The following is a 115,793-nucleotide window of genomic DNA, read 5'->3' as shown; positions in this document are numbered from 1 at the left end:
GTATTTATTGAGCACCTACCCTGTGACACAGGCTCCAGGCTGCGTCCTGCAGGGGGCCTGATGGTGAACAAAGCCCCATTTTTCTTTCGATTCCAGATGACAGGGAGCAAATCAGGAAGGGACAGGGGAGTCATCCACTCTGGCCGCCCCCTGCCTCTTCCTCAGCCCATGCCGGCGCCTCAGCCTGGAAGCGTGTAAGTTGATGCACAGTGAGTCGATGGAAGCGGTTGCCATATAGCCCGTGGCTGCTGAGAGGCAAACTGGATATATTCAGCAATATTAAAAATGTAGCTCTTTCTGATAATTTATTATACACATTTCATAAACACATTATACTCGTCACAGTACATTTACTAGCACTGGGCCTACCAGTGGGGAAAAGTTAACACTTACCTAATGATGTTATTTCACAGATGTCAAATGTTCTTGGAGCTGTCGTGATGGGCTAAATGGCTCAGAGAGATGCTCGTCTCCTTTTCCTCCTGGGACACCTGTTTAGTGGTTTGCAGACCACAGGTCTGTCAGCACCCACAACTCCCACTTTCTGAGGCCTGGAGATGGAGGACCTGGCCCAAGGTCACGGGAGGCTGACCCAGGACTTACACCGAGGGGCTGAGTGGAGGGACTACTGCTCTCTCTCCCTCTCCACACAGGCCATGGTCTGGGCTGCCGGATTGGAAAGAGGCCGAGGTGAGAAGCTCACCTGGCAGGAGGGGCTTAGCCCGGGATCAGGCTGCCTCTGGCTGGAGATCAGATGCCAGGGAGGGATAATGCTGAATGCTTAGGGGAAGCTCCAGAAGTAACCTGCTGAAGGACAGGGTGTGCGGCCTGAGGCTTAGATGACAGCAAGGGTGAGGCAGCACCCTCTGCCCCCACCCTAAGAGGCCTGGGGACTGCTGGAGCCCAGGGGCTGGTTCGAGCGTCTTCTAGAGTGGTGTGAACGTTTCAGCATTATGAATGGGCTAGAATGGGCAGGAGCTCTAACTGGCCGTTTTGAAACTGAGAGCCAATAGCCACGTATGTTCCCTCAAAGAGCTTTGAATTATGATGCAGTTCAGAAGATATTAACAATGCAAGTGGTGGCTTCCAATTTTAACTCATTCTACTTTATTTATTTAGTTATTTAATTTTTGGCTGCGTTGGGTCTTCGTTGCTGTGTGCGGGCTTTTCTCTAGTTGCGGCGAGCGGGGGCTACTCTTTGTTGCGGTGCGTGGGCTTCTCATAGCAGTGGCTTCTCTTGTTGTGGAGCACGGGCTCTAGGCGCGCGGGCTTCAGTAGTTGTGGCACGTGGGCTCAGTAGTTGTGGCTCGCGGGCTCTAGAGCGCAGGCTCAGTAGTTGTGGCGCACAGGCTTAGTTGATCCGCGGCATGTGGGATCTTCCCAGACCAGGGCTCGAACCCTTGTCCCCTGCACTGGCAGGCGATTCTTAACCACTGCGCCACCAGGGAAGCCCAACTCATTCTACTTTTGAAATTTATAAAATATTTCAGTCATAGAGAAAAGGCCTACAGTATAACATAAAGACCCACAAGCCAGCCTAAAACCAAAACATTTCAGGTTTCTCAAAAAGCTAAACATAGAATTACCATATGACCCAGCAATTCCACTCCTAGGTACACACCCACAAGAACTGAAAGCAGGGACTCAAACAGATACTTGTACACTAATGTTCACTGCAGCATCATTCACAACAGCCAAAAGGGAAACAACTCACATGTCTACCAAGAGATGAATGGAGAAACAAAATGTGGCATATCCATACGATGGGCTATTATTCAGCCCTGAAAAGTAATGAGTTCTGCTCTATGCTACAACCTGGATGAAAGTTGAAAACATGTTACGTGAAAGAAGACAGACACAAAAGCACAACAATTATGTGATCTTCCTTAAAGGAAATGTCTAGAATAGGCCAATTTATAAAGACAGAAAGTAGATTAGAGGTTACCAGGGTCTGGGGTGAGGGGAATGGGGAGCTTAATGGGCACAGACTTTCTGCTTGGGGCAACGAAGGAAGTTTTAGAAATAGAGCGCAGTGATAGTTGACAATATTGGGAATGTAATTAATGCCACTGAATGCTACACCTAAAAATGATTAAAATGGCAAATTTTGTGTTTTATATATATTCCACCACAATTTAAAAAATTACGGATGCATTTGAAATCCCCTAATATTCCTCCCCCATCCCACTGCTCTCCCCAGGGGCCGTCACTGTCTTGAATTCCATAATTAGCATTTCACGCATTCATTTTTACGTTACTAAATACGTGTGCATCCATGAACAATATATGACATTGTCTTGCACATCTTAAAACTTCACATAAATGGCATCATACTGTACACATCCTCATTCAACTGGTTTTTTCACTTCCCATGGTGTGTGAGATTTATCCCTGCTGATGTGTACTCGATAGTTTGTTTTCATTGCTGTATAACATTCCACTCTGTGACTACACCACAGTTTATTTCTCCTTAGTCCCATCATTGGACATGTAGGTTGACTCCCACACTTGGCTATTGCAGACCTGTTGCCACGGATAGTCCTATCTCCTGGCCCACACGGGAGGGTTTCTCTGCAACTTCCTGGAGAGGGAATTGCTGGGCTGAAGGATATATGTATCTTTAGCTTGACCAGATAATGCCAACTGCTGTCCACCGTGGTTATGACCCTTTCATTCCTATCAGCTGTGTCTGAGGGTTCCACTTCCTCCACAGCCCCATCAACACTTGATGTCGCCCGACTTTTGAATTTTTGCTGGTCTAATTGGTGTGAAAGGGCATCTCATCATGCTTAATTTGTTCTTCTTGCTAACTAGGTGCCGTTGCATTTTTTTCCCCACTAAGAGTGGGTGTGAGCTGACAATAGATAAATGTAGCAAATTGAAAATTCATTTCTATTGATAAGGGGTAGGTTAAATACAGTGTGACTCACCTTTACAATGGACTATTATTATGTAACCATTAAAAAGGACAAGGCAGCTCTGCACTAACACGTGCACTAATATGGAGGAGATATTGATATTCTGACGCACTAAAAATCTTTTCATCACAGATATATTGTGTAATAAAAAAGGAAGACGCATAAAACAGTGTGTTCTCTTTGTATATAAAGATATATATACACATGCATTTGTATATGCATAAGACACCTCTGAAAGAACAAACAGGAAATTGATAAAAACAGTTCATCTGTGAAGGGAACTGTAGGGTCAGGGAAATGTTTTGCTCTGTGCGTTTACATTACACATATGTATTACCCGTTAAACAAGAAATTCATAGAGACAGAGGGTAGAACAGAGGTTACCAGAGGCTTGGGGATGGAGAGTGGGGGGTTATTATTTAATAAGTACAGTTTCTCTGTGGGATGATGAGAAAGGTCTGGGAATGGATAGTGGTGATGGTTGTACAACATTGTGAATGTACGTAACCCACCGAATCATACACTTAAACGTGGTTAAAGTGGCATATTTACGTTATCTATATTTTGCCACTATAAAAAAGTAGGAAAAGATGTTAAAAGGAAAGTAGGAAAAGAATAAGCCCATGGTGAAAAAAGATTTTAATTGTACCCTTTAAAAATAGTAATTATTTAAAACTTTGTTCCTTTCTGAATCTCCAGACCCTGAAGATAAGTCCTAATCCTGGCTCCACAGAGGAAATGGTGGGAGCTGGGAGCCAGGACCTGGATCTAGCGGGCAGGGGTCTCCACCGGACGGGAGTTGAGACTTCCAGAGTCCCCCAGAAGACAGAGATGCCAGCTCCTGAGGCCTCACCTTGGCTGAGCACTGCCTAACTCCCCATCAAGACTCTGGTCCCATGAACTTGGCGGCCTGGGTGTCCCATGCAGCTCTGAGGTTCCCCAGCCCCACGCTTCCTTCCACTGCTGCTTGCCTCTCAGCCCTGTCCCCGTGGCTCTCAGATCCCTGCTTCTCTGTAAACAAGACCTCTGATGACCTGGGCCTCTCCCACCATTTCGCCCAGCTTGGCCCTCCTCCATGCCTTGGCACTGGAGTCTCCCCAGATCCTTCTAATGCTCTGCCAACGTGTTGCGCCCTAGCGCCCACCCCCTCCTTGCCATTCTCATGGCTTCTGATGCTTCCGCCCCTCAACACGACAGCCCGGCTCGGTACCCCTCCACCAGCAACCTCCCTCCCAAGGGCTTCACGTCAGCCACCACTTCCCATGGCCACACCCTGGGCCCTGCCGTGCCCTGTCTCCGCGCTACTTCCTAAATCACATCTGCAGCCCAGGCAGGGTTGGGGGATCAGACACCAGAGAAGGAAGACCTGGTTCACAGGGTGGAGCAGCTTCCTTTAGTCTCCCGGCTGCTGCAGACACCCTCGCCTGCTGGTCCCTGCATTTCCACCTGAAAACCTCTGAGGGTCCCAAGCCTCCAGCAAAAGCCCAAAGCACAGCCAAACAGAGGACACCCCGTAGCCTGGCGTTCCCCAACCTCTGTCACTTATGCACCAGCTTCTCAACTGGGACCTGCGTTATTATTTACTTTAAATCAACGTGCATTAAAAAACGCTTTAAATACCCTGGTTGGCTCTGTCCTAACCATAATATCTGGGATGGGAATTGACGCACTGTTTATACTTCTCTACTACACATTGAAATAAACATATAATTATTACAATAAAATTGTTTTCATTAAGTAAATAAGGTTAAGTCAATTGCCCAGGGTCTCACAACCAGAAAGAGGCAGAGCTAACACGTGGCTGACATCACGGTCCTCCCAGCCCCCATCAACCAGCCAAGTCTGCTACACGTTGAAGCTGAAGATGACAGAATACAGCTCTGTGCAGGTGCGTTGCAGGGCGGGGCGAGCCTGTCTGAGGTTTGCTTGGCATCCTCGTGGCACCTGCCAGCTCTGGGCTGGCTCATCCCCCCCGCACACACACACACACACACACACACACACACAGGGCAGCGGCCCAGGGGCCTACGCTCCCACGGGGCCAGGCCTTGGTGTTCACCTTCTACCTCACTGGAGAGCCCAGGGTCTGAGTCAGGTGCCCTGCCCCCAGCTCTAGATCCCCAGCGACCGGCCGGCCCGCACAGGAGGCGAGGCCTTGGCCTCAGTCCTGAAACGTGAAGGCTGAGAGTTAGGTCAGCAAAGAGGGCGGATGGAGGAGGAAGGGGTCCCGGCAGAACGGCTGGGAGTTGTGCAGGCTGCAGCTTGGGCTGTGAAGCGGGGCCCTACGGGGGCCGGGGGTGGAGGCTTGATGGCCCTGCTGAGCCTTACACCGCCCCCCTCCCGGGGGGGCTGCTTTCCCGAGGGCTCCCCTGCCTCCTGGGTGAGTGTGTGAGCACTTTGCTGCGTCCTCATTTAGAGTCAAAGACTCCAGGACGGTGCAGGGTCCTCACAGCTCCTCCAGCCCCCCCTCGCACTGCCAGCCCGGTGCCCAAACACTCCCATCGCCCAGCCGGGCTGCTCCACCTCTGCTTGCTGCCCTCCCCGCCCCCCCCCCCCCCCCCCCCCCCACCGCACATACCTGCGCTGCCCCGATGCTCAGGTGGTGTTCCTCCGAGGCCAGGAATTCTTTTCACGATGCCCCCTCGTGGCTGGGTCTGTGTCTCATTACAGCGCTCATCTCGCTTTCCTTGACTTGTTCCAGCGTCTCCCCCCCCCCCCCCCGAGTTTCTTGAGGGCCTCGAGGGACGGCTCCGTCTTTGTGACCCTCAAGCTGTGCGCTCAGAGTTGACATGCCTTCGGAGCCCCGGGGGCTTTCCCAGGACTCACCCCCAGGAGCCCAGGCTGCAGGCCCAGGGCGGGCGGGGAATCGCCCAGGGTCCCAGAGTTCAGAAGCTGGGGGGCAGGTAGCCTTCCACAACACAGCCAATGTTTGTTAACATGGAAACCTAGGCCCAGAGAGGTGACCTGACCTGTCCAAGGTTGCTCAGTAACTCTGAGGCAAGCCAGGGCTCGTGGCTCTGTGCCAGCCACTGTCCTGGGGACAAAGAGGGTGGTTTTACCCTCTCCTGCCACGCGGGATCCTTTGGGCGCAGCCTCCAGCTCAGGACTTGAAGCACATCCCAGATATGCCGGTGGGGTTTTCCCGCTCCCTGGGTCCTGCCTGGGTTCTGGTGGCCCTGGTGGTGACTGGAACTTGACCCCTTCCCACAAGGCTTTGGCAGAGGGTACTTAGTCCTCAAGAGAAACCCATTTCCTTTCCTTCATACTATCCTCTGCCCAGGCCCATTGATGCAAGCCTAGGTCTGCCTCAGGGCCTTTGCACTAGCCAGCAACTCCTCCAAAATATCCTTGTACCACATCATCTCATGGGGGGCTCATTCCCACCTCTTAGATTTCAGCTCAAGGCCATCTCCTCGAGAGGCCTGACAACCCGAACAAGCCAGCTGAGTTCAGGTCCTGTTTACTGTTCATTGTGGGTGAGCTCATTGGAGGTAGGGACCCAGCACAGTGCCTGGCCCATAGCTGGCAGGCGCTCAATTCACAGTGGCTGAAGGAAAGAATCAAGCACATTGGCAGCCGGGCCAACCAGAACCAGCCAAGGCTGCTGGGGAGAACCTTGGGGTTACAGGCAGGGCAGCTGTGGAAGGAGGGAGGCCAGGCCAGCAGAGACCTCGCCAGCCTGCCCGGCTTCTCCCTGCCGGCACAAGCTCCCACCCTGGGCGGGCGGTGGCCTTGGAGATAGCAGCGTCCGGAGGGAGGAGGGAGGGAGAGCAGAGGGTCATCCATCAGCCAGAGACGTGGAGAGCCTGATAAATCAGGGAGGCTGTCTGAGGCTCCTCCATCAAGTGTCTGCCTGGTGCTCTGACGTCTGGGAGCCTGGTGGGCAGGCGGACGGGCTGCTTCAGCCCAGCTCCTATGGGGACTGCGGACAGCCAAGGCAACCCCAGGGACACCCTGACTGAGGAAGGAGGACAATGCCCTCCCTCTCCCTGTACCCCCAGGCACCTCAGAGTATGGCCAATGACCTTATACAACCTTCACCCCAACCTGCAAGGCAGGTCATTATTTTGTCTGACTTATTTTGAATTTCAATATGCAAGAGTATAGAGGTTGCCATATCAAATCCCAAAACATACCCACCAAAAATCAACATGTTCCTCTTTTTTGGGAGACCTTTTTTAGCTTAAAAAATGTGAACTACAACAGAAAATTGCATAAAACGCAGATACATAGTGTAATGAACAGTTCTAAAGCAAACACCAGTGTAATCACCACCATTTCATCACAGAAGTCGTGAAGTAGGGAGTTACGATCCACCCCCACCCGAGCTGTCCATGATGTCTCTCTCTCACTCCACGCTTCCCTTGCCCCCTACAAATTCTGGTTTTTATGACACCATTGCCTAGGTTTCCTGGTCTTTTAAATATACAAATACAATAAAACACTACAGACAAAAATTTCCCCTCTTGAGTCCCATCCACTCCGCGGGCGAGCATAATTATGACACATCATTCCAGGCTCTGATGTTCTTACTATGCATACTCGTATTAGAGAAACACTGTTTTATACAGTTTAAAACTTTTCACAAGTGGCATCGATACTGGGTGTATTATTCTGCAACTTGCTTCTTCACTCATCTCTAAATGCTTTACCAAAAAACAGCTTTATTGAGGTATAATTTATATACCATAAAATTCAACTGTTTCAAGTGTACGATTTAATGGTTTTGAGTATTACAGAGTTGTGCAACCATCTGCACAGTCCAATTTCAGAACGTTTCCACCCCTCCAAAAAAGTCTAAATGATTTCTTGTTTTCTCTCTTTTCCTCTAAATGCTTTTTTTAAAAAAAAATTTGTTTGTTTTTATTTTTGGCTGTGTTGGGGTCTTCGTTGCTGCACGCGGGCTTTCTCTAGTTGCGGCGAGCGGGGTCTACTCTTCGTTTTGGCGCTCAGGTGGCTTCTCTTGTTGTGGAGCATGGGCTCCAGGCATGCGGGCTTCAGTAGTTGCGGCACGCGGGCTCAATAGATGTGGCTCATGGGCTTAGTTGCTCCGCGGCATGTGGGATCTTCCCGGACCAGGGCTTGAATCCGTGTCCCCTGCATTGGCAGGCCGATTCTTAACCACTGTGCCACCAGGGAAGCCCTCTAAATGCTTTTTGATACACATTTTAATATCTGCCCTCTATAAAGCTCCTACTATGTGCCATGTGTTCTAAGAGCGTTACCTATGTCACTCATTTAACCCTTGCAGAACCTCTGTAAGATGAGTTCAGAGAGGGTGAGGAACCGCCCAAGCTCCCTCTGCGAGAAGCCGATGGAACAGGCCAGGAACCCAGCCATCTGAGCCCAGAGGCTGCAGAGCAGTTCCGTTCCCCGGTGCTCTGAATTCCGCGTTTTTCCTACTATAAGCTATGTCGGGCGAACACTTTCATCACACAGATGAGACACTGCAGCTCAGAGGGGCCAGGTGGCTTGTTCGATATTCCCAGGGTGGGAACCGGCAGAGCTGGGATTCGGATCCAGGTCTGTGTGACTCCCAGGCTCCCCCTTTTCTGGTCCCCTCTGCTGCTTTTCTCTTTTCATTACAGAAAAGGGAAAAGGGAGGGAAAGGAGGGGGAGGCTGGGTGGAAAAGGAGAGAGAGATGTCAGAACCGACTTCTAATTCGTGCATGTGTCCACAAACACACTGACACAGCCGCACATGCGCACAGAGTGCTACACACACCTGTACGGGTGCACATCCACCCAGGCGTATACGCACAGCTGCACACACACTCACTGACCAGAGTCAGTGTTCAGAGGCCCCTTGTGCTCAGAGTGAAGAGAATGTCAGAGTGTGTGAGTGTGTGTGTGTGTGTGTGTGTGTGTGTGTGTGTGTGTGTGTGTGGAGTGGGGGGATTCAGCCTTGCCGGGTCCCTCGGTGGCCCCTGTGTCAGGGTCCAGACCTGGGAAACGCTCCATCAGGGGCAGGGACGCTCCCTGTGGTGGGGCTGGGCCTCCGTTTCCCACAGCCCCCTCTCCTGTCCCCGGTGTCTGCTGAGGGTCTTTGCTAAATAAAGTCTCAGCTCCAGGGAAACGGAGCTGGGCGTGATCTCCGGGGACTTCACGGAGCTGTTGGAGCCACAGGGTCCGCCCGGCTCGTGTGCTGCCAGGAGCCGAATCCACCGTGTCTCTGCTCACTGGCCTCGATGCTTCCTGTCCCCAAAGATCGTTCCTGTCCCTGGACTCATTTGAACCTACACAGACATGTGAGGGGCATGGGAGCCCCGCTGAAAAAGCGAGAGCAAACACTGAGTGAGCACGTGCTGTGTGCCAGACATATGGCCTCGCCGCAGGTCTGTGAGGCGCGCACGGCGACCACTGCCATTTCAAACATGGGGAAACCCAGGCACTGGGGGCCTTCTGCAGGACCCCACAGCTAACAAGAGGTGGGCTCTGGATGCAAACCCGGGCTGCTGTGTGTCTGCTCCACCTGGCACGGGGAATACCCAGCCCCCCAACCCATGCAACAGCACAGTGAGTTCTGGCATCCAGCCCCCAAGCCTCGGTCCTGCCTGGTGACTTGCAAAAGCTGGTAAGCTGACAGGTTTTTACCCAGCTGTGGCAAAACGGGAAAAACAGAGGATAATGTAGTTACTTTTTCACAACGTTAAATTCCCTTAATTCAAAAAAGATGGTCTTTTCTTGATTCTTTTTCTTTTCTGAAATGAGAGTTTTCTCATATGATGGTTATGATTTTATATTCTTATTTGGCTAGATAAAAATGTGAGCAGCTGCCTGCCAGCCCCCAAATCTGGGGGAGGTTTGGTTTCTGGTTGATGGACCCCCGAAAGTTTGGGCCTCTTCAGGGTACCCACCACTCGCCCACCTCAGCCTGGAACTGGGACTTCTCCTTCTGTAACAGTCCTCTCCAGTTTCATATTTGCATTTGCCAAAACACTCTAGTTGAGGAAGTCCTGTCCAGGATGTTCAAAATCTTGATGCTACCAGCTCAAACTCTGGATTGAGGCAACAACAAAATAGAGGAAAACTAGTGGTTGAGAGTCCACCTGCGGAAGCAGGGGACACAGGTTCGTGCCCCGGTCCGGGAGGATCCCACATGCCGCAGAGCGGCTGGGCCCGTGAGCCATGGCCGCTGAGCCTGCGCGTCCGGAGCCCGTGCTCCGCAACGGGAGAAGCCACAACAGTGAGAGGCCCGCGTACCGCAAAAAAAAAAAAAAAAAAAAAAAATAGAGGAAAACTTTTTTCTTCTTTAGTAGTCAAACAAGGCAACTTCAACCTGGGAACTCAGCCAGTTCCTGAGAAGTGAAGAATCAAAGACCTCTGAGCAGTAAAAAAAAAAAAAAAAATGTCTTTAGAACAGAGCTCAGCTTGAAGTCCAAGCTTTGGCCTTAATGGAAATTAAGAACAATGGTTTGGTAAAGCTTGTTTATCTCCTTTCCACCAGCTACCGTGGCGCCCCCGGGGTGGCGGGCAGGAGGTTGGAGAGGAGGCCGGCAGGGCTGTCTGGGGCAGGTCTGTTTAGGGCAAGGCAGCGGCTCAGTATACTGGGGCCATTTAGTACCGGGGGCCAAGGGATCTCCTCACGTCCACAGCACCCTGAGTAGTCAAGAAAAGTTTACAAGACACTTATATGTTGACCTGGGAAAAGAAGGGGTGCTCCTAATACAGCTCAGAAAGATTTCCATGGAAGTGGTTAAAAGGCAAGCACAAAACCGAAACCAAACAGACAAGGGAAAGGATAAACTTCAGCTTCTGGAAGCTTCGGAGAGAGTGGAGAACGCTACAGGGTGAGTGCCTGGGCTGGGTGGGAGGTGGGGTCAGACAGCCCTCCCCCTCCCCCTGCCAAATTAGCAGTGCTGAGCAGGGGCCGGAGCTTACCTGGGGGAGCTGCCTCCTGGCACTGGTTGGTACCTCAGATGGTCCCAGGGTCACGTGTCCAACTGCATTTCCCAGCTTCCCCTGCTGGGGCTTGCACCCGGAGACTGGGAGCTCTTCTGTCCCCGCACTGACCATGTGGAGTGAGCGCAGCCAGAGAGAGCAGGCGAGGCATGGCATTTACCGCTGTTATCATGACTGAGGCACCAGTCCGAGCAGGTGTCATGCATTACTTTGTGTAATCCCCTCTATTGTTATCTTCAGGAGACTGAGTCTCAGAGAGGTTAAGTTACTTGCCTAAGGTCACACAGCCAGCAGATGCCAGAGCTGGAAAAAGGACACAGCTTTGTCTGACTCCAGGGCCTGGGCTTTCTGCCCTTGACTCTTCAGCCAGCTGGTGGCAAGTCCTGCCACCTGGGGCTTCTAGGGAGGACACACCTGCTTGGGCCCAGCTGTGCGCCAGGTTTGGGATTAACCTCATATTCTCTCTCACCCCTGGGGCTGCGCGGACAGCGGCAAGCAGAATGCTTTCACTTCTCTTTCCCCAGATACCAGCTCTGACACCTCCAATTTCTACTGCAATCACAGTGTTTTCTGAGTCAAGCAGGGTATAAGGAAAATCGCTCTTTCCCTGGAATAATTTTTCATCTTGTTATTTCCATTAGCTGACTCTATTTGAGCCTGTTCCACGCTGCACTGTTTGAATTCCCAGCTTGGAAATCCCTGGGCTGGGCGGGAAATACTGCTTCCCTCCTAGGAGCGGATGAGGGAGGTACTGCCAGCAGATGGGGGGCAGGGCATGGAACACAGTGGGGAGGGGGGCTGATAAAAACCAGGGCAGGAAGGAGGGGGCATTTTTGTTTCTTCTGACCCCAGAGGAGGGTGTGTGGTGGAGTTCCACAGGGCTCTGCGGGGCTGATGGGTGTGGGTGGCAGAGGCCTGCTGGGACCCACAGCCAGGGGGCCCAAGGAAGGCAAAGCCATTGGCAGGAAGGGGGGTGGTTCCAGAAAACTAGAGGACTCTAGACCCATGCCCAGGACCAGGGCACAGAGTAAGGCTGCTTGAGGATGCTGATTTCAGTTTTCGACAAAGTTGAGAATCCTCAGGGGACCACATAGATGAGCACAAGCTTCAGAGTAGAGGGCTGGGCTTCAAATCCTCGCTCTGCCACTTGCTAGCTGTGTTATCTCGTGCAAGTGGCTTAACCTTTCCCAGCCTCAGTTTCCTCATCTGAGAAGTGGGAGGAATATGTCTGCCTCCTACTGTCGTCAGGACTAATGGGGGTGAAGTGTGTGAGGGGCTTAGTCTAGCATCCAGTGTGGCCCGTGGGACCCAGATGTCAGCTGTTTACGGTGAGCAACCCTTCCCAGTGTGCCTGGGACCTTTCCAGGCTTTGACACCAAAAGTCCTGCATCCTGGGAAATCCCTTAGGTGTGGGGACACTGGGACGGGTGGTCATGCCGGCTGAGGTCTCCATGCTCCTCAGATCCAGCAGTGGAGCCTTCAAAGTCCACTTAGGTGCTCTGGGAAAGGCTGAAGACTTTGCTAAGGTTTCTGCAAAACCTGGGGTGTTTGCATCACCTCTGGCTCAGGGGTTTTCCTTTGGCCGGGTTGACTCCATATTGCGGACTGGATATCATTTCCATACTAAGATTCTGAACCACAGAGATTCAGATGTGAAATTCAGTCCCTTCTTCCCCCAAATCCATTTCCACAAGGTACGTGGGTGTGCAGGTGACACTGTGGATGTTTCAGGTGGGGTGGGAGTGGCTTACATCACTGCAGAGCAAACAGCATCACAGGGAACGAGACAGGCCAGTCCTTCGGCCCCCTTGGGGCGTGTGGCCATGTGGGGGGGGCAGGGTGGCTTCACTCAGGGATCCCAGCCTCACCCTGTCTCTCTGGCATCACTCTCTGACCTCTCTTCCTTCCTCTAAATTCCTGTTCATTTCTCTCCCTTCTGGGGCCTTGGGCCCTGGTTAGATTATGTTCTCAGGATCATCCACAATCAGCCTTAAAAAGTATTTTCCGGGCTTCCCTGGTGGCGCAGTGGTTGAGAGTCCGCCTGCCGATGCAGGGGACGCGGGTTCGTGCCCCGGTCCGGGAGGATCCCACATGCCGCGGAGGGCTGCGCCCGTGAGCCATGGCCGCTGAGCCTGCGCGTCCGGAGCCTGTGCTCCGCAACGAGAGAGGCCACAGCAGTGAGAGGTCCGTGTACCGCAAAAAAAAAAAAAAAAAAAGAGTATTTTCCTAAACAAAGACAGTTCCTTCCCCAAGAATAGTGGGGCCAACCGTTCAGATAACAGTAGGTTGTCGTACATGAACTGTGCTGGATGGTCTGTTTAGACTGGGGAGGGCCTCAGAGTGGGGAAAGGCCACACTGCGGGTCTGCTCCTGGCTGTGCAGGGCTCTTTCAGAGACAATGGCTCTTTCAGAGACAATGCTCCTGGGCTCCCACTGATTTCCCTCCTGGCGCTCCAGCCCCTGTAGCGGAGCTGCTGCCGTTGAGGGAGCCCTCCTCCCCAGGTGACACCTGCCCCAGGCTGGCTCTCACCCTGGAGCTACAAAGTCACCACCTTCAGGGCTAGAAGACCCTGGAGCACAGCTGGTTCAACCTTTTATTTAATGGGGAAACCGAGGCTCATGCTGGCAAAGGCAACCTGTCTGTACCCACACGCTCTGGAGGCAGCAGAGTCAGGACAGTGAGGAGAGGGGTGCAGCCAGATGGGCAGCCGGACTTGCTTCTGCCACACCCCAGGCAGCAGCTGCTTTGGGGCCTGGAGGCCTGGCGCCCGGGCAGGGTACTAATGGAGGCTCCAAAGGCCGGGTCCTCAGCAGCCCGGGTTTGTCTCAACATCGGCTCTTCCCTGGGAGCCTAGCAGCTGCTTGGAACTGAGTGAGCCCCAGGCAGGGGACCCCACAGCTTGTGGAAAGTGTAGGCTCCTGATCTGCTGGCCTTTCCCTAGGGATGGAGAACAGACGGGCCCTGGACTTGGGAGTGTTTCTATCCATCCATCCGTCCGTCCTCCCTCAGGACAGCAGTCCATCCTTCTGTCCATCCTCTCTTGTCTTTCAGTACACTGGTCCACACACAGTAATCATTCACTTATCTTTCCATCCATCTGCCCAACACTCCACCCATCCACCCCTCCCTCCCTCCCTCCACCCCTCCCTCCCTCCACCCCTCCCTCCATCCTGCCCTCCCTCCCTCCATCCTTCCCTCCCTCCCTCCATCCTTCCCTTCCTCTCTCCCTGCCTCCCTCCCTCCCTCTATCCTTCCCTTCCTCCCTCCCTCCCCCCTCCCCCTTCCTCCCTCCATCCTTCCCTTCCTCTCTCCCTGCCTCCCTCCTTCCCTTCCTCCCTCCCTCCCACACTCTCTCCCCCTTCCTCCCTCCATCCTTCCCTTCCTCTCTCCCTGCCTCCCTCCCTCCACCCTGTCCGCCCACTTATCCACCTCCCTCCCCGTTTACCCATCTCTCCACCCAGCAATATTTCTTGACAGCTAACCAGGGACTCAAAGATGCATAAGACATGACCCTGCCTTTAAGGAGATGGGGGTGGGGGTAGGGGTGGGGGGACAGACTCTAGGGAACCCAGCTCAGCTGCAACTCATCTAGAGGCAGCGCCCAGGCGGCAGGCATGCAGGGTGCTGATCTGAGCAGGCCCTGCCTCGGGCAGGGGGCAGGGATGACAAACCCAGCTTTAGGTTCCCTTTTCCCCATTAAAGAGCCTCGGCAGAGAGGTGGAGAAGCCAGCAGTTGGGAGGGAGAGGCTTCACTTGTCAGCTGCTCAGCAGGTACAGTCAGATTTAAAATGTCCCCAAAGAGTGTCTGCTGAGAGGCAGGGGGTGAACACGCTGAATTATTTCTCCAGTAATTGGCACCGAAGCAGCTGCAGACATCCTGCGGTCTGCATCGAAGAGCTCAGAGCTTGGCCTGTCTCGGTGAGGCCTTGGGGGCAGCTTGTCCAGGTCTCCCAGGGTTCTTCCAGCTCCCACCGCCTCTCCCCTCCCCATCTCCTGGTACTGACGAGCTGCCAGGCTCTCCCTGGCTTTCTGTACAAGGCAACCTGGGGGGCGGGGCTGGGCGCATGCAGGTCGGACCCCTGGTCAGCTGCTGGTGAAGGGACAGGGACGAGGACACTAGAGCACCGAGGCCCTTCACTGCAGGGGACAGCCTTGCGGGGGACTCTGCCAGTGTGTGTCTGGCAGGGTCCCTTTCCCCAGATGGTCTGGGCAAGGCCAGTGCCAGGTTTTCCTTTAGTCTCATCCCTCCCGTGTGCAGAAGAGCCTTTGCTGGCCCTTCAGATGAGCAATTTGAACCGACTTGTCACACGTTTTGTAAACGGTTGGATCTTTCTGTGTGTGTGTGTGCGCGTGTGTGTGTGTGCGTGCTGTCCATCTCCCCTGGCAAGGGCCCCTCCCAGTGCATTTCTGGCTGGTGCCTGGGGCACCTCTCCCACTGCGGGGCTCTCCACCTGGTCTCCTTATGCCGGAGGCTTCTCTCCCTCCCTGGGGGCAGAGCGCAGGGCTGGGGCGGCCTGGGGTGGAGGATCCAGACAGCTTGGTCAGTTTCCAGAGGATTCCTTCCTGCTGCAGAACCACATAGAGAGATCAGGTCAAAGGGAGCCCCTCTGTTGGCAGTAGGGGTGGGGACGGGTCCCACCCCTGCCCCTGGGACTTCCCATCTCTCCACCCCCTCCCAAGGGACCTCTGGAGAACAAAACTAGAAAACTATTCAGTCCAGTTGTCTCATCTCATAGACGGGCTGGCAGCAGGGCCAGACAACCGGTGTCCCCAGGCTGTCCCTCAGCAGACCGTGTGAGGATCCTCCCCGTCAGGCCTTGACTGTGGATCTGGGTCTGCACACAGGAAGAACAGCCAGGCCGGCCAGGACCAGCTACATAATTTGTGGGGCCCAGTGCAAAATGAAAACGTGGGGCCCCCTGTTCAACACTATTGAGAATTTCGAGACAGTGACAGCAGAGCCTGAAACTGAGTGTGAGGCCCTGTGTGACTGTACAGGTTGTACACGTACCCGTGAGGCCAGCAGTGAGGCCAGTCAGGCTCCAGCCATCGAGGGAGCTGCTGAGGTCCCTGGGTGACTGCTGTTCCCCATGCCATGAGCCACAGGGGGGCAGAGAGATGCAGGACAGCATCCTGCATTAGAAGGAAAGGCAGAGCCTCGTGCGCTGCTGGTGGGAATAGAAAATGGTGCAGCTGCCGTGGAAAACAGTGGTGATTCCTTAAAAAGTTAAGTGTAGATCTACCACCTAATCTAGCAATGCCACGTAATCCAGCCATACACCCCAAAGAATTAAAAGCAGGGTCTCGAACAGATACTTGTGTATCCATGTTCATAACAGTCTTACTCACAATAGCCAAAAGGTGGAAAAAAAACACAAATGACCATCAGCAGATGGATGGAGAAACCACGTGATCTACCCAGTGGAATTTTATTCAGCCATAAAATGGAATGAAATTCTGACGCAGGCTACAACGTGGATGGACCTTGGGAACACTGAGTTAAGTGAAAAAAGTCAGACACAAAAGAACAAATACTGTATGAGTCCACTTACATGAGGTACCTGGAGTAGTTAAGTTATAGAGACAGAAAGTAGAACGGGCGTGCCCGGGGGTGCGGGGGGAGGAATGGGGAGTTAGTGTTTAATGGGCACAGGGTTCACTCTGGGATGATGAGGGCGCTCTGGGGATGATGGTGGCGATGGCTGCCAACAAAGTGAGTGGATTTAATGTCACTGAGCCGTACACTTAAAAATGGTTAAAACGTATGTTATGTGTATTTTACCACAATAAAAAAAATAAAGAGAATAAAGGAAAGAGGGGCAGGTGGCGTGGGAAGACAAGACAGTTGTGGAGGTTTGACAGCTGAGATGGGTTGGGGGCTGTGGGATTGCAGCTCCCAGTCCTGGAGTTCAGGGGTCATGTTCAGGTGCGGCTCCCGCAGCCCTGGGAGGAGCTGCAGGTCAGTCCAGAGACAGGCTCTGGCTCCAAAGGTGCTGAGAGGCTATTTGATTGATGGAAGCTCCTGGAAACCCTCTAAGCCAAATCCTCCTGCTTATACAGGCCTGAAAAGACAACTGCTTCCCTGAGCCTACCCTGGGTCTCCCGATAAGGGAGGACTCAGGAGAGCATGGCGTGTGCTCAGCCTTGCTGGGCATGAGACAGCGTCCAACATGGGGGCAACATCTCTGTGTAGTGACTGAACTTTATTCTCATTTGTTAATTAGCAGAAAGAAAATACCCCCGTGGGACAAGGGGCTGACTTTATCCTACTCATCTAGACGTTATGATCTGTGTCTTTCTCTGCCTGCACATACCTCCCTCCCCGCACTGAAACCTGATTTGTTCTCACCAGACCGCCCCCCCTGCTCAACCCAGCATGATCTTTGGCATCTGACTGCTCTGCATTCAAATACAGGCACTCTTGACCTCCCTGGGCCTCAGTTTCCTCTTCTGTAAAATGGGAACATTAGAAGTATCTGCTGCATAGGTGGGTGAGGATCCCTAAAGCATGCAGCAGGTGCCTGACTCAACAGATGGTGGCCATGATGATTATTACACAGCAAAATGCTTCATCTCTCCCAGGCCCTGGCTCAGTGGAATTGAGGGCTCTGTTTGTTGTCGGCAAACAAAGTGGTGTGAGGCGGGAGCTGTGAGGGAAGCGAGGGAGGGCACCACCTGGGGTCCTTGATGGGCCTCCAGCCGCTCAGCTCTCCTCTCCACTGCCTGCTGCTCCCCGGCACGGCACTCGGGGAGAACGCGTCAGAGACAGTTCACTGGAGAGGCAGGAACAGGAAGAGATAGAGATTTCAGGCTTCTGGGAACCTAGGGATGTGATGCCAGAAAGTGGGCGTTTTCTCCTTTGGGAAAGGTGCCAGCCCCCTTCTTTGTGGGTAGAAGTGACTCTCACCTGCTGGGCCTGTGGATGCTCTTTGCTCCAGAGCTAAGGAACAGCTGGGGGCGGGGCCTCCGTCCAGGGGTGGCACGTGGCAGCAGGACTCGGTCCCAGGCTTGTCTCCTCATCCAGTGGGGCGCTGTGTTTTCTCCGCCAGCCCGGTCCTCATCACCCGCCCGCCGCTCCCCTGCCTGGGTCAGTCTAGGGGTGTCAGTCCAGGGAGACACAGGTAAACTGGTTCCACTAGATCCATGGGTCTTCAGAGTTGGTCCCCTGCACTTCCCTGGTGGTGCAGTAGTCAAGAATCCGCCTGCCAGTGCAGGGGATACGGGTTCGAGCCCTGGTCCGGGAAGATCCCACATGCCGCGAAGCAACTAAGCCCGTGCGCCACAACTACTGAGCCTGTGCTCTAGAGCCCGTGAGCCGCAACTACTGAGCTCGTGTGCTGCAACTACTGAGGCCCGCGCACCTAGAGCCTGTGATCCGCAATAAGAGAAGCCACCGCTCGACGCAACTAGAGGAAGCCCGCATGCGGCAAAGAAGACCCAACGCAACCAAATAAATTAAAATAATAATAATAATCATCTGCCTGCCAATGCAGGGGACACGGGTTCAATCCCTGGTCTGGGAAGATCCCACGTGTTGCGAAGCAACTAAGCCCGTGAGCTGCAACTACTGAGCCTGCACTCTAGAGCCCACGAGCCACAACTACTGAGCCTGCGTGCCGCAACTACTGAAGCCCGTGCGCCTAGAGCCCGTGCCCTGCAACAAGAGAAGCCACCGCAATGAGAAGCCCGCGTACTGCAACGAAGAGTAGCTCCCGCTCGCTGCAACTAGAGAAAGCCCGCGCACAGCAACGAAGACCCAATGCAGCCAAAAAAAAAAAAAAAAGTTGGTCTCCCGATGCAGAGCATCGGCATCACCTGGGAACTTAAAATGCATGTTTTCAGCCCCACCCTGGACCTCTGAGCCAGAAGCTCTGGGGTGAGGCCCAGTGACCTGTGTTTTAACAAGCCCACCGGGTGACTTCGACGCTGTAGAAGGGTGGGGGCCCCTACTGAACCTCAGCCTCTAACACTGCTCTTGACACTTCAGCAGCTGCCCAGTCAATACTGGATAGATGAACCATTATTCCCCGAGGGGAAGCGCATGACCATCTGCTGTGTCCTAGGCTCCATGCGGCCACTGCACGTACCTTCTTACGTCATCTAAACAACTCTTGAGGCAAGGGCCACATCTGGATCCTATGGGAGTCATGACTAATAGCAGTGGTAGGAGTTTTACAGGTGCTTTCGAGTTTTCAATTTCCACAACGATCCTGTGAAGGAAGTATTATCCCCATTTTACAGATGAGGAAGCTGAGACAGAGAAGTACCCATAATTTCAGGTACTAAGTAGTAGAGCTGGGGATTCAAAATCAGGTATCCAAAGTTCATGTGGTCTCTTTTAGGGACTACTTGGGTTATCCAACATTTGGGACAAATCAAGTCGTTTCTGCACTCCATGATTTTTACAGATGACACAGAACATCCTCCATCCCTAACTGTGAGAGTCTCAGGTTCAAAAGTTAATTGGTAAGTTGGATGCTTGAGACTCAGAAAGCAAGGATTTCTTGGTTCCCAGAACCACCATCAAGAACCCTTGACTCCTGGCAGCTCCCAGACCCTGGTGGGGGTATCTGCATCCCATCTCTGCCCTAAAGCTGAAGGCTTCCGGAGTTAACACATGATGAAACTGCTTCAGAGCCCCATCAACCCTGGGACACATCTCTAGGAAACACATTTGGAATTCCCCCTGGAGGCTGTAAGGATTGGATCCTTCTCCTAAACTCGGTCTGGTCCAGGCACGGGTTCTAGTGGGAGCCGAGTGTGGTGGCTTGTGCTCGTCAGGTCTGAGGAGTCTAAAGGGGGTGTCGATCCCAGCACAGAGGTTCCTGAGAGCCGGGAGGCAGAGGCAACAGCCCCTTACAGGCTGGGCATTTGGATACAGGGACCTCTGGAGCTGCATTTTCTCTGCTAGGCAGGTCCTCATCGCCTCTTTATCTTACTTTCCTGCTATGGCTCCAGGGCTCTCACCCACATCCCACGAGTTTATCCTGTTTGATACATATTTTTCCATTAAAAATTCCATTGTTAGAAATATAATTTGGTACAAAGTTAAAGTTTATAACATAGGGCAGCAACCTCCTGCCCCCCCCCATCCCCAACCCAAGTCCCTCTCTAGGCAACACTTAGAACTCAGCCATTTCTGCTGGTGTCTACCTTTGTACTGAAATCTCATGCTGATTCTACTTCTTGATTTTTCAGTTTTATATGTCATGATATAGAATATCATGATAGCATATTCAATCTCTCCAACACTGGTATGCTTCTTATCCTGTCTGTACATCTTTGGGTATCTCTCCCCTGTCCTCATGCTCCAATCTGGGCTGGCTGGCCTTGGCCTCTAGCCCACACACACAGCCACTGCCAACATCCTGGGGACTCTCTTTGCCCCTCTCCTCTGTTGGATCCTCCGTTTCCTGTGTTCCTGTGTCCTGGTTTTCTCCCTTGTTTGGCTGGAGCACATCCTGTAGTAGCTGCCTGAGAAAGAATGTATGGGAGGTAAATTAAAACAAAACAAAACTTCACAAGTCTGAAAATATCTTCATTCTACTGTCATTAAGATCTGGGTGGATATAAACCCAGCTTAGAAATTATTTCCTGCCAGAATTCGGAAGATACTTCTTCACTATGTTCTGGCTTCAAAATTTGCTTTGAGAATTTCAAAGCCATGTTAACCCCTGACCCTTGGTATATGACGTGTTTCAAAAAATTTTTTTCTCTTTGGAAGGTCTTAGGATTTTTTTTCTTTAGGATTTTTATCCTGGTGTCCTGAAATTTCATGATAAGGCTTGCTATAGCTCCCTAAATTTTTATTCGGAAAGATTTCAGACATATAATTCAAATATGACATATAATGAAATATTATAAATATTACAAACCCATCTATCCATCGCTGAGATTAATGAAACATTATCAGTAAAGTTGAAACCGTTCCTTGTGCCTCTTCTTCTCAAGATGTATCTTGAAAGCTGTTGTTTATCCTTCCTATGCATTTCTTTATTCTTCCACTGCATAAAATATATGTTAATATATAACATTTTTGCATGTTTTAAAATCTCTATATAGATGGTGTCATATTTATTTTTTCTGCCATCTGTTTCTTCGCTCAGCATTGTTTGTGAGAGTCATCTATACTAAGCGTGGCCTGACTATATCACAATTTATGGATCTCATCTTCTGTCGATGGTATTTAGGTTGTTCCCAGTTTTTAGCTAATAAAAAGGTAGTGCTCTAAACAACCCGTGCACGTCTTCTGGAGCACACACAGAAGAGTTCCTATAGGGAAATGGTTCTTGGTTCTGCCAGCACGTGGAGTCATCTGGGGAGCTTTACAAAATCCTAGAGTCAAGGCTGGGCCCCAAATTGATTAAACCAGAATCTCTAGGGGTGCATCCAGCATGAGTGTGTGTAAAGCTGGCCAAGTGATTCCAATGAGCTGTCAGTGGTGACCACCACTGCTCTGGACCAGTGTTCCTCAGGGTATGTGGTCCTCCAGCCAGCAGCCTCATCTGGGAACTTGAGAGACGTACATGCTCAGCCCCTGGCCCAGACTCGGTGGGTGAGAATCTGTTTTAGCAAGACTTCAGGTGATTGCACTGCACCTACAGGCCAGGTGCATCTTCATCTACAGGTATCGCCACATGGCAGCTCACGATGGTGGTGGCCCACCGCACGGCTGTGGTTTTATGTCACTGTGCTCGGCACTTGGTGGGTTCTTGCTCTGTGAAAGCTCCTTTCCTTCAGTCCTAGGAGATATTCTTGTATCATTTCTTCTACAATTTTCTCTCCTATCTTTTCTGTTTCTTGGCTTGAAAGTCCTCTTAGTTGGGGGTTAGACCTTCTGCATGGATCTGATGTTTTGGTTGTCCAATGGTCCTGACTTTTCTTTGTTTCGGTGTTTTACCTTCTGGGAGATTTTCTCACATCTTCCATCCCTTCTAATGCCTTTAAAAATTTCTGCTATCATATATTTTAAAAAAATTTTCAAGAGCTTTAACACTTCCTTTTAAAAAATGACACTCTCTTCCTGTTTCATGGGCAAATATCTTCAGAGGACTGTTCTCTGACCCCTTTCTTCTGTGTACTGGAGCTGTTGGTTTTGGTCAACTGCTGGTGCCCCTGGCTATGGACACTATGACTGTAACACAACAAAGCTAACAGGAAGCTCTGCACATGTGGGTGGGGCTTGGGAATGGGGGCCTCATAGTGGTGACTGGGTAGAGACTGGGGAATCGTCAATTTCAGGATCTGTCAGTCTTTTCTCTTTGCTCAGTTTCCCAGAGAGAAATTCAATAATGTCCTGCCTTGGGGTGGCTGGATGGGAACAGGCCCAGCTGTCAGCAGAGGAAGGGGGCTGAGGGTCTCCCCATTAACCATCGCTTCACCCCAGCCTTTGGCTGGTCTTGGGGTTCCCAATCCAGAATCCTTCTAGTTCAAACTTGGCCAGCTGTACACCTGTCTTCTACCAGGATCAGAGAAGGGCAGTCACGTGCCATCTGGGCTCGGGTCTAACCACTTCTTCCAACCAATACCATTTTCACACCATCTTGAACTCCTGCCTTAGGGATACCCGGTCCCTCCACGTTCTGAGCATTTGGGGGATTCTGCAGAGAAAATGGGCTCGTTAAGGGTTGCCAGCTCCCTTAGACACTTTGGGGAGTGGGGGAAGCCGGCACTAAACAAGTTATACTCTTCCAGCTTCCAAAGTTTTCAGACTTCTCTTACCTGCTGCCATCTTTGCAGTTCATGCCATTTTCATTCCTTTATGTCATTTTGGTGGGGTTTGGGGAGACAGAGGAAATACAGATGTGTTCAGTCCACAGTGTTTAACCACAAATCCTTGCCCATTTTACACGCATTTTGACACGTTTACATATAAGTTCATATGACTCATTTTGATTATCTGTACTTTTTATTTTTACTCAGATGGCCTTGTTTTTCCCATTCGATGTTAGGTTTCTGAGCCCTTCTAACCCACGCAGATCTAGCTCATTCCTTTTACTGCGGCTTAGCAAGTGTTCCAGCAACGAATGTACCACATTTTTTCCATCCATTTCTCTACTGATGCATCTCAGAAACACAAGTGATTGTGGCCTTTTGATCAACACGCTGGCTCAATGCAAATTCTAATCTTTATTGTTTCTATTCTGAAGCATAACTTGTCACAGGGAAACAGTGTTTTTATTACTTTTTTTTTTTTTTTTTTTTACTGTCTGCCAGCGACTAGGGTAAAAGAGCTAATGGTGGGGGCCTGAGAGCCTGGAGAAGAAGGCCCTTCGAGGACCAGGCACGGGGTGGTCAGGGGCGAGGGTGTGGACGCCATACACACAGAATCACACATTCTCTCTCCTCCAGGAAAGGTCTTCCAGAAGCATCTGCCCACACTTTGAATTAAGTGTTTTTCTGCCAAACTGAGCCTACTGAAGAGGAGTGAATTAATGGCTTAGGGAGCTTCACGCCCAGCAGGGGGCTCAGCTGAAGGCTGCTTGCTCTTCAGTGAGTGAATTCACAGTGTTCACCAGAACCCTTTCCAGCTCCAGCAGTCCTCGGGGAGGCCAAGGAGGGCTTCCAAGAAACCTAACCGAGAGCCAGGTTCACCAGCAGCTCCTGGGCCGGGAGGGAGGAGGCTGCATCCACGTTCAGAGCCGCAGGGGAAGGGGGAGGATGGGTGGATCTCTCATCCCACCTGCTCTGGGTTCCTCTCCGGGGGGCCACGCTCAGGTGTGAAGGGTCACGCTCAGGCTCTGATTTCTTTTTCCATGAATACAAATATGGAGAAAGCCCTACCTGGCATCCTCTGAAATTGCAGTGCATAGGGGAAGGCCCCAGAAGGTGGGTCGGAAGGCCCTTCCAGTCCAACTAAGACGAGAGCAAACTTAAAATGAACATAGGGGTAGACTGGGGGTGGGGCTGGGGGCAATAAATAAAGGTCACGGCTGAGGGGAGTGACTGGGGTGGCGGTGGAGAGGGGGGCTCCCAGGAGAGAAGGGGTGCAGAAAGGCACTGGGTTGGGGGAAGCAGACTCAGCCTTGCAAACGCTGGTTTGTTGAGTCAGAGGTCACGTCCGACAGGGCTGGCGGTGGAGGGCCCTGGGACTGGTCAGGAAGGAGCCGGGTAGGGTCTGGCTCCAGCGCTTTCTCTCTCTCTCAAGCTCTTCCACTGGAAAGTCTGCCCCACGCACCAAGCACGCCTCTGCTCAGGGCAGGCAGAGGGGACCGTCGGAGCCCACGTCAGCAGCAGGGGCTCGCCCAGGTGTGCCTTCTACCTTTGGGGGAGAGAAAAAAAGGCCACTATAGGGGGAGCAGAGGCAGAGTCCCACCCCAGTGACAGTGTGAGCTTTGGGAATGAGATGCAGGGAAGGCTGACTCCTTGCTGGAGCGGCCTGCACCTGAAGCAGCTGCCCCGTCTGAAACTAAGCAGGGGGCTGCCCGGGAGGGCCGGCGGCTGAGTGCTGGGCAGGGGGCACCTGCATGCTGGGCCCAGCCCTGCTCCGCTGTGCCGTGTCATTGCAGGCAGGTCGCCCAGTCCCTGGGCTTCATTGTGGCCATCGACACCTGGGCTAGTCAACACAGGTGATCTTGGGACGCCAGCAGGAGCAAATGGACATGGGAACATACAACCTTCCTCTAGGCCACTCCTTTCCAAGTAACAACTTAAGCCCTGGAACCCTGTCTATGTGCTGGGCCACACAGCCTGCCCCGTGATTACTGGACAGTTCCTGAAGACCCACTCAGGTAGGTACCTGACATGGACCCTGGATCTTACCCTCCCCGCAACCTGCAAGGGACACGATGTGGTCCCCATTTCAGTGATAATGGAACTGGGCACTGAGAGATCAAATATTAGGTTGAATCTTATGGATTTGCCAATATTTAACTGTTTTTGATCTACAAAAATGCAATTTCATGTGGTTCGACCTGATGGTTTGCCCAAGTTCCCATGGGTATGGGTGGCAGGGCTGGGACTGGAGCTTCGGCCTGCTTGATTCCAAACCGCCCTCCCTGGGGGGATTGCAGGAGGCAAGGGTAGGGGGGAGAGGGTGCACGCCCACGGCGCCTCCCTCCCTGAGACCTTCCCACCCAGCGTCACAGTCTGTCTCTGTCCCTCATGACCATCAAGAGGGGAAATGAGGGAGGAGGAGGGAGGGGAGGAGAAAGGGGAGGGGAGGGGCGCTCCCACAGGGTTTCCTGGGGGGAACTCCCCAGCCCAGCAGGCCTGCAGCTGTCCCCGTGCGCGGCAGGGGCACCAGCTGCTGCGCTGACCCACGCAGCGTGCACCATGGATCCTCCGGTTGTAGATGCACTAAGTCCAGCTGGGGCTTCTTTCTGGGAGGAGGCTGGGCGCCGATCGGGTACCTGCACAATTTTCTCCCGCTTGAGTGTGAGGACTCCCCTGTCCCCCAGGTGCATGGTGACCTCAGGTTGGCCGGGGCCGGTGGGAGCTTGGACTCTTGCCCTTGGCTTCCACACCCATCACACGGGGATAATGAGCCTCCTGTCTGTTTGGCCAAGAGAACGAAAGTTGACCTTGGAAGTGCAAGGGCAGGCCGGCCTCCATGCCGTCAGCTCTAGGGGTCCTGAATCCTCCCTCTTAGGGTTTGGGCCTGCCCTGGCCTGGGCTCTGTTTTGGGTGAGCTGATTTGCCTTCCTCAGCTATGCAGTAGGTTTCTGGAGGTCAGGGACTGTCCCCCACCGCACCCAGCCCAGGCTGGGCACGCACTGCCTGGTGACTAGCAGGTGCTCTGAGAACAGAGTTACTGTGACTGTTAGGCAGGAAGGGAAATGCTCTGAAAGATTATACATTTCATAAAGCAGAGGATGGAAACAGCCATTGTTACAGTTACTGAGAACGGATAGGGACAGTCACCACTGTCCTTTTGGGTCCCTCTTTCTGTTCATTGTGGCCACGGATGGGCCTGGCTTGCCTCGGTTCGACAGGCACCTGGTACAGGACTCAAAAATGCAGAGAACTGAAAACACCCCCCGGGGGGGATGCAGATAGAGAGGAGGTGGGTACGATGGAAGGAGGAGCTTGGTACTCACTGTGGCCTTTTGGGTCCGGCCTGGGTGGGGCCCCCACTGTGGGTCCGCAGAGCCGGTCCCGTCTCGATGGCCAGGCTGCTCTGGCTCCCTGAGAGGTGGCTGGGTGGGCGGGGAGGCCCCATCTTTGATGACTCCACACTGCCACCTGCAAGAAATCACATGAATGGTTCAGGGCTGCGTCTTTTGGGCCTTGAACCGAGACAGGGACCATCTCAGCCTGACAAGGAGCTGATCTAAAGTCTCCTCATTTGGAATTGTGACCTGTATCTACGGGACCGTCTGCCAGAGCCCCTTTCCCTGGGAACCGCCACCCCCTTTCCCCATCCACACGGCTGCCGTGTTCTAGCGGGACCCCACCCTCTGGCCACTACCGACTGGCCCACCACCTACAAAGGCAATCGAATGGGCCCTGAGGTCATTTCACTAAGGAACAAGTAGTTACCCACATGGAAACTGGCAGTGAGGATGAGTCTGTCCTGCCCTCGGAGAAGGAGGGTGTCGTGGGGAAGCGTGTACATTTCTGTTAACCCAACAAGAGGGACATTCACTGCTGCCTCTGCAGACTAAAGAATCCTCACTCAGACACGGATGTTAGCCCCTGCCTGGCTCAGAGAGCAGAGGTGGGGCCTGCAGACTGCACTCCATCTTTCCATCTCCTGACCCGCTTGGCCGCAGCTGAGAGCCGGTGTGAAGAGAGGGGACACGAGCTGCGGCAGTGGGAAGTGAGGAGCGTAAAACCTGCCCTAGCAACCAAGGCTGGCAGGTAAGTGTCCTCCACACTTTCCTAAGAGAGAATCTGCAGCCTGAAGGGGCCTTAGAGATCATCTAGTCCAGGGACAGTTTTCACCTCATGCATCATCCCCACCTACTGATACTGATCCCTGGGAAAACTGCATGCGGGAGGATTCCGAAGCCATGTCAGGCTCTGTGGCAGAGAGTACCGTGATCAACTGGTAATGTCTGCCATGGGCACAGGAGTGCCAGGCATTGGCATCTCTGACCTAGTCCAGACTGCCACCCCCTGCAGGAATTCCTTCCGTATCAGTTCTGGCAGAAGATCACCCAGCCTTCCATTTCCTTCCAGTTTGAGGCAGTTACTGAAAAGCTTTCTTCTTAGGTATTAAATTCAGCCTGAAATGTCACGCAAGTATCCCAGTTCTAACCTTTGGAGGGACTCTGAATGAAGCTGGTCCTTTTCCTGGGAAGGTCCTTCATGTGTCTAAAGGAAAGGAATGGAAAATGTGCCCCCAGGTCTTCTCTGCATATGTATCTGAGCTTCCCTTCCATATGTTTTTTTTTTGGCTACTCTACACAGCTTGTGGGATCAATTCCCTGACCAGGGATCGAACCCGGCCCATGGCAGTGAAAGCCGGAATCCTAACCATAGGCCGGCAGGGAACTCCCCTTTCCATCTGTTCTTGAGTGATGCCAACACTTTAGCTCCTAGCCCTCCCAGCTGATGGCCCATTTTGCCTCCCGGATCTAGAACAAGTCCACAGACCCAGCCACTGGGGAGCCACTAGGGAGCGGTAGCCTGTGGAAGCAGCAAAGCCACTGCCCCGGGGGCTTGGGAAACAAACAGGGCTGCTTCCCACACTTACCTGATTCCCCCCAGGGTTTGTCGCCTTTCCGGTCCCTGACCCCAGTGGGTGGGAGTCTGTCCTCCAGGCTGGAGGAGCTGAGATCTGAGTCACTGTCACTGTCGCTGGAAACCACTGGAAAAGAGACACCAGCACAGGAGGTCACCCCCACTGGCCACCACCGGCAGGCGTGTCAGACAGGGGGGACCAGGGCAGGCCTCTTCCTTCCAGGACAAAGTGGCATAGGACCTCCGCCGGCCCTGGTGTTTGGGGCACGGGGACAGTGGTCCGGGGATAGGGATGGCAGGGTACTCCTTTCTGTCAGTCAAAGAGGTGAGTCCCGGTGCGAGGAGGCGGGGACTCGGGGGTGCGGTGCCCAGTATGACCAGCACCGGCAAGGAAGGGCTCAGTCCTCAGGCAGCCATCTCCACCCATCACCTCCTCCCTGTGGCTGAATCAGAAGCCTCTTGCTGGGAGGAGCTGATTACCCCCTTTGGTGCAGGCCCAACTGCACCTGGCAACATTTAAAGGTGCCCGGCCATGCTCTGCAGGGATAATTCCAGTCCTCACTGACCCTGATGGAGGGCTCCAGGCCCCTGACATACACTAACTCAAGGAAGCTTCAGAACAACGCTGCAAGATAGGAAATAGCATTGTCCCCAATTCACAGGCAAGGAAACCGAGGCCCTTGCCCACAGTGGGATTCTTACTCTGGCGGGCTGGCTCCACAGCCTGTGTTTGTAACCACTCTGATTCCACCAGAAGAACGGAACTGGGAGCCAGCAGGCCTGGGCTCTCATCCCAGCTCATCCAGCAACTTCCAGTGGGGTCTTGTGAATGCAGAAGGAGCAAGGCTGGTGGGGCTGGAACCCCAGGAGAGGGAAGGGGAGGGAGGGGGAGCTCCCACAGTGAGCACCTGCTGTGGTGGAAACCCTCTTTTCTGGACTAAATGCAACCATATTTGGCTGGTTAGTCAACAGTGGGAGTCATAATATAGGATCTATTCATACATTAAACTCCATTTTAATTTTAAGCATAGAAATGTACATCCATTCGCCAATCTTTTTTTTTTTTTTTTTTTGCGGTACGCGGGCCTCTCACTGCTGTGGCCTCTCCCGTTGCGGAGCACAGGCTCCGGACGCGCAGGCTCAGCGGCCACGGCTCACGGGCCCAGCCGCTCCGCGGCATGTGGGATCTTCCCGGACCGGGGCATGAACCCGTGTCCCCTGCATCGGCAGACGGACCCCCAACCACTGCACCACCAGGGAAGCCCCATTCGTCAATCTTTTGATGGAGGGCTTGGGTGCTTCTTTGAGATCGACCCACACGGTCTTTTGTGTCTAAACTGCATCCATATCGCACTGTGATTCTCAGGTTCAGTTTCTTATTGGAGCAGATCTTGAAGACACGGGCAAGCAGGAATCCTCTATTTTTCCGTTTCTTTCTCCCATTTTTTTTTTTTTTTTTAACAGTTGTGCTGCCTACACCTAATTCAATAGCCTTTTTAAGCAAGTGACTCCTACCAAGTCTTTCCAAAGCCTTGGTTTTAATGAAAGGACTCTGTGTCTTTTCTGACTTTTGTCATCAATTTATATAACATTTAACTAAATGATGTAATTATAATAGCAAGTATAACTGCACAGGAAGGTTTGGGATCACAGGTAACCAGCTCGCATAGGTGACTAACTCAGCGGGTGGGGTAAGCGTCAGTGTGTCTTCCCCAGGAATGCAATACGCTGGTTACGGAGGGAGTTGAGTGCTTTCTGCCAGGCACTGTGCTAGGCACCTTGATCTGTACAACAAACCTGAGCCATAGGGACATGTTTGGTGGGAGATGATACTGGAAACAAAATCAATCTATATCAAGGGCGGCTAATAGGTTTCGTCTGATGCTCTAGGCCCCTCTGGAGCAGCGTGCAGAGAAGAATCCTGAAATTGCATTAAGGCCCAGCAGGAAGACAGTCTGGTCAGTTAGGGAAGCCCACAGTGGTTCCAGGAAGGGAAATGGCAGAACCTAGGCCATGTAGCTTCCACCTGGATCTAGAGCCTTCTGGAAAGTTTTCATGCCTTCAGCCTGTGTCACCTTTCAGCTAAGAAAGTCACAAGTCATAGAACCAAGCAACCAGAGGGGCTGGCGCTGGCTGACCACTTCAGCCTAAGAGATCCTTGACCTTGTGCTTCCACAGCAGGGCAGCCGTGCTTCGAAAGCTTTAATGACTAATTGGCTCTTCTCCCTCCCTCATCCCCACATCTTGCCAGTTTCACTGGCTCTCCTATCTGGGGCTCCTCTGGCCCCACGTGGCCTGGAGCTCCTGCCAAACTGCCGGTCAGCACCTCCTGCAGGGACTGGCTTCCCTCTACCCAGAATGCCCTGCCCACCCCTCTTCTTCTGGCTTAGTTCGGGTACCACCTCCTCCAGGAAGCCTTCCCTATGGCTCCCACCTGTCTGGCTGAACGCCTTGTGTGTTCTGCTACACCTGCAGCAACTACTTCCCGCTTTAAGTGTTCTGTGTGTGTTTCCCCCAGCAGACGGAGAGGCTCCTGGAGGGGAGGGGACAAATTGCACCACAGTTAAGGCTGGCATGCTTCTCCTGCAGAGCCTGATCCGTGGGGGTGGGACAAGAACGATGCCAACAGGATTGCTTCCAGCTTTGCCTTCCTCTGTCTGCTCAAGGATTTTGCCTCTTCTGCTGTTTCTTTCCCTTCTTGCCCTCAAGAAGAGTTCTGCTTTGGCTTTCTGGGCTCTTGTGATGTAGAATCAAAAAGAGATGGGGATGGGAGGGGTTGTGGTCCACATGCCCCCTTTACAATATCTGAGAAACGCAAGGAAAGGCCTGACTTATTTTGCAATCGCGTTTTAGGTCCCAGACTGGGTTTCTTTGATTATGAATCCACCGAGATCCGATCTTATGGGCATGAGTTTTATAAGCATTTACGTATTTTCGGCTCATTCACTGACTGACTAAATGCCAACTCTGTGGGTCCTCAGACAAAGGGAGTGGGAGGTGGCGGGAGGTAGCAAGCAGCTCCCCATGTCTCCCTAGGGGCAGATGCAAAGGAACTGGGGAGGATTCTGCCCCCTCCCGCAGCAGGAGGAGGGGGTGTCCAGCAGCCTGTTAAGCGGTGGGAAATCCCTGAGGGGAACACGGTTACTGTTCTTCACATTGGTTTCCCCATCTCTTCGGCAGAGACGCTTGCGGATAATTTATTCCTTTTTCCTGACTCGGAATGTTCCGTCTCCCCCATGTTTGATATGCAGGACCTTCAAAATTCTGGGGCAGGGTGGAGAATATGAGGCTGAGGCAGTGGGGGGTAGGGGACACGACACGGGGCTCCACGGTATGGAAATAATGCCTGGATTCTTTGGCGCTAATGAGCAGATGCCACAGGGCACAACATGCCAAGAGCCTGAAAGGAGACGATGGGAAGGGACATCCCAGGACTCGGGTTATGGTGGCTACTCACTCACCCTATTTCTTCACTCTGCTCCCTGTTCTGTCATCTGTGGTACATGGTCACAGTATTGAGCTAGGAGTGGGCTTAAGCCGCGAGGAGACTGCTATGCTACATTGCAAGAGCATTTTTTTGTTGGGAGGGGTATGTGTTGTCCAAGCACCAACCCTGGAGGTGGGGTTCGGGGGCCATATTGCCTAGTTCCCACTTGGTGCCTATGCTGTGCAAGGTTTAGAAAAAATAAACCTCCCCAAGTGACAGTCAGTTGTCTTGTTTTTTTGTTTCCTTTTATAGACAAGGGCCACAGCCATGGAAGGGGGGGAACAGCCCCAGATGACAACTGAGCTCACAAAGACATCACAGAGCAGAGAAGCAGCCAGCCAACGACTCATCCCTTTTGGATTCGTCTCCCTCAGCTCAAGCATCCTTGCTCACTGTGTCTGCGATTTCAAGCAGGGGGCCAAGCCTCAGCTTAGAGGTCTCTGTGGTGCAAACTCAATCCCATTTCTAGTCCACTCTAATAAACCCCACTCGAAAGGAATAAACCCAAGGAAGTCGGCAGTGTTGACACCTGGCCTCGGCACTTATGTCAGTGGGAAAGAAACGCACCAAGGAGACACTGTGGAGAACATCCCTGGACACAGCCCAGTGCAAACGCTGTTTATCCAAATACTCCTTCGGCAGCAAGGGAAGAAGTTTTTCTTCTTCCTCCCCCTCCAAATGTTGCTGTTAAAACCTGAACCTTGGCTAATTTGCCATTCGATTGCGCTGCCACCTTTTTCCCTGCACGGCAGCTGCGATCGTAAATCTTCCAGGTCTATTAACAAAGCTTTTAGGCTCATAAATCTTTTGACTCTTGCCCTTCCATCCTCAAGAAAACACTCTGTGTGTCTGGAGGCTGAGTTTTTTCCTCTTATTCCCCAAAGGCTGAGTCTAGGATGGTTCCGTCAGTGACGAGCGCTTGTATTCTGCCCACGCCTGATTTTCAGATTGAAAATGGGAAAACACCAGGGAGAAGACTGTCCCGATAGCTTCCCCAAGAAGGAGGTGTCACTAAATGGATTCACCCGGGCTCTGCCAGGAGGCAGGGAGGAGGGGGGCCTCCCCCTCTGCAGTGGCTTGAGCCCCTGGACCACTTGCTTGGGGACCTGGCGTCCCTGAGATTTTCCCATCATGCCGCAGCAGGGCTGCCCCACTCTGCCCAGCTCTCATCCTCAGAAGCGGACAGCCCCAGCACCAGCCATGCCTGCTTCTCTGGGGAGAGGCCAGCTTTTTTTTTTTTTTTTTCCCCTGGCTCACTCTTGGATGGATTTGCAATTTGACTGTCACCATGGAAACTCAGAGTTTTGGTACATGAAGGTGGGGGGAAGTCTTCCCTTTTGGAAAGTCTTTCCTGACTGCCTCAAAGAACATGTGGCAGCTGCTGGCTTGTGGAGATACCTTGCCTGGGACGGTCCAGGGGACAGGCAGGATGCTGGCCACTGGACCTCACAGCACTGCACTGGGATTTGGGGGACCTGCTTCCTGCCTCTCCTCTGCCACCATCTCTCTTTGTGACCCTGGGGACACCTCTCAGGGCTTCATCACACACAAAAAGAGGCCAACCTAGACAGCCACTCTGGGTCTGAATCCTAGGATTCAACTTCAGGTCAGGTTTGTTCCATCAGTGGAGAGACCCCAGTGCCCCACTCCGGTTGAGAGGTGGGGAGATGTGACTTTTGGGCCACACAACATCTGCCTGCCTGGCACAAGGACAGCCAGCAGCCTGTAAGCTCGGGAGGCCCTTGTGAGCATCTGCGGCTCTGCTTGGAGGCTCCCAAAGCCCCAAGAAATTACGGGAATTAGAGAGGAAGAGAGATATTTTCAGCAAATATTCTGCCAAAGGCAACGCAGATGGTGGAAATTTTTGCATACTAAAAGCAAAAAAAAAAATTTTTTTTTAATGTAAAGGAAAGATAAGGCCCTGGGGAATGCGGAGACGTCCCCAGTTAGCCTTACCCAGCCCACCAGGCGGGCACAGCTGCAGAGAAGAGTCACAGAGCTGTCCGCATGGGGGCAGGTGAGGGCTGCCCCACCTGGGAGTAGGGCCAGGCTTGCAGCCTGAAATCCCACCAAGATGCCTCCCAAGTCTGGGGCTCTGTTTGGTGGCAGCAGGAGCGAGGTGCAGGGGTGGTGAAGAGGCTCTGAGTCACACAGTGTCCTGGCTCTGCCACTTTCCAGCTGTGGGACTTTGGGTCGGTTTCTTCACCTCTCTGTGCTCAGCAGGCCCACCTATGAAATGGGGTAACGATGGATCCTTTCCTGGGTTGTTGTGAGTATTAATAGAGATAACACAGGCAGTGTCTGGCACATGGTAGGTACCTGATAAATGGGAGCTATTTTATTTGATGGGGGGGGGGGATGCATCCTGAACTCATGGCCCACACCATCTGGTACAGAGCTGGCCTCTGCACTCACCATGTTCGGTGCCCGGGCCAACCTCACAGGGGTGGACTCACTTTTTCCGGGGAGCTTAGATTTCCAAGTTGTGTTTCATAAGACATTGGAGGCACTAGGTGCCTTCAGAGGCTGTTTGGAGGCCGAGCTGGGATTTGAACCCAGGCCTAACTATTGTAGGAATCTCTGCTCTTTCCTCCTCGCCCAGGATGCAGGGCACCCCATGGTCTGGCCTCACCCCAAGGGCTCTGGTCCCCTGCAGGTAGGTCAGTTCATCCTCTGTTTCCTCAACATGCCTTTTCCCGCCAGAGGCAGGGGCTGCAATGTGTGTGAGAAAAACGTCTAGTTCACTCCCAACATCTAGGGTTGAATTCTAGCTCTGCTTTGGACACTCCTGGACAAATACCTACATCTCTCTGAACCTCAGTCTTCTCATCTGTAAAATGGACACAATAACAACTACCAATAAAATAAGACCAAGAGATCAAGTAGGACAAAAAGCACTGCAAGTCTAAAAAGCTATATGAGCCTATACATATTTTTGAAAATTAGATTCCAATTCATACTCCGGGAACCCATCCAAACCGTGCCCCTGTTGGAAAATTTCTCCAGCCCAAGGATGGAAGACAGGCCCTCCTTCACTCTCCCCACAACTGCTGGCGCAGCTCTTCTGGCCCCTCTCAGACAACCCCTGGCATTGCATTTCTTTTCCTACAAACACCTGCCTCGACTTCCCCAACTGTACCAGGAGCCCCTTCAGGACACGGTCACGTCTTAATTGGTGTCTGGCTCCTTCCCTCAGCCCCCATCACTGGGCCTTGGGCCAAGCAGGCACGCAGCAGGAAAAAACGCGGCACTGTGCAGAGACAGCAGGACTGATGGTGGTCAGCAAGGTGGTGGCGAGCCAGCTCGGGCTGGGCTTTCCACCAGGCAGGCGCCTCCTTGCAGCCCCTCCCAAAAGGACACTCAAGTGGGATGAGCGAGCCAGGCAATGGTGGCCTCAGCCTGAGCTAGGCACAGACTAATGCGGGGAGGGGCTGTCGGAGGCTGGTTGCCATGGACACGGGATGAGTGGGCTCTGGGGAGAGAAGTGCACTGTTCATGCAAAACCTTCTCTTCTTCCAAACCCCAGGCCCCAGGACGGGCTCTTCCTTTGTTTTGGAAACTCCCTCCAGGGTCCCAGAGAGTCAGGGTCTGGACAATAAGAAAGGTAGTCCCAAGGCCAGGGGGCCTGTCCTCATAGGGATAGGCTGGGTGGAGCGAGAGAGGCTCAGAGCCTTCCTCCCTCCCTCCCTCCTGGACTCAGAGTCAGGAGATCCGGATGACCCTCCCTGTCCAGCTGCCTGATCACCCTGGGCCTCATTTCCTCATCTCTGAGGTGGGGATAGTCACAGGACCACCACAGAAGGAGGGGTGAGGGAGTGGGACCCGGGAGCTCTCCCTCCTTGGTCCCCCTTCCAGGCTGCCACCTGGGACCTCAGCAGGGACAGCACAGACCAGGCCAGGAATTGAGAGTTGGGGAGCGGAGGGTTTCCTGTGCTTGCTTATTCATTTGCCATTGATTCTAATTAACTCCCTCCTTGGGGCTTGCAGACAGACAGGAGGTACCAGATAACGAAGATGAATCCTCAGGTCAATAGTGATGTGGTCGCCAGCACTGAAATCCTGTGGTCCTGCCCTGGCTGAAGGAGCTCCAGACAGAATGGGAGATGGACGGATGGAAGATAAAAACAGCTCCTTCCAGGGAGAACATGGTTCTCTGCAGGGGAGGTGGAAAGTGTTCAGGGAAAGGAGAAGTCAGGAAGGACTTCCTGGAAGAGGTGGAATTTAAAGATGGGCATGATTTTGGCAGATAGAAATGCTGGGACTGGGGTGTGCCAGGCATCCCTGACAGAGAACAGGAAACACAACGGCCAGGTGGTGGGCTTCTCCAGAGCCAGGATAGGCTCAAAAGGAAGGCTCCGGACTCAGGCACCTAGGGGACGAGGGGCTGGTCTGGCTTGGATGTGCTCTGCACTATTTCTCTCTGGCAGGTTACTGCTTCTGATTTGTGGCAGAGATGAAGCAAAGTGGGTGCATACCTCCTGACAGTTCCTTTGCTGGGATGCAAAACGCATCTTCATCCACTCCATGACGTCAGTGCTGTCTGTCTGTCCTTCTTTAGGTCTCTGCGCCTTTGTCTTTGACCTCATCTCTTTGTGCCTCTCTTGTTGATGGTTTGAAAAAAAGCTCTCTCTCTGCCTTTGCTTCTCTTGTCTTTCTTTCCCTCTCTTGTGTGTCTTTATGTCCCTGTGTGTTTTGAGTCTTCTTGGGTTTGTCTCTTTTTTTTTTTTTTGCGGTACTCAGGCCTCTCACTGTTGTGGCCTCTCTGGCCACGGAGCACAGGCTCCGGACGCGCAGGCTCAGTGGCCATGGCTCACGGGCCCAGCCGCTCCGCGGCACGTGGGATCCTCCTGGACCGGGGCACAAACCTGCGTCCCCTGCATCGGCAGGCGGACTCCCAACCACTGCGCCACCAGGGAAGCCCTTGGGTTTGTCTCTTGATCCCTATTTCTGTTTTGGTTGGTTTCTCTCACTCTCCAGTCTCTGCACATGTCTGTCCATCTGTCTCTGGGTCTCCGCCTCTGTCTCTGTCTATCACGTCCCCTCAGGGTCTAGCCTCAGGGTGTATCCCTCAGGTTCCCTCACCGGGGCTGGAATCTCAGTCCCTGCTCAGGCCCATGGCATCTGATCTCAGAGCCTAGGTGGGGGGCTGGGCTGCCAGCTTTGCCCGGACTCCATGTGGACCCCAGGAGCAACTGAGACAGGGGCGGCCCGGCCCCTCCTTCCTGTATGGAGATCACCGGACAGACAGCTTCTCCCAGCCTCTGCCGCCACTCCTGGACCAGCGAGCGGAAATCATCCTGGCCCCATCCGTGGGGCCGGCCTCCACGCTGTGATGGACAAGAGGCCTGGGGAGAGGCCTGGGGAGCCGAGTGGAGTCAGCACTGTTATCTCCGAGGGCTTACTGGAGTCAGACAGGGCAGGCGGGCCCAGATTTATTCACTTCACCAGGTCCCCAAAGGCCGAGAAATCTAGAGTGGGCGGAATTAAGCTGCAGGTCCACACGGCGAGGCAGGTGAGCGGCTGGAGAGGGGTGTGCTGTATTGCATTTGGCGAGAGTTCTGCGGTCATCTGCTCAGCTGCAGCCGGGCTGCCTGGGGGTGGGGCCTGTTTCCCCAGTTCAGCTCAGCTGGGGATTGCAGGGTTGGCGGGGGCAAGGAGTCCCAAGACCTTACCTTGCAGCTGGAGTCATCCAATCAGCTGAGGGTGCCATCGGGTTGGGACAAATGAGCAGCGATAGCCATGCCCCTGGCCTCTGTGGTGTGGCTAACGAGGGCCTCCTGCTCTTGGAAAATCAACCCCCAGGCCAGCGAAGATGCCCAGGACAGGCAACAGGGCTGCAGGGGGCAGGGGTGGGGTGCAGCGGTCGGGACAAGGGTGGCTCCTGGAAGCTCAGGGCTTCTATTCTGGGGGTGGCCCCTCCATTCACACATGCCAGCACCGAGCTAGCGTTAGGCTTCACCAAGGAATCCGAAGGTCAAGACACATTAGTAACGCATGGGCTTCTCTCTCAAAACACAGCCACGCAAGACATGGCCAGGCCTCTGTTTCCCTGAGACTTGGGAAAAGGGCAAAGTTTCCCGAACACCATGGGGATTTCTTGTTCTGCCCACGCCGAGATTACAATGTAAATTATCTGCCTTAGTTTCCTCTTCTATAAAATGGGACAACAGTAGTCCCCCCAGCACAGGTGTCAGGGGATTACACAAATGCACAGAGCCTGGCATGGGCTGTGGTCCACGGCAGCTGAAGGCTGAGACCTGCCTCTTTCACCTGCACAGACCAACAGGCAAGTGGCACTCAGGCCCTCAGCTGAGCCTGGAAGAACGGTGGCCGCACAGAAGACTGACTGTCAGTGTTTGCCCAAGCGGGGCTCACAGTGGGCTCCGGCAACTCAGCACCACCATCCCCTCTCCTGCCCCCGGTGGGATGGACGGCGTTCCCATCCCTAAACGGCTAGTGGGAGCCACAGCCATGACTGTCCAGCTATGACTTCTTTTTGCTTATTTATTTTTTGGACCCCAACAGCAGACCTACACCATGAAGACCGGGGTCAGTGGCTTTCAGGGTGCCGGGCTGGACACACAGCGCCCTCCTCAGGTGGTTCAAAAGCAGCCTCTCCTCCCACCTCTCTGAGCAGTCCTTTCTGCCTCACATCTGTGTGTGTATTTGGTGGTTTCTATTATATTTATACATTAAAAAAGCCCAGGTACTTCCAGCTGCCCAGGACTGTAGAACCCATGCAGGGTGGAAGACGAACTGAGGCGGGGAAGGTGATAGTGAAGCATTAGAGACAATCCCGGGGACAGGACCGTGAAAGGAAGATTCCGGAACTTCATAAGCACTTAGTGATTGTTTACCACAAACACAGGGCATGGGGTGGGGGGAGGGGGATGGGATTTCACTGGCAGCACATACCCGGAGTGTGTGTGTGTGTGTGTGTGTGTGTGTGTGTGTGTATGAGTGAGACGGGGCCACTGCTGAAATGGGGCTGGTCTTTCCGGTAGACACAGCCTCAATATACAGTCTGGGAGCTGCTTTACCACCTGTTAGAAATTCCTCCATAAAGTCTCATCCCCTTGGATTTGGAACCATGAGATATGAAAGCTGAATGAGAACGGACTCTCTGTCTCAGTCCCCGTCACCCCCGTCCTCCTCATGGGGAAACCAAGGCCCAGAGAGGAAGAAGGACTTTACAAAACTAAAGTTTTCCTGCCCGGGGATCCCCTATTAAAACACAGGAGCTCTGCAAGGCCTGACCTCTTAAGCCCTTATTGGCGAGGCCCTGGGGGCGACAGCGGTGGGTCACCTCCACAGAAGGCGCAGAACCACCGTGGGCGGGATTTGTGGGGTCAGGGTAGGAGAAAGGACGCCCAGATGTGCCATGGTCAGTCTCCTGTCTCCCACTGGTCAGGTGAAGGGTCAGTGAGTGAGGTGGGCTGGATATGAGAAGGCTTCACTTCCACAGAAACGTGCGCCCACTGTTTTTGCAACAAGTGTCCCTGTTGGTCTAACTTCTAATCTCTCTCTTTCACTGGGATGTGGAAACAAGAACTATTTCACTTTCTCCTTAATAACCCAGCAAGGGTGATGATCAAAGAGCGTGAGAGACAATAGGGAGGGGTGGGGACTGCAGCAAACCAGAGACTGCAAGGCCTGTGTGAAGGGGGAAGCTGCCACTTAGCCTGTCCAATTTTTCCAGGGAGGGGCAGTATGCCAGACCTTCTGATTTTCAAAAAAGAAGCCAGAACTCCATATTCTTTTTAATGAACATTCTCTACCTTTAAAAAAGTTGTCAATGAATTTAAAGCAGTGAGTCGGATCGAGTCACTGTTCCATCACTTTGCGACCTGTAACGCTAGCAAATGTCCAACCCACCCAGGACCGACGGCATCCCACCTCCAAACGACGAAGACCTGCTCTACTCTGCCTCCTTCTCCAAGCCTCGGCCAGCCTGCCCGCCGTCTGCCCCCTACAACACATACTCCCAGCTGCTCTGAAGGCTGCAGGGAGCCCATGTACCACGTTCAGCCTGGTGTGATAGAAACGGCAAGTTCTGAGTCTGCTGGGGAAACACTGGGGGTGAGGAGGGAGTGGGGGAGAGGGCAGCTGAGCGCCCTGAGGAGCTTCCAAAACACTCATTTCTCAGGAACAGAGAAAGAAGGAAGGCGGCATAGCAACAACTGGCTCTGGGCAGTGAGCAATCCTGTCTGAAAATAAAACATTTTACAATCCACAACCGTGGCTCATTAAGAATGAATGGATCTACTGGTATAAATAGCACGCTGCCTTAAGAAGTCAGGAAACAGCATATGCGTTTGATGGAAAAACGGCTGCCGCAAAACTGCTTATTAGCTCAGTCGGCTGCAGCTCTGTGCTAACGAGACAGAGGTCTTGGGTTCAAAGCCATGTGGCTTTCTCAATCTTGGGCCATAGACTGTGTCCCCATCCCCCTAGCCCTGGTCACAACATGGGGTCATAACTCTGGATACATAGTAACAAGCCCCATAGTAAGCTTCCCCCAGTTTCTGAGCCACAGTATCCCTACTATAATATCCAGCCTCTGCTTGAATGCTCCCAGTGATGGGGAGCTCACTGCCTTGTAGGATACAAAACACCCAATTCTGTGATTCAATGGCTATTGAGCAAGAGATACAAATTTCTCCCTGCTCTGTCCCAGCTCTGCTTTTGGGGGAAGCAGCCTCAATTGGGTGTACTGGGCCACACCATCTACAATGTCTGACAGGTTACAGGCTTGATGCATAAAGGGCACCCTGAGCAGGAGGGAGTTGGGCCAATCGCGTCCTCCCCCAGTGTGGACATGGGTCCTGAGAGTGGGGGCAGAGGCTGAGACTGAAGGGCATGCAGACTTGCAGCTGAGTACCAGCTGCTGGACGGGCAGAGGCTGGGGAACGGAGCTGATCCGAGAGTTCCCTGAGAAGCAGGGATGCTGCCATATCCCCCCATCCCCACAGGCCTCGAAAGCCTACCTCTCCATCCCTGCTTCTGGGAGAACTTCCTCAGCAGCCTGGCAACCAGAAACCCTTGAACCAAGTCCGAAAGGGGAAAGCCAGTATGTGTGGCGACTTGGGTAACAGCTTTACGCCGAGCTACTCTCAGAGCGGAGGAGAGTGGGCTGGGATTCAGAAGCCTGCATCCCAGGCCCTCTTAGCGGCAGCCTATGTGACCTTGGGCAGACACCCCACTCGTCCTCCATCACTTAGAGCCAATTTCACGTCCTTAGCCGCCCCATAGGCTGTTCTGAGCATCAGATGAGATCATGGCTGTGAGTCAAGGAGCTCTGGCTGAGGCCAATGCAGTACCGATGACTCGGCTTCTCCAGGGGGACAGGGGATGGTGGCGTAGGGGCGGGAAGGCTGGCTGAGGGTTCATTCAGGAAGGGCGGCCCCAGGAAAACATTTGCAGCTGAGCTGAACCAGACTGCTTAACCCAAACAACCTCGAAGCTTGCTTTCACTGGACTGCAAACAGAACCACAGTTTGGGATTTTAAAAAAAATTTTGTTTAAAACCTAGTGAACCAATAAAGTGATAATGAAACTCTGATTTTTCTTAAAACTACCCAGCTGGAAAAAATCCAAAACCTCGAAGTACTTTTCCAGAACAGACCTTGAAGTGACCAGTGTGTCATTCTGTTCAGTTACACCCAGGAAGCCTGCGCTCTGCTCAGGGGGATGACGGAGGGTGGGAGGAGGGAGGGTTCCTGCGGAGGGTCCTGGGGAGGGATTGCACCCGGGCCTCAGTGGGGAGGGGAAAGGGAGTTTGCCTCGTGGCTACTGGGCACTCAGGGCACCTGCCTGTGTTCAGCTGGGGCTTTTTGGGGTCTAGCGGGGCGGGCAGAATGGAAAGGCCTCCCCAGTCCGGCCAGTCCACAGGGCAGTGACGAAAGCTTTAGATGGCGATGGGCCCCCGGCCCCCAACCATTGCCTGGCCCCAGGCTCCCTAAGAGAGGTGAATATAGCAAAGCCTCACAGATCCAGGAGTCGGTCTCCCAGGAACCTCGACTCTCTGGCTCCCATCTGAGAAAAGGACACACATCCTAAAATACCCCCGGAGCACTGTATGGACCCGAGACTTGGGGCTTCAGCGCTGCCCCAACCCCATCACAGGTGTACAGCCACAGCTGGGAAAGGCGGGGCAGGCCAGCCACAGAGCAGACCCAGGGCAGTGCTGTCTCCCAGTCACAGCACTGGGGGGCTGAAGAAAATAAGCACCATCACGTTAAGTGTCCTCGGCCTTGGAGGCAGAGAAGCACAAGATCCTATCTGAGAAAAACTGCCACACATAACGACTTCAGTCACATCAATTCAGCTCTCCATCAACAGGGCGTCAGGCTCCTCCGGCCAAGTACCAGCCTGCTTCTATTATAATGCAAGGCTGCAGAAGGGAAAAGCTTAATTTTCCAGCCTCCTCTTTAATCTTTCTTCTTTTCCTTATAGTGATGGCCGGAACTGTAGCAATCATCTTGTGACCATGAGGGAAAGAGCAAGAAATATCAAGACGTCTGTCCTGACCTCACTGAGCTGCTGGACCAAAGCTGCAGTTGCCTCCTCTAAGCTTTCAAGTATATGAGAAGGGCTTCCCTGGTGGCGCAGTGGTTAAGAATCCGCCTGCCAATGCAGGGGACATGGGTTCGAGCCCTGGTCCAGGAAGATCCCACATGCTGCGGAGCAGCTAAGCCCGTGCGCCACAACTACTGAGCCTGCACTCTAGAGCCCACGAGCCACAACTACTGAAGCCCACGCGCCTAGAGCCCGCGCTACACAACAAGGGAAGCCACCGCCATGAGAAGCCTGCGCGCCGCAACGAAGAGTAGCCCCCGCCCGCCGCAACTAGAGAAAGCCCCCACGCGGCAACAAAGACCCAACGCGGCCAAAAAAAAAAAAAGTATATGAGAAAAAACATGTAATCTCTTATTACCCAAATATGCCAGATTAATATCCCTACACCCAGCAAATATCTTTCCACACACTGCCTGAGGGTGGGAATCCAGCTGAGAGGAAAGATGCCTGCAGAAGGGGTGGGTCCAACTCGAAAGAGATTAAGGCCTAAGAGCCCACAGTACTGGTTCCACTATTTACACCTTATATTTTACAAGGGAACAAAGAGGCCTGGGAGTACACAAAAACTGACTATACTTATTGCTGCCATAAACTTGGACCTGCCAAGGGAAAGTAGCGTGGAGCACACAGTCCAGTTGGATTGATTGGCTGGGAGGGTGGAGCCCTTTCCCCAGAGGCAGCCAGGTCAGACCCAGGGTCAGTCACAGGAGGAACTCAGGTCATATTCTTTCCCTACCCCAGAAAGAATGAATGTCCTGCTATGAGTAAGCTTGTAGGGGGCTCACCAAGGGGTCTGCATGCAAATCCTGGACCAAAATCAACACCCAGTGTCCACAGGAGGGAGAGCATAGTCAACTCAGGTAGTCAGCCTACCTGTCCTGTAGGCGCCAGAGTATCTCTGAGTTTGACACAGAGGAAAGAAACACTTCTAATCTTTCTCTAATACATTCACTGTGTTATTTCTAACATTTAGATCTTTAATCTGTCTGCAATGTGTTTCTGGATACAGATGGAATGGGATGGAAATCTAATTATGCTAGCCCTGGTTGATAAATAAACCAGTTTTTTTCCTGTTGAACTGAAAAGCTACCTATGTTTAGCTTCCATACATCCTTAGGTCTATTATTTTTCTATTCTGTTCCACTTATCTATATAAATATTCTATTTATTCTGGTGACAATACTACACTGTTTCTCTTGACTATAGTAACTTAAAAAAAAATTGAAGTACAGTCGATTTACAATGTTTTAGGTGTACAGCAAAGTGATTCAGTTATACACACACACACACACACACACACACACACACTCTTTTTCAGTTTCTTTTCCATTATAGGTTATTACAAGATATCGAATATAGTTCCCTATGCTATACAGTAGGTCCTTGTTTATCTAGTTTACATACAGTAGTGTGTATTTGTTAAACCCAAGTCCCCAGTTTATCCCTCCCCTCCTTTTCCCCTTTGGCAACTATAAGTTTGTTTTCTATGTCTGTGAGTCTATTTCTGTTTTGTAAATAAGTTCACTTGTATCATTTTTTAAGATTCCACATATAAGTGACATCATATGATATTTGTCTTTGTCTGACTCACTTCACTCAGTATGATAACCTCTAAGTCCACCCATGTTGCTGCAAATGGCATGATTTCATTCTTTTTTATGGCTGAGTAATATTCCACCGTGTGTCCTTTGATAAGATTCTATAATTTTCTCCATGTTTGACCTATAATTCTTTTTTAAAATTTGTTTCTGGGCATTTTACAATTTTTGATGCAATTATGAATGGATTTTTCCAGTTCTAATTAGTCAGTATAGAGTAAAACTGTTGATTTTTTGGTGTAAACTATTGATTTACTCTGTGTCCTGTCACTTCCCAAATTCTCTTATTAATCCTGGTGGGTTGTTTGAATAGACCCTCTTGGGTTTTCTTGGTATACAATTACATCACCTGCAAATAAGAGAATTTTTTCTTTTCCAATAGTGACAGATTATTTTATTTTCTTGCCTTGCTACATTAGTTAAATACTACAGTATACTGTTGAATGATGGTGATGGAGGTATTCTTGACTTGTCTTTTGATAGAACATGGCTTCAGTGCTTTATCAGTTAATATGATATTTGGTGTTACATTTCTGCTTTTTGGGTAATTTTATCATATTTAAGTATTTCCTTTTATTCTTATACTACTTAAATTTTTTATTTAACAGATTTTTTAACCTTGTAGAAGAAGACATTTCAAAGGAAGATAGGAAACCTATGAGCCACAAAGCAAAAGAAAGACATATCTGACTTCACAAAAATGAAAAGAAATTGTTTTTAACTGGTGAAATACTATAAGTAAACACTAAAGTCAAACAAAATATAAAGTCAAGGAGAAAAAGGTTTGCAACCCATTTAATACCCCTAAGGAGCATCTACAAATCAGTAAGAGAAAATAAACAACATAATAAAAAATGAGCAATGAGTTTAAACAGGCAAGTTTTAAAAGAGGAAGCTTAAATAATCAATAAATAATAAGACATGAAGACACGTTCAAATGTACAAATTAGAAAAATGAAATATCATTTTTCTTCTAGCCTACTGGCCAAAATGATAAACACCAAAAATATTCATGGCAGGCAAGGATGCAGGTATAGGTGAGTATAAAAAACTATAACAGGGCTTCCCTGGTGGCACAGTGGTTGAGAGTCCGCCTGCCGATGCAGGGGACGTGGGTTCGTGCCCAGGTCCGGGAGGATCCCACATGCCGCGGAGTGGCTGGGCCCGTGAGCCATGGCCGCTGAGCCTGCGCGTCTGGAGCCTGTGCTCCGCAAATGGGAGAGGCCACAACAGTGAGGGGCCCGTGTACCGCCAACAAAAACAAAAACAAAAAAAACTGTAACATTTTCAGAATATAGTTTGGTAATGTCTATTGACATTTAAAACACACAACCCGTTTTTGGAAACCTGCCCTACAGAAACAGAAGCATCATATACATATAAGGGTGTTTCGGTACGGCCTGCAGTGGCAAAAAGCCAGAAGTCATTTCAATGTCCATCAATAGGTGAATAATTAAATCACAATATATGATATGATGGGATTTTACTCAGCCATTAAAAAGAATAAAGTAAAATTTTTGTATCTGTTGACCTGGAGGGATGCCCATGATATTCTGTTAAGTGAAAAAAGCAACACGCAGAGTTATGGGTAAGAGGCTATCTTTGTTGTTAAAATAAAAACAAAAGAAAACATAACCCTGTATCAAGTATATGTTGGTAGGAATAGGGAGAAAGGGGTTCGGAGATGATGGCAGGAGAGATTTTAATTCTTCATAGACTTTTGAATTGTTTAACTTGTTAAAAATTTATCAGGTACGCTCATGTAATTAAAAATTAACCAAGACAATTTAAAGGAGGAAGAAAAGGGACCTGCCTCAAAAACATCAATACATTTCACTTGATTGCTCTGTGGCCTGCAAACTTCTTGGCTTCTATCTATTGATTCCCCTTCCTCTTCCAAGTGAAGTGAGCTGGGATGGCGGGGGAGAAGCTGGGAGACACAGGTGTACCTGCCCAAGAGGGAGGGAGGGAGAGAGAGTGAAAGAAAGAGGAGAGAGTGTGGCAGGGGCCGGTGACGGGGCGGTGGTCAGAGAGAGGGAGCTGGTGTCAGGATCAGCTTCCACATATGGGAGCAGGGACTGTGGGGCTAGCCCTGGAGACAGGGATGCGGGAGGAGAGCTGCCTCGGGAGAGCAAGGTGGTTTTCACAGCCTCCTGGGCTGTCCACCAGACCCCTGACCCAGGGGAGCCTGAGGTCCTAATGAAAATCCCTCCATAGGCCTTTCAAACATCCCGGAGCAGGTGGGTAGTTCATTCCTTCATTCTTCCACTCAATCACCTAATAAGCATCTACCTTGTGCCTCTCCCATGCTACGTGCTGAGGAATCGGCCTGTTCAGGACAGACATGGCCCTGCCTGCAGACAGCTTCCAGCGTGGTTGGGGGAGCCCACACCCCAGTGCTGGTCACTCTGTTTCTGTCTGGCCCAAGCTCAGTTGGGGCTGAATGGGGTGCTACGAGGGCCAGGCTTAGCACACAGGCTCTGATCTGGACCACAGACCGCAGCTCTGACCCCAGCCTGCTGCCTGGCACCCCGCACCACTGGTGACGGGGCTGCAGATGGCGAGGGGAAGCCACTTTCCAGCGGCCTCGTGCTCTGGGGGTCTGGGGGGCTTCCAACCCAGTCTGCGGAGGGAGACCGAGTTCACACCGGGGTCGGGGGGACCTCCACATTGCCTGGCCCGGCCTCACTGCAAAGTCAGTTAATAACGGTGCCAACTCCAAGTGTGTGGGCCGCTGGCCTCCTTGCCCACATAATTAAAAGGGCATCTGTGTGTCTGCGTGGCTGAGGAGACGAGAGAAGGTCCTGCCCTTCCCTAGGGATGTGTGTGCATGTGTGTGTGTGTGTGTGTGTGTGTGTGTGTGTGTGCAAGCATGCGTGCTCATGTGTGCTGCACTGGTGCTGGAGCAGACAGGGCACTGAGGCCCCTCGGGGTGAGGCCTCAAGGTCTCTCCTCCTCAATCTACGGGAAACAACATTCTAGACCCGCCAGTGTCCCCCAGCTTCAGCCTCCACAGCCGTATCTCTTGCCTCGGTCTGAGGGACACAGATGCACCCCGACCGGGCTGGGGCAGGAGAAAGCCCCGGCGCTGAAGGTGGAAAAGGGACTCCCCTCCGGCTGCCCGCTGCCCCCTGACTGCCCAGGTTGCCCCTGCACTTGCCGTGGTTCCCACCGAGGCTGCTCTGTGGCAGTGATGGCAGGGAAGGTGAACTCATGGGAATTAGAAGGGCAAACAGAGCCCAGGAGAATTAGGCAGGAAGGCTGGCTGCAAAAACCCGAGTGATGCCGAGAAAAAGTATCTGGGGAACAGACACCAAGCTGTTGATGCCAGTTATGTCTGGAAGGGCTGACCTACAGGGGACTTTTACCTCTAAATTATAGCATTTGACAACTTTCAAAACTGTATTAATAAACATGCCTTACTTTTGTAACAAGAACACCGAAGTCCAAGTGACATGAAGATAAATGCCAGGTCGTAATCCAAACATGGAGATGTTCGAGAGCCCCTCAGAAGCAGCTGCCATGTCTACTCTCTTGGGTCCATCGTCCCCAGTAACAGGATAAGCCCTCATCCCTCTGGCTGCCATGTCTCACGTAGGACCTTCAGACCCTGAGTCTTGGGCTGAAACTCCGACATTTCAGGGCAGAAGGAGTCAAAGCCCCAAGGGCAGGACCCCACCTTTTGGTTCCCGCTCTGCCACAGCAAACTGAGAAAATCCCTCCTCTTTGGGCCTCAGGCTACTCATCTATAAAATGGGGCTACAAACTACCTGTTCTGTCCACCTCCAGAGTCTGTTGTGAGACCAGGAACTTTGAAAATAAAATCACAAGCACTAAAGCATCATGAAAGCAGTGGAGAGCCGTCCACCACCCCAAGCACTGTTATCATGACCCATGGGGCGCGCTCCCCTTCTGATGGTGGCCACTTAGGACACACCCACATCAGTGCAGTCACCACAAACGCCAAGGGGCCCTGGGCACACCGTCTCTTTGCTTGTTAAGACCAGGGAAGCCAGGAGTCCCCCTTCCTGAGACATAGACAAGCACTGAAAAGAGGTGGTACAGACCTGCCTTAGAAAGATGCATTTTCATACTTTGCAAAAAACGTCAACTGACATCACACTTCTGCACAGATCCATAGTGCTGTCCATGGCATTGCTGCCCCCAAATTAGTGCTTACTGGTGAAGCGGCCCCCAGGGGACCCTCCTGATGCGAGCAAGCACCCTGCTGAGGACCAGCCACCCACGTGGTGCAGGCGGGGAGCCAAGGGCACAGAGAGGGCCAAGGACCAGTGTGAGCCACGTGGACGGGTGGCGGGCCCCGGCCTGGTGCATGTGGCGCTGCTTGGTTGGCTGATGGCTAAGATGTGGGTTGCCATCCCGGAGAGGGCGCAGCGGGGACTTACCTCTCTCTCGGGCCCACGTGTAGATGCGGCTGCTCTCAGTACTTCTGGGCTCTTGCTCTGCTGGCTCCGTGGGCAATGGTCGGAAGTGGGGGTGATCGGCCTGGCTGGGGGTCTTCAGGGGCAGGATGTACTTGGGGATCCCTCTGTAGAACCAGGCCCCCGACCTCTTCCAGACCTGGAGGGGGAGACATCTGCTCAGAGCACAGGATGCAGAGCAGTCCTCCCTGTACCCTGCTCCCAGCCGGCCCCGCCTCCCAGAAGGCGCTCAAGAGGCCACTGCATTCCTCCGGGCTGCCCCTTCCCCTCGAGACTCTGGGCAGAGCGACGAGAGGTCAGGGGAAGAGCTGGGCTGGCCACGGCCTGGCACTGACCATGGTCTTCGAGAGCTTCTCGGGATGTGATTATCTCTGTGGGGGGCACAGACGGGACCCCGGAGTTTAGAGAGAGCCACAGATGAGAATTCAGAGCAGCGAGTGCAATAAGGTTCCTGAACCCTTAACGCCTGCTTCAGAAAACGCCAAGTGCTCTGTAATCTCTTTCCTGATGAAGGAAATGTGCTCAGGGTATTTATAAGAAGAGTGGGAGCGTGTGAAGGAAGGAGGTGACCTTTTCTGAGAAGAGGAAGCCTTGGCGGCTCAGAGCAGATGTGTGGGTTTGAATCCTGGATCTGTCATCCCGCAGCCGGGAGATCTGGACGCATCAACCTTCGTGACCCTCAGTTTTATCATCGGTAGGTGGAAGGCAGGAACAGTGCCAGCTCCCAGGACGGCCATGAGGGTCAGGCTTGCAAGTGAATGTAAATTCCCATAGACTGGTGCCAGGCACAGAGCAGCCACTCGGCAGACATGGTGCCCACTAGCGTCACTGTCACCCTCCTCCTGTCATCTGACAAACGTGCACAGCTTTACAACCAGGGGACCAAGTCTCCTACTCAAAAGGGACAATTTAAAATCAAAAGGCCAATCATCAAAAAATCTACAAACAAAAAATGCTGGAGAGGGTGGAGAAAAGGGAACCCTCTTGCACTGCTGGTGGGAATGTGAATTGGTGCAGCCACTGTGGAGAACAGTATGGACTTTCCTTAAAAAACTACAAATAGAACTACCATATGACCCAGCAATCCCACTACTGGGCATATACCCTGAGAAAACCATAATTCAAAAAGAGTCATGTACCACCACGTTCATTGCAGCTCTATTTACAATAGCCAGGACACGGAAGCAACCTAAGTGTCCATCGACAGATGAATGGATAAAGAAGATGTGGCACATACATACAATGGAATATTACTCAGCCATAAAAAGAAACGAAACTGAGTCATTTGTAGTGAGGTGGATGGACCTAGAGTCTGTCATACAGAGTGAAGTAAGTCAGAAAGAGAAAGACAAATACCATATGCTAACACATATGTATGGAGTCAAAAAAAAAAAAAGGGTCTGAAGAACCTAGGGGCAGGACAGGAATAAAGACACAGACGTAGAGAATGGACTCGAGGACACGGGCAGGGGGAAGGGTAAGCTGGGACGAAGTGAGAGAGTGGCATGGACTTATATATACTACCAAATGTAAAATAGATAGCTAGTGGGAAGCAGCTGCATAGCACAGGGAGATCAGCTCGGTGCTTTGTGACCACCCAGAGGGGTGGGATAGGGAGGGTGGGAGGGAGAGGAAAGAGGGAGGAGATATGGGGATATATGTATATGTATAGCTGATTCACTTTGTTATAAAGCAGAAACTGACACACCATTGTAAAGCAATTATACTCCAATAAAGACGTTAAAGAACCCAAATCAAATCAAATCAAAAGGCCAGAGTCTGCCCCGATTCTCTAGAGGACAGTGTTTCCCACTCCCCAACTCCTCTACACCAACTGGATCTGTGGGATGTTAGCAGGGACCAAGCCAAAAAAAAAAAAAAAAGAAAGAAAGAAAAGAAAAAAGAAGAGCTCTCCATCATGTCCATTAAGAAGCACCAAGTTAAACCAAGCTCTGTTACTGCAGGACTTCTCAGAGCCTTTAATATACCAATGTGCACAGGGCTCTCCAACACAGCAAAAGGACAGATGGTTCTTCCCACTTGGAACCTACCCAGCAAGTTTTCCTAGAGGAACTCAACCCTAGTAATGGGTCTGCAGAACCTTAACTGTAGCACTTACTGTTCCCTCGTGGAGTGAGGTGTATCTATTTCTCCAAGTAGACGGCAGTCACCTCCTTATGCTCCAGAGTGCCAGGCACAGGACCACTGAGTCCAAACACTGTCCTGGGCACGAGTCACTCAGCCCTCCCTCCCAGCTTTCCTGTGCAGAAGGGCCTGCTTTTGTGTGTGGCTCTTGAATAATGTAGAGATGAATGCTTCTTGGAGCCGCCTTGGAAAACCCTTTCTGATCCTCTCGCAGCCCTCCTACGATATGTAGATATTTCTTCGAATCAGTAATACATGCACATGATCTAAAATTCACAAAGTGTGAAATTAAACAGTCTCCTTTCCCATTCCCAAAGGCATCTGGTGATAACGGTTCCTTGAGGAAACTCTATTATTATTCCCACTTTCCAGATGGGAAAACTGAGGCTCGGACAAGTTAAGCAACTTGCCCAAGGCCAGCCTACCATTCTATTGGCCTCTACTCCACACTGAAGGTTCCCAGAGTCTCATCCCAACAGTCTACAGATGTGAAGTAGGGGCTTGCTAAATTGTGGTTGAGCAGGGGGTAAATCCTCAGCGGGTCAGACATCACCATCATGGATGCTAAGTGTCTAGATGCCTAGAGGGCAGGGAGGTGCCATATAGGGAGAGGAAATAAACACAAACAGCCGCCACCAAGGCTACCCTGTCCTTGTAGAGCTGCTGTGTGGCTCCTGAGACCAGGTGTCCAAGCCCAGGGCCATGGGGGGCTGGTGAGGGGCTCACTTGGCCTCCCTCTGCTAAGCGAAGGCCTGGGCATCCATCGGTGCTGGCTTTGCCTGCCCTCCCCTGGGCGTGCCAGCCTCCTGCCCCCAACATGTCTGGGCCTCGGGGGGGACCAAGTGAAGCAAGCCCTCGAAAGCCATCTGGGCATGGTGGGGTCTGGGTGGGCTTAGGACCCGCATTGCACTGCCTCTCTGACCCCCACCATGGGTGTTGCTTTGCCTTTTTTCCCCTGAGAAATACATACACATCGTGCAAAATTAGGACAATAACAAAAAAGCAAAATGAGGAAGGTCACACAGATAGAGCCCTGCTTAACACTGTGTTGTGAATTTTCTTACACCCTTCCCTGGGCATATATACAATTCAGTTTTCCTCCCTCCCTCCCTCCCTCCCTCCTTTCCTTCCTTCCTTCTTGGAAGAACAGGGTCATGTAGATGCTATTACATGATACTTAACTATATATCACGGCAGTTGTACTGTGTTAATAAGTCACGGTCTCCACATGAAACTATGGTTCTATAGTTTGGATTTATTAAACTTCATTAAATCAACCCGCCACCGATGGGAGTTTAAATTGTTTCCAATTTTTCACTCTTCTGAACAGTGCTGCAAACATCATTGTGGCACACCCATCATCAGACGGCTGTTGGTTACTGCCTCAGGAAATATTCCCTCCCAGGAGTGAAACTGCTGGGTCAAGGGATACGTATACATAGGTGATGATGTATAGTGTACATAGGTGATGACATATAGTGTACATAGGTGATGACGTATAGTGTACATAGGTGATGACGTATATCGTCAGACTGCCCTCAGGAGGGAAAGTCAGATCCCCAGCGGGGCGCTAAGTGACTTCAGGGCAGGGACCCCACATTACACTCTCAATTGTGTTAAAATACACACACTATAAAGTTTACCATCATAACCATTTCTGTGTACAGTTCAGTATGCTAAGTACATTCACCTTGTTGGGTAGCCCATTTCCAGAACTCTTTTAATCTTGTAAAACTGACACTTTACCCATTAAACAAGTCCCCAGGCCCGTCTCCCCCAAACCCTGGTGACCACTGTTCTACTTTCTATCTACGAATTAAGTGGAATCATAGAGTACTTGCCTTTTTGACGTACATACAGTATTCGTTATTTCACTGAGCATAACGTCCTTAAGGTTTATCAACATGTGTCAGAACTTTCTTCCTTTTTCGAGGCTGAATAATATTCCGTTTTATGTATACACCACATTTTCTTTATCCACTCAGCCGCTGATGGACACTGGGTTGCTTCCACCTTTTGGCTGGTCCTTTATTTTTGTCTGTCTCTCCCACCAGAGTCTGCCAGCCGGGAGGGAGGCCCAGGGCGTCTCTGCTCGACACTGGATCTTTAAGCTCCTAGCACACGCCTGACACATAGTAGGTGCTCCGTAAACACCGGCTGAATGACTGAATTGGCAGCCGTGGGTTGTTTGCTGGAGCGTGACCCAATCTGTATAGTCTGTCGCCTTCCTGGGAAAATGGCCGGAGGGTTTCACCCAAGTTCTTGTAATTAATCAAGTGGATTTACCACTTCAGATTAAAAGGGGGATAAAGAGGGAGTGCCTAGCAGGGCGTGCCAAGGCGCACATCCCTGACCTTGAACTTCAGGGCACAAGGCAGCTACGTGCTCCCAGTCTTTCCTCGAGCACCAGTGAGACCCACAGCCCCGGCTGCCCCTGCCCACCCTGGCATATCACAGCCAGCGGGCCCCGTGCCATCAGCTTCATTTCCTGTTGCAACGATCCATCTCCACCCCTACCACCCACTTAAAAAACACTGATCAGTCAAGTGCTTTTGGAAAACGGGATAAAGAGCACAAGACCCAAAGTATTAGGTTGAATTGCATGAAACTACTGATATTCAACCTTTTGTGTGTGTGTGTGTGTGTGTGTGTGTGTGTTCAACCATTGTTGACCTATAAAAACCCCTGTCAGTTTCATACAATTCACTCCGATATTTATGCGCTGCAGGGGCCATGGCCCCACGGGTCTGCCAGGCGTGCAGCGCCTCCCTGGGGTCTAGAAGGCAGGTGAGTTCATTGTACCGGGGCCTTGGTCTGTCCGTTTCTCTCGTGCTGGCGCTGCAGTCTGGGTGGAAGGCCGGATACTGCTGTGATGGGCAGAGACCAGACCAGACTGGCTGGTGATCCCGGACCAGCTGGAGGAGCAGCATGTTCTGAGTCACCAAGGCAGAGGGACGAGAGCACACAGGTGCATCACTAGGTATGGGGGGCACACCGTGTAGAGGTGCATTCAAGACACTGTCGGGTGTTTTGGAAAACGCCTTCCACGTGGGAGAGTCAAACTGGTGAGGCAAGGGGTGAGGGACTCCCAGTTCTGAGCAGCCATCTCCCCTCCCCCCACACCAGTCCCCGCATGTCCTCAGACCTTCTCCCGCCTTGCTGCCCGCCGCCACCCTGTAAAATGCAGTAGCTTTTAATCATGTGATTTCTGCTGTGGGCATCCAAGCTTATCACCCACAGCCCGGCATCAACGCTTGACTCCGTCCCCAAGAACAGCGGTGGGAAAAGCCCTCCGTGGAAATTAACCCCCAACCATCCTGTCTAGGGCCGCAGATGGGGAAAACCTTTGCTTTTTGGAGAAGCCGTGTGATTCTGCAAAGCCACGCTCTGCTCCCCACGAGTGGTTCACTGTGATAAGGCCAGCAAAGCAGCTAACCTTGAAAATGCCATTTAATAAGAAAAAACCCACACAGCCCCCATGACACTTGCGGGAGGCCAGGGTGTGGGTGGCTTCAGCCTTAAATCCTCCCCTCGCACCGCCTCACTCCGCCTCGCGTGCTCCTCTGCCTCGAGGTTTTCATTCCAATTTCACCTCGCTGCCAACCTGACAGCAGATACGGATGGATATTAGCCAAGCTGTTCCCAGGGAATTTTAATTACCATGATAACAATCGCTAATCATCGGCATTTCCGGAAGGGCTGTGGCTGGAGAAGGTGGTAATTGGCAGAGCCTGTTGGACAGAAGGGCAGGCCTAGGGCACTGGCCTCCAGGGAGGATGTGGGAGGGGCGGCCTAAGACCTCTGCCCCTGCTCCCCGCTCTGCCTTCCGTGTGTTACCACCTCTCCCCACCTCCCACACGACTCAGGAGTACACCTGCGTCAGCTCAGGGGAGGCGACCACGCTCTCCGCTCCTCACCCCAGGGGTGGGAGTGGGGGGACAGTCTGGCCTTCGCACATGCTGTTCCTTGCACCTGGAGTGCCCTTCACCCTTGGCTCCATGAGGCAGGGACACTTCCCCTAGGAAGCCTTCAGTGCCACTTTATGCATAATTAGAGCAGCTCTGCTGCCCCGTGACTCTGCTGCCCCAGACCCTCACCCAGCTAAGAAGCTGTGAGCTCTTCCAGGGCAGGGCTGTGCCGGAGCCATCCCTGTATTCCCAGGACCCAGCTAGGAGGCTGTACGTGGCAGGAATGTTGCTGACTGAGTGACTGAATGAACAAACCAAGTTGGCAAAACAAAGGAACTGTCCCCGGGGACAGAGCGTGGGACTCTGCCTTCAGGGGGACCACGTTCTGTTTGCTTAACAAGCTCCAGTCTTGAAAAGCCGTGGGAAATGGCCTGTTACTGAATGTCTCTTAAAGGGTCCACCCACCCTGGCAGGGAGACAGCATAGGTCTCCCTACCCCATTACCTGAACACACACACACATACACCTACACGCACACACACACAAACACACACACAGTGCTGGCTTCCCAGGAGCTCTGACAGGCAAGCCAGACTCCACAACGTGGCAAATAAGACCCCAGGGCTCCGCCAGCTCCTGCCTCTCTCGCCAGCACTGGGGATCACCCAACATAGCCACTCCCACTCCAGGACCACACTAAGCTGTCCGCGCCCCCAGGCCTTTGTACATGCTGATTCTTCTTCCTTCCCTGGGCTGGGAGAATGAAATCCAGCCTTTAGGAAATTACTTTTATCCAGAAGCTTCCACAGAACCAGGCAGGTCTCCCACTTCAGTGCACACACATTTTTATGAAGGCCTATTTACATGTCTGTTTCTTGCGCTAGGTTGAAAGCACCATGACAGCAGGAGCCCCCCAGGCCCCCCGGCACCTGCTAGTAACGTGCTAGATACCTGACAAATACCCATCATCTGAGATTACTGAACACATATCCAAATTTCAAGGCTTTCAACTCAGCTTACTTAACAGAAACACTGGCTCTTAGAGGGTGCTATGGACTGAACTGTGCCCCATCCCCAAATTCATATATTGAAGCCATGAACCCCAGGGTGATGGTATTTGGAGATGGGGGTCTTTGGGAGGTAATTAAGTTTAGATGAGGTCATAAGGGTGGGGACCTCACGATGGGATTAACGTCCTTACAGGAAGAGATACCGGAGAGCTTGCCTTTCTCTCCTCTGTGGTAAGGACACAGTGAGATGGCAGTCTGCAAGCCAGGAAGAGAGCCCTCACTGGGAACTAAATGTGCTGGCACCCTGATCTGGAACTTCCAGCCTCCAGAACTGTGAGAAATAAACTCCTATTAAGCCCCTTGTGTATGTTATTTTGTTATGGCAGCCCGAGTTAAGACAGAGGGAGACATTGCCTGGGAGGTTGTAGTAGATTAAACACGGTCCCAAATTATTTTCCTCTTTTCCCATCAAGAGGTGGAGTCTATTTTCCCCACCTCTTGAATCTGGTCTAGGCTTGTGATTTGCTTTGACACGTACAATGTGGCAGAAGTAACATGTGAAAACTTCTGACCGGTTTGGAACACTGCTGCCATCGTGAGAGAGCCTAGTCCAGCGTACGAAGGACAAAAGGCCACACGGAGAAGAACCAAGACACCCCAGCCAAAAGCCAGCAGTGGCTGCAGAGGAGTGAGGCTTCTTGGACCCTGACAGTCAAACTGTCAGATGACTACGGTCCATGAATGACACCAGGAGACACCAGCAAAAGAAACCCTGCTGAGCCCAGCCCAAGCTGCACATGAGCAAATAAATGATGGCTTTTCCAAGGCATTTAAGCCTCCACACCTCTGGTACGACATCCAACCTCTACACACTTCTAGAAAAAGGAAACAACTGGATAGGTTGGTAATTAACTGAATAAAGTAGGAAAGTTAAATTCAGGGACTTAAAATATATATAGGCTCATTCATCAAATATGAACAACATGCTACAAAAAAGGAACAAATGGAGAATAAGAAAAGGCCCCTAGAAACTAAAACGATAATGCAGAAATATAAAAATGTAAAATAAAGGCCCTAAGATAAGAATGAGAAAATTTGGAAGGTTGGAGTACAAAGATGAAGAAACAGGAAAAAGTGGAAGAAATGATGAAGTCAAAAATGCTCAACTTGAGGGGTCAAGTTCCTAATAATAGACTACTCAGAAACAGAGCAATAGAAAAACATTTCCAGGAGCTGAAAGAGGACATGAGACTTCAGATTAAAAGGTTTTTAATTGAATTTAAGGCAGAAGAAAAGGAAAGTAAAACACATACTCATAAAATCACTTAGTTATAAATATAAAAAGATCCTAGAAGCTTCCAGAAAGAAAAATAGGTCTCTTACAAGGAAACCAGAATTAGAACAGCATCAGACTTATCATCGGCACACTGGATACTAAAAGACTTTGCGTCTAGAATTCTACCAAACTGTCAATGAAACAAGAGAATAGAGACATTTTTAGACTTGCAAGGACTCCAATTTTCCTATACATGGTCTCTTTTTAAGAAGTTACTTCAGGATGAGCTCCAACAAAACAGAGGTGGAAAAACAAGAAAGACAAGATCCTAGAAACAGTGTCTCCAACTCAGCAGGTGAGTCAAAGGGAAATGCCATGAAGACGGCTTTCAGTAAGTAGTGCAGGATAGAGCCGGAAAAGGGTCTGCAGGGGTTTCTGACAGGAAAAGAGAAGTCTCCACGCAATAGAAGGTAAAATCAAGGAGCTGCATAAAAGGACATAGAGTTTCATTATTTTTTTGTCAATGAGAACAAAGGGCAATAAAAAAACTCCAAGGGAAAACTAAAATCATACCAGAAAGTCATGGTCCAAATATTAGGGAACTTAAACTGTGACGTGGTTTAAGATATAAAGAGTTAAAAAGAAATCCATTTGATCATGATACTAGGAATGTTTTCCTTTGGATGGTCCAGGGGTCGAGGTGTCACAAATTACCAAAATGTGATCTTCACATATCATTTGACCCTGAGGTGGTTTTTTTTTTTTTTTTTTTTTTTCGGTACGTGGGCCTCTCACTGTTGTGGCCTCTCCCGTTGCGGAGCACAGGCTCCGGACGCGCAGGCTCCACGGCATGTGGGATCTTCCCGGACCGGGGCACGAACCCGTGTCGCCTGCATCAGCAGGCGGATTCTCACCCACTGCGCCACCAGGGAAGCCTACCCTGAGATGTTTAATGTTTACAAAATGATAAAAAAATTTAAATCCCTAATAATGATTGAGCACTTTGTATGTGTCAGGCACCATTCCAAGAATTTTATATATAACTTATTTAACTCTCACAAAAATCCGATGAGGTGGGTAGCATTAACAGTTCTATTTTACAGATGAGGAAATCAGGCACAGAGAGAACACATGACACAAACAGGGAAGAACAAAATAAAAATTGGACCCCAGGCAGTATAGCTCCAGAACCTGCCCTTTTCACCCTCTTACAAAATCATATACAGGTTTGTGAAATTAAATGCTATTTATTGATTTTCAGCTCTTAGAATTAATTAACCTAGAGACAAAGTGTTGTTTTCTTAGATTCTGTATTTGTCTATGTGGCATCCATTAATCACAGGGCCAAACCAACGGCCAAAGCTGTTTACATCTCCCCTGTGATGCAGCTTTTGCAGGTATGTGAAAGTCATATTACAAACCCTCCAACCGATCCTGAGTCCACACTCTAACCACCCCCTTTACCTAACTCTCACTCACCAAGCCAATATTCCCCCTACCCTAACTCAACCCAGGGCCAGATACCAGGCAACACATGCCGCGGAGCGGCTGGGCCCGTGAGCTATGACCGCTGAGCCTGCGCATCCGGAGCCTGTGCTCCACAACGGGAGAGGCCACAACAGTGAGAGGCCCACAGACCGCAAAGAAAAAAAAACAAAAAAACAGTATCAAAAATTAGGAGGAGAGAGGGGAAGCAGAATAGTCCAAGCTAGCCAGCTCCTCATCTTTCAGAGCATGGAGTCGAGTCGATAGAGAGTACCTAACGTTGATAAATCAAGAAAGTCAGGGCATTGCTGGGTCATATGATAGCTCTATATGACCTAGCAATCCTGCTACTGGGCATATACCCTGAGAAAACCATAATTCAGAAAGAGACATGTACCACAATGTTCACTGCAGCACTATTTACAATAGCCAGGACACGGAAGCAACCATTGACAGATGAATGGATGAAGAAGATATGGCACATATATACAATGGAATATTACTCATTCATAAAAAGAAACGATATTGAGTTATTTGTAGTGAGGTGGATGGACTTAGAGTCTGTCATACAGAGTGAAGTAAGACAGAGAAAAACAAATACCGTATTCTAACGCATATATATGGAATCTAAAAAAAAAAAAATGGTACCGATGAACCTAGTTGCAGGGCAGGAATAAAGATGTAGACATAGAGAATGGACTTGAGGACACAGGGTGGGAGGGGGAAGCTGGGGCAAAGTGAGAGTAGTACTGACATATATACACTACCGAATGTAAAACAGCTAGTGGGAAGCAGCCGCATAGCACAGGGAGATCAGCTCGGTGCTTTGTGGCCACCTAGAGGGATGGGATAGGGAGGGTGGGAGGGAGACGCAAGAGGGAGGAGATATGGGGATATACGTATGCATACGGCTGATTCACTTTGGTGTACAACAGAAGCTAATGCAGTATTGTGAAGCAATTATACTCCAATAAAGATCTATTAAAAAAAAAAAAAGTCAGGGCAGGAGTCAGCATGTGAACTGAAGCAAGCAGTCCATATGTGTTGGGCTGGGTGAGGGAGGGGCGGGACAGGTGACTGCCATCCTCCAGCATAAGCTCTTCAGAACAATTGGATTTTTTCTTAAAAGCACATGCATGTGTTACTTTGATTTAAATTGAAGTACAACAGATTGGTAACTGGGTGTCAATGTTATTAAATTCCCGGGCTGCTTGGCAGGTTGACACATGGTGTTGGAACGGTCTGTGGCTGGTATGTTGAATCTGGATGTGCTGGTAGGGAAGGAAAAGAAAGCAGTAATTAAATTTTTTGTAGTGGAGCAAGATAGGAAAGGCTTAGTCAAGTGATGGTTAGTTTGAAAACACCAGCACGAGTTCACAACACTGACATTTCTGCCCCTGCAGAGAGAGAAGCTCCCCCTCTGATGTCACTGCCCACCCCTAACCTCCAGGAGTCAGAATTTTGACAATGGGAAAACCCTGGACAACTTTTCAAAGGGAACCAGGGCTTCCCAGCATAAAGGCAGGCAGAACTGGATCCCTTTGAAAAGAGAAAGGGCCCAGGGTATCAAGCTGTTCGTGGGAAGAGACGCTTCTCTCAAGACTGCTGGGCAGTACTCAGTGACCAGGTTTCCGTGGTGACAAGCTGAGTATGAAAAGCCATGGTTACTGCCGAGGGCAACAAGCTGATACTCAGCAAGGCGAGTCAACACAGGATGTGCTAATGTAACGCGCACATTTATTTTCAGCATTACTTTATGGCAGAAATGCTATCTGTCCAGTCAAACCAGATTAGGGCCATACGACTTTACAGTTGGATTATCTGCTACCCTATTCAAGCAGGATGGAGATGCGGCATTTATACGACGTGTGTGACTGTGGCATGGATGTGACTGTGCAGGTTTGTTTAGGGTGAGAAGCGAGCAGGGCAGAAGCAGGTCACAAGCCTGTGTCACACATGTGTAACCAGAGGCAGCCTGTGGAGACGGCATCACCTGCCGTCCTGTGTGCCTAGGATGACACCTCCACTTGCCTCTGTCATCAGAAGAGGGCTGCGATCCTCATCCCCCAGAGGTGCGTGGATCCTCTCAGCAGAAACTGAAAACAGAGCATCCAGTCTTCCTAAACAATTGCTCAGTTGACAAACAGATGAATTAAAATAAAAAGCTCCAGAATGGGGGGACGCAGTGGTACCAGAAAGCTCACCAGGATCGGTGAAATAAATGAAAGGTAGAATTCAGTCTAGATAACTCATGTAAATATGACTGAAAAATAATAAAAATGTGAAAGAAATGATGCTTAAAAATAGGTAACAATAATAATCTGTCCCCAAATTTCAGATTGTCTCAACAAAAAGCATTGGGTTCCTCATTTCCCAGGGCAAGTGGAGTTAAAAGGCACTGTTCCTGCTGTAATGTAAGCGATTAGACAAAGATTGGTCGGAATAATTAAAAAGCTATATATGCATATATACACCTATCTGTCTGCCTGTCCATCTAAGACAACTAGCAGAATTAAAACTAGAGAGTTTTTCCATACTGAAATACTTGATTTTCTGACAGTTTTATTTTTCTTCTTTCTTTCCTTCATCTCTTCCTCTCTCACTTTCTTGTTTTGTTTTAAAATTTTTCCCTTTTTCTTCCTTTGGTAGGAATTAAGTTTAGAGCAGTCGTCTTTCCTCACGGCTTACTTCCCCTCCCTCAGAAAGGCGAAGCTTGCAAACAACTTCTGAAGAGGGAGTCTGCAGACATTCCTTCGAACAGCATTCATTCAGTAGCTCCTATGTGTTAAGATGGGGCAATGGAGAGAAAAGATCCAATGTCCTTGCAGATGGGTGGCCCCAGGACCTAAATCCACGAAGGGCTGGAGTCTGTGACTCTGTTTTTCGCTGCCAAGTGAGAGTGTGTTCATGGCCTGCCCTCAGGCGCTATTCTGTCCCGGGAGGGTTTCCCTGTATCCATCCCCCCAGCACCTGGGGTGGAATCCTCAATCTTGCGGTGAGGAGCACAAGTGAGCAATCCGGGGCAGAGCTCCCCTCCCAGCCCAGGCACCCACCAGCCACCCACCAGGTTCTGGCTCTCCACTAATCCCTTCTAAAGTGCTAACTAAGAATTGAGGTGTTAGACGAAAGCTAAATGAGACCCCTCCCAGGAATATTTGCATATTTGTAATTTAAAGGATAACACTTTAAAACACATCAGGCAGGGCTTCCCTGGTGGTGCAGTGGTTAAGACTCCATGCTTCCACTGCAGGGGGACGCGGGTTCGATCCCTAGTGGGGGAACTAAGATCCTGCATGCCGCAACTAAAGATCCTGCGTGCCGCAACTAGGACCCGACAAAGACAAAAAAAAAAAAATCAGGCGCGCGCACGTGTGTGTGTGTGTGTGTGTGTGTGTGTGTGTGTGTGTCTGGTGCTGGTGAGCCAGTGAGAACGTCTCTACCATCCTCCCACCCACCCTAGGCCCCGGCAAGAGTCAACAGGCTCATCCTGTTCACCCCACCCTTCCCCGTATTGCTGGCTGCTTTCAGGCTCCCTACACAGGGCCAAGGCCCCAGCCTCACCAGGAGATGGGCTAGAAATTAAGCCCCAGCCAAGACAAGAGGGCCCGCCCCTGCCCCCCCACCAGGAGCCAGAGCCCTCCACTGGGCCTAAGCGAATTTCCCCTTCATTTCAAGTGTTTTTTTCGCCTTTATTTACTTTCTTATTAGTTATCTCTTCTATACATCTTAGTGTATATATGTCAATCCCACTCTCCCAATTCATCCACCCCTGCCGCGGCACACATACACAGACACTTTCCCCCCTTGGTGTCCATACGTTTGTTCTCTACATCTGTGTCTCTATTTCAACCAGGTCAACCTGGGCGGCAGGCAATGGCTAACATAGCGGAAACGAAAAAATGCAGTGAGAAGAAATATTCTGAGGGTGCTATCTGTTTTCTGGATAATTTAAGCCCCTTGGTTACATTATTTCAGAACCGGAGGAAATGCTTTGGCTTCCATTAACCCCCGGTGAGGGGTTTCCTCGGGCGAGGTTTCTGCACAATTACTGGTGAGGAGCGTTTGCCAGCTTCAGAGGGAGGTGGCATCCAGTAAGGGCTCGTGATGGCTGCAGGGCCATGTGCCCCGGCGTCACAGAGGATTTCTGGGGCGGGCAGGCCAACCTCCAGCTCTGGCCTCACCCTCTCCCATGGCCTCCAGGGGTGCCCCGCTAGCCCTTGCATCTCCCAGATTATCTTGACATGGAAAGGTCCCTACAAGTCACTGAGAACAGAGACTCCCTATCTTCCTTCTCTCTCTGGTCCCAGAGAGACTGTCTTCTCCTTTGTCTAGAACGGTCTTGCAAGTTTAACAAATCCACAGAGGAGAATGATGCTTTCACTACTGTTCTTTTTTTTTTTTTTTTTTTTTTGCGGTACGCGGGCCTCTCACTGTTGCGGCCTCTCCCGTTGCAGAGCACAGGCTCCAGAAGCACAGGCTCAGCGGCCATGGCTCACGGGCCCAGCCGCTCCGTGGCATGTGGGATCTTCCCGGACCGGGGCACGAACCCGTGTCCCCTGCATCGGCAGGCGGACTCTCAACCACTGCGCCACCAGGGAAGCCCCACTACCGTTCTTAATTACTTGCTTCATCAACACTGTACACCCGCCACCTCTTAGTCTTTATTTGCATGCAGCATGAAATCCCTTTGAATCCCGAATATTTAACTATCTTCCCCGTTCCAGCACAGACCTGAGAGAGGGCAAGTGTGCCGCGGTGGTATTTGGCTGCGAAGCCAGCCTCTGTTCCCAGATGGAGGGGGCCACACATGGCAGATGAATAGGGCTAGAACCAGAAAACTGGACAGGCCGGCTACACCCAGCCAGGTCTTTTCAGAGGAGCTTCGTGATTTTGATTCAATTCCCAGAACAACAAACATGCCTCTGTGTAAACACAGTCTCAGAAACATACTCCAAAGCCAACGTGAAATGGTTTCTGGGCTGACCCCTACTTGGCAGAGCCCGTGGGTCTTCCGGTGTTCCGATGTGTGGACTTGAATCATGGACGCCTTCTTCGGTTATGGATCTGATTATTGCTTCATTTCCTATTGGTCTTGCTCCTTCTTGGGGAAAACCTGTAATTCTGAGGTTCCATTGTCTTCTCTGTCTTCCAGATTCATCATTGTCTCCGTTATTGTTTTTAGCTCTTTGGGGTTTTTTTTTCCCCCTGCATTCTGGGAGATTTTAAAGGTTTTTCTCCATATCACTGATTTAAGCTTTTTGGGGTCTGATTTTTGGTGATCTCCTGTTACCTTTTGGGTGTGTGCCTGTGAAATTTAGCGTACACACAAAACCGTATGGAAACACAGTGTGTTTCAAAGAAGCACACTGAAGTAAACATCTGTGAACTCTTTAAGAAATTAAGGGCTTCCCTGGTGGCACAGTGGTTAAGAATCTGCCTGCCAATGAAGGGGACATGGGTTCGAGCCCTGGTCCGGGAAGATCCCACATGCCGCGGAGCAACTAAGCCCATGTGCCACAACTACTGAACCTGTGCTCTAGGGCCCACGAGCCACAACTACCGAGCCCACACGCCAAAACTACTGAAGCCCGTGCACCTACAGCCCGTGCTCCGCAACAGGAGAAGCCAGTGCATCGCAACAAAGAGTAGCCCCCGCTCACCGCAACTAGAGAAAGCCCACACGCAGCAACGAAGACCCAACACAGCCAAAAAAAATAAAAATAAATAAATTAAAAAAAAAAAGAAATTAAATATGACCAGATCTGAGAAGGCCCCATAGGTCCTCCCTGTCTTCCTTCCAAAAGTAACCACCATCTGGAATGTTGTGTGAAGCAATCCTTTGCTTTTCTTCCTATTTTTAAAAACTGCTTATATGTATATTTCTAAGTAAAACATGTACTATTACCTGTTTTTGAACATCGTATTTTTAAATCACTGCGTATTCTTTAGTGACTTGCTTTTTTCCCCTTTTGCTCATTGGGTTTTTAATTCATCCTTTGATATTTATCTGTCTATTCCACCATGAAAGGTCATTTGGGTGGTTTCCAGTGTTTTGCTATTACAACAAATGCTGCTACGTGCATTCTCGGTCATGTTTCCCGGGAAGCAGGTGTGAGAGTTTCTCCAGGCTGTACAGCTAGGAGCAGCGGGTGAGGCTGAATGTCATACACAGATGCCACTCAGGAGGTGCCAAGTGCAACGTGGAGGCGAACCGGCCGGGGAGCCTACTGAATGGCCCTCTCGTTTAGTTTGCAAACAGGGAGCCTCAGGAGCCGGCCTATGACAATGACCCTGGGGTTGATGCAGGGTAGGGAGCAGCAGGCAGAGTTCAAGGGTCAAGGGGACAGTCAGGTGCTGGGACCCAAAACCAGGTTCAGGGATGTAAGCAGTCAGATGACACTCAGGGCCAGGCTGGGCTTCAGCTGTGGGTGCGTTAACCTGGGTTGGGATGAAATAACTTACAAAATCAGGGCAAGGAGAAGCGGGGCAGGGACTCCGGGGTCCCCCAGACGGTCGGGGATCACTACGTTGGCCACTGAGGGTGAAACCTCCCACGTCCCTCCAGCCCGTGGGCCATCCTGGAATAGGAAGGCTGATTCTTGAAGGCAGTGATCGCCAGCTTGGTAGAAATCAGGAGGAAGCTGGTCTAGTGGCTGTAGCCTTTTAGACAGCCCAGGTTCTGCACGTCCTGCTGTGTCCCCTTGGACCTGTCACTTAAGGTCCCAGAGCTTCCATTTGGTGGGAGGAGTGGGGACACAGGGCCCCACATCTGGCCCAGACAAGGACCCCAACAAAGGCTGGTTCTCTTCTTCCTTTTTTCACAGAAGGATTTTCTGGCACAGCAGGAGGACACGCGTCTTGAGTTATTTCCTTAGGAGAGGGGATGGTTGTGTATTTCCAGGGCTGGGCACCACCTAGGAGCTTAATAAATAGCTCCTAAAGGATGGAGTCTCACTCTACTCCCTAGCCCCCATCTGCCAGACAGCTGGCTAGTGGAAGGGGAACAATCGTGCCAGCCAATGTCATTTGGCATCTGGAAAACGTGCAGGAAAAGCTGATTATTCCAAATTCTTATTCCAAGTAATGCAAGAAAAGGACCACAATCAGATGCTTTCTCCCTAGCTTTTCGCCTGCCTCCCCAGGGCCATGTAGAAGAGGGTATCATAGCAGGGAAAGCCAGGTTGTACAGGCCCAACAGCAGGGAGGGGGGGGGAGTAAGCAGGCTGTGGTGTCAGGATGGTGTCACACCAACTGATCACAGGGTCAGTGAAGCTGGTCCACACCTTGTTATTCTCAAGCCCGGTCATGGGGACCGCACGGTTCCCAACCCCATGGACCGCTGAGCACACCTGGGTGGCTGAGTAAGTGGCGGAGGGGCAGCCGGTGATGCGACAGCCAAGTGCTAGGACCTGTGGGCCCTGCTCCTGCTGGGCCAAGGGCTTACTGTTGGAGCACATCGACTCCCCTCCCTACTCCCTGTGGCCAAAGAGCCTCCGGGGACCAACCCCTCCCCCACCTGCCTCTGGGGAACCCAGGACCCCCTCACGTGGAAGGAGGGGGGCCTCACTGGCTCCATGCTGTCCTGTGAACACAGGGTACTGGGTGTGGCCCCATCCTGGGCTGCTTCTTCCCCAGAGAGCCACTGGCCTCCCCGCTACACCTCCTTCAAGTCTTTGCTCACATCTCACCTCCTCAAAGAGGCCTACCCTGGCCAGTCTCCACCCACACCCTTTTTTTTAAACTGTGGTAAAATACACATCACATAAGATTTACCTTCCTAACCATTTTTAGGTGTACATCCAGGGGCATCAAGTGCACCCACACTGCTGTGCTACTGTCCCCACCATCCGTCTCCAGACCTTTTTCATCTTCCCATACCGAAATGCTGTGCCCATTAAACAATAATTTCTCATTCTCCCACTCCCAGCCCCTGGCAACCACCCTTCTACTTTCTGTCTCTGTGAATCTGGCTATTCTATGGACCTCATATAAATGGAAATCCTGGGGACTTCCCCAGTGGTCCAGTGGGTAAGACTCTGCACTCCCAATGCAGGGGGCCTGGGTTCGATCCCTGGTCAGGAACTAGATCCCACATGCTGCAACTAAAACACACCGCAGTGAAGATCACACATGCCGCAACTAAGACCTGGTGCAGCCAAAACAAATAAATAAACATTAAAAAAAAAAAAAAGGAAATCCTACAATATGTGTCCTTTTGTGTCTACCTTATTTCACCTAGCATAATATCCTTAAGGTTCTTCCATGTTGTAGCATGTGTCAGAATTCCATTTCTTTTTTCTTTCTTTTTTTTTTTTTGCGGTACGCGGGCCTCTCACTGTTGTGGCCTCTCCTGTTGCGGAGCACAGGCTCCGGACGCGCAGGCTCAGTGGCCATGGCTCACGGGCCCAGCCGCTCCGTGGCATGTGGGATCTTCCCAGACCGGGACACGAACCTGTGTCCCCTGCATTGGCAGGTGAACTCTCAACCACTGTGCCACCAGGGAAGCCCTCCACTCCTTTTTAAGGCTGAATAATATGAATAATAACAGGCATAGACCACATTTTGTTTATCCACTCATCCAATGGTAGATGCTTGGGTTGCTTCCGCCTTTAGGCTGTTGTGAATAATGCTGTAAGGAACACTGTATATACCCGGAAGTAGAATTGCTAGATCATTAATTTTTTGAGGAGCTGTCATACTGTGTTCCGTAGTGGCTGCGCTATTGTACTTTCCCACCATCAACGCACAAGGGTTCAAATTTCTCCACATCCTCACCAACACTTGCTATTTTCTGCCTTTTAAATATTAGCCATCCTAATGGGTGTGACATGGTGGCCGGTCTACTTTCAACACGGCTACCTCCCTCCCCACCCTGCACCCCACACTCCTGATCTCTTTGCTCTGTTCTACTCTCCTCTTCCTGTGAACATCTAATACACTGTATAATTTGCTCATTTATTAGTTTGGTTATGTTAGGGGAACCACTGACTGAAACTGCCCACCCTGGTCGGGCAAGATCGTAGCCATTTGTATGAGTTATCTTAACAACAGGAGGTCCTGGTAAGGAACGGGGAACTAACAAGCTACCACCAACCGGAAGAATTCAGGAAAGGTCAAAAGGAGAGAGGAGACGCCCGCCCGTATGTCCTACCAACCTCCCAGAATCCTCCTCGCTGGAATCCATCTTGGCTGAGTGATGCGAGCGCCACCAGGAAAGACCCTGAGTCAGAATAAGTGGCCAGAGACAGCCCGGAAACTAACCCCATTGCCATAAAACCCGAGTCTGCGAGCCACATGGCAGAGCGGTTCTCCTGGGTTCCCTTAACCTGCTGCTCTCTGCCTGGGCGCCCCTTCCCAATAAAGTCTCTTGCATTGTCAGCACGTGTATGTCTCCTCGGACAATTCATTTCCAAGTGTTAGACAAGAGCCCACTCTTGGGCCCTGGAAGGGGACCCCCTTCCTGCAACAGTTACGTTTATTGTCTGTTGCTTCTCTCCTCCCCTGGTCCCTGCTAAAATGTAAACTCAAGGCAGAGATATTTGGCTGATTTGTTCATCACTACTTTCCAAGGGCCTAAGACAGTGCCCAGCCCATAGTAAATACTCAATGACTATTACATGAATGGATGAATAAATGAATGAATGCATGAAGAGACAGTAGAGTTGTCAGAAGGAGTTTTGGAGGCAGACACACCTGGCTTCAACCCCTGCTCCATCAATTACTACCTGGTGTCTTTGGGCAAGTGACAGGAAGGCAAGAGTGAATACCTCACTGGGCTCCAGTGAGGACGACGCGAGATACTGACTGGCCCACAGTGGGTGCTGAGTTAACGCCTGCTACTCAGAGCCAGACTGGACTCCCCAGCCAGGACACCAGGCTCAGCGGACTGGAGTGCAACGGTGATAAAGTCAGTTCCCTCTTGGATGAGGCAGCACCTGAGAGAGGAAAGTTCTTTCTCCAGCGCATGGACACAGGCTCAGGTAGGCACCCCAAATAAGGGGCAGGGAGGGGTGGGAGACCACTCTGCCTCCCCACAGGAGGAAGGGGGGCTGCTGGGCCCCAGGGCCCTCCTCCTCCTGCTGCTTCCGCCTGTGTGGGAGGCCAGGAGCCTGCGCTGAGAGCCGCTCCACTTGGCAAAGCAGGGCACGTGGGCGGTGGCCAACACACTGAGGAAGTGTGACCATCCGGGTCCCCTGGGGCCGCAGTGGCAGCAGCCCGGAGCGAGCCAGACACAGATGGCGGGGTGCTCAGGCAGCCACCCGTGCGCCAGCCACCCACTCCTGAGCTCACTCCCGGGCCTCTGGAGGCGACCCTCTGGCAAAGCTGTTTGTAGCAAAAATCCAAACTGCAAGTAACAGCAGGGCCAGAAGAGAACCAGAGCGGGGAAGCAGATGGCAGCTTGCGGTGAGCACGGGCTGCCCTCCTGGGAGCCAAGTGCCACGAGGATGCTGGGCGCGGCTGGATGGCTGCTTCCCACGGGCTCCAGCTGGGAGAGAGGGGGCCCCTGATTCTCCCAACCTCCTGCAGGCTTGTGCCAAGGTGGACCCTCCCCAGGGGCCCTAACTGGGCTACTGGTTACCCGCCAGCCTGTGGGGGTGGGGGTTTGAGATGATTTAAAAAGCACCATGTGAAGCCACTTCCCTACTCCACAAATTCCCCTTTCAGTCAATCAAGAAGCAACAAGGAGAGAGGGGCCGGAAGCAGGAATACAGACCTAGCATCAATGGGCACCGTGGGACCCCAGCCAGGGCCATCTGTGATAAGACTACAGGGAAGTCAAAAGCCCCCTGCCGGGAAAAGGTTCTAAAGTGATCTAAACAAGCAACCCGCTTTCCTCTTTTGCAGCAAACCTCTCCCGAACACCTTTTATATGAAAAGCACTGCAGGAGACACAGTAAGTGTTGGTGCAGCCTGGTCTCCACCGAGCTATAATCAGGATGCTGAGTGAAACAGGGAAGGCACAGCGGACGCTGGGCGGAGAAGAATGCTCTCATCGTATTAATCAGCTTCCAATTACTTACAAATTGGCCTTCTCCCCTTTCTAGCTCATCCGCCTCAGAGAATGCCTGCATCCTCAAAGAAGCCTTCCTACCCCAAAGGTACATTTTAGAGGCTGCAGGAATGGTTTCTAGAATCCTGGGGAATCTGGATTCCAATTAACTTTCCCCCCGATTACAGTATAACTTTGAGTGAGTCACTTTTTTTTTTTTTTAATGAATCGGATTAAAGGCTAAACAATCAATGACGTGAATTTCTGGCTTGGCAACATCACGTGTTCAGAAGCCCCGACGAGGTCCTTCCCAAGCTCGCGCTAACACGCCCAAGAAAGCTCGTGAATAAAGGGCACGCGAACACCAGCACAGGAGGGATCTGACATTTCACCTACAGTCAGTCTCCCCTCTGAAGACAGGCGAGTGGGATGGATGAGACGGGTGTCACCGGTCCACCCACCCTTGCCTGCCTAGCAGGGATCAGGGTGCAGGGTCAGGGCTGTCCCTGGGCAGCCTTCCTGGCGTGGCACGACTACGGGCTTCTGGTGGTGCTCAGGGGCTGTCCTCCCTCCTCTAATTCTGTCTTTATGGATGGGAGATAGACTCCCAGCAAACAACCAGGTAGGTGTGGGAAGGAGCTGACAACAGTGAACTGCATCTGGGAAGGTGTGCTTTCTTAAGTAAAGCTCAATCGTGGGAGAGTGGGGGGAGGGGGGAGAGCCAAACTAGGGGCTGCAGATTTCCAAGTCCTCCCTAGTTCTGTTTTTTTTTTTTTTTTTTTTTTTTTGCGGTACGCGGGCCTCTCACTGCTGTGGCTTCTCCCACCGCGGAGCAAAGGCTCTGGACGCACAAGCCCAGCAGCCACGGCTCACGGGCCCAGCCGCTCTGCGGCATGTGGGATCCTCCCGGACCAGGGCACGAACCCGTGTCCCCTGCATCGGCAGGCAGACTCTCAACCACTGCGCCACCAGGGAAGCCCCCTCCCTAGTCCTGATGGCCAGAGGGCCAGGTCCCAGGAGAATCAGGGTATCTCCTCCGTGGAGCAGAATCCCAGACAAAGGAAAGGGGCTGTGAGCAGTGCTTGAGCTGCTTCTGGTAAACCCTGGGCCTGCAGCTCTCACAGCATCAGGAGGGGGATAAAGGCACATGTGCAACCACCAAGACCAAACACAGGAAGCCACCAAAGTCAGACAAAAGAGAAAAAAAAGAATCAGTGACGTGGAAGAAAAGTTTTAAGATTTTTCGGAATGGAGGGAAAAATGAAGAGAACTTGAAAATGACTTGGTAGAAGATGATAAATACACAAGGCAGAGAATGGCAATGCACTCTTCAAATTACAAATGCTCCCAAGAAGAGACCAGACTAGTTCAGGAACAAAGCAATAAGCAAAAACATAATTGAAAAGCTTTTCCGAATGGAAGATCCAACTATGTTTGTCCTAGACAAAAAATCAGTGAAAATGACCCAGGCATATCCAGATGACATTACTAACTTCCAAATATAGGCATAAATAATACTACCAGGTTATTTAAAAGGGAATAAAAGCATACGCCTGGCTTCAGACTTCTCCCCCACGTCTCTTTTCTCGCCTTCAAAACTACTTTATGCTGAGCATCAGATCTGGTCAGCCCGCCTTCTCCTGTTCTCAGTTTTGACTTCACGGGCTACACCTGCTTGTTGCCTACACTGCATCCTGGAAACTGTCTTCTGGTTCACAAGGTCCTTCCCTGGGGTTCTGCAGGTGTGCCTGATGTGCTATTTAACCAGTCCACTGAGGGATGTCTCATTCCCTTTTCTTTCTTTCTTTCTTTTTTTTTTAGATTTTTTTTTGATGTGGATCATTTTTAAAGTCTATTGTTGAATTTGTTACAATCTTGCTTCTGTTTTATGTTTTGGTTTTCTGGCCATGAGGCATGTGGGATTGAACCTGCACCCCCTGCGTTGGAAGGCGAAGTCTTAACCACTGGACTGCCAGGGAAGTCCCTTATTCCCTTTCCTGTGTCTTTAAATCTTGAACTTGTATCAGAGTTTATTAATTTGCCGACAAGGAAACCAGGAAAGTGACCAAAGAACGTGCCCATCCACAGAGGGAATAGAAATGAGGTGGGACAGGGAGCTGGGAGGCCGAACACTTATATAAGCAGCTGGTTTAATCAGGTAAAGACTGTAGTTTCGTGTGGTCACAAAAACATCATATTCATGGCAGTCAGTACAGTGGATATCAGGGGCCGGGGACTCCAAGCTGTTGGGAGTGCCAACCAGGGATCAAAAATAAAAAACAATGAATAAGAAGCAAATGATAAGGACACATCTGTGTCTGTTAATGGGAATGACAAGGTTTACTGCTCTAAAAAATTACTGAAGTATCATTTGATCGAGTTTGTGAATTCCTTAATAACATTTTTCATTTTTAGAAATGAAAATGGTTCATTTGGTTCTTTTTTCAAATTTGCTCATTCTTTTTTCAAATGTCCTATTTGTTCAGTTTGGCTTCTATTGCTTCTCTTATCTCTTTTACTTAATTTAAAAACTTATTTGGACTTTCCTGGAAGTCCAGTGGTTAGGACTCCGTGCTTCCACAGCAGGGGGCACGGGCTCGATCCCTGGTCGGGGAGCTAAGATCCCACATGCCGTGCAGTGAGGCCAAAAAAAAAAAAAACTTATTTATATTTCTTTCACAGTTTCACTATTATCTCTAGTTCCCTGGGCACCGATTCTCCTAGTTGTTACATTTGCCTACTCTCCCTCATGGTGGCTCTTTTCATGTGCGGTCGGTTAGACAACAGAAGCCAAACTCACAGAATTTTGAGTGGGAAAGACTATGATCAATTGCATTATTAGTCAAGTCACTGTCTTTTTTGTATAAAGGCAACAGCTACTACCAGATAGCAAAAGACTCAGAAAATACACTGTCCACATGTCATTATTTAAGATCACATAGCCAGCTAATTATAAGTCAAAAGCAATAACTCAAGGGTCTATAGGTAATGAGGTTCTATAAACACAGGTGTTTAGTTTTCCCTTCTAAGTATCCATTCTGAGGACATAATCTCAAATGTAGGCAAAGAGCCATGTACACAGATATATAAAGCAATTAGCAATGAGAAGGAAAAAAGGAAATAACTCAGATGGCTTAAATTAGCAGAATATCCGTATGACAGAATGTTTACAAAGAGTTATTGATTACACTGAGAACTGCTTACGATAAAATGTTAATTTTAAAACAGAGGTTCAACAATATAAAGAAAAAAGACACAGAAAAAAGATAGAAAGTAATTATGCCAAAATGCTAACAGTGATTGTCTCTGGATGGTAAGATCATGGATTTTGGGAGGGTGTATATTTCTTTATGCTTTCTATACATTGTGAATGTCAATGGTCCATATTAATTTTATAATCAGAAAAGAGTTAAATGTATAAAATATTTAAAAAAATGAAAACTTCTGCGGGTAACAACAGTCAAGAACTTAAATATCTGGGGTAATACTAAATAAGAAAGATGAAATATCATGGTACTAGCTCTGACATTATAGTCTATAATTTATACTCAACACAGTAGCTAGAATATCCTTTAAAAATTGGTGTGGGGGGGGGCTTCCCTGGTGGCGCAGTGGTTGAGAATCCGCCTGCCGATGCAGGGGACACGGGTTCGAGCCCTGGTCTGGGAAGATCCCACATACCACGGAGCAACTGGGCCCGTGAGCCACAACTACTGAGCCTGCATGTCTGGAGCCTGTGCTCCGCAACAAGAGAGGACACGATAGTGAGAGGCCCGCGCATCGCGATGAAGAGTGGCCTCCGCTTGCCACAATTAGAGAAAGCCCTCGCACAGAAACGAAGACCCAACACAGCAAAAATAAATAAATTAAGAAAAACAAATAAACCCCCAAAAATACATGCCAGGGAATCCTAAAGACCTTCTAATCGATAATAAAAGAGAACTTTAAAAAAAAAAAATTGGGGGAGGATTCAGGTCACGCTTCTCCTCTACTTCAGACCTTCGAGGGCTCCCCATTTCACCCAGAGTAAAAGCCAAAGTCCTTCCAAGGATCTACAAGGACCAACATGATCCGACCCCCGGCCACGTCTCTGACCTCCTCTCCTGAACCTGACTTTGCTCCAGTCACACTGTTCTACTTGCTGTTCCTCAAACCTACTAAGGACACACCTGCCTCAGGGCCTTTACACTTGCAGTGCCCTTTACTTGGAATGCTTTCTGTCCACGCAGCCACATAGTGTGTTCCACACCTCAGCTCAAATGACATTTTATCAGTGAGCCCTTTCCTGACCCCTGTATAAAACAGCAGCTACCCCTACGTTCCCATCACCCCGTCCCCTTTACCAAGTACGTTTTCACCATCTGTGACATGGCAGAACTTACTTTATTGCGTTTGTGGTCTCCATCTCCCATGAGAAGAGTTCTTTTGCCTGGTGCATAGAAGATGCCCAATAAATAAGCACTGAATGCCCGAACATCTAAATGCGTGAGACTGTAAGCTCCTCAAGAGCAGAGGGGCTGAAGCGGACACCACTGCATCACCGAAGTGCACAAAACAGGCAGCAATGCCAACCTGATGGTCCCAGGGACATGTAACCAACATTCGACTCACTCCAGAAAAAAAATACTTATAATTACAGCCAAAGATGACAGCAGGGAAGAGTCAAATGGAAAAAGAGATAAGCGTGTTTGGGCACAGTAATATGAGAGTTTCCATCAGAAAAGGCAAGATCTTCCATCAGGACCTGGTTTTTGCTGCATGACAGAGCTCCACATTTTTATCACAGACTCAGAACCAGCTCTATGTGGCACTTAAAATGACATTTCAGGGCTTCCCTGGTGGCGCCGTGGTTGAGAGTCCGCCTGCCGATGCAGGGGACACGGGTTCGTGCCCCGGTCTGGGAAGATCCCACATGCCGCGGAGCGGCTGGGCCCGTGAGCCATGGCCGCTGAGCCTGCGCGTCCGGAGCCTGTCCTCCGCGACGGGAGAGGCCACGACAGTGAGAGGCCCGCGTAACGCATAAAAAAAAAAAAAAAAAAAAAAAAAAAAATGACATTTCAAATGCTCTATTTAGCTATCTCTTTGTTGCGATTAGATATTTTTCTACGGAAAAAAAAAAAAAAAAGGCATTAGGAAACCAATTTCCTTGGCACTCTCCCACCCCAAAAGCAGGCAGGAAAATGGAGCGCTTGGGTATGGTATCCACAGGCACCCAGACAGACACACACACTTTCAGGGCCCGTCCACACCTCCTAAGCGTCCACAGTCTGCCTGGTCCTGCAGAGGGAATACAGCATCCTTGATCTTGCCCAGTTTTATCAGCCTCTAGAAATTCAAGGACAAACTGATCGCATAGTGCACAGCCTCATATCCTTTACTTAAGGAAAGATAAGAAAATTCATCCTAAGCTATTTCAGACTTTTCTGGGCATCGGAGCGCTCGGAGATTAGGACGGGCTGGTGGTGGACGCTGCCTGCCGTAGCTCAGGACTATTAATGAGCGTGAGGGTAACTCACGGTGGGGCTGGACGGGGCCAGCTGACCCCCACCTAAGCCCTCCACTAAATTATTACATTTGCTAATTTTTTTTTTTTTTTTTTGTGGTACGCGGGCCTCTCATTGTTGTGGCCTCTCCCGTTGTGGAGCACAGGCTCCGGACGCGCAGGCTCAGCGGCCATGGCTCACGGGCCCAGCCGCTCCGCGGCATGTGGGATCTTCCCGGACCGGGGAACGAACCCATGTCCCCTGCATCGGCAGATGGACTCTCAACCACAGCGCCACCAGGGAAGCCCGACATTTGCTAACTTTGTATTTCTTCTCATCGTCCTCCTTTTCTTTGACAATTCCTTCATCTCCATCCTCCCCATAGCTCAGCCGCGTCTTGCCATCCTGCTCAGGAATCTCCTACAAGATAGTATTTTAGGGAATTTTCCTCTCTCGTGGATGCCTGCATCTTAGAAGGGACCCCTTGAAGCCCAGAAGGACCTCAAGTTCAGAGGGGGAAGTTCCAGCTGGGTAAGAGTGGCAGGCTTCTAATATTGATGGAGTGCCTATTCTAGGCTGGACACTTTGTCTACTGTAATGACGTTGCTGAATTTTCAAGGTATCTCTGTGAAACAGGTATTATCGTCTCCATTTCAGGATGAGACATCAGGGACCTCTGGGCAAGACAGACTAGAATGTTAGTTCACACTTGGAGGCCCTGCCTACTACCTTCCCTGTTCCAAAGACACGGCAGTGACCCATGAAAAGATTCCAGCAGGGAAGCTCAGCTATTCTCAGAAGTAAGATATATATCTCGATGGATCAAAAGCTCCAAATATTTACTATTTTGAGGGGCCGAAGGCCCAGCCTGCTGACTCAGAACCCAGAAGCAGGTGGAGGGAGCTGGAAGGTTGGTTTTCCAAGGGTACAGGGACGAAAAGTCTCCCACGGGAGGTGGGGGACCAGTCCCTGAAATGGGGGCTGGTGAAAGCACTTTCCATCTGAGGGAGGAAGCTGAAAAAACCAGAGGTACCATTTCCCCACCCTCCTAAGACTAAAGCTTATCTGTGAACGTGAATAGTGATAGAAGCTGGAAGAAGCACACACGTAGCCAGGGCATGGCCAGACTGCCTATGGCTTTGACGACTGGCTCCAGGGATAATCCCACGATCGCTGTGAACATGCAGTTCATCACTAACCCAAGACAGCTGGCCCTGCGCCGGGGGACCCAGGACCTGGGTGGAGGCAACTTGAAATCACTCGGCAAGGAGAGCTGGGTGGAGGTGATGAGCGAGGAGAGAAAGAGAGAGAGAGACGGACTCCCACTCAAGATGAGCAGACAAACCCCAATTCCAAAACACCCGAGGAAAGCAGTTGCTGAGAGAGACAACCAACAAAGATTCTCAAAGATTTAGCGAGCTGGAAAGCAGTCCTGAGGAAAGTATCTCAGAAAGGTAAAGAAAAAAAATGAGAAAGCACCATTGGGAGCTGTGGAGAATGGATGGAGAGGCTCAGAACTGTATCCCACAGGGTTTCCAGGAGGGGAGACTTGGAATGGCAGGGCAGCGATATTCAAGGATATCATGGCTGAGGATTTTCTCTAACTAGAGACATTTTCTGGATCCTCAGATGAAAGACGCATATTAATCACCAAGCAGGTAAGTAAAAAAAATAAATCCACATCTCGAAAACCTGGGGCATCTTCCCTCTATCCAACCCCTTCTGTTCCTGAGATCCCTGGCCCATGGCCTTCCCCAGGAGCTGCCTGACAAGGTCCTCCACTGTTTTAGCCCCATTCCTGATCCTGGCACAGTGAGGAAAGCCCTGGGTTTGGGGTTGGGAGACGTAGGTTCGAGCCCCCCATCTGATACTGCCTCAGAGTCCTCGCTGAGCCTTGATTTCTTCCCTTCAAATGGGATCAGAAGTAGAATGATAGAAATTTAGAACCAGAAGGGACTTTGGGGGCGGCGTCATCACAGGAGACCACGGCTAGACCACGGTCAGACCCACTAACTAGCTCGGTGCCCACAAGATACTTAACCTCCTGCGTCTCCATTTCCCCATCATTAAAAGGGGATAATAACAGCACTGGCCTGTGGGGCTGCATAAGGATGACATGGATTCATTCGCGTAAAGAACTTAGCACGGTGCCACGCGCAGAGTAAACCTTCAACCCGGGACAGCCGTTTCTGTTACGATAATAATAGACACCCATGAAATGCCGCCTGCGACCTATACGCAGTGCGAGGGGCTCCCCACTGAAACCACGGACCCCAGGCAGAGCAGAACCAGGGGCCATTGCCCCCTCTGCACTGGGGAACGGGCAAGCCAGCCGGCTACCCTCCCCACCCTCATCCCGGGCTGCCCCTGGTAGGCCCTCCTTGGCCTTCTGAGAAGCCCCTCTCCGTGACCAACCATGAACTTCCCTGAATTTGTGCATGCCCCGGCCCCGCCCAGGCCCCCCCCAGACCCCGCTGCCCCGGGTACCCTACCTCTCTCTGCTCACTGCAGATCTTACACAGCCACAGGGGCCGCTTCTGGCCGGGGGAGGCCTCGATCCCGCATTTGGTGCAGACTTTCTACAAGAGAGAGGACACGGGAACATAAACACTCAGCTCCTTCCTCCTCAGCTGAGGGGCTGGGAAAACTATAACCAAGGAGCCCTCTGGTACCTTCTGAGGGGATGGCTTTTGCTTCAGGCCCCAAAGGGCGATAACCCAAAGGATACAGATCATCTAAGACCCGTAGTTGGCTTTGGGGCACAATAGGTGTGCCCATCCAAGGATCTCCGTGATAGAAATTCACCCTCACAAGTACAACCTGTTGGGATCACATCAAAAAAAAATAAGCTTGCTGAGAGTCAGAGCTGCATCATTTTCAATAGCAAGGAACTGGAAACAACCCAAACGCCCAATACCGGAGGCCGATACAGGCAAACACAACTGAATACGATACGGCCTTAACACAGCAGACTGTGTGGGTCCCTAGAAATGTGGGCAGGAAATGACGTTTTTCAACAAAGAAAACATAAAAAAAAAAAAAAAAGAGCATGGAATAGTGAAAGGAAGGGAAGACCAGGAACAAAAAAAAAAAACATGGAGCAAAGAAAACAGACATTTGTATATAACCATGCAAAACATTCACTTGTGCGCCTGACAAGGTATGGTGACAAATACCAGTGACCGCTTGGGCACTTCCTTCATGCCAAGGCCCTTCATTTAACGATCCCAGGACCCCTATTATATAAGAATTAGGCCCATTTTACAGGCAGTAGTTTGAGAATTGCTCAAGTTCACGCAGCAAGTAAGTAACAGACTCAGGTCTGCCTCTAGAGCTGCTATATAACTGCCCCAGGACCCGTGAGCCGCCAGAACCTAGTCTCTGCAGCGTTTCTCCTTCTACAGAGTTGCTGAAGATCATATAACTTCTCGGTACGTATTTTGCTTCCCCGAGATGCACAGCCACAAGCCCTGGTGGGAAAAAGCCAGATGAAAGGCACCAGGAGGCAGGGGGGCACTTGGTGGGGCTGAGACCTCTTCTGGGCTAACCCAGGTAGAGTCTGATTCAGGGACAGCGTGTCCTCCTCAGAGAACAGTCACACCAGCTAATCAATGCATCTTTCTGCCACTGCGTGGAAGTTGCCCGGTCCCTGCGGGGCTTGGGGCTCTCTCCTCTCTCCTGTCGAGGGAAGGCTATATCTGCGGCTTGGCCTTTTCTGCAGGCTGCCAACTGAGCAAGGAGCACACCTCTCCACGGAGAGGGAAATGTCACCAACTTGGCTTTTCAGAGCATGTTGTCACCGCCTGATTGGGCAGCGGGGTCACGGGAGGTGAGGAATCAGCTCGTGGCAGAAGGGAAGCTATGATACATTCGTGGGGGGTATGCATTCGCTTCCATCGGACCCGCAGGTACAAGAAATGTCACTTTTCTTTTATTTCTCCAAATAAATTGTAACATGCTCCAAGCTCCTGTCCCTCTGGGTTGGCAGGAAAGTCCATCCCAGTCTGTTTGGGCCCCGCTCTCGCGAAGGTCCCAGGCTTGGGGTCTCTGGTGGCACAGTACGTCTGGGAAGGATCCCCTGGGTGCTGCCGGACTGCTCACTGCTGTGCTGTTCCCCCTCTGAGCTCCCACGTCCCTCAGAGGGGGAAGGGGCCTGGCCACTTCTGTGTCAGGCCTGGGTTTGGGATCTGTGCCAGGCTGGGGTGCCGCCTCCCTGGGAGCCAGCAGCCTGTCCCCCTGGAGCCCCGAGCCACCAGTCTGGAGACTCTCCCTTCCCCACTAGAACTGCCTCTTGCTACCCTTTCCAATGCTCACCCCAACCCTTCTACCTCTAGGACAGGGGCCCCCATAAGCCCATAAGATGGGACTCAAGAAACACACATGGGGGCTTCCCTGGTGGCGCAGTGGTGGAGAGTCCGCCTGCCGATGCAGGGGACACGGGTTCGAGCCCCAGTCCGGGAAGATCCCACATGCTGCGGGGCGGCTGGGCCCGTGAGCCATGGCCGCTGACCCTGCGCGTCTGGAGCCTGTGCTCCGCAACGGGAGAGGCCACAGCAGTGAGAGGCCCGCGTACCGCAAAAAAAAAAGAAACACACACGGGCCCCTCCTTCCTGGGGTGAAGAGAGGGAGGAGGCGCTGAAGCCGGCGGGCTGTTTTTCCTGCTCATTCCCGTGATCCCGTATAGATGGCACACGTGGGAAAATCAGCGGAGCCATCTCAGAGAGGGGAGATTTCCCTCTTGTGTTTTCTACATGCTTGTACGGTTCAACGACAGCTCGTCCTCCAAGCGCGCAGTGTGCCCTAACCCCCTCCCAAGGTTGCTGAATCAGACAATGCTGCTGGGAATCGGGAGAGAAGACCAGTTCCTCCCATTGTGGAACACCAGCCCCTGCCACCCTGGAAACAGTGTGAAGGAGGTGGGTGTCATGATGTCCATCATACGGGTGAAGGAGATGAGGCTCAGAGATGTTGAAGGCTGCCCGCTGTCCCACAGTTAGGTAGCGACCGTCAGGCTTTGGGAAGCTCCCCTCTTCTGGACCTTAGGAGAGCTGAGCACCGCGTGGAGCACTGCCCTGTGTTGGGAGGGTGGGGCCCAGTGAGGCACCCAACGCTCAGTCCCAGGTCGGCCTGCCTGCCAGGCCAAAGGGCATGTCTGGCTGCCTCGGAGGAGTGACATTTAAGCAGGGTTTGAAGGATGGGCGTGCACGAGCCCTCGATAAATAGCATCTGATTGACTGACTGATCATCTATGCTGTTGGGCGGCAGGGAAAGAAGCTAGGAGAGAGGGCTTGAAAGCTGTGTCCTGTCTTCTACCCAGAGAACACAGCACACGGAACCATCTGGCCTGGGGGCAGGAGCCGTGTGGACCAGTCGCCTTCCAGAGGCAGGGTCAAAGGCTGTTGGGTCAGCTCCCAGTCCTGGTGGGGGAGGGATGGATGGCATGTCCCAAATGTTCTCTCCTCCCCTTGTCCTGTGGGGCTCTGGAGGGAGTTGGGGGTGACATGACAGGGCATACCCTCCCTGGCCCACGGGCAGCCCTGTTTTCAGGATACCAGCCATCACTAGTGGAACCCCCGGTCAGTCCCGGCCATCTCTTGGTCCGTGTTTACAAGCTCCAGCGTCTCCAGCTGGGGAATCCGGGCCAGCAAAAAGATAACATGCCCCACTTCAAATAATACATAATTGCCATTCTATTAAATCTCAACCAAGAAGAGAATAACGAGCCTTTTCCCCTTACGGGCTTGGTCTTTGTTCCAGGTTCCAATGAAGAAAATTAAGCAGGTGGTATTTAAAAAAGCCAGTGAGAGAGAGTGTGAGCCGGCCACAACATCAACTCAGTGTAAAGGGAACACTGCACAGTCGTGTCAAGGACAGCCGGGCCTGGGGGTGGCCACCAGCTTCCCTGCCAAGTGGGTTTCCATTGAGCGGGATTGCCCCGGGTGAGTGAGCGCTGGCTTCCCGGGCTTGGCTCTCTCATGCTTCCTGCAGCCTCAAACTGTGTCTGAGCGTTAAACAAACCAAGTCTAGCTTCTGGGCCTGACTCAGACGCTCCATGCATTCCTTTTGCAAATGTACATCCCATCCCAGAACATGCATGGGGAAAGGGGGTGGCTCAGGGTGTAGCCCACGGGACACAGGCTTTGGGGCAGGGGAGCGCAGCGTCTGCCATTTAGATGCAACCTTGGACTTGTTACTAGCCTTCTCTGAGCTGCATTTTCTTGTCCTGAAGACGGTGGTAACAGGCAGGCTCATGTCACAGTTAGGAGGGTCAAGGGAGATGACTGACGAAAGTGCTCACCACGGTAAGGAGCAGGCAGCAGCCACAGTCCTGCACAGCCGCCGCAGTGAGGATGCCACACGCATCAGTCATGTAAGCCAAAACCCCAGAATCATCCTTGATCCCCACTCTCCCTCCTGCCCATCCAAATAATCCATCTCCAAGAACTCTAAATCTCACTAGAACTGTCCACTCTCCTCCAAGACCCTCCCTAGCCATACTGCCATCTCCGGGGCCTGCACCATGGCCCCACCCCACTTTGGCCAACCTCCAGCTGGTCCCCAGCGCGGAAGCCAGTGTGATCTTTTCAAGATGCAAATCTCATCACGTCCTGTCTACCGTCCTTGCCAGCTTAGGAGCCTCCAGAGACTTCCTGTTGCCCTCGGGATGAAGACCACACCCTTTCACGTGACACACGATGCCCGCTCAGGGTAGACCTACCTCCTTGTGACCTCAGCTTGCACCCCTCTCCCCTACTCTACTGCCTCGTTCTCCATCTCAAGCCCCAGCCGTGTTGGCCTGACTTCAGTCCCGGGTCCTCAATCTGCTTTTCCTGCCACTGGACCTTGGCAAGTGCTGCTCTCTCTGCCTGGGATGTACTTGACCACACGCTCTCCTCGTGAGCCTATGCATCCTTCAGACCTCAGCAAAAGCAAAAGCACCGCTTCTTCAAGGAAGCCTTCTCTGCCGTCTTAACCCGGTTGGAGCTTCCCTAACAGGCTCTCGCCTCTTCTCCTCCACTGAGACTTACCCTCATTTGTGTGGCTGTGTAACTACGGTCACTTCCCCTGCTAGGCTGTCAACAACCAGAGGGCAGAGGCCGCGTCTGTTTCTGTTCACCTTCCTGTTTCCGGCATGATGAATTTTTGTGGAATAAACGAATAAACAAATGAGAGCTACTTTTAACATTACACCTGAGAAGGCAAGATGTGGCCCCTCCTGGAATGTGCCAACCTGCTGGGGGGAAGAGACGCACAGAAACAGGAAACACTCGCTGGGCAGCAGCGGGGCAGGGGGTGCCCCGTCCACACTGAGCGAGGCTGACTGGTCAGGCGACGGGAGACCAGACAAGGAAGAGCCTCCCTTGGGGTGGGGTGTCAGGGGTGGTGGGACTGCTGCCCGGTGGGCCTCACTCTCAGTGGGTGGGGCATGAATCCAGGCTGGGCTGGCCACAGAGGAAATGACACTGAGGGTCCTTTGCTAAGGGTGGGGGCAGAGATGTGTGCCCCGCCCTCCATGTGGCCACTGCCTGCCCGCCGCCCCAGGGGCGCACCCTGCAGGCTGCCTGTGTGTTCAGACTCTTTCCAAGGTCTGTGGGGGCGCCCTCCTGAGCATCCTCATACCCTAGGCCACTTCGGTCACCCCAAGACTCCCTGGAACCCCTCCTCTCCATCCAACATCATCACCTTCACCTTCTCATGCTATAGGTCAGAGTCAGAGGCACGACAAGGTCCGGGAGACCACAGAGCTGGGGCACCTCACTCCCAGGCCGGCCTTCCCATCCTCACCGCAAGCCCCTGACTCATTTCACGTGGAGCCTTCACGCTCCACGGCGGAGTCCCTGAGCTACCGCCGACTAGAAGGGAGCAGGTGTGGGGCCCACGCGGGGGTGGGAACGAAACTGCTCGCACCCCTCCAGAGCACTTAGTACCCGGGAGTCAGCCACGCTCTCTGTGACAGGCCCTGGAGGCGTCGCTGCTGCTGCTTCATCCATCACACAGAAAGCAGTGTTCCCGACACTCAGCCAACCAAAGAAAGACGAAACTGTGCTTAAATGTTCCACACAAGGAGGCCAGAAAAACATACGCTGTGCTGTAGAAATGAATAATGGAGACGGTTAATTTGAAAATATTTGGTGCTTCAATTCAACAAACGTTTACTCAATACTGGATGGAAGGTGCTACTCTAGGAACGATGAGGATGAACGAGCCACGGCCCTTTGTCCTCAGCGAGGGTTCCATCGAGCGGAGGACTTGATGAACGAGCAAAACTCATCTGGAAAAGGACTTGCCCAAGAGCTTCAAGACTGACACTGGAAAAGGACTTGCCCAAGAGCTTCAAGACTGACACTGGAAAAGGACTTGCCCAAGAGCTTCAAGACTGACACTGGAAAAGGACTTGCCCAAGAGCTTCAAGACTGACACTGGAAAAGGACTTGCCCAAGAGCTTCAAGACTGACACTGGAAAAGGACTTGCCCAAGAGCTTCAAGACTGACACTGGAAAAGGACTTGCCCAAGAGCTTCAAGACTGACACTGGAAAAGGACTTGCCCAAGAGCTTCAAGACTGACACTGGAAAAGGACTTGCCCAAGAGCTTCAAGACTGACACTGGAAAAGGACTTGCCCAAGAGCTTCAAGTTTCACCGACTGAAGTTTGTCAGTGAGACGGTCTCTCCTTAGGAACCTGGCAGCAATGATGCTCATGGAGTGGCTGCCCCCGATCCTCACCCCAGGAAAGCAGGGTAAAGAAATGGCTGTGTCCAGACAATCACAGCACAGGCACGGACAACGTGAAGAAATCAGCCCACGAGTGTGCATTTCACGCCACCCAGTGTGCTCCCCATGCTAAAACTCAAATCTTCAGCAAGGAAAAAAATCCGATTGTGTTTTGGAGAAAGGTACTCGGCAATAAAAAATGACGACGTAAACAGAAAGAATGAAAACAATCACGACGGAACTGTGTATTTACTGCCATGGAGCAACGTTCACAAAAAATTAAGTTAAAAAAGCATGTTATAAACAGTAAGCCTAGTGTGATTCTCTACCATACAGATATGTATATGTGCCTATATCCATTTAGAAGTAGATATATACACAGAAAAGTATCTGGAAGGAGACCGGCCAAAACATAAACTGAATTGGGCTAAGTCGAAATCTATTTTAAATGGGTAAGCAGAATTCCTATTTAAAGGAAGGCTATGCTAAATGTTTTGGGAAATCACCTGCCCCGACTTCATTTTTTGACCCTATCTGGATTTTTGTGGGTCAGGATGGATTAAAGAAGCCGAAGACATAGGCACAAACGGGAGGGAGACTGGACTTGCTGGTTGAGTGTGGCTCAAATGTAGATAGTCAGCCTTGCCTCCACCCCCCCTCCACCTCCGCAGGTGGTGTCCACGGGTCACTGACCCCTCTGATCACAGGATCAGTCCTGCTCAACCCCAAGACGTCAGCCAGGCTTGGAGGTGCATCACCAGCCCTGGAGGGCCAGGAGTGCAGGGGCTAGACATGGCCTCCTTGCTATAGACAGACTCAGTATCTGGAACCCAGGTTCTGCTGCCAAATGACTTTCAGTACGTTAGATATTGATGTACACATTAAAAATATTTATATACTTTAGATATTGATGTACATATTATAAATATTTATATACTTTAGATATTGATGTACATATTATAAATATTTATATACTTTAGATATTGATGTACACATTAAAAATATTTATATACTTTAGATATTGATGTACATATTATAAATATTTATGTACTTTCTCGAGCCCTGGTGCTACACCAGGCATCAAGGTAGGTGCTTTATGTAGAATCTTACTTAATTTTCATAACCACACTAAGAAGTGGGTATTACGGTCCCTATTTTATCAACTCAGGATCTGAGGCTTGAGGCTAAGTAACCTGACCACGAGGAGCTGGGATGTGGACCTTGCACTGTTTGAGCTCTAGGTTTCTGCTCAGACAAGAGACTCATCCAAGCCTTCCTTCTCCACCGGGGGCTCAGGTGAAGGCAGGGCTGGCTCCCTGGGCCCCGGCTCCTCTTCCAGAACACCACACTCGGTCAAGCCTCAAGTGGGAGAGGGCACAGCCAGGGCCCTCCTGTTCATTAGGACACAGTCTGGGGGCCAGCAGGGCTGAGGGCATGCTGACCTGAGCCCTGACCACTGCAAATACTGAGTCACCCAAAGATGCACAGCCTTAAGAATGCCAGCCACCTGCCGCTTGGCCTGAGACAGAAGCCAGGAGGCGCCCGGAGAAGAATTTCAGAAGGAAGACACGTCTCTCTGTGCTTCCAACACTGGTGCCATGCCGGGGAAACGCCAGCCTTCCTGTGTCCTGGCTGCGGGTGGCAGGTGTACTACCCCACGCAGGGCCACTCTTCACCTCGGTCTCTGGAAGGCTGCACTGCCTCCTTTGAGTGAACCCTACCCAGCTCCCCACCAGATGAGCCGCTGATGCTACGTGGGGACCACCTGCAGACCTCAGTCCTGGGCAGCCCCCAGCCACCTCTCCCAGCTGAAAGGCAGCACTGCAGATTTCAGGACTAGCTTCCAAAGCACTGCCTTCCATCTCCTGCCACTCGCTACCGTCAGCCCCGCATCTTGAGCAGAGAGGAGGGTTAAAAAGGCAACAGAAGGAGCTCGAGATGAACATTCATAAGCGCATACTAAAAAGGCATGCCTAGGGCTTCCCTGGTGGCGCAGTGGTTGAGAGTCCGCCTGCCGATGCAGGGGACGCGGGTTCGTGCCCTGGTCCGGGAAGATCCCACATGCCGCGGAGTGGCTGGGCCCGTGAGCCGTGGCCGCTGAGCCTGCGTGTCCGGAGCCTGTGCTCCGCAACGGGAGAGGCCACAACAGTGAGAGGCCCGCGTACCGCAAAAAATAAAAACAAAAAAATGGAGACTCCATGCTGGGTTTTTGCCTCTTTCCCAGGCAAACGTGAGAAGCAAAGATTTGAGCTGTCTCGACGGGCCCTGGGGGCATGCACGGTGGGTGACAGGAGGGTCAGTGGTTGCACCACGGCTGCAGACAAGAGTTGGGGCAAAGGAGTGGAGACGGGTTATTCAGTATGAAGCTGAGAGGGAGGTTTTAAAGACCAGCAAATCTAATAACGTAGGATCAAAACGGGACCACGTGACACACAGCCCTGGGTCTCGAGGAATTCATTCATTCCTTCAGCAAGCGTCTGCGCGGGGCACGGTGGGTACTCAGACCCTTGGGGTGAAGAGACGTACAAACACTGGGCTGCGAAGACGGAGCACTGACTCCTGGTGAGACTGAGTCATGACAAGGCAGAAACGCTTGGTGGAAGGGAATTGTGCACAAATCATGGAAGGGCTGAGGGCTGAGGGGATGGCCGGGGGAGCTGGTGCGTCTCAGGCGAGGGCCAATGTCGACCCCCGAGGCTGGGGTGTTTCCCTCTGAGGGGGTGCCAGACCCTCCAGGGCCGAGGACAGGGCACTTGTAGGGGGAAAAGCACATTCAACAGTATGCTCACTTTTTTCAAACATAAAATATTATTTTGAAATTTCAAGTAGCATTAAAAAAGGTGGAAGGTTTCTACATTTATCTAAAGGGAGTCTGGGTTTTGAAAGGCTAAAATAACTGCTCTGAAGTCCCGATGGGGAAGAAGGACAGGTGGGGACTCCACGCTTCTCCCTCTCAACCTCTAAGGGGACCTTGGGTCTCACGGGGCCTTGTGTGGGGACAGGCGATAGCACTGACTCTCCCCAGGGGTGAATGAGGGTAGAAATCAATGGGCGTCACACATAGAAAGAAAACTTATGGTTACGGAAGGGGAAGGGGGTGGGAAGGGATAAATTAGGAGTTAGAGGTTAACAGACATACACTACTATGTATAAAACAGATAAACAACAAGGACCTACTGTATAGCACAGGGAACTATATTTGATGTCTTATAATAACCTAAATGGAAAAGAATCCGAAAAAGAATATATCTCTATATCTATAGCTGAATCACTTTGCTGTACACCTGAAACACTGCGAATAAACTATACTTCAGGGCTTCCCTGGTGGCACAGTGGTTGAGAGTCCGCCTGCCAATGCAGGGGACATGGGTTCGTGCCCCGGTCTGGGAAGATCCCACATGCCGCGGAGCGGCTGGGCCCGTGAGCCATGGCCGCTGAGCCTGTGCGTCCAGAGCCTGTACTCCACAACGGGCGAGGCCACAACAGTGAGAGGCCCGCGTACCGCAAAAAAAAAACTATACTTTAATTAAAAAAAAAGTAATCCGTGAATGGTTCTCTAAGGGGTTCTCGGGCACAACCCTCCTAAAGTCTCCCAGGCCTGGAGTGCACCCTGGGGCCCCCCCGTCCCTGGGCCAACCTGCCGAGAGGGAAGACTCTGGGGTAGATGGAGTCCAGTGCACGCGGGGGCTCCCTGACCCACACTGAGCTTTCCTGAAGCTCTGATCATGGCCGGCTCCTCCCGCTTGGGTCCTGCCGGTCCTTCGGAACCCTCACTAGCTCCTTCCAGCCCTAAAGGAAGAAACCCCTCGCTCCTGGAACTGACGGGGCCTGGGCCATGGTTGAGCTCATCAAGTCCTCTGGCCTCTCAGCCGCGGGTCCACGTGGCTCCATCCAAATCCCTGGCCCAGCGGTCTCCCGGGACCACCACGTCACACGGTGGCCTGCAGCTCTCCCACCCCACTCTGGCCGGGAGGGAGTCAGGGCAGAGGACGGCCCAGGTGGTGGAGGGAGCGGGCTCACATCCTCTTGCTCCCTGCCAGGTGGTTACTTAGAGTTACAACTCATAATAATGATAACAGTCACCGTTTACTGAGCACTTACTCCGTGCCTGGCGCCCAGCTCAGCGCTCAACACACATCATCACATTTAATCCCGTTTATGTTCACAACAGCCCTGTGAGGGAGTTTTCATGATCCGGATGCCTTGGATGAGGAAGGCATCCTCATCCTCGGAGATCCTGTGTGGCTTGGCTAAGTTCATGTCACCAGGAGGTGGCAGAGCCAGGATGGGGACCCAGGCTCGTAATCATAAAAAGCAAGAGCTTATATAACATGTACTGAGTTGCTGGGCACAGCAGGAGCGCTTCACACAGATTTGTCACTCAGATGACGGCACTGGGGCAGACAGCCCAGGTAACTTGTCCGGGGCCACCCAAGGAGAGTAAGTGGAGGGCCGGACTGGGGTCCCACTCTCCATCTTGCCTCTCACGCATGCCCGCTATGACCCCCACCCTAGTTGAGAAGGATGCCGATGGGGCCAGGAAAGGGATGTCCTGAGAGGGAGGAAGTGGATGGGGTTCTCCAGTGGACAGTGGTGGTCTGAAGACACATGGCTGAGACAGACACTGGCCATCCCGGGAACATGAACTCAGGGAATTAAAGGCCCCAGACACAGCCAGCTCCAGCCTCCCTCAGCCAGGCCACGGTTGCATAACCAACCTCAGCATTGGGCTGGGGCCTCCCACAGATAATCTCTCACCCAGAGGCGTGCCTGCCACCTGGTAGCCACCCGGCCCAGGCTCTGTTACAAGAGCATGGCCAAGGGAGAGGCTGGATCATTTTGGTTTTCTGTCCTCACAACCAGCATCCTAAAAACACCCTGCCCCTATCAGCAGCCTCCCAGCTAAGGCTACAAGTGAGCCTGGCTCCTCTGGGGCTGCTGCAAAGCCATAACTTGGAGGGAGGGCCAGGCAAGGAGCCCCTGGCCAGGTGTGCTGAGCAGATCCTAGCTCCGAAATTCTATGGCTCTAGGCTGTGCGACCAGCCTGTGGGACGGATCCCCAAAGATACTGAAGTCGCAGCCCTGCTTTGGGAACGCTTGAAATCTCCATGGGAAGGCCAGGTGGGGGTCTCCGGTGGACCTTCACCATCCCTCACCCTAGAATTCGGTGGGCAGCAACTTTAGCTGCAGGTTGGGCCAATGACCAAAGAGCATTCAGCAAACACTTCCTAAGGCCCTGCTGCTACCAGGCCCTGGACTAGGTGGAGAACACAGCGAGGCTCACAGGCTGAGGGCACAGAAACAAGAAGATGGATGCACACATATGTGAGAGCCTTCCTCCTCGGCCCCCGCCTAACTCGCCAGCCTCACCAAGCCCACCATGCCAGCCCCAAACGCCTCACTGCCTGTTCCCAACACTCTAGGTACTTCCCTGCCTCTATGCTTTCACCCGGGCTTTGCCTCATGACCAGCGAACTCCTACGCATCCTTCAGGAACAACTCAAATGTCTCCTCCTCTGTGACTCCTTCCTTGATTTTCCCCCAGGGGAAGCACTAGTTACTCCCTCCTGCATGCTCCCAATATGGGTCAACATCTCTAGAGGAGTGTTAATTGCATCATATTGAAATTGTCTATCCTGTGACTATGCTCCCTCTAGAAAAAGGACATTGTTGTTCTTGTTTAAATCCCCAAGTTTAGCAGGCGTCTGGCATGTAGTTGGCCAGGAAGGAAGGGAGGGGCTGACTGACAAGCATCATGGACTGTGGGGTTGGGATTCTGCAGACATCTGGGGGCCGATGGTGGTTTTTAAGGAGGGGAGGGGCACGGTCAGATCTGAGTTTCAGAAAAAGCACCTTTGTTGAAAATACAGATTCAGTCACTCCTGGGCAATTTGTCCTCTGTATTCTCAGCAGAGGCTCTTTTTCCAGAAGATTCCCAGATGCCTATGGAATTCCAATCCTAGCTGGGTATGGAAGGTGAGGAAAAGGAAGGACTCTGGTTCATTCTAGAGGCTGCCAGCTGGCCAACAGGATGGACGGTGGTCATGTTAACAGAGTGGGGACGAGCGGCCGGCAAAATATTCGGCTTTGGACACATGGATACTTGCAGTGCGAGTGAACTCCTTGGAAGAGTTGTCCCGCCGCAGGTGACACCCAGGTCCAGAGCTTGGGAGGAAGGCAGGGGACAGAGACGAGGGAGGGCCAGCACACGGCACTGCCTGAAGCTTGGGAACGCAAGGCAAGTGAGAGGCCGTGTGGATGGGTGAACTTTCGATATTGGTCTGAGCGCATCTACTGTCAGTTTCACCACCCTTAGGACAGGTGCTTCAGGAGGGGCCGAGGCTTGGCCTGACCCTGAGGTCACTCTGGAACCTGGACTGGTGCTTGGCACACTGTAGGTGCTCAAGAAAGGCTTGTTTAGGCTGAAGGAGATATGAGCATTTGGGCTCTGATGGAGCTGGTGGAGGGGGAGGGCATAAGAAGGGGGAGGGGCCTCCGTGGGGGTGGGGCCAGGACCTGGGGGAGCAGAGGGGCCCCAGCGCAGAGCCAGAGGAGCGGGGCTGGATGCAGACAGTTCGGCCAGACGACAAAGTCAAGCTGCTGGGCCAAAGAGATCAGGGTGGGGAGTGGGGAGGGCTTGGGGAGACTAGCGAAGGCCAATCCAGGGTCCACAGGAAGCCAAGTTAGCGCAGATTCTCCCCACCAGCCCAGTGTGGACATTCAGCTCCTCGGCAGCCTCCCCTGTCCCAGGGTCAGCACCGTCTTCTCTGACTTTCCGGGGTTATCCTAACTCTCAAAAGGTCAGTTTATGTGAAAATACCCTCTCCCTTCTCTGTGCCCACTCCAGTGCTTGGACACAGTAAACGTCCTCGAAGCCAGTAAGTACCTGTCACTGGAACTGATTCTTTTTTAATTTGAAAAATACAGCGGACTTGACGAACACCCTAGGGCTTCTTAGCATCCCAGGAGCAACAGCACTAACGATCGGCTGAGGGCCCTGGTGATGTGCAGGCGCAGAGCTCCGGGGAGCGCGGCGACAGGTCTGGGCCAGGGAGAGTCAGGTCTGACCCACAGGCCTCGGAACCCCCAGCTCGGTATGCAGTTTAGGCTGCTGCGGTCAGCAGCTTGTGCTCAGGCCACGAATGGACTGAGGGCCCTGGATACCAAGTGGCGGCGGTTAGACTCTATTCTAGGCAGTAGAACAGAGTGGCAGTAGACTGCCACTGAAGACTTCAGCCGGAGGGAAAAAGCCCCACTTGAGCAAGACGAAGAAGCAGAGAAGCAGAGAATGAGCTAGAAAGTGGATGATACTCCACTGCAGGCAGTCAGGAGCCGGGTGGGGAGGCCCCGCAGTGGCAGCCAGGTGCTCGGGCCTCACTCCCTGGGGGGCCCAGTCTACACTGCTGTCTGCGCCTGGAAACTCAGCAAGGCAGATGTGGTTCTTGGGCAGAGGGGTCTCTGGAAGGCTTGGCAGATCAGAACCCCTCTCAGCCTCAGTTTCTGCATCTGTAACCTGGGAGAGTCATCCCTCCTATGGAAAGCAGGATGACAAGGGTGAGGAAAGGGTTTGGAAGGAGAGAGCTCAAAAGTCCCCTCTGAGGGCTTCCCTGGTGGCGCAGTGGTTGAGAGTCCGCCTGCCGATGCAGGGGACGCGGGTTCGTGCCCTGGTCCGGGAAGATCCCACATGCCGTGGAGCGGCTGGGCCCGTGAGCCATGGCCGCTGAGCCTGCGCGTCCGGAGCCTGTGCTCCGCAACGGGAGAGGCCACAACAGTGAGAGGCCCGTGTACCGCGCCCACACAAAAAAAGTCCCCTCTGAGAAAGGCCCGGCTCTTTCCTGGTTTGGAGGCCCGGGCTAAAGGGTGCCCAGGTGAGGAGCCGGCTCCCATGCTCCCCTCTGCTCCCTCTATCCACAAGAGCGGCATCCTGGTTTCCCCGCGGGGAAACAGAAGGACAGGCTAAACCCACCTCCAGTTAAGGTCAGTGTACAGCAAACAGCTGTGTGGGAAGCAACGCAGCAGGAAAAACAGGGGCAATTTGAGAGCGATGAAGAATCGCAGGGCCTGCGAAGGGTGGCAGCTTGCGGGGCGCAGCTGTTGAGGCGAGGGCCACGTGGGCGGCGCTGGCCACAGCTCGGACTGGAAATGTCATTATCTGTTATTTACCGCAACAGAGGACAAGAGGCTGCACAAAATTACTGTTCCTGGTAACAGCCGCTAAACAGATTTGCCAACACGGCTTCCTGCTGCCGGCGGGCTCGCTACACTGACCAGACTCCGGGAGAAGAGCCACTGAGGGGGGTAGCGAGGGGCCCAAGGGGGTGCCAGGCGGATGGATGTCAGTGGGGAAGCCCGGCTGGTGTCCCCAAACCCAACCCAAGCCTGAGCCTACAGACACTCTGCCCACTCAGTGAGGGGCTGGCCTCACACTGACCAGTCCATGACTCAACAACTACAGACACCCCATGTGTATTCAGCTGCTGCTCAGCCACCTTAGGGGTGTGACAAACTCTGGGGGGCAGGGTCCTGCCTCAGGGGTGCTCAGGGTACCACACCCGACTATGGATGGTGAGCCCTAGTGTTGGGCTCACCATCCCTTCCCCAGTGTTGCAGGCACTTAGCCAATGGCCTTTGCACTCCATGGACAAGCTGGCACCAGACAACACTTTCCTTTGGGGGGTCTCCTGCGTGTCTTCAGCTCTCTTCACTTCCCAGAGGGCATGTGGGCAAAGTTCTGAACCAAGAGGTAGGAAGAACTGCAAGGCCCTGGCTGTGCCACCAGGAGCATGTTATCCCTCTGAGCCTCAGTTTCTCCATCTGGAAAATGGGTATAATCACCGCCTTTTGCCTACTGACCTCCAGGGGGCTCTGAGGGACTTATGGCATCACAGGAACATCAGGGGCAGAGGCAGCTTTAAGAAGCACATGCCGACCCCCACCCTGGCTTCCGCCTGCTGAGAGGGCACAGACACAATCACAGCCTGAGCCAAAGCCAAGTGGGAAGCAAACCTGCCATGGCTTTAAAATAACAACAAAGCGAGCTGTATTCCGGAGATGCAGAGAAATGAGCTTTAGCTCACTGATCTGTGCAGGCCTCTGGGGAGCAGGCTCTGGGGTGGTGATCCTGCAGGGACTGGGCTGACCTGAGCTTCACAGGAGGAAACTGCTGGACAGCCCAAGACGCCCGGTCCACTCAGCACAGGTGCAGGTATAGCAGTCAGTATGAGTTTAGGCAACACCGGCCCCGCCCCTATCCCACCCCACCAGCTATGCCCATCCTCTGACATACACAGGGACCCGCGCCCTCAACTGGACTTCAGACACGGGTTGGATGTGTGTATCGGGGGAGAGCGCTGAGCAAAGGCAGGCAGCAGAAGTCGAAGTGCAGAGGTCTGCGGCCCTGGGAGAGATGCAGACGAGGGAAGAGGCCAGGCCTAACAGGGGCAGGATGAAGGGCGTCCGGAGCGAGAGAAGGTGGGCCCAGGCCCAGTGTCCCCAGCCCAGTCCGGCCCCTGAAGGGTGTGTGAGCAGCCCGGAAAAGAAGGAGTTACAGGGGAGGGAAGGGAAAAGAAGGAGTTACAGGGGAGGGAAGGGTGGCTGATAACTCAGCAGGGGCCTGGCCCCGGAGTGAGCTCTCCATCACTGGCAGCTTTTGTTATTTCTAACTCTTCACCGTCTTTGAAGTCCCCATCCTGGTTGTTCTTGCCTGAATTCAGGCCTTCATTATTGCTAATTGGATAATCCAGCATCCGACAGGCTCTCTCCAACCCGCTACACGTTCCCTCCTCCAAATCCACCTCTGGACTTAAACCCCCCAGAGACGCACCTGACAGCCATTACCTGCTTAGCACCCTTTGATGGCTCTCCCGCCAGATCCTCGCTTCATTCTCTCCCTCCCTCGGCCTGCCTCTCGCCATCACCCCCTCCTTCTCCCTCCCTCCCCGACATCCATCAGCTCCACCGAATGCCCACCGGTCCCTGCACTTCCTCCTGAAATGCACCACCCCTGCCCCCTGGGTATCCACCCTTCCAGGCTCAGCTCAAAGTGAGCTCCACGCTGCAGCCTCCCGTGCCTCTCAGGGGCCAGCCGCCCCCGCCCCTCCACCCTGGGCTCACTCCGTGCCTTCTGCATCTACAGCACTTGTCACACCGAGCTGCATTATCTGTCACCAGGTGAGTTCCTAGAGGGCAGGGCTTGGCTGGAAGGTGAGCTAAGTGGGCAGGGTCTCCAGATGGCCAATGACCATGGCGCTGGTCTCTCTCCAGGACACTCGGGGCCTTGCCACCGGGAGCCCAGCCTGGCTCTCAGCAGCTCCTCCGCTGCATTTGTCCTGATGACCCTGAGCTGGAGGTCAGTGTCAGACCGGGCTATGAGAAGGGCTCTGAACTACACAAAGTGGAAAGAAAGAAGCTACTCTGGGGGAGGAAAAGCCACGGTGCAGGCACCAGGGCAGCAAGAAAGAAGGGGGCCTTGACGGAGACGTTCTGGTCGTCAGACTCCTGACCGAGGCAGACGTTCCAAGATGCTGTGTGGGGTCTGGTCCAATCCTCCCATCCCGGCAGCGGCAGCCAAGTCAATTCCTGCCAAGCAGTCAGAGAGGGCCCTCGGGGCAGACGAATTAAGTGACTTTTTCCGGGAATTTAGGAAACATCAGTAGCTGAATGAAAAATCCATCTTCGTAATGAGGCACAAACACACGTCTCCTAACATCTGAATTAGGTCGAGGAGGAAAAAGGACATTGCAGGGCCAGTGTGGAGGCAGCTCAGATGAAACAGCTGTTGCTCAAGAAGCTTGCTGTTTTGGCGGCCGCACCTGAGGGACAGAGATGCTGAGCGCTGGGTCTGGAAAGGGAGCAGGGGACAGGGAGCCAGGGATGACTTTCACTGCGCCTCCCATTCGGGAGGGAGGCCCTGCAGAAAACTGCCCCCTCCCAACCCTCGTTCACTGTTGGTGCGATTGTAAAATGGTGCACCCGCCGGGGAAAACCATATGACGGGTCCTCCAAAAATTAAACAGAATTCCCCCATGATCCAGCGCTTCCACTTCTGCGTATACACCCACAAGAACTGAAAGCAGAGTCTCAAAGAGATATCTGCACACCCATATTCACAGGAGCACGATTCACAAGAGCTAAAACGTGGAAGCAAACCAAGTGTCCATTGCCAGATGAATGGATCACGTGTACATACACAATATTATTATTTAGCCTTAAAAAGGAAGGACGTTCTCACACGTGCTACCACATGGATGGACCTTGAAGATATTACGCAAAGAGACAGATATTACGCAAAGTGACAGAAGCCAGTTCACAAGAAGCAGACACTGCATGAATGCTTATATGAGGCACCCAGAGTAGTCAAACACATAGGGCCAGAAAGAAGTGGGGTGCCAGGGCCTGGGGTGGGTGGGGATGGCGAATTACCATTTAATGGGTAGAGAACTTCAGTTCTGCAAGAAGAGAAAGCTCTGGAGATGATGGTGGTGATGGCCACACAACGATGTGAAGGTACTTAACGCCCCTGAACTATACACATAAAAATGATTTAAATGGTATATTTTATGTTTGTACATTTTACCACAAATTAAAAAGTAAATAACTTTTTAACTTGCCTCTGATTTGGGGGAACCCAAGTTAATCCAAGGAGCAGGGTGGGGCAGCTGCCACCACACAGACCCAGCAAGGGCCAGGCTACGGAGATGTTTAGGGTCATCGGTGGGGCCTCCCCCTTCCCTTGCCTCCCTGGCCTCCGTTCTGGTCCTCTTTCCCACCCAGCGCCCCATCCACGCCGCTCCCCCTGCCTGGGATACTTTCTGCCAGATCTTGTGCTTCCTCATCACAGTCCCAGCTCAGACGTCACCTCTTCGTAGAGGCCCATGCTGCACATCCAAAATAAAATAGCTGCCTTCCCACGCCCTCCCCACTGGCTGTTCGAGTGCCCCCCACCTTCACTTTTTAGGTTTCTGCCTCCCACTTTCTGGAATTGTTGTATTTACTTGTTCTTGTCCATCTCGCCTTTCTAGCTCATAAACTCCACGGGGGTGATGTGGTATAGCGGTAATGGCAAGGATGCTCGGAACCAGACTGCCTGGGATCAAACCCCGGCTCCACAACTGACTGGTTGAGTGATCTCGGGAAAAGTACTTAACCATTCTGAGCCTCAGTTTCCCCATCTGTAAAGGGGGGATGATAAAGGTGTTGAGCCCACCGGGTTGACAGGAACGAGTTAACAAGTGAAAAGCCCTTAGAACAGAGTCTGGCACAGTACCAAGAAGAGAGAAGTAAGGGGTCTCGTTGTGACAAGCGGTGGGTACAAGGACAAGGCCTACCTTGCTCATCACGGTACCTGCAGGGCCTGGCATATAGTCAGCACCCAATAAAACCTTAAAGAATGAATGAATCAAAAAATTCTGCAGAGAGATAAGACCTTCAGTTTCATTTTCAAGGATGGGCCTACGGAGCTGAGTCAGCTCCCAAGGAGGTGAAAGTCCCCCAAGAGGGCTGCTCCATCCTCCTGCCCACACAGGCCTGGGCCCCTTGAGGTGGGCTCAACCCAGCCTCAGGGGCTTAGCTTTTGCATTGGGAACATCCTGAGAACACTCGGGCTGCTTCTGAAGGTCTTAGGAAAGTAGCTAGAAAAGCTGGTTCTCCCCAGTGGTGGTGAGGGCAGCTAGCCGGCCACTGCTGGTATCAAGGGAATACAGGGGGAGGGTGGGCTTTGGACAAGGCCATGTGGGTGCACCTGGGGTCCTCAAATCTGCCACTGCTTCGCCTCAAAGTGTGTTCTTTCTTTGTTATTTGCTTGCTTATGTATTTATCCTCCCAAATATTATTTTACCTTTCACATTTACATGTGAAATCAAGCTGGAATTGACTTTTGTGCCTAGTGGGAGGTAAAAGTCAAGATCCATCTTTTCCATATCAGTATCCAAGTGACCATGCGTCATTTACCCAAAAGACCATTCTTTTCCCACCGCACATCCGTGTCTCCTCTGCCATACACTGGAATTCTTATTTTCGCTCATTTTTGCAGCAGGTGTGTAGAAATACAGGCACACCTCATTTTATCGCGCTCTGCTTTACTACGCTTCGCAGATATCGCATTTTTTACAAATTGAAGGTTTGTGGCAACCCTACGTTGAGCAAGTCTGTCGGCGCCATTTTCCCGACGGCATTTGCTCACTTTGTGTCTCTGCATTACCTTTTGGTGATTCTCACAATATTTCAAATTGTTTCATTATTATTATATTTGTTACGGTGATCTGTGATCAGTGATCTCTGATGTTACCCTATTCCCTGAGACACAACAATATTGAAATTAGGCCATTTACTAACCCTCAAATGGCCTCTAGGTGTTCAGCTGAAAGGAAGAGTCACATGTCTCTCTCTTTAAATCAAAAGCTAGAAATGGTTAAGCTTGGTGAGGAAGCCATGTCGAAAGCCAAGCCAGGGGACTTCCCTGGTGGCACAGTGGGTAGGACTCCGCACTCCCAATGCAGGGGGCCGGGCTTCGATCCCTGGGCACGGATGCATGCCGCAACTAAGAGTTTGCATGCCACAACTAAGGAGCCCATGTGCTGCAACTAAGGAGCTGGCAAGCTGCAGCTAAGGAGCCTGCGAGCCACAACTAAGGAGACTGTGAGCCACAACTAAGGAGCCCACATGCTGCAACTAAGGAGTTGGTGCTCCGCAACTAAGGAGCCCGCCTGCCGCAACTAAGACCCAGTGCAATCAAATAAATATTAAAAAAAAAAAGAAAGCCAAGCCAGACTAAAGCTAGGTCTCCTGCACCAAACAGTTAGCCAAGTTGCGAATAAAAAGCAAAAGTTCTTGAAGGAAATAAAAAGTGCTATTCCAGTGAACCCATGAATGACAAGAAAGTGAAACAGCCTTACTATGAATATGGAAAAAGTTTGAGTGGTCTGGATAGATTAGACCAGCCACAACATGCCCTTAAGGAAGGGCTTAATCCAGAGCAAGGCCCTAACTCTCTTCAGTTCTATGAAGGCTGAGAGAGGTGAGGAAGCTGCAGAAGTCTGAAGCTAGTTGAGGTTGGTTCGCGAGGTTTAAGGAAAGAAGCCGTCTCCGTAACAGAAAAGAGCGAGGGGAAGCAGCCAGTGCTGATGCCGAAGCTGCAGCAAGTTCTCCAGGCGATCAAGCCAAGAGCATTCATGAAGGTGGCGACACTCAACAGCCGATTTTCAACATAGATGAAACAGCCCTCTACTGGAAGGAGATGCCATAGCCAGAGAGAGGAAGTCAATGCCTGGCTTCAGAGCTTCAAAGGGCGGGCTGACTCTCTTATTAGGGGCTAATGAAGATTTCAGTTAAAGACAACGCTCATTTACCATTCTGAAATCCTCGAGCCCTTAAGAATTATGCTAAATCTACTCTACCTGAGCTCTATAAACGGAACAACAAAGCCTGATGACAGCACATCTGTGTACAACATGGTTTACTGACTATTTTAAGCCCACTGTGGAGACCTTCTTCTGAGAAAAAAAGATTCTGTTCAAAATACGACTGCTCATTGACAATGCATCTGGTTACCCAAGGGCTCTGATGGAGATGTACGATGAGATTAATGCTGTTTTCATGCCTGCTAACACAACATCCATTCTGCAGCCCACGGATCAGGGAGTAATTTTGACTTTCAAGTCTTATTTTTTAAGAAATACATTTCATAGGGCTATAGCTGTCATTGACAGTGATTCCTCTGATGGATCTGGGCAAAGTCAATTGAAAACCTTCTGGAAAGTAGTCACCATTCCAGATGCCACTAGAACATTCATGATTCATGGGAAGAGGTCAAAATATCAACATTATCAGGAATTTGGAAGAAGTTGATTCCAATCCTCACGGATGACTTTGGGAGGTTCAAGACTTCTGTGGAGGAAGTAGATGTGGTGGAAATAACAAGAGAACTACAATTAGAAGTGGAGCCTGAGGATGTGGCTGAATTGCTGCAGTCTCATGATAAAACTTGTACAGATAAGGAGTTGTTTCTTATAGATGAGCAAAGAAAGTGGTTTCTTGAGATGAAATCTACTCCCGGGGAAGGGAGTAGATTGTTGAAATGACAACAAGGGATTTAGACTATCACATAAACTTAGTTGATAAAGCAGTGGCAGGGTTTAAAAGGATTGACTCCAATTTTAAAAGAAGTTCTATTACAGGTAAAATACTATCAAACAGCATCGCATACTGCATAGAAACTGTACATGAAAGGAAGACTCTAAAGTGTAAATATAACTTTTATATGAACTGGGAAACCAAAACATTTGTCACTGTATTGCAATATTTGCTTTACTGCAGTGGTGTGGAACAAAACCCCCAGTATCTCTGAGGTACGCCTGTCCGGATTTTTTTGTATGTATATTAAACTTGTATACAACCATCTTGCTAAATTCACCAACTAATACTAACCATTTGTATTCAGAGTTTTTAAGGTTTTCTAGTTATATAATCATGTTTTCATGATAATGACAGTCAGCTATTCTCCAATCCTTATGCTACACATTTCTTTTTCTTGCCTGATTGCAGTGGTTAGGCCTCCAGCACAACATTGGATAGAAGTGGTGATAAAGATACATAGAACTTGTCTTATACCAGACTTTATGAGAATAATTTTCAATAACTATTGAGTATGATGTTTCTTCTCCTGTGTTCTTTAATAAGATATCCCTGCTTCTCCAAGGAAGGGGAAGCATGAGATAATGAATGCTTTGGTCTGAAGCAATGGAGGGGCAACATGGCACAGCAACTCACCCTGGGGGACCCAGCTCCCCACTATCTGGCCAGGTGACCTGAGCAGCCCACATCACCTCAGCTGAGCCCCTGTTCTCCATCTGTGACTGTGGAATAGCCTCACTGACCCTGATTCCCTTATGGCTTTGCCCTAAGGACCCAGAAGGATGACTTTCGTGAAAGTGCTTTATAAACTCCAAAGGACATTACAAGGTGAGACAGTGGCCTCCATGTTCACTGTTTGCAAGAGCGAGGATGGCTCGCTCTTACAAAGAGGATGCAGGAGAGGGAGGATGCAGGAGACTCTAAGCTGAGGGTCTGGGGGTGTGGTGCAGGGGAGAACATGGGGAGGGCAAGGGGAGCAAGACAAGCAGAGGGAAGGCGGTCACGTGAGGTCCTTCACCACCACCCTGAGCCGGGCCTGGTGCTGGGACCTTAAAGCAGGGTTGTTTTTTTTGGCCTATGCCATGCAGTTTGTGGGATCTTAGTTCCCTGACCAGGGATTGAACCCAGGCCCTCAGCAGTGAGCGCATGGAGTCCTAACCACTAGACCTCCAGGGAATTCCCAGAGCAGGGGTCTTCCAGCCTAAGGAGGATCACAATTCCCAGGAGTGCTGTTTGTTAAACACACTGCCTCTGTTGGCAGAGTTCCTATTCAGTAGGTGCTATGGATGAAGTATTTGTGTCCCCTCAAAATTTGTGTGTTGAAGTCCTAACCCTCCATGTGCTGGTGTTTGGAGGTGGGCCTTTGGGAGGTGATTAGAGTTCAAAGAGAGGTCATGAGGGTGCGGCCCCTGTGATGGGATTAGTGGCTTCAGGGTTACTGCCTGCTGTGGGTCTGGGATGACCTCAGCAGGATACTGCTCCTCAGAGCCTTTTGCAGGGTTGGGGACAGGGATCAGGGTCTGGCCTGGCCCCTTTCCTCCACTGGCCCTCCATCCTCGGTGGGGGATGCCTGCCCACCCCACCCCACCCCCGCCCCACAAGCTGGATGTCCCCTGAAGGCTCTGAGCAAAGTGCGGGGCTGCCTCACTCTTTTTCACCAGGACTCAGCACACATTACCGAGACCATCATTTCATGGGCAGGCTCCTCTGCTCCCACACGCGGAGCACATTTTAGCTGAGACCAGAGAAAAATCTGATTGCTTCCCCCGCACAGTGACAGTGCCATCCTGGGCTCGGGCGGGCTCTCCAGCAGCCCTTCCCAGCCTCCCTATTATTGGTGAAGCCAGACTTTCAATTAAAGTGAAAGCTGGCAGACTCAGATCCTATGCAATTAGGAGTGCCAGGCCTCTCTAATTAACCAGCCAGCCCCTCTCCCTTCCCACCGCAGCCTTCTGATAAAGAGAGCAGGCAGCCTGGGCATGCAGGCCCAATTAGAGGGGATGCTGCTCCGAGGACCAGCATCATGGGTTCCACCCGCACGCTCATTAGCTTGTGGCCACCGAACACTGCCAGGGCTTTTGCTCGGGACACTGCCATGTGGCCAGGAGCACCTGAGGATCTGACCCCAGACATGGATCTGGATGCTTCCCATGTCAGAGATCTCCCCAGCACCCCTGCTCTGCAGCCTGCCCTTGCCCACGCACCTCCTGGGAGCCAGTGCCATAGCCATTGCAAAAGGTGGGGAGGTGGAGAGGAGCGATAGAAACAAATAGGGAGGCACCCTGGAAATTGGTGAGCCCAGAGTGGAGGGCTCCTGATACCCCCAATTTGGTCACTACCTTGTTAGATCTCTCTTAGCCCCCGAGGGCTGCCTCTGTAACCCCAAACCCAACTGTAATTAATTACCCATAATCATTTAACACCCACTGCCTAGAGGGCAGGCATCTGTGTGTATCTCCAATGCCTGCACCAGTATATTGTCATATTTATATGACAACACATATTTGTTGAAAGAGTGAATAGATAACATTGTCTATCCCTCCCAGACACCAGAGAGCCCCTGTACAAGGGCTAAAGTTTTGCAGGGGGCTGTGAGGTTAAGTCTGGGCCTCCCTCCTGATTCTCCAGAGACTTGGCTCCTAAGCGACCACCACCTGGCAGAGTGGCCCAGGGTGTCCTCCCTGTCTTCTGGGCCTGAATCCTCATAGTCAAGCACTTGCCCAGCCCATTTCCAGCTGTATGCCTATGCTGTGCTGTTCTTCCATCCCTGGAATGCCCTGGGCTCTGCTTTCAGCCTCTCAGAAGCCTAACCAACTTTCAGGAGCCAGCTCCTCCAGGCAGCCCTCCTGATTGTTCTCAGTCCTGGAAACCCTGGTCCCAGCCATAGTCAATATCACTCTAGAGGGTACTGTCTTCCCACCTTGACGATGAGGACCAGAGGGAAGTGGCCGTTCTGGACCCTTCTCCTTTTGGAGTCCCCTAACCCAGAATTAACCCAGAACAGGCTGAATAAGTGACTGAGTGTTAGGTTCACCTGAGGAACTTGCACAGAAATTAAGTTTGGTTTCCCTGCTTAAGACATCCAGTCCTGGAGAGCTACAAAGGCTTCCAGAGGCTTTTATATAAATTACAAAAAATTTGGGACTAACTGTGGGAACTCCAACTTTCAGTTCAAGAAAACATGAATTGTAGGGAATTCCATGGCAGTCCAGTGGTTAGGACTCAGCAGTTTCACTGCCGGGGCCCAGGTTCAATCCCTGGTGGGGGAAGTAAGATCCCGGGGAGAGGGGTGGGGAGGGGAGGGAGAGAGAGATAGAGATAGAGAGAGAGAGAGAGAGAGATAGAGAGAGAGAGAGAGAGACAGGGAGAGAAAGGGAGGGAGGGAGGGAGGGAGGGAGGGATGATGGAAAGAAGGAAGGAAGGAAGGAAGGAAGGAAGGAAGGAAGAAGGAAGGAGGGAAAACATGAATTGTAAAAAGGAGAACATAGGTTGCTATCGGCTGAATTGTGTCCCATCAGAATTCTTGTGTTGAAGCCCTAATCCCCAATGTGACTGTATTAGGATACAGGGTCTTTAGTAGGTAAATGAGGTCATAACGGAGGGACCCTGATCCAAACGGACTAGTGTCCTTATCTGAAGTAGGAGAGAGACCAGAGCTCTCTCTCCACCATGTGTGGACACAGTGAGAAGGTGACCGTCTGCAAGCTAGGAGGAGTGTCCTCATCAGAAACCAGATTGGCCAGCACACTGATCTTGGACTTCCCTGCCTCCAGAACTATGAGAAATCAATTTCTGTCGTTGAAGCCACCCAGTCTGTGGTCTTTTGTTATGGCAGCCTGAGCTGACTGATCCATAGGATATCACTAAACCTCTTCTGAGATGTATGTGAGGTTGGTTCTATTTTTGTAACACCTGGGCAGTCTGAACAGCTAGGACCTCAAAGTGAATTAATAATAATAGTGATAATAATGATAACAGGAATCCTTTACTGAGTGTTTGCAATGGACCTGACACTAAGGGCTTCCCTGCATTAGCTCATCTACTCCTCACACCCACCCAATAATGATGTAGTTCTATTCCCCCGTTTACAGATGAAGAAACAGAGGCCCAGAGAGGTTAAGTGGCTCATACAAGGTCACTGCACTGTGCCCAAGCTGGAGCACAACCCAGGTCTCTCTCTGCATGGGAACAGCACTTACTGGCAACCCAGGAGGACCTCCGTCCCCTCACCGTGCAGGACCAAGTGACCTCTAGCCCTGGCCCATTTGGAATCTAGGACCCGCTTTCCTTCCTAAGACCCTCAATCACCCCCCCAAGCCCTCCCTATTTGCTTAGAATACATTGAAGAGATTGATTCCCTTAGCGTATGGCCTTTGTCCCGATGTTGCCTTGTCCCCAACCTCATCATCTTCCAATGACAGCCATCGCCACCTAACTCACCTCCTGCTTTCCTTCTATGTCCCCCTGTCACGCACTTGCCAGACAGCAGCTAGGCTCACCTCTTAAAAACACAAACCAGATCACATTACATCCCTGCTTAAAATGCTCCACTGACATCCCATGAAACTTAGAATCACATCTCAACTCCTGACCTTGACTTACAAAGCTCTGTGTGATTGGCTATGCCCACTGCTCACTCCCTCTGCCCCAGAAGCCTTCATTAGTTCCTTGAACATGCCCAGCTCATTTCTGCCTCAGGGCCTTGGTGCCCGCTGGTCCCTCTGCCTGCAACGCTCCTCCACCTGGATCTTCCCGGGGCTGGCTCCTGCTTGTGGTCAGGTCTGAGCTCACAGAGACTCAACTTGAGCACCTTGTTTTAATTCACTACAGAGCCCTAGGTCTACTTAACCGTTATTTTATATTTGTTTATTGTCTGTCTTCTTCTACCCCTAGAAAACAGTCTCCACGAGAGCAAGGACTTTATCTTGTTCATGGTATCGCCAGAACCTAGAACAGGGCCTGCACACAGTAGACCCTCTACTATTTGCATGATGAGTAAATGAATGACTGAATGAATGACAGTCTTCTCAAGGATGGATGAAGATAACCCCCGCAAATGCCCATCGTTCAGCTGTGGTCCTAATGGGCACGCTCTCCTCCCACTCTCACCCAAGAACAAGTCCCCCTCAGAAACTCAGAGGGCTCCTTATCTCACCATCCAAGCCAGGACCAAGTCTTCAGCCTGCTGTGAAATAAGAACATTTTCAAATGGAAATGTCCTCCCGAAAAGCCATGGGGTGGGGGGTGGTGAGAGTATCTGGAAGAGCATTCCCCCACCCCCACATCCACTGAGGTTCTCCCCTGGGACTCCCACTGTTGCCTAGGAAACGGCTCTGCAAGGAGCAGCGGGCATTAACCCTTCAGCAACCAGGGGCAGCAGCCTGCCTCTGCGGCAGAGGCCCCAAACTTTTCCAGGCAAAGGAGACAAGGCTCTGACAGGCTCTTCATGGTCCCGCAAACCCGGACATTTATAGTAGTCATGGAGTTGAGGGGCAGAAGGAGGAAACAGGCTGTTGGGCCTCATTCTCCCAGGCAGAAGTCACATACTAGAACCCCACCTGCCCCGGTGCTGGGAGCAAGACATTCCTGAGTCCCTGTGCCCAGTACCTCGTTGGTATCTATCTAGTCTAGGCCTATGGAGGCTTGCGGAGGAGCGGCACCAAAGTGCCCACCCCCTCCCTGACCCTCAGGCCCCTCCCACACCTCCACTGTTCTTGGGACCCTTCACCAGTTAATCCACATTCCTCAGCCCAGTTCACCACATGCGACAGAACAGGGGAAAAGGGACCTTAGCTGAAATCCTGGCTCTCCCACCTATTCATTTGGTACATTAACTTCTTTGCACCTTGGTTCTCTCATCCAGACTTTGAACATCACTGAAAATGCCCTTGTCAAGGCTGCCAATGGCCTCTGCTGCCAATTCCACGTTTACTTCTTTGACGTTCCCATAATTTATAGTCTTCTCAATGCCCCACCCCACCCTCGGTCTTCTATTCCCTGTTAATTCTTTCCAGAATTTATTTCTTCCTGAAATCTTCTTATCTATTACTTTACTATTTACTTTATTTATTTACGTTACTATTTACTATTACTTATTATCTATTACATTACTTTTTTTTGGTTCCCTCAAGGGAGAAAGTTCTTTCTCTGCCTTGTTCACCAAAATAACTCCAGGCTTAAAATAATGACTAGCACATGGAAGTTACTTGAGAATGGGTTCTAGTAAAACTAGAGTGAAAAACAAACAAAGAAAAAGACATGGTGTCTTGGGAACAGTGCTTCTAACCTAGGAGGGCAGTAAAGGGAAGTCCCATGATGACAGCTATGCAGTAACTACTGTAGGCTAGAGCAGGAATAAGAGTCCAGAAGAGATTCTGGCAGGGAAAGAAAAAGGAGGCTTCACACAATAGAGAGTAAAGTTCAGATGCTAAATAACCTTGAGGACTGGAAGGCACGTTATTCTTTGGTCAATGAGAAAAGAAAGGCAATTAGAAACTCCAGGAAAAACAAAAAGTTATTTTAAGAAGTCTTGGACTCAATATTAATATGTGGCATAATTTAGAACAATCAGTGGAGTATAAGAAAAGGAGAAAATCCACTTGGCCTTGCTGCAAAGATCATTCTCATTTGAGTGGCCAGGGATCAAGAGAGCAGACCAATAGCATAGGAAGTATAATCTTAGCAAACTGTTTGGCCCTGAGGAAAATTGTATTTATTTAATGACAACTAATAACATATCCTGAATACTTCTATGCCAAACAAGGTTTTAAGAGCTTTGCATATAATATCTAATCCTCACAACTCTCTAAGGTACATATTATCATTATCCCTATTTTACAGATGAGGAAGGTGAGGCTTGACATAGTAAATAAGTTTTCTGAGGTCATACAGCTAGTGGAAGAGCTGAACTCACACCCAGGCCTGTGAGACCCAGAGGTCCACTCCCCAGAGCTGGCACTAGAAGCCTGGCCATTTGACCTTCAGGCCCCAATCCTTCTTGCCAAGAAGCATAGGATACCATGTGTGCACACATGTATGCACAAATGTACACACACACACACACACACTCCTGGGAGCCAGGCTGCAAAGCCACAGAGTAACAGGGCTGGTCCAGGCTGGGAAGCCAGAGCAGGGCCTTACCTTCCTGCAGTCTTTGCAGAACACCGATGAGCTGCCCAGGAAGCCCAGCACCTCCCCACAGAGCAGACACTGGGAGAGGCCATTCCCCATCACGTTGCGCCTCATGGTCTCCAGCCGCTCCACCAGCCGCCTGCAGCACAGGACACAGAGTCAGATGGCATGTGCTTCCTGTCTCCAACCAGACCCCTGCCCAGGCGCGGCTGCCACGGGGCCCCAATACTATACCACTTCCTGGGGGTTGGTTCCCTCACCTGGGGTACTGTTCCCTGCCCCATCCCTTCCCCTGGCTAACTCCTAATCATTCACTCACTCATCAACCATTAACTGGGCACCTACAACATGCCAGACACGGGGAATATTGTAGCAAACAAGCCAGAGATGGACACGGTCCCTGTTCTTATGGCATTTATGTTCAATAAAGGGAGAAAGTCCATAAACAAGCAAACTGACTTCAGAGGGGGGAGTGTTATGAAATAAAATAAGTGGGGCTGGGAGGGAGCAAGGCATGTTAGATGGTGATTAGTGAAGGCCTCTCTGAGGACATTTGAACTGAGAGGTAAAGGACGACAAGGACCAAACATGTGAACAGCTGGGGGAGCATCCCAGGCAGAGGGAACAGCAAGTACAAAGAGCAAGGCCCTGGGGCATTAGAATGGTAAGAAGCCCATGGGGGCTAGACTGCCTGGGGTAACGGAGGCTGGAGGGGCGAGGAGGGGCCAGATTACACGGGGTTTGTAGGTTGGATTTTTTTTTTTTTTTTTTTTTTTTTTGCGGTACGCGGGCCTCTCACTGTTGTGGCCTCTCCCGTTGCAGAGCACAGGCTCCGGATGCGCAGGCTCAGCGGCCACGGCTCACAGGCGCAGCCGCTCCGCGGCATGTGGGATCTTCCCGGACTGGGGCACGAACCCGTGTCCCCTGCATCGTCAGGCGGACTCTCAACCACTGCGCCACCAGGGAAGCCCGACTAGATTGGTTTTGGAAGTTTGGATTGTTTTCTAAGATCAACGCGAGCCCCCTGAAGAGTTTTAAGTAGAAGAGTGATCTGATCTAAGCTCCCTAAAAGCTAAAAGCTCCCTCCAGCTGCTGTGGGAAGCTGGGATTACAGGGGGAGTCCAGTGAGGAAGCTGGCAGGAGGTGGCAGGGCTGGGGAAGGAGGACGGAGAGCAGGACGGGCTGTATTCCAGAGTCGGCATGGATGGATTTGGGGGAGGAGAGGTAAGAGAAAGACCCAGGATGGAGTAGAGACTTTTGGCTTAAGCACCTGGGTGGACGGAGAAGCTAGAGGGAGAAAGAGAAAGAGGTCCTCTTTGAACCCCGCTGAGCCCAGGATAGGTGCCTCTCCTTGGGTCCCACGGTCCCCCAGCCCACCGCGACCCTGTTTCATGACAACCTGTTATACGACCCTGCCACGCCCACAACACACGGCCACTTCTGCTTCTGTTTCGTTGGCCGCTGTGTCTCCAGTGCCCAGTGGATTCCCAGTGAAAATTCTTGAATGCATGGAAGACAGGGTGTGGGTACGTTATGCCCTGTAACTCTCACAACCGCCCAGCACAGAGGATGCTGTTTCCCCCCCACTTTAAAGGTGAGAAGATTGAGGCTCCGAGACGTGAAGTCACTTGCCAGCATTGCACAGCTCCTCAGAGGTAGAGCCAGGGCCACACTCAGGCCACCCCAAGTCTCATGGCAACTCCACCCTCTCCCCTGGGGTGATCAGGCCCTGCCTGGGGGCCGACGGAGGGCGGACTGGGCGCCGAGGCTGCCTCTGCCCACCTGCCCTCCAGCTGGCACTCCTGACTTCCACAGGAATCGCCGTCCCTCTTCCAGGGACCTGCAGGGTTCCAGGAGCAAAGCCGAGTTCGGCCCTGGCCTGACCCACTTGTTTTTGGGGGACCCCCTCTCCGTACAGCCCTGTGACTCCCACTCATGGAAACACACAGGATGCACCTCCTCCCTCTGAGATGATTAACTGTCCTCTGGGCCATTCCTGCCCCAGCCAAACCCAGCGCTCACAGCCAGGGCCAGATGATGTGAGCGGCACAGGGAAGGCAAAGATGACAGCCCAGATGGATGGGGGCGGGGCGCAAATGCTTCCCACAGCTGCGGGGAGCCCACGGGGGACACCCCTCACTAGCTCCCAGCACGCCCTCCTGAGGGAGCCCGAGGGATGTGGTGCTGGCCCATCAGTCATCAGCACAGGCACCTCGGAGACCCGCAGAGCCTTGCAGGACCCTTGGGCTAGGCCTGAGAGAGGGAGGGGCCCCAGCCAGGTGTGGTGGGGAGAAAAGAGCAAAAGACAATTAGTCTGTCAGATACAAACCCTTTTTGTAATGAAATGGTAGTAATATGTCAGTGTTACGGAGGCACAGACAACAAACTGGACAGCAGTTGGTCTTTGTAGTGGTGCTTTCACTTTCTAGAACTGTGCATTTCTACAATGTCTGACTTTTAAGAAATGATCATCTATTTAATAGAAAAAGAACAAGGAGACCAGAATCAAATTAATTCCTGCCAGTGCCCTGCATTTATGTTTTCCTCCTCGTGCCTGCCTGTGTTTTTCAGATTGTCTAGGAAGTATGAATTGCTTTTGTAATTAAACAAAAAAAAAAAGCCACAACAAAACTGAAGACTATGTAGGAGACGGCTCTGGATGCCGGAGGCCGGAAGAGCTTAGATTAAGCTGGAGAGCGGCTCCTGTTGGTCTTTGATGGGAGAACCCACAGTTCAGCCTCCACGTCAATCCCTCCCCTGGCTGAACCACAGCGACCCTCCTTTGTGCAGAGCTAAACAGACCTTAAGGTGTTTGATGGCACTCATTCATCCTCCCCACAGCCTGGGGCCCACACATGAGCCGCTATCCCCACCTTACAGAGGGGTATACTGAGGCTTGGACAGGCTGGGTTAGGAATCTGCACGCCAGGGGCGTTCAGGCAGAGCTGACTCACTCCCAGTGAAAAGCTGGAACTAGGAGCCAGGGCGCCAGACGCCCAGCCCACTGATCTGGCACTAAATGCCCTGCTTCCCCGTCCACGGCCTCACTCCTGCCCCATCTTGGGAGCAGCCCTTACCCGACTCTCTGCTGTTCCAGGACATCAAGCCGCTCGGCCCTCTGGATGACCTGCAGGATGGCCTCCACCTCGGCTGGGCTGAGGCATTGGCTCTTCCTCTGCTTCTCTGTCTGGTAGGTGTGCACAGACCAGCCCGTCTGCAGCCTTGAGAGAGAACAACACAGAAGTGCAACCCCAGTGCAAACCGGCATCCCCGTCACATCCACAAAGGTCCCCTGAGCACAGTCTGTGTGTCAGGGGCAAGGGGTTCAGACACCAGCCTTCAAACGCTGCCTCTGCCACCCGCCAGCTCCCGGCTCCCACAAGGATGGCAGCACCCCCTTAGCACCTCGGGGGGGTTGAAGGGAGACAGGAGCATGGAACGCGCAGAAGGCCATGGCCACAGCATGAGCGGTTTCAAGCGAACAGCACAGAAGATGACCAAGAGAAGAATGAACACCCAGATCTGAGTTGTACAAGAAAGTGAGATGGAGTTTACTATGGGACAGGAAAGACTGGTAATTAGGTTAAAAACAAGCGCTGAGGATAAAAGGATATTCACGCAGCATTCTGAAAACTAGAGGGATCCAGGGCAGGAGGTTACCCTGGAGGAGGAGTGAGGGCCGGCCAGTGTGGCGAGGCGGGGCTGGGGCCCGGCCCAGACCCCCAGGACAGAGGGGAAGAACTCCAACTCTTTCTATTTTTCTGGATGGTGAGGGTGGCAGCAGTGGACCGAGCCCCAACTCCCTGCCCTGGGGCCCAGCTTCTCCCAGACTTTCTGCGCCAGGTGGTGGGAACACAGAGACGGACAAGGTGGCAAGGTCACTGCCCTCCAGAACTACAATATTCTGGGGGAGACGGATGCCCGATCAGTTACAAAAATATTTATTGACTGAAAAATTCGGAGAGCCATTCATTCAATACCTATTCATTGAGCGTCCACTGTGATGCCAGGCTCGCTAGGTGCTGGGACGAGCCCCCGGGCAGGCCACGCGGGTGGCCGTGAGGAGGACGTACAAATGAGGGGAACTGACTCAGGGAGGGGAGCAGCTCTAGAAGGTCTCCCCTAAAGAAGTGGCACCAGGCAAGAGATTGTGACACAGGATACAGGGCAGGAAGATGAGGGTGTGGATGCCTTCCTAGTGGTTCCCTGAAACGGATGGACACTGGTGGTCTCACGTCACCACCCAGTCCAGCTCTGGCATCCAAGCACTGCCGACACTGTAGAAATTGGGAGAGCTAAAAAGCATGTCCTTTCTCTGTGAGTAGAGAGAAAGCCATCCCAGGCTGGTTAAGGTGAAGGACTCAGATTCTGAAGTCCAATGGGTGGTCTCATCTTATGGCTCTGTCTCTTCCCAGGTATGAGAACTTGGACAGCTGCTCATCCTTGATTTCTTGATCTGTCTCTTTAAGGGATGCCAAGAAGATGAAATAAGGAGGGTATATAAAGTGCTCTGTACATAGCAGATGCCCAGTTGCTCAATAAGTGGCAGTGATGATTTTTATAATGATCATGGGTGAGACCATTAGGAACAGCTTAACCAAAGAGGTAGCATTTGTGCTGGGTTTTGCAGGATGAATAGGAGCTCCCCCAATGGAAGCAGGGAGTTGGCATTCAGGCAAAGGACACTGAACGTGCAAAGGCATGAAGGCATAAAGTAATGTGCTGCATTGGAGAGATCCAGACTTCTAGACTGCCTATTTCTCCAATTTAAAAAAATGCCTTCTTACAAACTACTATGTATCAAATAAATAAGCTATAAGGATATAGTGTACAGCACAGGGAACATAGCCAACAATTTTTATAATAACTTCAAATGGAGTATAATCTATAAAATATTGAATCACTATGTTGTACACCTGAAACTAATATAATACTATAAATCGAATATACTTCAATTTTTAAAAATACCTTGCCCTAGACTAATACTTTTTTAAGTGACCCTCATAGAGCTGAGGAAAGCAAAGAATGGGAACGGGGCAGGACTGGTGGGGACAGGAAGGGAGGCCAGGCCTTGGAGTGGGCAGGGGTACACATTCACCTGTCCCTGGCTGCGGGAATCTGTAACACTCTCCTTTAAGGAGCCTGGCATTACAAGGCAGCACACCCCGGGGAGGAGATAAAAGCACTTACTCTTCTAAAAGGTGCTACGGGCTTCCCTGGTGGCGCAGTGGTTAAGAATCCGCCTGCCAATGCAGCGGACACGGGCTCGAGCCCTGGTCCGGGAACATCCCACAAGCCGTGGAGCAACAAAGCACGTGTGCCACAACTACTGAGCCTGCGTACCGCAACTACTGAATCCCACACACCTAGAGCCCGTCCTCCGCAACAAGAGAAGCCACTGCAATGAAAAGCCCGCACACCACAACGAAGCATAGCCCCCGCTCACCGCAACTAGAGAAAGCCCGCGTGCAGCAACAAAGACCCAACGCAGCCAAAAATAAATAAATAAATAAAAGGTGCTACAACAGTTTCTGGCTGCTGCTGAGCGCAAGACCAGGTCACGGAGAGCCAAAGGGAATGCCGGCGGGGTCACCAGGGGTCACACCGGGCCCTCCTACAAGAGCACAGCTCTCCCCAGCTCCTCACATCCAGCCACGGAGGACGCATCATCTCGCCTGGTGTCAGAGGAGAGAGGGAGAGAGGACAGTTTCACCCCTGGTCTCTCCCCGACAGGGGCCACACGGGGGCTAAAAGAGCCGAGCCATCCCAGTGAGCGAGACAAATTAACTGTGGTGCAAAGAGTCCTGCAAATCACGCAGGACTCCACTCTTCTTGGGCATTTCAGATTAATTTTCCTATCCTCTTTTGATGTTTCAGCTCTGTCCCCTGCAGGCTCACAATGTTTAATTGCAAATTTCTTGAACTTGGTTCCATTTGGGAAATGCTGGCTCCTGTACCCAGCACGACTTGACAGATGAAGAGGCGCTCTTGGGCTTATTTGACCCCAGGGACCCCCAACTCCCTGGAGGGACAGGAAGAGACTGGAAGGCTGGAGAGGCATCTGGGAGCCCCTGGTCTCCAGCCACGGAGGGGGGCAGTGGGTGGAGATGGGCTGATCTAACTACAGCCGAGGGGTCATCAGGCTGAGAGATAACAGGAAAGCTGGGGGCAAACCAGAACAAGAGAGACCCTGACACGAGCATGGCAGAGACCTGGGATGCTTCAAGGCTGGTTGTGTGTTTCAGCCCCGAGGGCAGCTCTTCATAAATTAGACAAGCCTTTGGTCTGTCAACTCAACCATGAAGTGGGTGCTCAACTATGAAGTGGGCATCCAGAGATCAAAGGCTCCCCGCTGCCAGGGACTCAGGGACTGAAGGCTCAGTGAAGGGGGATTTATACTCTTAACAGAGAAGGTAAAGGAAGTGGCCTGGCTCCCTGAAGCCTATTGTGATCGAAAGAACACAGGCGTGGGGTCACATGGACCCAGGGGAGTCCCAGCCCTACCACTGACAAGGTGGGTGACTTGGGTGAGGACCTCAGCCCCACTGCCCTCATCTGAGAAATGGGAATACATTCCATACAGCAGTTAAATGAGTGAATGGCTGTTAGGTACCCAGCTCAGCACCAGGAGGGTGGTGTGTATTAGACGGGCACTTGTCTCCAAACTGCTCTTTCTGGGGGCCTGGGATTGAATCTTGTCAAAGAAGGGAGGGGAACTAGGACAGGGGAGGGAAGGGAGGGCCCGGCCAAGCCCTAGAGGTACTCACTTGGCTCGCAGGGCAAGCTGCCGATCATTGGGGCAAACCCACTGATCATTCCCGCTGCCGAAGATGGTGTCGGCCATGACTTGGAACACCCAGCCAGGGTGTGGAGTCACATCTGAGGGGAGAAGAGGGAAGAAGGAAGAGCATGTCATTGGCTGGGGTACAGATGGCAGACAGAGTCCCTCAGACACCCAAAACCGGTACTTCCAACCTATCCCTGTCCGTTGCCGGCCCCTGCCCCATCCCCACCCCGTCCCCGAGGATGTCTGGAATCTCACCAGCAGAATCAATCCTCCAGCTAAATGCGATTCCCTCAAAGCTCCTCTTTCAAAAGACTCGTGATTCTGGGAGGGGTAGCTAGGTGGATCACGCAGCTAAGTGACAAGGTTGGACTTGACCGGCAGGATGTCAAAGGGACAGAATCGGAAAGGAGAAAAGAGGCACACCTCAGCAGTTTTCAACGTAGCGGGGCAAGCCCCAAGGGCGTTTGATCCCTGCACCCTCCAAGTACTACCCCTGCTTTACTTCATGGGGACCACGATGAAAATGGCCCCCCTGGGAATCCTGCAGGGAGGAGACCCTGCTCCAGAGCTTGCTGGGGGCTTAACTTGTGCAGCCTACCTTAGCTGGCTTTCTCCTTGCCACCAAGGATGTGTGTTGGTGGGGAGAGTAAGGAGGGGAAGAGAGAGGGATGAGTCTGAGGGAATCCCAATCCCAGAGCAAAGACGAGGGGCAGTACTGAGTTATCCACATTCCCCTGGTCTGATCCCCTCCAGACCAGTGGTTCTCAAACACAGGACTCCTTTACACTCTTAAAAATCACTGAGGTTGGAAATTAGTCTGGCAGTTCCTTAAATGTTACACAGAGTTACCATAAGACCCAGAAAGGACTCTGAAGTATAAACACAAGAGAACAGAAAACGTCATGTCCACGTATGAAATTGTACATGAATATTCACAGCCAAAAAGTGGAAACAATTCAAATGCCCACTAACTGATGAATGGATAAAATGTGGACAATGGAATATTGTTTGGTCATAAAAGGGAATGGAGTGCTGACACAGGCTACACAACATGGATGAACCTTGAAAACACGCTAAGCGAAAGAAGCCAGTTACAAAAGACCACATAGTGTACGGTTCTATTTATATAAAATGTCCAGAATGGGCCGATCCATAGAGACAGAAGGTAGATGAGTGGTTGCCAGGGGCTGGGGGTAGAGGGGAGGAAGGAATGGGAGTGACTGCTAACGGGCTCAGGGTTTCTTTTTTGGATGATGGAAATGTTCTGGAATTAGATAGTGGTGACGGTTGCATAACTTTGTGAATTCACTGAAACCACTGCGCTGTACCCTTTAAATGTCTGAATTTTATGGTACGTGAACTACATCTCATTAAACTGTTATAAAAAATTCTTGAGAACTCCAAAGGATATGGGCCATATCTATTGATATTTACCACATTAGAAATTAACACTGAGAAAAAATTTTAATTGTCAGTTCATCAAAAAATAATAAACCCATGAGATGCTCACATACTTTCTTGAAAAACTGTATTTTCAAAACAAAAACAGTTAGTGAGAATAATGGTATTGTTTTGCATTTTTACAAATCTATGTAATGTTTGGCTAAACAAAAGTCAGTTTCATATCTGACATTTCATTCAATCTTTTGTGATATGGAGATTTGTTAAAGTACATGAAGGACATCCAGACTCTCACAGCTACATGCTATAGCTGGGAAAGGGTGGAGTATTTTAATAGCCTTCCCAGATAACTGTGGACATTCTTGTTTCATACTGTACCCAAACTCAACAGATGGTAGTTTCTTAAAGATTAGTTCCAATGTGGCATTCATGCCAATGAACTTTTCACCTGTATATTTGTGAGAGAACTTGACCAAGTGTATTATTATTATTATTAAAATAGTTTTTACTTTGTGGACCCCCCGAAAGGCGTTGGGAACCCCCAGAGATCCCTGGACCGTGGTTTGAGAACTGTTGTTCTAGACCAATGTCACCTATTTCTGTGATGACCAGCAGGGGGCAGCGTGCAGACTGCAGCTAACTGACCCACTCAGGGACCAAGCCCACTACCTTGACCACAGTGGGCTCTCTATTCCACTCAGCTGATCCAGGCACCCATTCCCCACTGTCAGCCACCCTGAGAGTGAGACCTGAGTTAACCCAGGCCCCAAAGAGTCGCATGTGGAGTCCCCATGGCCAGGCCCAGTGCTGGGAGGGCTGCTGGTGCCACCGTCACCAAAGTCCTCCCCACATTTAAAGTCTTGACCTTCTCCCAAAGGAGACTCACATCCAGTCCAGGAAAAAAAAAAGGTGGGCTCAAAAATGACACGCTCATCAAACAACTTTAAACCAGTCCCATTTCAGCTACGATTTGTTTTTTTTTTTTAGATTATGACTCTTTGCCTACATGTCTTTTTTTTTTTTTTATATCTTTATTGGAGTATAATTGCCTTACAATGGTGTGTTAGTTTCTGCTTTATAACAAAGTGAATCAGTTATACATATACATATGTTCCCATATCTCTTCCCTCTTGCGTCTCCCTCCCTCCCACCCTCCCTATCCCACCCCTCTAGGTGGTCACAAAGCACCGAGCTGATCCCCCTGTGCTATGCGGCTGCTTCCCACTAGCTACCTATTTTACGTTTGGTAGTGTATATATGCCCATGACACTCTCTCACTTTGTCACAACTTACCCTTCCCCCTCCCCATATCCTCAAGTCCATTCTGTAGTAGGTCTGTGTCTTTATTCCTTTCTTACCCCTAGGTTCTTCATGACTTTTTTTTTTCTTAAATTCCATATATATGTGTTAGCATACAGTATTTGTCTTTCTCCTTCTGACTTACTTCATTCTGTATGACAGACTCTAGGTCCATCCACCTCATTACAAATAGCTCAATTTCGTTTCTTTTTATGGCTGCGTAATATTCCATTGTGTATATGTGCAACATCTTTTTTATCCATTCATCCGATGATGGACACTTAGGTTGTTTCCATCTCCTGGCTATTGTAAATAGAGCTGCAATGAACATTTTGGTACATGACTCTTTGAATTACGGTTTGCTCAGGGTATATGCCCAGTAGTGGGATTGCTGGGTCATATGGTAGTTCTATTTGTAGTTTTTTAAGGAACCTCCATACTGTTCTCCACAGTGGCTGTACCAATTCACATTCCCACCAGCAGTGCAAGAGGGTTCCCTTTTCTCCACACCCTCTCCAGCATTTATTGTTTCTAGATTTTTTGATGATGGCCATTCTGACTGGTGTGAGATGATATCTCATTGTAGTTTTGATCTGGATTTCTCTAATGATTAATGATGTTGAGCATGCTTTCATGTGTTTGTTGGCCATCTGTATACCTTCTTTGGAGAAATGTCTATTTAGGTCTTCTGCCCATTTTTGGATTGGGTTGTTTGCTTTTTTGTTATTGAGCTGCATGAGCTGCTTGTAAATTTTGGAGATGAATCCTTTGTCAGTTGCTTCATTTGCAAATATTTTCTCCCATTCTGAGGGTTGTCTTTTGGTCTTGTTTATGGTTTCCTTTGCTGTGCAAAAGCTTTTACCTTTCATTAGGTCCCATTTGTTTATTTTTGTTTTTATTTCCATTCCTCTAGGAGGTGGGTCAAAAAGGATCTTGCTGTGATTTATGTCATAGAGTGTTCTGCCTATGTTTTCCTCTAAAAGTTTGATAGTTTCTGGCCTTACATTTAGGTCTTTAATCCATTTTGAGCTTATTTTTGTGTATGGTGTTAGGGAGTGATCTGATCTCATACTTTTATATGTACCTGTCCAGTTTTCCCAGCACCACTTACTGAAGAGGCTGTCTTTTCTCCACTGTACATTCCTGCCTCCTTTATCGAAGATAAGGTGACCATATGTGCGTGGGTTTATCTCTGGGCTTTCTATCTTGTTCCATTGATCTATATTTCTGTTTTTGTGCCAGTACCATACTGTCTTGATTACTGTAGCTTTGTAGTATAGTCTGAAGTCAGGGAGCCTGATTCCTCCAGCTCCGTTTTTCGTTCTCAAGATTGCTTTGGCTATTCGGGGTCTTTTGTGTTTCCATACAAATTGTGAAATTTTTTGTTCTAGTTCTGTGAAAAATGCCAGTGGTAGTTTGATAGGGATTGCATTGAATCTGTACATTGCTTTGGGTAGTAGAGTCATTTTCACAATGTTGATTCT

General features: G+C 51.3%; 1 protein-coding gene across 1 annotated transcript; it reads right to left on the bottom strand.

Annotated features, from left to right (window-relative positions):
- Positions 1–24,013: 24,013 nt before the first annotated feature.
- Positions 24,014–111,666, bottom strand: RPH3AL (rabphilin 3A like (without C2 domains)). Its single transcript, XM_065898039.1, is given in 9 exon segments — positions 24,014–24,078; positions 25,856–25,927; positions 25,930–26,004; positions 27,461–27,574; positions 47,517–47,691; positions 76,342–76,428; positions 104,832–104,961; positions 107,900–108,043; positions 111,590–111,666. Coding segments are annotated over 9 exon segments (939 nt in total).
- Between the last annotated feature and the right edge of the window lie 4,127 nt (positions 111,667–115,793).

This window comes from Phocoena phocoena, chromosome 19, assembly GCF_963924675.1.
Source record: "Phocoena phocoena chromosome 19, mPhoPho1.1, whole genome shotgun sequence".
Classification (NCBI taxonomy): Eukaryota; Metazoa; Chordata; class Mammalia; order Artiodactyla; family Phocoenidae; genus Phocoena; species Phocoena phocoena.
This window is presented reverse-complemented; position numbering and strand designations above follow the sequence as displayed.